General features: G+C 41.8%; 1 protein-coding gene across 1 annotated transcript; it reads left to right on the forward strand.

Moving 5' to 3' along the window:
* The first annotated feature begins 32,026 nt into the window (after positions 1-32,026).
* On the forward strand, positions 32,027-104,655 carry ttc12 (tetratricopeptide repeat domain 12). The gene is made up of 21 exons (XM_060943485.1): positions 32,027-32,084; positions 35,712-35,875; positions 36,893-36,923; positions 47,162-47,239; positions 47,337-47,458; positions 47,591-47,650; positions 50,775-50,846; positions 50,977-51,037; positions 55,972-56,160; positions 57,068-57,137; positions 61,532-61,620; positions 63,864-64,032; positions 67,388-67,480; positions 70,139-70,202; positions 70,287-70,421; positions 70,637-70,729; positions 76,251-76,319; positions 82,821-82,922; positions 90,056-90,155; positions 93,813-94,038; positions 104,586-104,655. The coding sequence occupies exons 1-21, from the start codon at positions 32,027-32,029 to the stop codon at positions 104,653-104,655; spliced, it is 2,115 nt and encodes a 704-aa protein (XP_060799468.1).
* The last annotated feature ends 39,524 nt before the right edge of the window (positions 104,656-144,179 follow it).

Consider the following 144,179-nt stretch of genomic DNA (forward strand, 5'->3'; position numbering starts at 1 on the left):
TTTTCCTCCAGAATTGCCCTGTATTTAGTGCCATCCATCTTTCCTTCAGTCCTGACCAGCTTTCCTGTCCCTGCAGAGGAAAAATATCCCCACAGCATGATGCTGCCACCATCATGCTTCACTGTAGGAATGATGTTCTCAGGGTGATGGGTTTGCACCATACATGGCATTTCCCATCATGGCCAAAAAGATCAATTTTAGTCTCATTTGACCAGAGAATCTTCTTCCATGTGTTTGGGGAGTCTGCCACATGCTGTTGGGCAAACTCCAAACATGTTTTCTTAAGCAATTAGTTTTTTTCTTGCCACTCTTCCATAAAGCCCCACTCTGTGGAGTGTACGGCTTAAAGTGGTCCTATGGACAGATACTCCCATCTCCGCTGTGGATCTTTGCAGCTCCTTCAGTGTTATCTTTGGTGTCTTTGTTGCATCTCTGATCAGGGCCGTTGACAGCTTTGGCTGGGCCCTGGACAAAATAATCTGAGTGGGCCCCCCCCCAAATAATCTGAGTGCCCCCCCCACACACACACATACGCGCGCACGCACATCGCCACACAGCAACCACCCACACCCAACCCCTCTTTTCACAGTCTCCATTCACTCCAACCCTTAAATAACAGGTATTCCAAACCCATTATAACAGTCAACCATTTTATTTCAACATTTCAACATATTTACAGTTTGAACATTTCCTTAGTCTGCAACTATTCAGGTGCGAAATGCAATGCGCCAGACTTTTGCTGTGGCAAAGTCGTCAATAAGGTCATTGAAGTCCAGCTTCTTTGCAAGTTCGCGCTCTATAGAGAGCATAGCCAGCCCATTGAGCCTCTCCTGTGACATGTCTGAGCGCAGGTAGTTGATAAACCAAAATGATTGTTTACGGGATGGAACTGGGCCTCAATGAGAACTGAGTTATGGCTTTCCCAAAATCTGAACATAGAAGCATCACCACTATCACACACGGACTGGCCATTGGGAGTAGCGGGAGTTTTCCCGGTGGGCCGGTGGTTCAGTGTGGGCCGGCGGAGAAAAAAAAAAAAAACAGTTGTGCGCTGGCCTTTAATATGATAAGCAATGTTAACAGTTTCTTTAAGAAACTGTTAACATTGCTTATCATATTAAAGGCCAGCGCGCAACTGTAATAAGCAATGTTAACAGTTTCTTAAAGAAACTGTTAACATTGCTTATCATATTAAAGGCCAGCGCGCAACTGTTTTTTTTTTTTCTCCGCCGGCCCACCGGGAAAACTCCCACTACTCCCAATGGCCAGTCCGTGTGTGCCACTAGTGATGTGTACAGTGAGTTTTTCAGTGTATTTTTTTGTCTTGTTTTTCATAAACGTCCTTTCCGTACTCGATTTAGAATGTTACAAAAAAAATTGACACCCTCCCAACCACGTAACATTAGCCTATCTGACCTGGGGGCTGACACGTTTATTACGGATAAACCAAAAGGATTACAACGTTCCCTGGATATAGAACTGGACCGAGAAGATTTCAAAATCTTAACGTGTAAGCAACAACAATAAAACAGAGGTTGTTTTATTCATTTAGGGCTTATTAGGCAACTTTCATTAATTGCGCTTTTCATACAGGCCTATCATTTTTCACTTGAGCAAGGGAATTGTTTGAAGAGTATCCAGTCTAAGCGAAAGTTTAATGTTTTGCAACAGACTAACCTCAAAACACCCCATTTATAGCCCATTCGTTACATTAAACTCTATCTAGCTGGCAATTTCACATGCCGTCGTATCTACACGGGATGATTTCCAACAAAATAAGGTTTAATTAACAAGAGGCAGCGTTCCACGGGCTTTCAGCTAACCGGAGTCCAGCTCAGCGCAGCTCAGCAAGCGTGCCTAAAACATTTGGATATGATTGCAGGCCAATGTGCTATTCTTTGCTTCATTGAGATATATGCAACACAGTGTTATTAAACCGATATGTTTATGAAATAATTCAATGCCCTGTGCATTTCAGTGTTCACTCAGTGTACCCTGCTATCCCCTACTTTATAATTATGAATGGCGCGTCGCGCGTGCTGGGGTTACATTACGGGGCTGGAAAAAAGTTATCTGTGTCTTACCTGGCTCAGCTGCCCCACTGCCTTCACCACCTGCTGCATCATCTGAATTTTTTCTAAAATATCTATGCAGTGAGCCCCTGAGGTTCTTGGCTTCTTCATCTCTTTTTCTCTTTTCTTTTCTTTGCTCCTGACTTGTGCATGTTGGCAAACGGGCTCGCACGCTTATTGTCGAAGCGTTATGATGGAATAGTGCCGTGTTATTTGGCGCCTTAATCAAAGACCAAACCATTTCTGCATTAGGGGTGGTAGGTGGGTTCTTGAATGTATTTTCGAAGGCAATAAAGGCAAAAGAACCAGCAATCATTCATTGAATGCAAATATATTACATTTTTCTCCCCCAAATCAACACATTTTGAAATGAAACAGAATGATTAATGGCATCTTCATGAGGGACCAGTTCTGGGCCCCCCCTCATGCCTGGGCCCGGGACAAAATACCCGGTTGTCCCCCCCATCGACGGCCCTGTCTCTGATTAACGCCCTCCTTGCCCGGTCTGTGAGTTTTGGTGGGTGGCCTTCTCTTGTCAGGTTTGTAGTGGTGCCATATTCTTTCCATTTTGCTATAATGGATTTAATGGTGCTCCGTGGGATATTCAAAGTTTGGGATATTTTTTATAACCCAACTCTGATCTATACTTCTCCACAACTTTGTCTCTGACCTGTTTGGAGGCTCCTTGGTTTTCATGTTGCTTGCTTAGTAGTGTTGCAGAGTCACGGTCCTTCCAGAACAGGTTGATTTATACAGACATCATGTGACAGATCATGTGACACTTTGATTGCACACAGGTGGATCTTAATCAATTATGTGACTTATGAAGTGAATTGGTTGGACCAGCTCTTATTTAGGGGTTTCATACGAAAGGGGGTGAATACCTATGCACACTCTAGATTTCTGTTTTTTCATCTTAATTAATGTTTGTGTCACAATAAAGCAACAATTTGCACCTTTTAATATGGTAGGCATGCTGTGTAAATCAAATGGTGTTAACCCTCCAGAAGTCCATTTTAATTCCAGCTTGTAATGCAACAAAACAGGACAAACATCAAGGGGGGGGGGGGGGGGGGGGATACTTTTGCAAGCCACTGTATTAGCTATGGCCAATCATAATCAAATGCAAACTACTAATCTTCATTTAGATAGTACATTTACGAGAAAGAGTTGCATGAACCTGATTTTTGTCTTAGGTTTATTAATTATTTACTGTCTGTGCAATGTCTTAACTTTCTGAGACATTAGAAAGCATTAGCACATTAGAGAACAAAGCTAGTGATGATAGCACAGCAATTATCGAGCAGTTTCCTACCATCCTTTTAATTATGTTGTTCTAGTGTTAGCAGGACTAAAGAGCAGCTGGTCCGCCTTCTGAGACAAAACGTGTGGCGCTGAAGGAGTGGGCAAACGTGCTTTAAAGGTGTAAATCAGGACATCATGTGTTTCATGATTGTTATTTCAGGAAAATAATTAATTTCCTATAACAGCAGTGCTGACAGTTCCAGCTGCAAACAAATCACAGGTTTATATTAATTAAGCAAATCACACGTGCTGTTGTCTTGAATATCAGCACAGCTATGATTCAGTCGTAGCTAATCACAGTCGTGATGATATTCAGTATGACCTCAAGTGTGACCTCAAGTGTGATATCACTTTTATGCAACAGTTCTAGAAACAAGAAATTAATATTGAGTAATATTTTGTACACAGTATGGACAAATGTTCTCTTTGTTCTTACTCCACTAGCAGAAATACATCTCAAAAAATCCACATTCACTTTATAGCATGTAGACTGGTACCAAAATCCAGAATTGTGACACCCAAAGGCATTTTTGAGACAAAGTCGGCAAACAGTCTTATTTTGTCAATTTGGGTGTGCCGAATTCAAATCTGCAATATGCCGAGCTCTATCTGACCTCTGTTGACCTCTAGAGGTCATTGAACTTTGGGCCTGTAAACGTCTCAGCTGAACCCAGTTTCTCAGCTTTCTAAGGAATGAAATGTACTAAAATGATTTAGCAAATGGCCTTGTTTGTTAAATGTTTGGGTGCTGAATTCATTTTTCATTTGTAAAACGACATATGACCTCTGATAACCTCAAGGTCATTAAACTTGGCCTATAGGTCTATGCATTTAACGGCATTTTTAAACTGACTTTACTCCCCCAAAAAGAATATGAACAGACAAAAAACAAATAGAAAGGAACAAATACAACATTAAATGCCAGTCCATGTACATGTGACTTACTTTTCACAATGAGAATGCCTAGGCGATCACCTTACATAACATTGCATTACATTTAGCGGTTATTGTTTATACAAAGCTACTGAAAAAAGGACAGATTCAGCAGCATACAAAATGTGGGGGCATACAGGGTATACAGGTTAATCAGGGTTAGTATATATGAGAGTTTTTTTCTTTGTTGTTTGTTTTGTTTTAAACGGGGTAAAGCCTTTACAAAGTACTGTGTGTGCCTAGTCTGCATTGTTTTGGCAAACATCAGCAGATGTGTGGCAATGACATGCAGCAGTGCACTGCAGCTTGTATTTTTTGCAGTTGCAGTTCTTCCTTATACACTGTGTGGTACAATGAGATGTAGCAAGATAGATAACATCCTGAGGCACAGAAGGAAGGGAAGTGAGAACTGGCAAAAGAGCATCATTCTCCATTCGCCAACCCAATGCATCCGGTGCAGACAGTGCAGGTCTTTGTTGGTCTGCTTGGAGCCATACAGCTGCCTGGTAGTGTGCCCTCTTGATGTGAAACGATAATGAGTCCTGGCTTGGGGGCAATCTCTCCAAGGGAACACCTTGAGCAAATAGAGATGCCCTTGCACTGTTTGTCAATGTGCATGGGCCAGCTTTGAACATCTTGCAGATGAAGGCTTTCACATCAGCACATGTGGTACTGCTGAGGTCACCTCTGCCAAGGTCTTTTAGAAGCCCATGGTGCTCCATGAACACTTTAAAACAGGATTGTTTTGAGTGTCTGGCTAAGAAAGAAGTTGTGTTACATCCTGTGATAGCATGAAAAGCAGGCAGGGTACTGAGCAGAGCATCACCAAGCTTTTCGGCAACTGTGTGAATGGGAATGTATTTCTGCTTCTTAAAGGTACCTGCCTTCATCCATACTCTATCACACTTCATTCTGGCAAAATGGGCCAAAAGCAGAACCAAGACATCTGTGTCTCTTGAAGATACAACAATAACAGAGGCCTGAGTCTTGATGCAATGGAGCACCATCCTGGTGTCTGCCTCTTCATGTGTAGCTTCAAGCTCCTTTATATCAATGTCAGATGTTGAGGCTTCCACCTGCTCTTCATCTCTGAAGCCACCAGCAACTACAACAGTTTTGTTCTTGTCAGCCTTAAGCAGCAACTGGTGAGAGAGGAATCTTGCAAGGCCTGCCTTGTTCTCCTCACTTGCCATAAAGTTTTCCCACTTCAGTGGCAACGGCACAGCCCTGTCTGTGATGTCCCGCCTAACTGGGGTTGTCTTCCTTCCTCGTTTAACCCGAGTGGCAGATTTAATGGACACCTTGTTGTACCTGTCAAAAACTACATGGATGCACTTGAAATGTTCTCCAGCTTGCATGATGGATGTTACAAAAGAATCGGCCAGATCACCAAAAGTTCTGGCTTTCGGAGGCTTACCGAACGCAAACACATGTGCCTGGCCATCAATAATCAAGGTTGGATCTCTGCCTAATTCAGCTTTTTTAAGCATTTGAGGACAATGTGTATCACTAAGCAATGACTCCATCAAGGTAAACTTTTGACCAGATCGGAGATTGCCCGTCATGTCAGCAAGACAAGGTGGTGTTGGCAATAATTCATACTGCAAGATTTCTTCTAGATTGACCTGTCTCCCAGCCTGAGAGGCTTTGAGAATCCTTTGAAGGAATTTTCTGTCTGCACAGACAACTCTTTTTGAAGTCTTTGACTGCTTCTCCTCAACTTCAAATAGAGACGAGAATGTTAAATACTTGTTTCTGGCCAAAGGATCTGAAAAGGCAACTTTTCTCTTACCATGTTCATCAGCAACAAGTCTTTCCTGAACAAATTGCAGGAGCTGATCATGGCCTTTCTGTCTGGCAGACAACAAGTAATTTGTAATCTTCTGTGGCATAATGTCTTTGGTGACAATGTTGTGCAGTTCGGGTTCTGAATCATCAGAAAACAGATGCAAACTTTGCAATGTGTTGAAGATCTTGTCTTCATCCTCCAGGTCTACTTTCTGTCTGGAAAGATTATTCTCATTGTGTGTAAAAGAGTCATCTCGTCCTATTCCATAGATTGACTTTGTCTCACTGCCTAGGTGTGATTGGAGATTGTAGGACAGAGCCCACCGACTCAGTGCTGATGTGGTTTTTGTTATGCCAACTATGCCACCTCCCTTTTTCCCAATTCCATTTAACCACTCTTGGCTCTGATCTGGAGACACCTGGTTGAACAGGCGCTCTGACCGCTTCACCACAAAGTTGCCTTGTTCAAACTCTGCTTCCACTTCAGCAGGAAGATTGTGCATCTCACTGATGTAAACTGTTCCCCACCTTGCATAGTTGACATGGTTATATCTAAAGAAATATGGTAGCATTGATGTGAAGGAATGCAGATTAAGTTGCCAAAGACCATCTCTTTGTGCCCTGCTAAAAAGAAGAAGGATCTGAACCATCTGAATGTATGACCACCAGAATTTGAAGTTTGGATTGTTTCTGCTTTCAACAAAAGCAGCCATGACTTCCCTGAATTCTGTCTTACACGGGAGTGCAATCAAGTCATCCACCTCAGTGGATGACAGCAGGCCCAGTATTCTATTTGCTAAATCTTGATTCCTGTCTTTGAGGAAGTCTTGAAGCTTGGGGATAAGTATCCTGAACATAACCTGCACTGTCAACTTGTGTATTCTCATTCCTTTGGCGTATGAACTTCCAGACAGAACATGCTCTGCTGTTTTTGGGCCAAGACAGTTGCTTTCAGTCCATACCTCTTCCAATCCAGCATTCTGCATATGCTTCCCGATGACCTGGAGGAACTTGAGAGAGGTATGCAATCCACTGAGACGCATGACCAAGAACTCTTCGTATTCTGGTTTTGCCCATTTGAGTTCCATTAGTTTACAGAACAATGCTTCATCAACTGTGAGGACAACGTAATGCTGACCCAGCTCTCTAGCCACATATTTACACCTCAAAACAACAGTGTTGAGGGTGTCATATTCATGAGCTGGTGCTTGTATAATTGGCATGTATCCTATACTTGATACCTCTGGAGAGACTTTACTGTGGAGCTGATTGAAATGTGTCCACCCTTTCTCTGCAGTTTCCTGACTACCTTGTCATTTCAGGAAGAATGCTGTGTCTTTGGCCACAGCTTCAATTGCCTGATCACATTCTGAGTCTGCAAACCAGTCCTTATCTGCACATGTGGTGGGCTCAGCTTTCTTCTCACTAACTTGCACTTATATAACATCTGCCAGAACATCAGGACCATCAAGGGTTGTGTTATTTGATGGCCTAAGCAGCTCCATCCCCATGTCACTTGCAGGACCTCTCTGCCAGGCTGCAACTTGTGTAGCATGGAAACTGCCTTTGCCATCAAAGCTGGAGTCATTGATGTCAATGTTGTCACAAGTGAAGTGTGTGAAATGGCCACTGACAAAGTTTGGCGGTACAACAGCTCCTGTTTCAGTGTCCATTGCCTGCAGTGAGCTTTCAGCCAGGGCAGTATCAACTTGAAGAATGTTTCTGTAACTAATGATATGCCCAGCATTATGAAACAAGTTCACAAGCTCTCTTGACCGCGTAGCTTGGTGCAACGCACTGCCAAGCCCCAGGTGCTTTGGTGTCCAGCATTTACCACCTGACATGTTGTAGACGATATCCTGAGCAACACTGAGGATCCTGGTTTGCATTTTTGCTTCCCTCTCTTCCCTACCTGCATGTCCCTCATCATTGTCAGCTTCTAGCAGACTCTGACCACCAAACAATAACTTGAGGAACATGTACAGGCTCTCTGGCACAGAAGAAATCATACTATCCTCATTAACAACAAAGCCTTCATATGTTGGATGTAACAGAACTTCTGACCTCAGCTTAAGTGCAACATGTACCATTTCAAGGAAGTCTTCACCGGCATTATATGCAGGAATATGATGCCCAGGTGTTTCACCTCCTGAAATCAACTGTGAAAGAGGCACATGTGCATAGTTCTTTGGCACAAGTACCACCTGCTGTGCCCCTGTCTTAGCAACACACACATAGAAATCTGAAACAAGTGACTCAACTCTATTTTTAAAGGTTGCCCTCCTGCTGTAATAAGACTGAGGTATTTCTTCTTGTGCTGTTGCTGCCAACTCACAGTAATAGTCCCAGACCTGTGAGAGTTCCAAAACCTGTGCATTGCGTGCACATTCTTTCAGCTCCGCCAGAAGCCACTCCAAGGCAACAGAGGATCCTTGCCTAGGGGCTTCTTGAATTTTAAGTGCTTTTCTTCGGAATTTGTGGTAGCAATTGTTGTGATATTTGCCCTCAGCAGCCATAAGATCAGTTACACCTGAAAGGCGCAAAAGCATGACTGGATCATACTTTGATGCTGTCAGAATGGAATCACTCTTGTTGAATGTTGTAACCAATATCAACCTTTCCTTGATGCTTGTATCCTGACAGAATATGCAAGCATCCCAATTCATGCTGTTAACTGAACTTCTTAGTGAAAACCTTGGACCAGAACTAGAGGCTTCTTTGCTCGAGGTAGCTGATGCAGAGGCTTGTGGTTTTTCAACCCGTGAAAGGTGCTCTGTGCTAGTAAATGACGAATAACATGACCTATGGTAGACAAGGTCTTGTTCTTCAGCTAACATAAGATCAACACGGTCAATCAGAGCTCTATTTGCATGGTCTCTCAGTTTCCTCCGCTTTTCTATAGTTTCTTGTATTTTCGATTTTCCCTTTTTACCCAGTGCAAATGTTCTTTCATTGTTATCAACTTGGCAAAGAAAACAAGACTCAAATGATAAAGGTAAATCTCTTTTGAGAGTACAAACTGGATCCATTTTCAAAATTGCCCTCTAACTTCTCTTTCAACAAAAAATGGCTACATGATAAATTACTATATGGGACTGAAGAAAGTAGTGTAGGCAACCATACAACGGGTCATAAAAGAGCCATGACAATCAGACCCATGTGGACTACGCAATTTCTCCCCTCCTACAAAGTACTGTCTACTGAGACTAATTCTAGAGGAACATGACAATCACAAGCCAATGTATGACAATTCTATTTCACATGTATCTCGACAGTTCCAAAAACAGTACAGAAAACACAGGCAAGGCACACGTGGCAGAATGTCCCAAAAACAGATCAAAAACACAGGCAAGGTTTGCGTGGCAAAATGTCCCAAAAACAGGTCAAAAACACAGGCAAGACTCACATGGCAAAAGGATCTCAAACAAGGCAAAATAGGTAAGGCTTGAACAGACAAGATACACTTCTTGAGCAGGCAGCAACAATCTTGCAATAAGCATAGTTCTTGGCATGGTGTTAAAGCTGAGGGTGATGAGGAGAGTGGCAACAGGTGTAGCCAGACCGTGGCTGGTGATTGGTTGCTGGTGGAGTGGTGGAAGTACCATGGAGTGCCAAGAGTTATGCCGGGGACACATGCAGGCGAAACGAGCGAAGCGAAGAGAGGCGAAATTCAGTGTTCCATTCTGACAGCTCAATGGTCATCAGGTCGTAGCGGCAAATCAAATCGATTGAAACATTCATGTTGTTGATTTTATTGGCCGCCGCAGGCGAAATTCGCTCCTCATTTGCATAATATTAAACTTGGCTGAATATTTTCGCTTCACTTTGCCCCTGCTCGCTTGCCTTCGCCCCACTTCGCTTCCCTCATAGGAATGAATGGCGAAGTTCGCTTCGCTTGTTCAAATTTGCGTGTATGTGTCCCTGGCGTTAGTCTTACATTAGCGGCAATTTCAGCCAAAACAAGCAAAAAAATATCAAATGTTAGCTTTTTTACTTCCAGATGCCACCAGGGGTCTTGCAAATGTTTGCAGATGAAAGATTTTAACTCTTAAATTCAAATTCATGAAATGAAAAAGCCAAAAAAAATGCAAATTCTGTGATTTTTTTGATTGTTAAGTCGAATGACCTCTAAAGGTCACCAGAGGTCAAATGGAGTTTTTAAAATGAAGGATTTGGATTCAGCAACCCTACATTACCAGAAACAAGGCAATGTGGTGACTCAATTAATCATTCTAGTGCATTTGATTGCTTCTTTGACTGAGAAAGCTATGTTTTGGTAGAAGCTGCAATGCTTACGGCCCCAAAGTTCAGTGACCTCTAGAGGTCAACAGAGGTCAGATAGAGCTCGGCATATTGCAGATTTGAATTCGGCACACCCAAATTGACAAAATAAGACTGTTTGCCAACTTTGTCTCAAAAATGCCTTTAACTCCTTAAATAAGCACTTTTTTGAATTTTGGTACCAGTCTAATGTCGGCTCACTGGCTCACATTGATTTGTACATTACATTACAGGCATTCAGCAGATGCTCTTATCCAGAGCGACGTACACTACCGTACAAAAGTTTGGGGTCACTTTGAAATTTCCTTATTTTTGAAAGAAAAGCACTGTTCTTTTCAATGAAGATCACTTTAAACTAATCAGAAATACACTCTATACATTGCTAATGTGGTAAATGACTATTCTAGCTGCAAATGTCTGGTTTTTGGTGCAATATCTACATCAGGGGTGATTTCTCAGAGACAACAAGGGAAGCTGAACTTCCCCTAAAATTCTCTCCCCAAACTGCGGCATCTACGACGTTGAATTCTCATTAAAACAATAACTTGCATAACATAATATATGCCCAAGATTGTATTTACGTTCATAACTATCCCTATGTCATCCTATAACTTATTTGAGTGATGTCTGACGAACTTGCAGTTCACTACAAGAATCACCTTTGCTGGCAGCCAGGTATCCATTGCAGTCTACGAGACGGCTCTGAACAGCCAATTTCGGCTAGTTGTTATTGGTTAAAATCGACAAAATCGTCACTTCCAGGGAAGCCGGGTATCTCTGGGGGTAAACGGGACATGGGAGGGCCAAGAAGCCGGGCTGATAAAGGATTATTGGAGGTGGTGTTTGAAAGACATGAGGAGGGCGGTCGCTGTACTTTGGCGTCGGCGAGGAACACGGTAAGTATGATCAGTCAGTCCCTAGCGGATGTCGAGAAAGTGTAGTCGTGTGCCAAAGTGCTGTCCGAATTTCTTTTCATATAAATGTTTCTTCTCATTGATGTCTCTGTACATTACTCTGTAAATAAATGTAAATATTACTTGTTGTGCTCTGTTAACTTTCATCCATTCTATCAGTTTGATCATTCGTGAATTCACTCATTTATTTCATTTGTAGTTCAATCAACGTGGTTGTAGGCTAGCTTGAGCCTTATTGGGATCTGCAGTGCTAGCTGCTAACAGCTGGTATCTATCTGCTATAATGGCAAACGTCGTGGACATGCTTTTGTCAAAACGTTTTGACACTCTGCCATATGAGGAGAAAGTGAGAATTAAAGAGCAAGGCAGACCAAAGCCCAAGCTTAATCTCATTCAAAAATCAGCAGGTCATAACAGGTCTTTTCAGGTGTCTTGGTATGAAAATGTGAACTGGTTGACTGGGTCTCCTGTGACTAATAAAATGTACTGTTGGCCATGTCTTTTGATGAAGCCCTCTCAGGGAAATTTAGTTTGGTCAAAAGATGGGTTTGGGGACCTGGTGAATTTCAAAAGGGCTTGCAAAAGGCATGAAACAAGCAATGAGCATGTCACTTCATGTGCAAGACTTAGCTGTCTGGGGAGGGTCAGGGTGGAACATGCCATCGATGAAGGTGCTCGTATACAGTGTGCACCAGCTGGTATGACAGGGTCACAGACCATTTTCTGGAAAAGGAGCAGAGGGCAGAATCTGTGTATAAATAGTGTGCATCATATTCTGTCATCATATTCTGTCATCATATTCTGCATCATATTCTGTCAACATCATATAGTGTTCATGAATCTGAAGTGTGTATATTGTTCAGTAATGTTAAGAGAATGGTGGGCTCTGTGTTATAGGTTATACCTGGGTATAATATTCAAGGTTCTGTGTGTTGCATAGCCTACCTGGCTATGAATTTCCAGACTGTGTTGCAGAAGATGTTCAAGGATGTGTTGCACAGCTGGGTGTTGTGTTAAAGACTCTGTGTTGCATATCAGGGTATGATGTTCAAGGCTCTTCGTTGAATAGCCAGTGATTTTTGGATGTTTGATATTTTTGATTAAGGATATGAGGCACTAGCCTGGCAAGCCAGACTATAACATGAAATGTACAAGCAAAAATACTTTCTGCCACTAGGTGGGGTTGTCTAGTTCACTATGCTAATGGGGCACACCTTTCTATGCTTTGATATCCAGCCTACAGGTTTTACGATGAATGCGTAAAATGGGCTTCCCCTGTTTTAAAAACCAGCAGCCGCCACTGCTCCAGTGTTCTAATGGTACAATGTGTTTGCTCATTGCCTCAGAAGGCTAATGGATGATTAGAAAACCCTTGTACAATCATGTTAGCACAGCTGAAAACAGTTGAGCTCTTTAGAGAAGCTATAAAACTGACCTTCCTTTGAGCAGATTGAGTTTCTGGAGCATCACATTTGTGGGGTCGATTAAATGCTCAAAATGGCCAGAAAAATGTCTCGACTATATTTTCTATTCATTTTACAACTTATGGTGGTAAATAAAAGTGTGACTTTTCATGGAAAACACAAAATTGTTTTCTCAAACAAAAATGTATACTCAAACTTTACTTCTCTTAGACTTAAAGTATATTTTTATAAACTAAAAGTGGGCCAATTTAGTCCCAAGAAGTATTAGATTAGTTTACTTACAAGTATACTGTAAGTACATTGATATCAGTATACTTGGTACACAAAAGTATACTTAAGGAAATATACTTTAACTTTATTTAAGTATACTTAATAAAATGAACGTGAAGTATACTTCTTTTTGATAAGGGCAGTATTCTTCTGATACAGAAGAATCTTCTGGACGGAGAGCTTTGCGGTTTCTTTGTAAAATGACAAGCTTTTTTTATATTAACTTCACAAGGAAAAAAAAGAGAGGGTGATGAGGGAATGACAGCTAATAGCTAGTTGTTCCATAACATTAAAGGGGAACTGAAGGCAAATTTTTTATTATCAAAATTCTCTTTATCTCATTTTATTAAATATCGGAATGCATTTCTGATCGCTATTTTGTCGCTGCTAAAGCAGGTTCTGAGTGTTTGAAATATGCTCCATAATATATCGGTCCATATGTCACAGCGATGTCCGTAAACGAGATTCGTTGAGACCTGTGTGAGACATCGTAGGACAGAAGTAAAACGTACAGCGGAAATCAAAGTAACCAACATCTGCCAACGTTGTCAAAAGACGCGCGCCCTCTTTCAAATGCTAACGTAATCAAGCCGGACGTTTTATTTGTTTTGATGGCAATCAGGAAAGTTTGAAAAATGTACGCAGTAATCGTCATTTAAACTCGTTTTTGTGCAATATTTCGTTTGGAAAACAGTTTTCAAAATGGCGGCACTGACACCTAGCTGACACTTGACGTTTCGAAGTCTCGCACAAGTCTCGTGAAGATCGTATGGATAAGCAACACCTGCCGTGGACCAAACAAACTAAATTCAACACGGCTAAAAACTGAATAGGCCGATAAGTATAATATTTAATTGCAATTAGTTGCCAATATGAGTCACGTATTTGAATAACATGTTAATTAAGAAATAAAGCATGTTTAAAAATGACTTTGGTTCTCCTTTAAATGGAACGGTCATCAGATAAAATGTGTAATGTGCCTTTTCTTTAATGAATCCATTTTGTTAGTGTTGGCAAATGGCCGTGGCATAAGAGGAATAAAACACTAGGATGTGCTGTTATTGTTGGTTCCATACCGTATATCAGCGTTTATTAGATATTTCCTATTTGTTTTGAGATACTTAATGTTCTGTAGCAAGACTAAGCAATTCAAACTTTCAATCGATTTCTTCTTTTTTTTTTTTTGCTTTTGTAAGTAAATTAGTTTTTTTGTGGATAGAAATATGTCTTTTTCCTATAGATTAAACATTGTGTTCCTTTTCATCCCCCCTGGATATAGCAGGGTTAAATTGATCAGCCCAGATAAGAAGACACCCGAGCACTCTCTTCAGAATGATGTGAGTGCATTTTAAAAACTAGTTTCTCTCATGTGTGCTATGTCACACTGGACACATTATAGTGATGGTCATGTGGTAAACCTGCTTCTGAAAATGCTTGTAACTTGATGCCTGTTAAGTGTACCCTCCGACGCATCCTCACATGAAAAACAAGATCAATTATTTATTAAACCTCTTCTAGCATTATTCTCTGAATAATGATGCAAAACATTGACAGAAAGACCTTCAGGAAACCAAGACCCACAACATGTAGGTGTTTGAAAAGAAGCATAGTGTCAGAATCCATCCATCCATCCATCCATCCATCCATCCATCCATCCAGGTCTTATTAAAAAAATCATGTTGTGAATAAGACCATGAATAAGAATGTTTGTTTGTTCAGTAATTATAACTGCATGCTGACTTCAAGCGAGCAATCTAAATGATTAAAAAACAGAGCAGGTCTAGTATTAAGCGATTAATATTTTCTAAAGGTAGACATCTATCCTCATTTCAAATGCACCACTGAAGTAGGGCTATACTAAATTCTTTAAAAGCTTTATGAAGAACTTATAGCTGCTTTTACCTGCCAAGTGTTCCTGAGCTTCTGATCAGTTGATGTCGGAGGTCTGAGGTGGCGGATTTAATTCTGTAAATCCTATCGGATTTTCACTCCAAGGAGGTCTTAATGATGTTTGCAGTGTGTTTGGATGGCCATTATCTTACTGAAAGAAAGGTTTTACCAGTCACAGTTTTCCCAAAGGTACATTCATCACTGCATTGCTTTGACTGTGTCTCTGAGATCAACACTGCACCGAAGACCATGACTCCCTGATTCACAAAAACCTATAGACACGCATTAGTGCACTTCTCAAAGCTCTTCTTCTGAAATAGTAGTTATTAAGCATAAATAAATAAATAAAGTGACCTTGGGACTTACTGTTCCATAAGATCTTTTTAAATGATTTTTTTATGTACAAACTCACTGAATGTTAAAATGTTGTATTTAATCTTTAACACTGTCAGATTTTTTTTAAACAAAATGCTCCCTTTTCAGTTTCTTTAAGAAAAAAATGTATCATTTGTAGCAGTTTTTATCCCCCACTGGTCGAAAGGCCCGAAGAGGGATTATGTCGTGGCGACGTCCATCCGTCCATCCCAGGAAGGGTACTCACCTTCTGAAATCAACTCCTCTCACAATTTTTGGAGGGATTTCACCAAACTTGGCAGGATTCTTTGTCATATGTCGGTAATACGTATATTGTAATTTCGTTAAATTCGGTCACATTTTACCAGAGAGTTACAGCCCTTGGCTAACTTTGTACTTTCACAATTTCATGAAGGTGTGCTCACCTTCTGACATCAACTCCTCTCACAATTTTTTAACGAATTTCTCGAAGCTTGCCAAAAAGCCTTGTTATATGACGGTAATACGCAGATTGCGATTTAATTTCGTTTGTGAAAACTTTACCAGAGTTTTGACCCTTGATTCAATAACTCGTACTTTGACAATTTCATGAGGGTGTATGTTCTTCTGAAATCAACTCCTCTCACAGTTTGTGGAGGAATTTCACCAAACTTGGCAAAAAAGTTTCACCAAATTTCACCAGATTTTTTCACGAATTTCACCAAACTTGTTATATGACAGTTATACACGTATTGAAATTTCATTTAATTTGGGCAAATTTTACCAGAGTTATGCCCTTGATTATTAACAAACTTGTACTTTGGCAATTTCATCAAGGTGTGCTTACTTTCTGAAATCAACTTCCTGCACAATTTTTATCCCTCGCTGGCTGAAAGACCTGAAGGGGGATTATGTCGTCGCGATGTCTGTCCGTCTGTCCCGGGAAGGGTGCTCACCTTCTGAACTCAACTCCTCTCATAATTTTTGGAGGAATTTCACAAAACTTGACAGGATTCTTTGTTATAGGTTGGTAATACACATATTGCAATTTCATTCAATTCCGTTACATTTTACCAGAGTTATGGCTGAGTTGCCAGTGGGGGATATTGTGCTCTCAGAGTGCTCTTGTTTTAAATGCAATGCTACTATATTTCTGCCAATTTGTGGCATGATTTAAATAATGTAAAGCAGAAATACCTTTGAGAATCATGATGTGATATTTTGTCATATCCCCCCCCCCCCCCCCACTAAGCACTAAGTGCTGCTTAAATGCTGATTGTTAAGCAAGCCTTGAACTGGATTTCTTTGTCTTTTCAGAAAATGACAATTAATATGTCACTGAATCGCCCAATTTCTTTTCAACATCACATAATGAAGGGGGGGGGGGGGGTGATTGTTTGCTGACACAGAACAAGGACGATGTTGTCAAAATGTCTGTGATTGCATAAGCATAAATTAACACAACCAGGCATTTGATAAAAACAACGAGCCCACATGGTTCGATTAATTAATGTTCACTGCAAAAAATGATTTCTTGTTGAGAGAAAATATCTTTAATATGGGTGAATTTATCTATTATTTCTTATTAGAAGTTTACTAGAACTCAAATGTAAGATTATTTAGCTTACTTTGAGACACTTTTACTAATTTCAAGCCTTAAATTTTCTTATTCTATTGGCAGATAATTTTGCTTCTTTCTAGAATTGAATGCTTAAAATGAGCAAAATTATCTGCCAATAGAATAAGAAAATTTAAGGCTTGAAATTAGTAAAAGCGTCTCAAAGTAAGCTAAATAATCTTATATTTGAGTTCTAGTAAACTTCTAATAAGAAATAATAGATAAATTCACCCATATTAAAGATATTTTCTCTCAACAAGAAATCATTTTTTGCAGTGTTTATGTTGAATCAGAAGTGTTGGTGATGGAATACACTGATCAGCCATAATGTTAAAAGCACTGACAGGTGACGTGAATAACATTTGATTATCTCATTCCAGTGGCATCTGTCAAGGGGTGGGATATATTAAGCAGCAAGAGAACAGTCAGTTCTTCAGGTTGATGTGTTAGAAGCAGGAGAAATGACCAAGCATAAGGATCTGAGCGAATCTGACAAGGGCCAAATTGTGATGGCGAGATGACCGAGTCTGAGCATCTCCAAAACAGCAGGCCTTATGGGGTGTTCCTGGCATGCAGTGGTTAGTACCGAACAAAAGTGGTTCAAGGAAGGACTACCAATGAACCGGCGACAGGGTCCTGGGTTGCTAAGGCTCATTGATGAGTATAGGGAGTGAAGGATAGCCTTGTGGATTCATGTGAATGTTACTTTGACACTTACCACCTACCGAAACATTGTTGTAACTCAAGCATGCTTTTCTGGTGTCATCTGTGGAAATACTGGACATTCTGATCAAAGGTGCTCTCACCTTTGCTTGCTCAGTGAGATGCCAGAGGTGAGGGAAACACACTGGTGTGTGTAGCGCGAACAATGTGTGGGTGGAGCACAGAGGACGGCAGGACAACGTTTTGGAGGTAGAGAAGGCTTATTTATTTTCCCCAACTTTTCAGTCTAGGCAACGTAAGCACACGCACTCTCAGACACACACACTCTTCCTCCAAGCCCGGGTCGCGCTCCCTCTGCTCTCTCTCAGCCTCCTTAAATAGGGAGCGGTTTACTGGGGAAAACACACACAAAACACAGGTTAATTACCGTCAGGTGTAGCGATTCTGCCACTCACCTTCGCTTGACCACGCCCCCACTGCCACATACCCCCACCGCCCGACTCAGGCCGGGCGCCCGTCCGGCCCGCAGCCGACTCCCCCCCCCCCCCCCCCTTGACGGGAGAGGAAGTCCGCCACGACCATCTGCGCCCCCGGCCTGTGGACCACCTTGAAGTTGAAGGGTTGGAGTGCCAGATACCAACGGGTGATCCGCGCGTTGGCATCCTTCATGCGGTGGAGCCACTGGAGGGGCGCATGGTCCGAACAGAGGGTGAAAGAGCGCCCCAGCAGGTAGTAACGGAGGGCGAGGACCGCCCACTTGATCGCCAGGCACTCCTTCTCAATTGTGCTGTAGCGCCCCTCATGCACTGACAGCTTCCGGCTGATGTATAGGACTGGGCGATCCTCCCCCTCCACCTGCTGGGACAAAACGGCCCCCAGCCCTCTGTCCGATGCATCCGTCTGCAACAAAAAAGGGAAAGAGAAGTCAGGGGAGTGTAAAAGTGGCCCCCCACACAGTGCAGCCTTTACCTCAGAGAAAGCCCGCTGGCACTGCTCCGTCCACTGGACCGGATCTGGCGCCCCCTTTTTAGTGAGGTCAGTCAGCGGGCTGGTGACGTCCGAATAATTAGGTATAAACCTACGATAGTAGCCAGCCAGCCCCAGAAACTGTCTCACCCCCTTTTTGGTCTTGGGCCTCGGGCAGGCCGCAATCGCTGCTGTCTTATTAATTTGGGGACGCACCTGCCCGTTACCCAAGTGGAAGCCCAGATACCGTACTTCCACCCGCCCAATCGCACACTTCTTCGGGTTGGCAGTGAGCCCCGCCCACCTCAGCGACCTAAGGACAGCCCTCAGGTGTTGCAGGTGCCGCTGCCAGTCATTACTATAAATGATTATGTCGTCTAGGTAAGCGGCCGCATAGGTGGCGTGGGGCCGGAGGACCCTGTCCATCAGCCGCTGAAACGTAGCGGGCGCCCCAAACAGCCCAAACGGAAGTGTGACGAACTGGTGTAAGCCGAACGGTGTGGAAAAGGCTGTTTTTTCCCGGGATAATGGAGTCAAGGGGATCTGCCAATATCCCTTCGTCAAATCCAGTGTCGAGTAAAAGCGAGCCGTGCCTAGTCGATCGAGCAGCTCATCAATACGAGGCATTGGGCACGCGTCGAATTTAGACACCGCGTTGACTTTTCTATAGTCCACACAGAACCGGACCGAGCCGTCGGCCTTGGGAACCAAGACCACCGGGCTGCTCCAGTCACTGTGGGACTCCTCGACGATGCCCATTTCGAGCATGGCCTGAAGTTCTTCCCGAACCACCTTTTTTTTGTGTTCGGGTAATCTATAAGGACGGCTACGCACTACCACCCCTGGGGGTGCCTCTATGTGGTGTTCTATGAGGTTAGTGCGACCGGGCAGGGGCGAGAACACAGCCGAAAACTCGGCCTGCAACTGGGCGACCTCCGTGAGTTGGGTCGGGGAGAGGTGGTCTCCACAGGGGACCGGAGAGGTACGTGATGCCAATGTCCCTTTTTGGACCTCCGGCCCCAGCTCCGCCTTCTCCGGAACTACCGACACCAACGCCACGAGGACCTCCTCGTTCCAGAGTTTCAGCAGATTGAGGTGGTAGATCTGTAGTGCCCCTTCCCTGTCCGTTCGCCTTACCTCATAGTCGACGTCCCCGACTCGCCGTGTGACCTCAAAGGGTCCTTGCCACTTGGCGATTAATTTGGAGCTCGACGTGGGCAACAGGACGAGTACCTTATCTCCCGGAGTGAACTCTCTAAGGCGCGTGCCCTTGTTGTACAGGCGGGTTTGTCGTTCCTGGGCCTGCCGCAAATTCTCCTGAGTTAGGTGGGTGAGCGTGTGGAGTTTTGCACGCAGATCCATAACGTACTGAATTTCGTTTTTGCTCTGTGAAGGTCCCTCCTCCCAATTTTCCCGCAGTACATCTAAGATGCCGCGTGGCTTACGCCCATATAATAATTCAAATGGGGAGAACCCCGTGGAGGCTTGGGGGACCTCTCGCACTGCAAACAGCAAGGGTTCGAGCCACTTATCCCAGTTACGTGCGTCCTCACTTACGAATTTTTTGATAATATTCTTGAGGGTGCGATTGAACCGTTCAACTAAACCGTCCGTCTGTGGGTGATAAATGCTGGTGCGGATCGGCTTAATACCCAGTAGCCCATACAGTTCGCTCAGTGTTCATGACATAAACGAGGTGCCTTGGTCAGTCAGAATCTCTTTCAGGATTCCAACCCGGGAGATGACGTGGAAGAGGGTCTCTGCAATACTGCGTGCTGAGATATTGCGAAGAGGCACCGCTTCCGGGTATCGCGTTGCATAGTCCACCAGAACTAATATAAAGCGGTACCCTCGTGTTGACCGATCTAATGGCCCAACGAGATCCATCCCAATTCTTTCGAACGGGGTCTCGATTAATGGTAGGGGGCGCAAGGGCGCTTTTGGAATGGCCGCTGGATTTACTAACTGGCATTCGTGGCACGCCGTACACCACTTCCGGACGTCGCCGCGAATCCCCGGCCAATAGAATCGGGCCATTATCCGGGCGAGTGTCTTATCCTGCCTGAGGTGTCCAGCCATGGGATTAAAGTGAGCCGCCTGGAATATCAATTCCCGGTGGCTCTTTGGAATTAACAACTGGGTGACTCACTCTTTCGTCTGAGTGTCCTGCGTCACTCGGTATAACCTATCCTTCAAAATGGAAAAATAGGGGAAGGACGGGGTGGCGTTCGGCTGGAGCGTTTGACCATCGATTACTCTCACTTGGTCAAACGCATGTCGCAGGGTTTCGTCTCGCGATTGTTCCAGTGGGAAATCCGCGAGGGATTCCCCAACAGAAAGAGGAGGGGCCGGCGGCTCCTCGCTCTGTCGCGGAGATGACGTAGACGGCTCTGCAACCGCAGCTCCAGCCAAAGTGACACCGGGACCTTCCCCTGTCAACCGGCAGGACCCACTCTTTACTAGGCATGCCATTAAACCCCGAAATCCCGGCCAATCAGTCCCCAAGATCAAAGAGTGGGTAAGGCGAGGATTAACTGCTGCCTTCACTATCAATTTTTCCCCTCTGAAATGTATGTGGACCGACACCAACGGGTAGCTGTGAATATCCCCGTGCACACACAACACCTTCACCCCTTGTACTCCCCCCAATGCCTCGTCTTGCACCAGGCTTTAGCGGATCGAGGTCTGATTGCAACCTGAATCCACCAACGCCTGATATGTAGCCCCTTGTACACTTACCGGTATGCGATACGTTCCGGCCCGATCGAGGGCAGCTTCTGGCACGTCGGGGATCCGCACCACCACCCCCACCTCCATCACTGCAGACTGTTGCTGCAGGTGGCCCGGTTCCCCGCAGCGCCAGCAAACTGGCCCGGGCCTTCCCTCTGCAGCTGTGTTCGGGGGCTCACTCACCTGAGGGGGGGGGAGAGACAGACACAGAAGGGAAAAACGGGAGGGCACCATGGGTGCGGCAGGCCGGCTGGGGTGGAGCCGGCCCCCGCCTCCATGGTGGGGGAATGGGGCGAGGACGGGACACGGGGGGGGAGAAAGAGAGAGAGAAGAGGAGAGAGAAGACGCTGTCATCCGTTGTCCTGCCACCGGAACAGCCGCCAGATGATCCTCCGCCAGTCCTACGGCCTGATCCAGCGACGCCGGGCGGTGGCACTGGACCCACTCCGCGGTTCCGGCTGGTAAGCGGGCGATGAACTGTTCCAGCACCACCTGGTCGATGATTCCCTCGGCATTGCGATCTTCGGCCCTCAGCCACCGCCAGCAGGCATCCCGGAGCTGCTGGCCAAACGCGAACGGGCTGCCGACTTCCTCCATCCACAGCGCGTGGAAGCGCTGACGCTGCTGCTCCGGCATGCGCCCCACGCACTGGAGGACGGCCCGGCGAAGGTCGGCGTAGGCCAGCCGGCGGTCGGCGGGGAGCTGTAGTGCGGCCAGCTGCGCCTCTCCCGTCAGGAGGGGGAGGAGGCGCGCCGCGCGCTGCTCCATCGGCCACCCCGAGGCTTCGGCGACCTGCTCGAACAAGGTGATGAAAGCCTCGGGGTCGTCCTGCGGGCCCATCTTGGTCAAGGTGCGGGGAGACGGGCCCGCGGCCGGGGCACTGGTGGACCCCGCCGACGCGAGGAGACGCCGGAACGCCTCTCGATCTTCCTGCTGGGCCAGCACCAGGGCTTCGAAGCGGCGCTCCTGCTCCTTTCGGAGCATGACGAGTGCCTGGTGCTGGCTCTGCTGAGCCGTGGCGAGGGCGTGGACCAAGTCCGCGAACGGGGAGGATTCCATGGAGCTGCAGGACTGGTGCTCCACCTTTCCCGGGTTTCGGCACCACTGTAGCGCGAACAATGTGTGGGTGGAGCACAGAGGACGGCAGGACAACGTTTTGGAGGTAGAGAAGGCTTATTTATTTTCCCCAACTTTTCAGTCTAGGCAACGTAAGCACACGCACTCTCAGACACACACACTCTTCCTCCAAGCCCGGGTCGCGCTCCCTCTGCTCTCTCTCTCAGCCTCCTTAAATTGGGAGCGGTTTACTGGAGAAAACACACACAAAACACAGGTTAATTACCGTCAGGTGTAGCGATTCTGCCACTCACCTTCCCTGGCTCCACCCTCCTGTCACAGACCGGCGCTTGACCACGTCCCCGCTGCCACAGTGTGCTTATGCACCTCCTGCAACCTGCGATATTTCTCTCCAACGTGCACTCATTGTGCAATAAACTGGATGAACTACAGCTGCTGTTGGGGAGAAACAGGGACTTTTCTTCAACTTCTGTTTCATGCTTCACAGAGATGTGGCTATGTGGACTCATACCAGACTCTGCGCTGCAGCTGGCCAGCTTCCAACTTTTCAGAGCGGACCGTAACATGAATCTCCCCAGTAAAACAAAGGGTGGCACTATTTGTTTTTATGTAAAAAGTAGCTGGTGTATTGATGTGTCTGTGATCCTGCAGCACTGATCTCCTGACCTGGAATCATTTTCCATTAATTGTAAACCCTTCTACTCCCCCTCGTGAGTTCGCTTAATTCATTCTGGTTCACGTTCCACTGCAGGCTAACATGCAGAATGCACAGCGCATGCTGGCTGAGTGTGGAACTGACTAACCCAGACTCCCTAGTTATTGTGCTCAGTGACTTTAACAAAGATAACCTCAGCCACGAACCACCCAAATACAAACGATTTATTAAATGCCCAAGGTATGCAGGTGTGACACTCTTGCACGAAATTAGTATAAAAATTAATATAGATATAAATATCTCATCTCATTATCTCTAGCTGCTTTATCCTGGTCTACAGGGTCACAGGCAAGCTGGAGCCTATCCCAGCTGACTACGGGTGAGAGGCAGGGTACACCCTGGGCAAGTCACCAGGTCATCACAGGGCTGACACATATAGCCCTTTTCCACCGAATCAGTTCCAGGGCTGGTTCAGGGCCAGTGCTGGTGCTGGTTCACAACTCGTTCAACTTGCGAGCCAGCTGAGAACCAGTTTGCTTTTCCATAGCTCACGGTGCTAAGGGAAGCCACGTCATTACGTCGCTGTATATGTCAGTTACGTCGCTGTATACGTCAGTTACGTCGCTACATTTGCATAAACCTTGGCGCGAATATCAAAGCAAAAACACAGAAGAAGCAGCAGCAGCAACAACAACAACAATAATAATAATGGATGACTTCGCATTTGTACAGCTGCTGCTTCTCGTCACTTAAAAATGGTGATCTTTCGCGGTCTTGTTATTGTTGTTGGTCTTAACAACTCCGCCCCCCCGCTGACGTAAGCGGTTCTTTCCTCTGGCCCAGCAGAGAGTTGGTGCTAGCCTGGAACCGGTTTTTCTGGCCCCAGAGCCAGTTCTTTGTCAGTGGAAACAGAAAACCCGGTTCCAAACTAAGCACTGGCCCCGAACCAGCCCTGGAACTGCTTTGGTGGAAAAGGGGCAATAGACACAGACAACCATTCACACTCACATTCACACCTACGGTCAATTTAGAGTCACCAGTTAACCTAACCTGCATGTCTTTGGACTGTGGGGGAAACTGGAGCACCCGGAGGAAACCCACGCGGACACGGGGAGAACATGCAAACTCTGCACAGAAAGGCACTCACCGGCCACGGGGCTCGAACCCGGACCCTCTTGCTGTGAGGCGACAGCGCTAACCACATTTTATTGCCCAGCAAGCTGCTGTTCATTAAGAAATAATTTTACAGCTAGAATAAATTGCACCATGCTGTCATCCGTGTCAACATTATTGAAAGACGAGGCCTCATTAAAGGGATAGTTCGGGATTTTTGACATGAATCTATATGGTATCCCCGTCAGCAGTGTTGTGCATCCACACTGACTTACCCCCGACAGTGTTCTGTGAGCCTAGATATTGTACAGTGTTGGTCAGTGCACAAGTAGTTCCGGCAGGTTTCCTGGGGTCTGCAAAGTAACACGTTTTTCTTCTCAAAACAGCTCGTGTTCGAATGAGTGATTTATTAGCATAACAAAACCCTTGTAGTCCAAAAAGTCACACCTTGTAATTGCTTGGGGCTACTTTCTCTCAATAGCGATCAGTGCGCGCTGTCACTGTTAACAGTTGTGTGCGAGCTAGCCAACAACTTTCATTAGTTGTTCGACAGTGTTTAGCAGCAGCAAATTGCTTTCCTCCTCAGTATACAAGTGCGCTTCCATGGCAGGGAAAAAGAAACTACCACTGCTGCCTATGTAGTGCCCTATTTATACAAATAGGAGTCATTCAGGATTCAGCCATGTTTTTGCTCCGTGTCATGGCTGAATCCTGAATGACTCCTATTTGTATAAATAGGGCACTACATAGGCAGCAGTGGTAGTTTCTTTTTCCCTGCCATGGAAGCGCACTTGTATACTGAGGAGGAAAGCAATTTGCTGCTGCTAAACACTGTCGAACAACTAATGAAAGTTGTTGGCTAGCTCGCACACAACTGTTAACAGTGACGGCGCGCACTGATCGCTATTGAGAGAAAGTAGCCCCAAGCAATTACAAGGTGTGACTTTTTGGACTACAAGGGTTTTGTTATGCTAATAAATCACTCATTCGAACACGAGCTGTTTTGAGAAGAAAAACGTGTTACTTTGCAGACCCCAGGAAACCTGCCGGAACTACTTGTGCACTGACCAACACTGTACAATATCTAGGCTCACAGAACACTGTCGGGGGTAAGTCAGTGTGGATGCACAACACTGCTGACGGGGATACCATATAGATTCATGTCAAAAATCCCGAACTATCCCTTTAACATTTTCAGAAATTTTTTCATTGCAATTAAAAATGTTATGACATGATACATTTGCCTATAAACCATACTGCAAGAATGATTTTGAATATCTAATTGTTCTTAATTACTTTTGTAATATCTTGAATTTAATTCATTCTAATGAATTTATGCATTTTGCTTAAATCATACATTTGCAATTACATCTTTATCTCCTTTTATTATTATTGTTATTGTTCATCTCATATCATTATCTCTAGCCGCTTTATTATTATTTATTATTATTATTCACAATCAGAGATAATACACAACCCAGCATTATAATAACACTGGATTTACCAACCAGTTGGATTAAATTAACCCAGCATGCATTCTGTCCAATATTTATGAGCACTGGGTTCTTAAACCATCCAAACTGGGTTGGTTTCCATGAGAATTTTCAAGGGTGTAACAAGAAAACATATTCATTTTGTCCTTTGTGTTTTTATGGCATTATTACCAAAATGTGGCTCAACAACAGAGTTCATGAAGGCTAATGACAGTAGCAGTGTTTATAACCATGCACCTGCTACAAATATAGTTGCTTTTGCATAAATATCATACGTACATTGCTTTTTGCTTTTTCAGAGTTACACTATATCGCCAAAAGTATGTGTATCACACCCATATGTGGGTCTTCCCTAAAATGTTGCCACAAAATTTTAAGCATTCATAATTGTCTAGAATGTCTTTGTATGCTGGAACATTACAATTTCCTTTCACTGGAACGAAGGAGCCCAAACCTGTTTTAACATCACAAAGTCCCTGTACACAAAACGAGCTCAGTGAAGGCATGGTTTTCCAAGTTTAGCATTGAGGAACTTCACTGTCCTGCACAGACCTCAACACCAATAAATAAACAAACAAACAAACAAACTATCCACATTCATTGGATATGAGCAATTGTGCACTCTGATTGGCTACTCTACTGCAAGGCTGTTAGCTCATATACTGTGCGTAGAGAAAAACAAAATGGTGGCACGTGTTGCTGACCCAACTGAGGACGAAATAAAAACTACTCGAAAGCAAATATTTAAAAGAAACAGAAATAGCTAAAAGAATATAGTCTTCCCCCCCCCCATCGCCTGTTGCACACTCCAGCCCAGTTGGTGGCAGTAATGCACCTTTCAGTTGGTTTGCCAACCACCAAAAAACCCTAAAGAAGAAGGACCCCCCCCCCCCCCCCAATACAAAAAGTAACAAAATATGGAATAAAAATATTTGATGGAAAGAATGTATCTTTTTTTATTTTCAAGAATTATTATTATTATTATTATTATTATAGCATTTTTCACAAATTGCTCCTGTCATTTCACTGGTTTGTTTACATTCTAAGCGGAAATTATTTTGTCGAACATTTTGAATAAAGTTTTTATTTATCGAATTTGCAAAAAATAAAAATGCTCTGTTTCTCAAAATCCAGTGAATGTGGATAGAATACAACAGTTATTCCACTCAATCTCATCATACATGGCTTATACCGTAGCCAACTCGATGCTACGCACCTCGTCGATTTCGTGGAATAACTGTTAAATATATATATATATATATATATATATATATATATATATATATATATATATATAATATTTAAAGCTGTAAAATTAAAAACACTGACAAGTAAAGTGAATTACATTGATTATGTTGCTACAGTGGTACCTGTTAAGGGGTGGGATATATTAGGTGGCAAGAGAACAGTCAGTTCTCAAAATTGGTGTGTTGGAAGCAGGAGAAATGACCAAGCGTAAGGATCTGAGTGACTTTGACAAGGGCCAAATTGTGATGGCTATATGACTGGGTCTGATCATCTCCAAAATGGCACATCCTGTGGGGTGTTCCCGGTATGCAGTGGTTAGTACCTACCAAAAGTGGTGCAAGGAAGGACAACTGGTGAACCACTGACAGGGTCATGGGTGTCGAAGGCTCATTCACCTGGGGTACAAAGGCTAGCTAGTTCAATCCCACAGAAGAGCATTAACTTTTTCAGTAGTTTGTGCTACAGTAGCTGTTCTGTAGGACTGGATCATATGGGCTAGCCTTTGTGCCCCATGCGAATGAATGAGCCTTCGACACCCATGAACCTGTCACCGATTCACTGGTTGTCCTTCCTTAGACCACTTTTGGTAAGTACTAACCACTGCATCGGGCAGCACGGTGGTGTAGTCGTTAGCACTGTCGCCTCACAGCAAGAAGGTTCTGGGTTCAAGCCCAGCAGCTGACAGGGGCCTTTCTGTGTGGAGTTTGCATGTTCTCCCCATGTCTGCATGGGTTTCCTCTGGGTGCTCCGGTTTCCCTTACAGTCCAAAGACATGCAGGTTAGGCTAATTGGTGGCTCTAAATTGACCGTAGGTGTGAATGTGAGTGTGAACGGTTGTTTGTCTCTGTGTGCAGCCCTGCGATGATCTGGCGACTTGTCCAGGGTGTACCCTGCCTCTCGCCCATAATCAGCTGGGACAGGCTCCAGCTTGCTTGCGACCCTGCACAGGATAAGCAGTTATGAACAATGGATGGATAACCACTGCATACCAGGAACACCGCACAAGAAGTGTTCTCGGTATGCCACACACACCTGTTAACTTAAAAATGTCCAATTTAAATGGGAAACATGCTTCAGTTACGATAATTTCCAAGGGTGCTAAAAATACTGGTACATGTGTTTTTGTTGAAAATATATTTCTTGATGAGGGACGTGTTTTTCCTCTGAGGTTGGATTTTCTCTTTTTTTTCAGCATGAGATGAAGACCTTGTATGGTGTTCGGGTCTGTGGGACCCTGTTTTCATTTTTTATCAAAGGAACAATGATACGATTAATTATTTTTTCAAACTCAGACTCATTGCCCTTGGCTCATTTTCTGTGAAGAACATAACAGAACACATTTTCGATGACCACACACTGTACCCCCCCCCCCCCCCCCCCCCACACACACACACACATTTATATTATATACAGGATGTTCGGGTCCACTGGACCCAGGGCTAATAAAAGTGTGTACCTTCACTCTGTCCTCCTCCTGTCTGGGCCTGCTGTTGGAGAGTGTGTGTGTGTGTGTGTGTGTGTGTGTGTGTGTGTGTGTGTGTGTGTCTGTGTGTGTGTGTGTGTGTGTGTGAGAGAGAGAGTTTTGTGTTTCTGCTCCTGCCGTTCAAGCACCGACACCTGTCTGCGCTCACATTCCTACACATTTTACCCTCTGTCTTGCGGGAACCAAGACAGAAGTTCCAATAAATTGGGGGTGGGACACAATAAATATAACTTTTCCAATGTGGCTCCTTATCACAACTGATCAAGATGGCCAAAAGATTCTCTGCTCAGATGGACTTGCAAATGATTTTGGAAGAGAGAGAGAAGCTTTTGATGATGATGTAGAGGAAGACGTTTCAGAACGTGAGGATCACATTTCTGAAAATTCAGAGTCTGACAGTGACTTTGAAGAAGAGGATGAGATGGAGCATCAGCCAGTCCCAAAACAGTCCCAAAGGGATCAATAAAGTTTTATCTAATCTAATCTAATCTAATCGAATCGAATCGAATCGAATCGAATCTAAAACGAAGGCGAGCATGGGGATGATGTGTTGCATAGCCTGACATGGCTACTGTATGTGTTCAGCTTGTGTTGTGTAAACTGACCCGAATGGGTTAAATTTCTAATGAAATTCAAATCAGTTGTTATGAAAAACCTTGCTTCATTTGTAAATGTGAAGATAAACATCTTTTTTCCCCACTCATATCTTGACTGTAATTGATTTTCTTTTTGTAAAATTACATTTTATTAAAAAACAAACAAAAAATGAGTAGCACTTTAAAAAAATAAATGTAATCTAACAAAGGTAAAGGGCAAATATTAACCATATATGCTGTTTATGTTGCTTGTAATTGGGGTGAAGTAAACATCTGTTCAGTATTTAACGTAAAATTGTTTGATTGTGTTGAATTTAAAGCACCAAAATGCAGCGGCTCCACCAGACCCACCAACACTGGCTGAGGAACAAAAATACGAACACCACACAAGGGTTATGTGACTAAACCATAAGGTGGATTTTTTTAAATCCCTTTTTGAAATTAATCTTTTCAAGGGGTGCCAATAATTATGCAGGGCACACACAATTAAGTATATAATATCCTACGGTATATAATATAACACCAGATGCGCAGCTTGTGAACAGGCAAGGCAAGCAACTGCTTGGAGCCCCCCCAAGTGTCGAGGCCCGAGGGCTTATTTATTTTGTTTTTTATTGTTCTTTACCATTGTATTTTCACATTTGGAATTTAAAAAACTTTGGTTTCATACATTTTTCGTTGGTGTTAGATTATTTATAACATATTGGTGAACACTGGTCAGAAGGGCCCCCTGGAAATTTTTGCTTGGGGCCACAACAGACTCTAGAATTGCCTCTGTATAACACCAGACACCAAAGCACATGAGTCATTCTATAATTAGGGGTACATCTCAAGTCCATGTGCTGTATTTGTCAATTTCACTAACTATTAACTTCAGCCAATGATCTTTTGTACATTAGCAGACATTTCTCTTTTATATAATACAAAAAGTCAACAAATTACATCATTTTACTCTGCAAAAATGCATATATAATACTGGAATTTGGTGTTTTTATGCTGTCCGATTTTCCAAATGTCAGGTTTGGTCTTCATATTTACATTTTAAAAAAAGGTTTTTGTTTAAAATTTTTACAAATATTTATTCATGGTAATTATTATAATATGACAAAAGTGTTTAAAAGCCTAAAATGCTTTATATTATAAATTTAATGAAGAATTTTGTGTGCGTCCGAGAAACTTATGTCAACTGTGTTACCCACTGACCCCCCCCCCCCCCCCCCCCCCCATAAATCGGCAAATGGTTTGGTCCTAAGTCATGTGAACAACATCATGTGATGTCATATCCTCTTTGGTGGGAAATTTGAAGACCGTGTGGTAAGTTTTGAGTTCACCTCTTCAATATTTTCATCAATACTGTTGTATAGTCCTAGAGAGGGTTAATTGTCTGTCAACTGTGTTGTCAACATATTCATATAAGCCTGATTTAGAAATTGTATTTACAAAGTATACAGCTAAAGATAATAAAAATATGAATTGATTAAGGTCTTGTAGTGAAAGCTCTGAGGCCTGCAGTTAGCACAACACTCTAAAAATGGCCAAAATGTCAACTGTGTTACCGTCAACTGTGTTACTTATCAGCTATGACACAGTTGAGGAGGAGTATGTTTTTGTCACTTAATCTTCATATTGACAGACAAACAAACAGAATGATTTTAATATGTTCAATTTGTTAAATAAGCTACGTTTCTCTGAAATTGTGTCTAAATGTTGTTTTAACAGTTCACCTGAATTCATCAGCTTCATCTCATCTCATTATCTCTAGCCGCTTTATCCTTCTACAGGGTCGCAGGCAAGCTGGAGCCTATCCCAGCTAACCACGGGCGAAAGGCGGGGCACACCCTGGACAAGTCGCCAGGCCATCACAGGGTTGACACATAGACACAGACAACCATTCACACTCACATTCACACCTACGGTCAATTTAGAGTCACCAGTTAACCTAACCTGCATGTCTTTGGACTGTGGGGGAAACCGGAGCACCCGGAGGAAACCCACGCGGACACGGGGAGAACATGCAAACTCTGCACAGAAAGGCCCTCGCCGGCCCCGGGGCTCGAACCCAGGACCTTCTTGCTGTGAGGCGACAGCGCTAACCACTACACCACCGTGCCGCCCCCAATTCATCAGCTTATTTGTAGTTAAATTTAAAACAATTAAAAGCTCTTTTTATCCTAAAAAGTGTCCTCTTGTTCTTCTGCCCTGTCAACTGTGTTACTCCCGTCAATTGTGTTACATTGCCTGTCAACTGTGTTGCAAGTGTTTTTTGTGCTATAAATCTCTTATGTGTTTGATGAACTGTAAAATAAAAGATTGGGGATTATCTCTGGATAGGGAAGTCTTGTATAAGGAGGGAGAACAACTCTAAATTCGACGTAACAAGGATTTATGTTGAAAAAAGTGTCATTCTGCATCACAGTGAACCATAAAATCCTATTTATGAAGCTCAAAATCCATATTTTCCATAACAGTTGTACAGATTAATTAAAAACATCTTGTTAATGGACTTAAGCACTTTCAAACAAATGTGTTTTCAAATGTGTAGTATTTTTATATATGTTTAAGATGACATAACATTTGTCCGTAACACGGTTGACAAAATAAACAATCAAATGTTCATTTTCATTAAAATATTTTAAAAGTAATTTAAGATTAAGCTTGGCAATTAATTTGTTTAGGAACTTGAGGGCATATACCATGGAAACATATAGGTTATTTATTGAAAAAGAATACTGATATTTTGAGATTTTGCTTTACATGAAATGTACCCCTAATTATAGAATGACTCACATTCCTTGTATGTGTGAACGGATTTAGGAAGAAACTCGACTCTGGTTCTGGTTCTGATAGTTATATATCGATATAATTACAATTTCTCTATTAAAAAGGAAGTATGAGTGAATTAAATATAGGGTATAATAAAGGCTGAAGTCTAAACAAACAGCGTTAGCAGACATTAAAACCTATATATTGTTATTTTCTGTGACAGTACAGGACTTCCTGTATTAAGCTCGCCCACTTCCGCATTAAGTAACCGGTCAGTGGTGGTGGTTTTTTTCTTGCCAGCACAACAATGACGTAGCGTACCACGTGAGTTCCGACGTTACTATGGTTACAAGTCTTCTCGCGAGGACGCGCTTTTTGAGTGTGTAGTTGAACGATAGCTGAATTAAAAGGATGGACTTGTGTGAAAGTGAGGATTTGGAAAAGTTTTTGACGAATGTGGACCGTATAAGTGCGTATTATTATTATTATTATTATTATTATTATTATTATTATTATTATCTTTAAAATACATTTGGGTCCCCACAAGAGACTATAGCTGACTAAAGATAATTTTGGAAGCAAGCTAGACTAGTAGTAATACTACTACTACTAATAATAATAATATAAGTATACGAATATGTACACTACCGTTCAAAAGTTTGGGGTCACTTTGAAATGTCCTTATTTTTGAAAGAAAAGCACTGTTCTTTTCAATGAAGATCACTTTAAACTAATCAGAAATCCACTCTATACATTGCTAATGTGCTAAATGACTATTCTAGCTGCAAATGTGTGGTTTCTGGTGCAATATCTCCATAGGTGTATAGAGGCCCATTTCCAGCAACTCTCACTCCAGTGTTCTAATGGTACAATGTGTTTGCTCATTGCCTCAGAAGGCTAATGGATGATTAGAAAACCCTTGTACAATCATGTTAGCACAGCTGAAAACAGTTGAGCTCTTTAGAGAAGCTATAAAACTGACCTTCCTTTGAGCAGATTGAGTTTCTGGAGCATCACATTTGTGGGGTCGATTAAATGCTCAAAATGGCCAGAAAAATGTCTTGACTATATTTTCTATTCATTTTACAACTTATGGTGGGAAATAAAAGTGTGACTTTTCATGGAAAACACAAAATTGTCTGGGTGACCCCAAACTTTTGAACGGTAGTGTAATAATAGTATACTAAGTATATAAGTATACTAATAGAAGCTAGTATACTACTAGTACATGCTAACTTTCAGTTTTAGGTTTGGGAAATTATTCTAGGTGATATTATATAGATAGATTTATGGTTAGAATAATTATTTTTAGCTTAATTTTTAAATTCTGTATTTTTACATTTTAGTATCTCTATAAGTTTGTGAACTTTTATGTACAGTCGATAGATCTGTTTTCTATTTTTATTATTTATTTATTTATTGTTGTCTAAGTATGGTTGATGAATGAATCCTGAGTATGGTTGATGCTGCTGTAACTTGTAATTTCCTGCAAAGGATCATGAAAGTATCTATCTATCTATCTATCTATCTATCTATCTATCTATCTATCTATCTATCTATCTATCTATCTATCTACAGTGCTCAGCGTAAATGAGTGCACCCCCTTTGAAAAGTAACATTTTAAACAATATCTCAATGAACACAAACAATTTCCAAAATGTTGACAAGACAAAGTTTAATATAACATCTGTTTAGCTTATAACGGGAAAGTAAGGTTAATAATATAACTTGGATTACACATTTGGCGGCACGGTGGTGTAGTGGTTAGCACTGTCGCCTCACAGCAAGAAGGTCCGGGTTCGAGCCCCGGGGCCGGCGAGGGCCTTTCTGTGTGGAGTTTGCATGTTCTCCCCGTGTCCGCGTGGGTTTCCTCCAGGTGCTCCGGTTTCCCCCACAGTCCAAAGACATGCAGGTTAGGTTAACTGGTGACTCTAAATTGACCGTAGGTGTGAGTGTGAATGGTTGTTTGTCTCTATGTCAGCCCTGCGATAACCTGGCGACTTGTCCAGGGTGTACCCCGCCTTTCGCCCGTAGTCAGCTGGGATAGGCTCCAGTTTGCCTGCGACCCTGTAGAACAGGATAAAGCGGCTAGAGATAATGAGATGAGATTACACATTTTTCACTTTTACTCAAATTAGGGTGGTGCAAAAATGAGTACACCCCACATCAAAAACTACTACATCTAGTACTTTGTATGGCCTCCATGATTTTTAATGACAGCACCAAGTCTTCTAGGCATGGAATGAACAAGTTGGCGACATTTTGCAACATCAATCTTTTTCCATTCTTCAACAATGACCTCTTTTAGTGACTGGATGCTGGATGGAGAGTGATGCTCAACTTGTCTCTTCAGAATTCCCCATAGGTGTTTGATTGGGTTCAGATCAGGAGACATACTTGGCCACTGAATCACTTTCACCCTGTTCTTCAGAAATCCAACAGTGGCCTTAGATGTGTGTTTAGTCATGTTGGAAAAGTGCACGACGACCAAGGGCACGGAGTGATGGTAGCATCTTCTCTTTCAGTATAGAGCAATACGTCTGTGAATTCATGATGCCATCAATGAAATGCAGCTCCCCGACACCAGCAGCACTCATGCAGCCCCACATAAGGACGCTGCCACCACCATGTTTCACTGTAGGCACCATGCATTTTTCTTTGTATTCCTCTCCTTTGTGACGCCATACAGTTTTGAAGCCATCAGTTCCAAAAACATTTATCTTGGTCTCATCACTCCAGAGTATAGAGTCCCAGTGGTCTTCATCTTTGTCAGCATGGGCCCTGGCAAACTCTAGGCGGGCTTTTTTGTGCCTGGGCTTTAGGAGAGGCTTCTTTCGTGGACGGCATCCATGCATGCCATTCCTCTGCAGTGTACGCCGTATTGTGTCACGGGAAATAGTCACTCCAGTTTGGCTTTCTACATCTTTAGATAACTGCAGTGAACTTGCACGCCGATTTTCTTCAACCCTTCTCATCAGAAGACGCTCCTGTCGAGGTGTTAACTTCCGTGGACGACCTGGACGTCTCTGTGAGATGGTTGCAGTTCCATCTTTTGTACCACTTTTGCTACAGTATTCTGACTGATAAGTAAAGCTTTGCTGATCTTCTTGTAGCCTTCACCTTTGTGGTGTAAAGAAATTATTTTCTTTGGGGAATTCTGAAGAGACAAGTTGAGCATCACTCTCCATCCAGCATCCAGTCACTAAAAGAGGTCATTGTTGAAGAATGGAAAAAGATTGATGTTGCAAAATGTCGCCAACTTGTTTATTCCATGCCTAGAAGACTTGGTGCTGTCATTAAAAATCATGGAGGCCATACAAAGTACTAGATGTAGTAGTTTTTGTTGTGGGGTGTACTCATTTTTGCACCACCCTAATTTGAGTAAAACTGAAAAAAATGTGTAATCTAAGTTATATTATTAACCTTACTTTCACGTTATAAGTTAAACAGATGTTTATATTAAACTTTGTCTTGTCAACATTTTGGAAATTGTTTGTGTTCATTGAGATATTGTTTAAAATGTTACTTTTCAAAGGGGGTGCACTCATTTACGCTCAGCACTGTATATAATAATAGTATACTAAGTATATAAGTATACTAATAGAAGCTAGTATACTACTAGTACATGCTAACTTTCAGTTTTAGGTTTGGGAAATTATTCTAGGTGATATTATGTAGATATATTTATGGTTAGAATTATTATTTTTAGCTTAATTTTTAAATTCTGTCATTTCAAATTTTAGTATCTCTATAAGTTTGTGAACTTTTATGTACAGTCGATGGATCTGTTTTTAATTTTTATTATTTATTTATTCTTGTCTAAGTATGGTTGATGAATGAATCCTGAGTATGGTTGATGCTGCTGTAACTTGTAATTTCCTGCAAAGGATCATTAAAGTATCTATCTATCTATCTATCTATCTATCTATCTATCTATCTATCTATCTATCTATCTATCTATCTATCTATCTATCTATCTATCTATCTATAATGTCACTCATTTCACCACTTCTGCTTTATTTTCTTCTCTTTTGCTATCCAAGTAGCACACAAAGGTGAATTGTTATGAGCGTATGTGTGTTCTGTCTCTTTCCAGGTGACCTGGTGAAGGAGTTGAACTCTAGTGATTCGGCCACTCAGAAGAAAGCTGTGGAAAAGGCAGGTTGCCTGGTTGCCTCACTGGAAGCAGAGAAACCAAGCAAAAGCCACATCAACAGGACAGTTATTAATCCAAATCCCTCATGTGTTAGCAAACCAGTGGTAAATGACCCCATATTTATTCTCTGATCTTTACATACTCATGCATGCAAGCATTTATAGGATAGTAGTTTCTATTTTTTTTTGTCCAGGAGATTCACTTGGCGTCGTGAACATAGTTTGTGTCATAATCTGAAGGTCCAAAAATTTGTTTCAAAGTTCTTTTCAGTGGTATACAGTGAGTGTTCAACAGAGGGGAACCGTCAGGACCTTCTAGGCCTTCAGAGAAGGCCCAAACATATTAGCATTTCAAATATTTTCATTCTTTCATAATTTCATTGTAATTATTCTCTTCTAATTCGGTTTCATTTTCTATCAAATTTGCTTCAGAAATGAAAGGGTTAATGTCCGGAAAACATTAAAATCGAGTTATCCAATGAGATTTTTTTTGTTTGCTGTCTCTTGGCTGAGAAGAGTTTAGAGCTGCTCAGTCATTGGTTAGGAACTTCATTGCCGGGACAGAAGGCCATGGCAGTGTATGTTTATGTAGGAAGTGACAGATGAATTAATTAACCAATCAGATTTTGATTTATAGTGGGAGGGACCAAAAATTTATCGTCCTAGGCCTTCTCGAAGGTCAACGCGAGCTTAACTGCAAGTCAGCACTGTCAGCATAGCAGTGAAATCACTATCCAGCCGGTGTAGCATTCATCAGTAGTGTTAGCGAATGCTAATAAAGCAGTCAAGCCAGTGCTGTCTATCGAGAGCAAGTAGCACGGGCTAACGACCGAGAAACTAAGATTTCTGTCTCCAGACTCTTCTTCCACTCTGCACGCTCGCCACAGTGTTTTTCACCCAGACTTAACTATTCATTTCCCTGTGTAATTTAATGAGTTACTTTTAAAATCAACATCGACAGCTACACACAACCGAGCGACCTGGCAGCCTGCCGCTAATCCCTTACAAAATCCTTTACCCTGTTGCTTTTTTGGTGTGTCTGGCTAAGTTTTGGCAGAGCTCAAATCCCAGCTCTAATAGTAACGGTTCACTACTGATATTAACGATCATTTTCTTTTCTAGAATGAAACTTCTGTACCCAGTGAAAGTCCAGGTAGGTTCACTGCATACTCTGAGTGACTCAACTTTTTTTTTTGCAGTCTTTTGCAATAATTTTCACACTTGTCTCAGTACCATGTTCGCTTTTTCAAAGCACTGAACACATTCACTATATACGTAGACTGTGAGCTAAACTGAGAATACTTTTGCATTGTTTTCATACAAAATGCATTCAATGACAACTTCTTCCAAAATTCATAAATACCTCTCTGTCAATCTTCACCACCGGTAAAATTCTGTACAGCAATTTTTTGCAGACATCGAGATACTCTTTTCAAAACAGATAACCTTCAGTTCAGAAGCTAACAAAATTTAAATCAATTCAGATGGAAATATGCTGCATTCCAACAAATGAAACTAGTACTACTGTAAAAGCACAAATTACTGTCAGATTATTCTGATGTGAGCTGAAAGTTAATTCCGTTTATTAGCAGCCTTGTAATAACAAAAGTGGTACAAAAAGTGGTGATGATTACAGTATATTTCATATTTGCACATGTAAAATTAATAAAATTTTTACTCAGAAATCAGTGGATGGATAAGCTGTTTCAGCTAAAGACCTACCCAGGTGTTTCGGTTGGATTACGGTTATTTAGCACAAAAGTCTTTTAGCACAAGTTCTAAAGTCTCTTGGCACAACTCTAAGTTCTTTAGCACAAGATCCAAGAACACTTAATTTTTATTATGAATACTTACTGATCATGTTTAAAGATGTTTGATGGAATTTTTTAAAATAAAAGTTGCAGAGATTACGATCGAAAATGAGCGATTTCCCTGTAAACTAGCCACATCTTCGAGACTTGTCTTGATCAAACAATCGTGAATTGCTTCACGATTGCCGTATTATAAACATCCATCCATCCATCCATCCATTATCTGTAGCCGCTTATCCTGTTCTACAGGGTCGCAGGCAAGCCTATCCCAGCTGACTATGGGCGAGAGGCGGGGTACACCCTGGACAAGTCGCCAGGTTATCACAGGGGTATTATAAACAATTGATATATTAATCTTGGTTGTTTTATCACCCCTGAACATTTATATTGCATTTTAATTTAATTGCCATTCGTTCTAGGATACTTTAGTGGAAGTTTCTTTCGTTTGTTTACATATTGCAACTGTTGGTTACTTCTTAGATGGCAAAACACGTTGTCAAGCAGGGCAAGAGACATAATCCCCCGGTTAATTAATTCGGCAAACATGCAATTATTGACAGTCAGTTGAATTTGTGATATGATCAGAAGTGACTGAAGTTATCTATGAAGGTGCCCACAATTCAAGGTTTGTTATGGCTTAACTACAAATATCCCAAAACACCAAAGAATCGGGTTTTCAGTCCACGTTTCAGGGATCAACAACTGATCCTGAACATGCACAGCAGCAGAAATTCTGGCTTACGGTCCCTAAGCAATCATAATAAACCCCTTCCTATATCAAGATTAGTATTTTTTTTTTATTGTGACCGTAATCCAGAGCTGTGCGAAGAGACTTTCGAACTTGCGCTAAAAGACTTTTGTGCTAAATAACCGCATACTGTTTCTGTTTGTGCCCCGTTACCACATATACAAAAGGAGCCATCTTTGGATTGCCATTTGCTTACCTTATGTAGTAGTGTATGTGAGTAAAATGGATGTAGCAAGATGTGGAGGAAGAAGACGCCAGCGCAGAAGAGCTAGAACCAGAGAGGCAGAATTTACCAGTATTTGTGATTGTATGGGACAGTGTGGCCTTTCATCATTCCCACCAAATCACAGAATGGTTCACAGCCCATCCCAGGATGATGTCGTTATTCCTGCCACCATACTTTCTTTACCTGAACCCCACTGAAGAATTTTCTTTCTGCATAGAAATGGAAAGTTTATGACCACTGCCCACATGAACAGATTTCCTCTTTAGGTGCAATGGCTGCTGGTTGTATGGACATAACAGTGGAGGACATCCAGGGCTGGATAAGGCACTCTAAGAGATTTTTTCCTCAGTGAATGGCAGGAGAAAGCATGGCCAGGCCAACAGTACTGTATACCTCTGAGACACTGATAGACAATATATGTGCAAATTACTGCAGTATGGGAAATAAGGCCAGACCAGCAGACATTTACCGGTAATTTTTGCATTTGTCCATCTGTATTTCAAAAGCATCGGAACGGATGGCTGATAAAAAAATCATTCGAATGTGTCTGTCTGTATTTCAAAGGCATCAGACCGATGGCCCATGAAAAATTGCAAATATATGGGTCAAATCTACTTCTAATTTTCTTCCAAATGTTACACTTGGCGAATACATAATGTCATAGCATGGCTTGTGAAACTGGGGTCCCCGTGGGCCCGAATTAAAAAATTCATAACTCGACCACCCAAAGTCCCAGCCCTGCCAAACTTTACAGGCACCTTCCTGTCCCTGAGACCTTTCGAATGATCCCAGGCTCAGCCCAATTCAATATCTGGAGCGAGCACAGATCGCAGAAAGATTTAGCACGAGCACTTGCTCCAGCCACTCTCGCGCGCAGGGATTTAAAAAATCATAACTTGGCCACCAAAGGTCCTAGCCCTATCAAACTTTACAGGCACCTCCCTCTCCCTGAGCCCTTTCGGATCCAGCCAGGCACAACCCAGTTCGGCCCTACCTTGGCCCGTTATTCGTCCCTGAAACCCCCCACGTGAGCGCTGCTTGCTGAAAACTTTAATACGAGCCCTGGCTTGAGCCAACCTTTAAAAATTCATAACTCGGCCACCAAAGGTCGTAGCCCTGCCAAACTTTACAGGCACCTCCCTCTCCCTGAGTGGCACATTAAATAAGACAATAATAATAATACACTCAATATTCACTGTCGTTTTATTGCTTAACGCAGTTGAACTAGTGTTTAGGGTTGACAGTATCTGATTGATCCAGTCAGTTGATTAAGAGTTCAGTTTACGGGCATTTCTTCAACTAGGGGCACTTTTACCATTGTGAAGTTGATGAAAAAAAACTTTTTCAAAATTTACCTAATTCAGTATCATACATTTAAATAACATACCTAGTTTTAAGATATGTAAGAGTTCAAACTTAGATTACAAGACAAATTGTTATTTTTGACATTTTATCTGACCCGCAGTGAAGAAACGTCATTTCCACCACATCTCAATCTACAACTGTAAAGTAAAAGTAGAATAAATTACACCATTTAATAATTGTTTAGGATCATGTTTGTAAGTAACTTTACCCATTTGTCCATGATATAAAACAACCATGCATTTTTAAATGAGATAAATTAACTGTCCTATGGACCAAATGCTGTATTGAACAACTGTCACAGTGGGAAACTTAACGTTGGTTTGGGTAGGACCTTGTTAGAAAATAAATAGTATTATTTTTTATGTTAAATAACACAAGATCTCAGAAACTGTGCATATAGTTTTAATGTGTGATGAGAACTGTTTGAATATTTTCAAAAAATATGTGTGGTGATGGAAATGACATGGTGGTGGAAATGACCAGGTGTTGTGGTCAATGACAATGAATTGACATAAAAGTATATTTATTAGAAAAATTATAAAACTCATTTCACAGTTCACAAAATAATTAAACACACCTGTTTTTAGTTTAGTGCCAAGCCAATATCTGAATTTCATCAAACAGTTTGACTTGATGTCTCAAACATGAATGAGTACAGTTCATAGGCTGCAAATAACTCATTAAACCTATGGCTTAAGGCAGAAATATTAAAAAGTGGATTCTGAAAATTTCTAATTGGTCTCTTAAATGAACACTCTATACTTGAAACTGTAACTAACTCCTGAAATTGTATGATTTGTATCATGGAACATCATGGAACTGCCTACTAATAGAAAGATGACCTAACAGAGGGTCTTAAAAACAGGGTATCAATGCCCACAATGCTGAACCTGAAGGGGGCTTAGATGGGTGTAACAGTCTAGGCCTATAAGTGTGTGTGTGAGAGTGTATGAGTGAGTGTATGAGCATATGAGAGAGAGTGTATGAGAGTGTGTATGAGAGAGTGAGTGAGTGTACTGTATGAAAGAGAGAGTGACTGAGTGTATGAGAGAGAGTATATGAGAGAGTATATGAGAGAGCGAGAGAATGAGTGAGTGTATGAGAGTATGAGAGAGAGTGTGTATGAGAGAGTGAGTGTACTGTGTGAGAGAGAGAGTGAGATACTGAGAGTATGAGAGAGTGTATGAGAGAGAGTATGAGAGTGAATGAATGAGTGAGAGAGTATGAGAGAGAGAGTGAATGAGTGAGTGTATGAGAGAGAGTGAGTGAGTGTACTGTATGAGAGAAAGAGAGTGACTGAGTGTGTGAGAGTGGATGAGTGAGTGTATGAGAGAGAGAGAGTGTGTGTATGAGAGCGAGTGAGTGTATGAGAGAGAGAGTGAATGAGTGAGTGTATGAGAGGGAGTGAGTGTACTGTATGAGAGAGAGAGAGAGAGAGAGAGAGTGTGACTGAGTGTATGAGAGAGAGTGAGTGAGAAAGTGTATGAGAGAGAGTGAGTGAGAAAGTGTAAGAGAGAGGGTGTGTATGAGAAAGAGAGTGTATGAGAGAGAGTGAGAGAGAGTTTGTATCTCTGTGTGTGATTCAGGGCTTACTCTAATGTCTCACAGATTTCTTTCCAAACTGACACAATAATTTCCTTGTGGCGTTTGGTAACTGGTACCGGCTCAGGGATAAGACCTATGACATTCATGGTTTGGTACCAAATTATGTCATCCCTTTGTGGCCAATAAAAACGATTTTGACCAATCTGGCTCATAGTTTTCACAAGTCTCTCCTCATATTTTGTAGGGTCAGCTTTTATCTTGTCCCTATAGGCTTGTGACCTTTGTTTTGTTGTTTTAGGCGGCATCTTAAAAAAAAGATTAAATGAAATAAATATATTAATATTGTATAATATTTAAAAATTTCTATTCTAATATTATGTAACATGTTCTGTTATATTAAGTATTACATATATCTTCTTTCACAATCCATGTCACCTGAACGTTATCATCCTAAATGTCATTTCCACCACATACTGTCTTTTCCACCACAGAGAGCAGTGTGGTGGAAATGACCGTGGTGGAAATGACATTTCTACACTTTTTTGTGAAAAAATGGAAGATGGCTTCACTGATTAGCTTTGAATTAATACTTAGCATTTCATGTATGCAAGATACTCTTATTTAACTTAAAATTTTCATCTCTTTAAAAACACCCATGACAGTACAGCATGTTTGGAAATGACGTACAATAAATGTATTTACTGATCAAGCAATATTTACCTTGATTTTTCTTCAGTAGTTTTTAATGAAAATTTAAATGCCCTCCATGTTCGACATGTGCTCTGATGTCAGTGTAGATTTCCATGGTAACCACACAAACAATCTTTCTCACAAACATTTTAAAGGGACATTACAGTGTTGTGGTGGAAATGACGCCAATACTGTGCGACAGGTATATTTTGTATAAAAAAATATATTAATGATGGACTCAAATGAAATATTATATGACATTGTATTTATGTGACTATTATTTAATACAGGTACATTAATAATTACCAGCTAAGTCATATTCTTAAACTTTATTTTCAGTCTTTTAGTTTAAAAGTCTGGGTGTGCGACAAGGAGAAAACAGTGATTTTGACACCTTCCAGGAGGTTGAAAAGTATGAAAAAAATCATAATAGAAAGCTAGTAAAATTTTTTTAAGTGGGTTTCATTGGTAGTGTGACAAAGAAAGTGGAATTTGTCCAAAATTATAAGTATTTTTTAAAATATGACCAAATAACATAAAAGTACCCGTAGTCTAAGAATCACCCTTACATGAAACTTTGCAGTACAGTATTACATCAAGCACCAACTGCCAATCAATGGTTATGTTGTTATTATTATGTGCATTTTTTTCATTCATAATAAGAATAACAGTCACAGTCGTATGCTTTGTAGGATGTAGACTTACATTTTAATAGAGCTTTTATTTTCTTCTATTTTCTAAGTTCTCGTCCAGCAGATTTTAGTCTGAATGCCAAATGATATTCCCATGTCTAGTTTAGAGTCATTTTAAAAGTAATTTTGTTACAAAGTTACTTGGAATCTCGTAATCAAAATTTTAACTCTATTATGTAAGAATAGAATCAGAATCACAGAATCAGAATCACTTTTATTGCCAGGTATGCGGACACACACGAGGAATTTGACTCCGGTTTCACTTACCTCTCATAGTACAAAACAGATAAAAAGCGTATCCACAAACAAACAAACAAACAAACAAACAAACAAAAAAGGTGCAATAGGTGCATAGTGCAAAGTAATCCAAGTAAGTCAAGTATGAAATAGATAAATATAAAGTATACAGTGTGCACAGAATGACGGTATGAGTGTGCAGATATTTTATAAGTGATATTACTGATATATGAATCTGGATTTTAGCTGTTCATCACAGAAAGGATTTTCCCTTTTGGTGCAATATGGTGCATAGTGCAAAGATGAAATAGTAAATATAAATAAGTATAAATATAAATATAAGTAACAGTGAGCACAGAATGACAGTATGAGTGTGCAGATATTTGCAAGTGATATTACTGATATATAAATCTGGATTTTAGCTGTTCATCACAGAGACAGCCTGAGGGGGAAAAAAAAAATATTCTTGTGTCTGGTTGTTTTTGCATACAGTGATCTATATCGCCTCCCTGAGGGGAGAAGATTAAACAGATTGTGACCAGGGTGTGATGGGTCCGCAGAGATGTTACCTGCCCGTTTCCTGACTCTGGACAGGTATAGGTCTTGGATGGAAGGCAGGTTGACACCAATAATTTTCTCTGCAGATCTTATTGTCCGTTGCAGTCTGTTCTTCTCCTGTTTGGTGACCGATCCAAACCAAACAGTGATGGAAGAGCAAAGAACAGACTGAATGATGGCAGAATAGAATTGTGTCAGCAGCTCCTTAGACAGGTTGAGCTTCCTGAGCTGGCACAGAAAGTACAACCTCTGCTGAGCCTTTTTGATGATAGTGACTGTGTTGGCCTCCCACTTCAAGTCCCGAGAGATTGTGGAACCCAAAAACCTGAAGGTTTCAACAGCAGTCACAGTGTTGTTGGTGATGGTGATGGGCAGCAGAGTGGGGGGGCTCCTCCTAAAGCCCACTGTCATCTCCACAGTTTTGAACGTGTTCAGTTCCAGATTGTTCTGACCGCACCACCAGACCAGCTGTTCAACCTCCTGTCTGTATGCAGTCTCGTCACCATCTCGGATGAGGCCGATGACCGTTGTATCGTCTGCAAATTTCAGGAGTTTAACAGACGGGTCTCTTGAGGTGCAGTCGTTGGTATAAAGGGAGAAGAGCAGTGGGGAGAGCACACACCCTTGGGGGGCGCCAGTGCTGATAGTCCGAGTGCTGGATATGATGCTCCCCGTCCTCACCTGCTGCTTCCTGTCAGTCAGGAAGTTTGTAATCCACTGACAGGTGGAGGAGGGCACAGGGAGCTGGGTGAGCTTGGTGTGGAGGATGTCTGGAACAATGGTGTTGAATGCCGAACTGAAGTCCACGAACAGGATCCTGGCATACGTCCCTGCAGTGTCAAGGTGTTGCAGGATGTAGTGTAGACCCATATTTATTGCATCATCTACTGACCTGTTTGCCTGGTAGGCAAACTGCAGGGGGTCTTTGATGTCCTTCAGGTATTATAACACCAGTCTCTCGAAGGACTTCATGACTACAGATGTGAGGGCAACAGGCCTGTAGTCATTCAGTCCTGTGATGGTGGTTTTCTTAGGAACCGGGATTATTGTGGAGCGTTTGAAGCATGAGGGGACTTCACACAGCTCCAGGGATCTATTGAAGATCTGGGTGAAGATGGGAGCCAGCTGGTCAGCACAGACCTTCAGACAAGAGGGTGACACACCATCTGGGCCAGGTGCCTTCCTGATCTTCTGTCTGTGGAAAAGTTGACAGACATCCTCTTCACAGATCTTGAGTGCTGGTGGGGGGTCAGAGGCGGGGGATGGCAGAATGGCAGGGGGTGTAAATGGGTCTTTAATGACTGAAGGGGGGAGAGGTGTGAATGTGTCGAATCTGCAGTAAAACACATTCAGCTCATCAGCCAGTTGATGGTTCACTGCAGTGCTGGTGGATAGTCTCCTATGGACCCTTTTCACGTGACGTCACGACAAACGCGGCCGGCATTTTGGACATGTACTACCAGTAGTTTACCACAGCCAACATTGAGGAACGGCAGCAAAGAAAGTGTTTATTTTCAGCAAGACTTCCATCATGCCACTATATTGTTGTGCACCTGGATGTAGTAACCATCAACAAACAAGGCAAGGGTTATCATTTTATCGGATCCCGGTAGATGCTGACCGACGGAGAAGATGGATAGCGGCATACCAACGCTTGTGTAGTGACCACTTTGTTGGAGGTAAGACGAATAAAATTAGCCAGAAAAGGCATTACATTGCTGTTAACATTCCATTCTAGTTTACTGTAATTATGATCTGGCAGCTATTTACACCGGATCCAATGTAAATAGCTGCCGGAGCCAACGTCCGAGGTTCCGGAGTGCGCTAGCTCGCGGCCGGCCGGAGCGTGCTCCGGCAAGCTCGGACGTTGGCTCCGGCAGCTATTTACACTGGATCCGGCATAAATAGCTGCCAGATCATAATTACAGTAAACTAGTAAATACAGTTTTCTGCATCTCGCTCCTTTTTCTTTTATGTTTGTCGCCTTCCTCGCATTCAAACTGATTCGAGCCGAAGTCCACTACATGTCCAAAATGGCGGTCGCGTTTACGAAGGTCACGTGACTGAAAAGGGTCTATAGTTAATGTTCTGCAGGCCTCTCCACATTGATGTCGGATCGTTTGCTGAAAGGCTGTTTTTAATCTTATCAGCATAGCTCCTCTTAGCTGCTTTCGCCTCCATTGTCAGTGTGTTTCTGGTCTGATTATACAGAACTCTGTCTCCACTTTTGTAGGCCTCTTCTTTGTTCTGACGAAGTTGCCTGAGTTTTGCAGCGAACCAGGGTTTATTGTTGTTGTATATGTGGAAGGTTTTGGTAGGCACACACATATCCTCACAAAAACTGATGATAGTTGTGTTGTTAATTGTTAAATTTCTTATAGACTTATTATAAACATAGTCATTGTTGACATAATGTTTCATGAGTGTTATTATAGTTCCTATATATGAATACCAGTAGGTTGTAACCAACTGGAACATCCTTGGCCCCCCCATACTTTTTTTCTAGACATGGATCTGACCTGTGTGTGCTACTGTTTTCCTGGGTAGAACTTTAAGCATGTTCTTTTTGAATATTCTGACATTTTCTTGTAAATTATATTCAATTTGTTGTATAATTAGCAACTAATGTCTAGTGTAATTTGACCTTTGAAGATCACAAAAATGTGCCTGGAAATAGCTGAGAAGCCATCTCCAGGCATCTCAAGCCCTTCAACTTCCTAAGGCGGGCCCCGGACCCCCTGCCGCATTATTCTGGGCCTTTGGCCTGTCATTCGGACAGGCTGAAATTTGGATGGACAGACAACATTTCAGACTCATCTGTCCTGTGACAGTCTGCTTAAACTTCCTTATTTCCCACACTGTTCCTGTACACAGTGAAAGCTTGCTGTTTGGCATTTTTGGTATTGAATGTAATGTATTTTCAGTCATTTATTCAGTAATGTGTTTTTCTTTTACACGCACATATAGCTGAATTTCAGATGTACTGTATTTGGTGTTACAATACTTACTGTAAGCGGTGTCATACTTTTTTCTTTTGCAAAGTAACACTTTGTAAACATATAGGATACAGCAAAACAGTATATATGCATTTTGCCGTGCTTCAAGTTGTTTGTGTTTTTTCGTTCATTGTACTTTGAGGGATAAAGTAGTCTTATAGGAGAGAGCGTGTGCTATACAGGTAGTTATGGCAGCACGAGTCACTTTTGGGTTAAGTATGAAGCGTTTTGGTGGTTTTAGTGCATTTTGCACCGAAAGTTAACTGATGTGCTTAGGCGTGTGTTTGTAAAGCACGGTGTATGAAGAGTTTTGAAAAAGTGGACATGGTATTGAGACAAGTGTGAAAATGATTGTAAAAAAAAAAAAAAAAAACAACCCAACTGTAAATCAATTTCAGTGCCATGCTTGGTTGATTATTATCTCCAGAGGATGAATATTTTTTTGAACTAGGAATATACACCATGTTGTTTGAAAATATTCCTGAACTTCTTTGTTAGTTTTAATGTCTGTAATGTTTTGTAGAGAATTTTATGAAAGCTTTAGAAAAGGATGCAGAGGAGAGGAGAAAGGCGAGACAAGTGAAAGAGAAGCAAGCAAATGGTGTGTGTGTGAACTGCTTATTTTGAAATCATACCAATGCTATACACCTGCATTTCTCCACACTGTCATCACCTTTTTCACTCTGTTTGATCTGCAGCTTTAAAAGAGAAAGGAAACAAAGCGTTTGCCTTGGGAGATTATGAGTTGGCTGTCAAGGTATACACTGAAGGTCTAGAACAGCTTCGTAACATGCCAGCCCTTTATACAAACAGAGCTCAGGTGCGCAATGCCATTCTTTTTTATAAGGCACGATTTCATTTGCACAGCTGATGAACATATGCATGAAATGATTAAAAGCCCAGTGATGCTCTGCTCTTAAAGTTTGCCTTCTCATGAATTCTCATCCCACAGGCCTTTATCAAGCTGAAGAAGTATAAGGAGGCTATAATTGACTGCGAGTGGGCCCTAAAGGTAAGTGTAGCTGTGAGTAAAGGTGTGCCAAAGGTGCCCTCCCATTCATCATAGTGTCAGCTCAGCGACTCCTCCCTTTATCCCGTCCTGTTTAGGGACTGCCACGGGCCACTCAGAAGCAGTGTTTAATAAATGAAACGTTTGCATAGGTTTAGAAAACTGGGTTGAAGTTGTGCTTTGTTCTTATGCGCTAAATAGCATTGTTCTGAATGCAGCAACTCTTAAAGAAAGTATCTCGCAAATAAACAAGTTGAGCTAAAAGTCGGGCTTTATGTCCGTTCTTTATAAAAAAGCTGCGTGTTGAATTTGTTCTTCACGATATAACCACTAAAGTAATGAAAACAGACGAGACTATTTGTTTTTTGTCAGGGAGGCCGCCGTAACTCCATCGTACATGATGTCATTTTCCGTGAGCACAGCGGAGGTGTACAAGTGCATGCTGTACTAGTGTCAGCGGGGTGAAGTGTTCTGTCAGGGAGGGTTGGAGACGGATGTAAGTGCAGAAGATCTTTATGATAAAGAAACAGGCAAACAGTTCAAATCAGTGGGCGTACAGGATATCTCATCTCATCTCATTATCTCTAGCCGCTTTATCCTGTTCTACAGGGTCGCAGGCAAGCTGGAGCCTATCCCAGCTGACTACGGGTGAAAGGCGGGGTACACCCTGGACAAGTCGCCAGGTCATCACAGGGCTGACACATAGACACAGACAACCATTCACATTCACACCTACGGTCAATTTAGAGTCACCAGTTAACCTAACCTGCATGTCTTTGGACTGTGGGGGAAACCGGAGCACCCGGAGGAAACCCACGCGGACACGGGGAGAACATGCAAACTCCGCACAGAAAGGCCCTCGCCGGCCACGGGGCTCGAACCCGGACCTTCTTGCTGTGAGGCGACAGCGCTAACCATTACACCACCGTGCCGCCCCCGCGTACTGGATATCATAAACAGTAAAACAGGCAAAAGGTTGAGTGAGGCACAGAATATCGTAGACAGAAGCAGGATCAAAAACAGGACTCAGAAACCAGGAAATCAGGCTCGGTAATGTGTCAGAACAATGCAATACTTCGCAAAGTAAGTCTGCATTCTGAGTCCTTATATAAGCTGCTGATTGCGTCTTAATCCCGTGCAAGTGTGTGTCATTCACAGTGCAAGCGTGAGTCAGTTTGGACCATTCCTGAGAGTCTTTCTGTTGCTGTGACAACTAGACTATAGTATAATATTATGGTTTAGCGTGACTTCTCGGTCAATTTGTTTGCATTTCTCCACAAAAATTATGGCAACGCAGGATTAAAAAAGGAATCAAAATAAAGTAGTTGCTAGTTTATTGCCTGTTTATTTAAAAGAAAAAAAAACCTGCTTATCTTCCATCCGTTTGATGCGTGACACGGTATGCCGTCATGCAAAATCCTACGTCACGCATCGCCACCCTCGTTTTTGTCTCCTAATACATCCATGTATCTGGCTAATCCAGTATGGCCTCACCTTGGGAAATGGCCCAATGGACTGAATGTTCCAACTTTAACAAGTTTTTTAAGCTAAAGTCTGCTTAATTTTTTTTTTTGTCTAGAACATTTTGTATTAATGATGACATTTCATAACTCCGTGATTTCAAAATTTCCTGGTTAATCACTTTAAAGTAATGGATGTACATGTTCATTAACTCAGGGTTAAAGCATTGCTCCAGAAGTCAAAGTATCTATTTTTCATTTCTTCATACTTTCATACCGTCCTGACATTTCCAAGGTATATTTTATATGATGGTAAAAATATGTAAAAGCTAAGCTGTTTTTGCTAGAAGGCATTATACCATATAGTACTAATGGCCCATATAATAATGAATAATTAATGGGAAATAAGCAGTTGTCTTCCATGGATTCAGCACACCTTGCTGGAGGACCTGATGACACTGCTGCAGTGTGCTTGGTAGACCGGCAGTTGAATAAAATCATGTGGCTAATAAATTGCTTTAAGTATAAATACGCAGGTGATTAATAAAAAATAAAAAATTGCATACACTGTTTGGTTGAGAAATTCGGGCTATTTCTTGATAATCGTCTCGAGCGACTCAGGAAAATGGCGCCCAATTGCTTCATCAAAATAAAGTAAGTTAGGAAGAATTACAAATGATGAAAGAAAATGCTGTTCCTAAAAGCACTAAAGATGCCATGAGGTTTGGTCTAAAACTATTCAAAGGTAAGCTGGAATTGTGATTTATTTTATCGATTTCAAAACAAAGTATTTTATGTGAGTCGGCATAGATAAGTGACACAATTCTGCACAGTGCCGTTATTACCTTTGCATGATGTTTTAAGGGCGGCATGGTGGTGTAGTGGTTAGCGCTGTCGCCTCACAGCAAGAAGGTCCGGGTTCGAGCCCCGTGGCTGGCGAGGGCCTTTCTGTGTGGAGTTTGCATGTTCTCCCCGTGTCCGCGTGGGTTTCCTCCGGGTGCTCCGGTTTCCCCCACAGTCCAAAGACATGCAGGTTAGGTTAACTGGTGACTCTAAATTGACCGTAGGTGTGAATGTGAATGGTTGTCTGTGTCTATGTGTCAGCCCTGTGATGACCTGGCGACTTGTCCAGGGTGTACCCCGCCTTTCGCCCGTAGTCAGCTGGGATAGGCTCCAGCTTGCCTGCGACCCTGTAGAACAGGATAAAGCGGCTAGAGATAATGAGATGAGATGAGATGAATCAACATCTACATGCACAGTTTTCACAACACGGCCAGCGAGCGTCCGATACGCCTATTAATAGAAGGTTCATGTAAACATAATAGAATAGAACATAACTGCAGTGTTTACTACATAATACAGCATTGGTAAGATTTTCATTCACGTCTGTCTCATCATAAGATCTCTAAATTTTTGTGTAATTTGTGACATCTTTTAACAGGTTCAATACCGTGTGTATTGATGAATTTTAACAAGTGCCCTTTGACTTCCATTCTAAGTACGTTTCATGTACACGATGCAATTTCCACTGCAGGACAATTAGGAATGAAATTCTTGACCATTATAATCACAAACTCGCTACAGATGTGATGAATGGACGTTAGGTTGAAGAAGTGCTGACATGCTCAATTAGCTAAGCAAAGCTTATATTCTGTGTTCGAACGCAGTGCAACGATTCGTGTATTAAGGCATACGTCCACATGGGAAGAGCACACCTAGGACTGAAAAATTTTACTGAGGTAAGAACATCTGGCTGCTTTGAATACTCACTTGTGGATTATGTATATGGCGTTGAATTGCACAGTTCTTCATGCTGGCCTCATTTATGATCAGTAATCTTCCATCCATATTCTTTCCATATTTCCTCAGTCGAGGCTGTGTTATGAAAAGATATTGGAAATAGCGCCAGAGCGTGAGACCCTTGTGAAAGGTAAGATGTAGACATACAATCAAGATGTATACTGTATGTATGATATATGGTGACATTTAAGTTTCCTACAGTACTTCTACCTCCTTTTGGTTTCACTTAAGTCATTGTTTTGTGCTGCTGTGACAACATAGTGTGTGTGCCTTTGCTATCTTTCTCTTCTTCCCTCCCAGTGCTCTCCCTTGTTTTTCTTTTCTTGACTTCACAACTTGGGAAATAATTGCATCGAATATTGACACTTCACATTTAAATGAATTGAAGGGATCAGCCATAATTTGCAATAATTAGAGTTATTTGTTTCAATAGAGAGAGAATAGTTGGCTGAAAGACGTGTGTTAAACATATGCAAGATGAATTTGAGAAAGTGTCTGAGTTATGAATACAGAGGGTACATTGTGAATTTTAGCTTAGTTCTAAAATAAATTAATTAGATTTAAGCCCAAGACTGCTTTGAACTGATTTCTTGCTTAATCAGCTTAATGGTATAACAGAATCAGACGTTTCTGTATGTAAATTTTATGAGCATAATTATGTCCTGAAATTAAAGATATTACATAGCATTTTGTAATATTCATTAATACTTAAAGGAATAGGGCAGCACAGTGGTGTAGTGGTTAGCAATGTCACCTCACAGCAAGAAGGTCCTGGGTTCGAGCCCCGTGGCTGGCGAGGGCCTTTCTGTGCGGAGTTTGCATGTTCTCCCCGTGTCCGCGTGGGTTTCCTCCGGGTGCTCCGGTTTCCCCCACAGTCCAAAGACATGCAGGTTAGGTTAACTGGTGACTCTAAATTGACCGTAGGTGTGAATGAGAGTGTGAATGGTTGTCTGTGTCTATGTGTCAGCCCTGCGATGACCTGGCGACTTTTCCAGGGTGTACCCCGCCTTTCGCCCGTAGTCAGCTGGGATAGGATCCAGCTTGCCTGCGACCCTGTAGGACAGGATGAGCGGCTACAGATAATGGATGGATGGATGGATGGATGGACTTAAAGGAATATTTCTGAGTTCTCCAACCTAAATACTTTATCTATCTGTAATGTACAACCCCAGTTCCCAAAAAAAGTTGGGACACTGTGTAAAACATAAATATAATCAGAATGTGAGGATTTGCAAATCATGGAAACCCTATATTTCACTGAAAATATTACAAAGGCAACATATCAGATGTTGAAAGTGAGAAATTTTATTGTTTTTTTGAAAAATATATGCTCATTTTTAATTTGATGTCAGCAACACGTTTCAGAAAAGTTGGGACAGGGGCAACAAAAGACTGAGAAAGTTATGTAATGCGGGAAAAAAATAGTAATTTGGTTAATTGGCAACAGGTCAGTAACATGATTGGGTATAAAAAGAGCATCCCAGAGAGGCGGAGTCTCTCAGAAGTAAAGATGGAGAGGGGTTCACCGCTCTGTGAAAGACTGTGTGGGCAAACAGTGCAACAATTTAAGAATAACGTAACATCCTCAATGTAAAACTGCGAAGAATTTGGGAATTGCATCATCTATGGTCCATAATGTCATTAAAAGATTCAGAGAATCTGGAGAAATCTCTGTATGCAAGAGACAAGGCTGAAAACTGACACTGGATACCTGTGATCTTCAGGCCCTCAGGAGACACTGCATTAAAAGCAGACACGTGTCTGTAGTGGAAATCACTGTATGGGCTCAGAAACACTTCAGAAAACCATCATCTGTGAAAACAGTTCATTACTGCATCCACAAACGCAAGTTAAAACCAGATGTAAACAATATCCAGAAACACCGCCACCTTCTCTGGGCCCGAGCTCTTTTACGATGGACTGAGGCGAAGTGGAAAATTGTCCCGAGGTCTGACGAATTAAAATTAGAAATTCTTTTTAGAAATCATGGACACCACGTCCTCCAGGCTAAAGCGGAGAGGGACCATCCGGCTTGTTATCAGTGCACAGTTCAAAAGCCAGCATCTGTGATGGTATGATGGCACTACACCACTGTAGTAGTAATTCCTTTAAGTATTATTGCCCATGACATGGGTAGCTTGTATATCTGGGAAGGCATCATTAATGCTGAATGATATATACATGTTTCAGAGCAACATGCTGCCATGCAGACAAAATCTTTTTCAGGGAAGGCCTTCCTTCTTTCAGCAAGACAACGCCAAACCGCTTTCTGCACATATTAAAACTGCATGGCTCCATAGTAAAAGAGTCCAGGTGCTCAACTGGCCTGCCTGCAGCCCAGACCTGTGTTCCATTTAAAACATTTGGTGCATTATGAAGTGCAAAATATGACAAAGTCGACCCCGAACTGTTGAGCAACTGAAATTGTATATCAGGCAAGAATGGGACAACATTTCTCTTTCAAAACTACACTAGTGTGTTGTTAAAAATAGAGGTGTTGTGACACAGTGGTAAACATGCCCCTGTCCCAACTTTTTTGAAAAGTGTTGCTGATATCAAATTCAAAATGAGCATATATTTTTCAAAAAACAATAAAATTTCTCAGTTTCAACATTTGATATGTTGTCTTTGTACCATTTCCAATGAAATATAGGGTTTCCATGATTCACAAATTATCACATTCTGTTTTTATTGACAGTGTACACAGTGTCTCAAGTTTTTTTGGAATTGGGGGTTGTAAAAATGGAATGTTTTTCCAACCTGTTTACTGTAAACTCAAGTATGAACAGCTCAGCTGCATTCACATATGCAGCTTTTAATCCATTTGAATTGGTGTGTTTCACCCCAAATCAACTGCTCCGAGACAGTCTGAGCGAGGCGTTCTTGGTTTGGAAAAGAACTGAACATGCTGTGTATTTTGGGTTGTGTGCAACAGTTTTTTGCAGATTGGACCTGCTAAACTGAGCCAAATGACGGAGCTGGAGTCCGGCAGAAATTTGAGCTGTTCTGCTTATTTGGACGAAGAAATGATGAGAGAAAACACTGGATGCGATACACAGTTATTTATGTTATTCTGTAATAATTTATTTAGCGCCGACTCCTTGTTCTGAGTATTTCTTGGTGTTTCTGACCAGTACGTTTTCAGCCGTACAGTGGTGCTTGAAAGTTTGTGAACCCTTTAGAATTTTCTATATTTCTGCATAAATATGACCTAAAACATCATCAGATTTTCACACAAGTCCTAAAATTAGATAAAGAGAACCCAGTTAAACAAATGAGACCAAAATATTACACTTGGTCATTTATTTATTGAGGAAAATGATCCGATATTACATATCTGTGAGTGGCAAAAGTATGTGAACCTCTAGGATTAGCAGTTAATTTGAAGGTGAAATTAGAGTCAGGGGTTTTCAATCAATGGGATGACAATCAGGTGTGAGTGGGCACCCTGTTTTATTTAAAGAACAGGGATCTATCAAAGTCCGATCTTCATAACATGTGTTTGTGGAAGTGTATCATGGCACAAAAAAAGGAGATTTCTGAGGACCTCAGAAAAAGCATTGTTGATGCTCATCAGGCTGAAAAAGGTTACAAAACCATCTCTAAAGAGTTTGGACTCCACCAATCCACAATCAGACAGATTGTGTGCAAATGGAGGAAATTCAAGACCATTGTTACCCTCCCCAGGAGTGGTCGAACAACAAAGATCACTCCAAGAGCAAGGCGTGTAATAGTCGGCAAAGTCAAAAAAGACCCCAGGGTAACTTCTAAGCAACTGAAGGCCTCTCTCACATTGGCTAATGTTCATGAACACTGAACAACAATGGTGTGCATGGCAGGGTTGCAAGGAGAAAGCCACTGCTCTCCAAAAAGAACATGGTTGATCATCTGCAGTTTGCTCAAGAACATGTGGACAAGCCAGAAGGCTATTGGAAAAATGTTTTGTGGACGGATGAGACCAAAATAGAACTTTTTGGTTTAAATGAGAAGCGTTATGTTTGGATAAAGGAAAACACTGCACTCCAGCATAAGAACCTTATCCCATCTGTGAAACATGGTGGTGGTAGTATCATGGTTTGGGCCTGTTTTGCTGCATCTGGGCCAGGACGGCTTGCCATCATTGATGGAACAATGAATTCTGAATTATACCAGCGAATTCTAAAGGAAAATGTCAGGACATCTGTCCATGAACTGAATCTCAAGAGAAGGTGGGTCATGCAGCAAGACAACGACCCTAAGCACACAAGTCGTTCTACCAGAGAATGGTGAAAGAAGAATAAAGTGAATGTTTTGGAATGGCCAAGTCAAAATCCTGACCTTAATCCAATTGAAATGTTGTGGAAGGACCTGAAGCAAGCAGTTCATGTGAGGAAACCCACCAACATCCCAGAGTTGAAGCTGTTCTGTACGAAGGAATGGGCTAAAATTCCTCCAAGCCGGTGTGCAGGACTGATCAACAGTTACCGGAAACGTTTAGTTGCAGTTATTGCTGCACAAGGGGGGTCATACCAGATACTGAAAGCAAACGTTCACATACTTTTGCCACTCACAGATATGTAATATTGGATCATTTTCCTCAATAAATAAATGACCAAGTATAATATTTTTGTCTCATTTGTTTAACTGGGTTATCTACTTTTAGGACTTGTGTGAAAATCTGATGCTGTTTTAGGTCATATTTATGCAGAAATATAGAAAATTCTAAAGGGTTCACAAACTTTCAAGCACCACTGTACATGACAAAGTCTTTTGCCTTTTTGGTTCATGAAACCAAAATAACTAGCTAACAAGCCAAAAGTATAAATTTCACTTTGACTAGTAGGTGTGAAAGCTTCTTACAGTAAGTGTTTATTGAAACTGTTATTACATTCTGTCACATCTGTCTGATCCACAGAGCTTTATTGTCAAAGTGTAATGGTCTGTTGACAGAGTTCACGGTTTACTTTTCACTGAAAAGAACGGCGTGGAAATTCTTGCCATTCCTTGAATACAAACACTAACAAGCATTGATGCTGCATCTGCAATATTATTGACAGTCCTTTCCTATCTCTGCCGCCACGGTAGCGTATCTAACACAAGTTGATTTGGAAGAAAAGAAGGTGCTTCAGGAAGAAGCAGCACTCAGGGAGTTGACCGATGGAAAAGAAGAGGCCTTGGCCATTCCTGAATTGCTGACAAAGCTGAACAGACCCAATGAGCACAACCTCTACTACTGCGGTGGAGTGGTGCTTCTCACACAAGCTGTTATAGATAGTGAGTGCACATAATGCTGAATTCATGCTCTTCATCTTCTCCTCTTTCATTTCTTTCTCATCTTATATCTCACTCTTTGTATCTAGTCCTCTCCATTCAGCTTTGCTGCTCCATCCTGACCCGAATGTGTACTTATGCCTGATGTGACATTACCCCAGCGTCCAAGACAATATTTGTTCTGCTTTGTGGTCAATAGGGAAATGAATCTGGGTGTAGACGTCTCATTGATTCCCCTAAGCGCTTCATTAACACTTGGTGACACGATTTATTCATGTCATTGGTTACAGAGGCAGCAAGAACATGGCCAAACCAAAAATTAAGCAAAAGGAGGTCCCCAGGGATGTTCTTTATGTTCCGGTCCTGTCAGTATGTCCACATCTGAACAGCACCTATGCCGCTCGTTGGCACAGATTTGATCTCAGTAATGTTATTTCCAGAGAAGTCACTTCATATAGTTCATACGAGCTAGAAACTTGCCTTGTTCACACAAATTAAATAAAGTGGAGTGAATTCTTTAAAGGTGTTCCAAAACTATTTTCTTGGATGCTTGTGACCCATGAATGCAGAATGAAGGCCGTGTCCCGAAGTCATTCCTACAAACCATGCAGGCGTGAAAGCTTTCTAAAATGAAAAGATCCCTGCCAGCACTCTGGACATGGAAGATACCTGAACAGGGCCTTTGTGAGTTAATTTCTTTCCACAGAAAGTATACTGCTCTTGGCGAGATAAGAGAACTGTCCCTAACTCCTAATGAGTTTTTGCTTATTTCTCTCTGTCTTTGTCTCTCTTTTGCCCTTGACTATCAGGGATTTTGTTTTCGAGGCTAGCCAGCTTGGTTCACCACTGAAACATGACTTTCACTGCATTTGTTTTGATTACAAGCACACCACTTTTTTGTTCCTCTTAGGTACTGGGCAGACGCTATTCCGATTAAACAGTGGCTTTAGTGTCATCGCTGGGAATAACACAATAAGAAGGTAAGGTGTTTTTTTATTTATTTATTTCTCTCATCTCATTATCTCTAGCTGCTTTATCCTGTTCTACAGGGTCGCAGGCAAGCTGGAGCCTATCCCAGCTGACTACGGGCGAGAGGCGGGGTACACCCTGGACAAGTCGCCAGGTCATCACAGGGCTGACACATAGACACAGACAACCATTCACACTCACACTCACACCTACGGTCAATTTAGAGTCACCAGTTAACCTAACCTGCATGTCTTTGGACTGTGGGGGAAACCGGAGCACCCGGAGGAAACCCACGCGGACACGGGGAGAACATGCAAACTCCACACAGAAAGGCCCTCGCTGGCCACGGGGCTCGAACCCGAACCTTCTTGCTGTGAGGCGACGGTGCTAACCACTACACCACTGTGCCGTTATTTATTTTTTATTTCTCATCTCATCTCATTATCTCTAGCCGCTTTATCCTTCTACAGGGTCGCAGGCAAGCTGGAGCCTATCCCAGCTGACTACGGGCGAGAGGCGGGGTACACCCTGGACAAGTCGCCAGGTCATCACAGGGCTGACACATAGACACAGACAACCATTCACACTCACATTCACACCTACGGTCAATTTAGAGTCACCAGTTAACCTAACCTGCATGTCTTTGGACTGTGGGGGAAACCGGAGCACCCGGAGGAAACCCACGCGGACACGGGGAGAACATGCAAACTCCGCACAGAAAGGCCCTCGCTGGCCACGGGGCTCGAACCCGGACCTTCTTGCTGTGAGGTGACGGTGCTAACCACTACACCACCATGCCGTTATTTATTTTTTATTTTAAATTTTTTATTTTTATTTATTTATTTTTTTACAAAAGGCTTCTGACAGCTTGATCATTATGAAAAGTCCATTCCATCCATCCATCTGTTATCTGTTGCCGCTTATCCTGTGCAGGGTCCCAGGCAAGCTGGAGCCTATCCCAGCTGACCAGAGGTGGACAAAGTACCCAACTTCATTACTTAAGTCCAAGTACAGATCTCACTGGTCAAATGTTACTCCGATACAAGTGAAAGTTGAACAGTCAAATTTTTACTTAAGTTAAAGTACTGAAGTACTTGCTTTTAAAATACTTAAGTATTAAAAGTACATTTTCTGTCGATGCATCGTTGTATTATTGCCACAATGCTTACAAAACCTAATACTGTTACCAAAGACAGAAATGTGAATTCACAAAATGAACGCATGCTGTGCCATCATGGTGGTTAACGCTAAGCTAGCTAGTCAGCGAAACGCCACCTGACGCTAGTAAACTCTTTTCAAACTCGAAATCATATTTGGTAGCTAACGCTACTAGAAAAGAAAGATTTCTACATTCTGTTTATTTGGCAAGATTATGCTAAAACATATTTCTGAAAGGACTTCAGATAAGTTAACGTTATTCATGTTAGCGTAACTCCGTGTTTACATGCTAACTAACAGTGTCCAAGTTAACTAGCTACTGTATGTGTTATCATTAGTCGTAGACAAGGCTACGGCAACTAGGTGGGAAAAGCCATAGAAAGTCGTTTGACGAACCAGACTGCATAGCTATTGCAACGTTATCGCTAGCTGTAAAAGCACAGACAACTTCGTTGCAAGCTTTCTCTTGGAATAAAATGTTTACTGTACATAGCTCAATATGCTTCCACAGGTTGGATGGCAAGTTTTTGTAGGCCGTGAAGTGGTTCGTTTTTGGCAAATAAAACAAACATTTAAAACAAAATGACTCTTAAATCCATTCAGAAAACTGAAACATGGGTTCTAGATATGGCCATGAGTGCGTGCATTCCCCAGAAGAACCGCCTCCTTCAATTCTGCCATCAAGTGATCATGTTCAAATAATGCTACTGAGAAATCATTGATCTTGATTTTATACAGTCTATGGACATGACGTGACCCTAGTGATTACTGATAGTCTGTCCCAGTGTCACCTTCGAAAAACCAATCATGTTTTTGATAAGAAAAGAAAAAATATCCACTTTCAAAGCTGCTTTACAGTAACAAGTAACGAGGACCTTGATAGAAATGTACTGGAGTGGAAAGTACAATATTTGCCATTTAAATGTAGTGAAGTTAAAGTCATACAGTGGTGCTTGAAAGTTTGTGAACCCTTTAGAATTTTCTATATTTCTGCATAGATATGACCTAAAACATCATCAGATTTTCACACAAGTCCTAAAAGTAGATGAAGAGAACCCAGTTAAACAAATGAGACAAAAATATTATACTTGGTCATTTATTTATTGAGGAAAATGATCCAATATTACATATCTGTGAGTGTCAAAAGTATGTGAACCTTTGCTTTCAGTATCTGGTGTGACCCCCTTGTGCAGCAATAACTGCAACTAAACATTTCCGGTAACTGTTGATCAGTCCTGCACACCAGCTTGGAGGAATTTTAGCCCATTCCTCCGTACAGAACAGCTTCAACTCTGGGATGTTGGTGGCTTTCCTCACATGAACTGCTCGCTTCAGGTCCTTCCACAACATTTCCATTGGATTAAGATCAGAAATTTGACTTGGCCATTCCAAAACATTAACTTTATTCTTCTTTAACCATTCTTTGGTAGAACGACTTGTGTGCTTAGGGTCGTTGTCTTGCTGCATGACCCACCTTCTCTTGAGATTCAGTTCATGGACAGATGTCCTGACATTTTCCTTTAGAATTCGCTGGTATAATTCAGAATTCATTGTTCCATCAATGATGGCAAGCCGTCCTGGCCCAGATGCAGCAAAACAGGCCCAAATAATACTACCACCACCATGTTTCACAGATGGGATAAGGTTCTTATGCTGGAATGCAGTGTTTTCCTTTCTCCAAACGTAATGCTTCTCTTTTAAACCAAAAAGTTCTATTTTGGTCTCATCCGTCTACAAAACATTTTTCCAATAGCCTTCTGTCTTGTCCACACGATCTTAAGCAAACTGTAGATGATTAGCCATGTTCTTTTTGGAGAGCAGTGGCTTTCTCCTTGCAACCCTGCCATGCACACCATTGTTGTTCAGTGTTCATGAACATTAGGCAATGTGAGAGAGGCCTTCAGTTGCTTAGAAGTTACCCTGGGGTCCTTTTTGACTTTGCCGACTATTACACCTCTTGCTCTTGGAGTGATCTTTGTTGGTCGACCACTCCTGGGGAGGGTAACAATGGTCGTGAATTTCCTCCATTTGTACACAGTCTGTCTGACTGTGGATTGGTGGAGTCCAAACTCTTTAGAGATGGTTTTGTAACCTTTTCCAGCCTGATGAGCATCAACAACGCTTTTTCTGAGGTCCTCAGAAATCTCCTTTGTTCGTGCCATGATACACTTCCACAAACGTGTTGTGAAGATCAGACTTTGATAGATCCCTGTTCTTTAAATAAAACAGGGCACCCACTCACACCTAATTGTCATCCCATTGATTGAAAACACCTGACTCTAATTTCACCTTCAAATTAACTGCTAATCCTAGAGGTTCACATACTTTTGCCACTCACAGATATGTAATATTGGATTATTTCCCTCAATAAATAAATGACCAAGTATAATATTTTTGTCTCATTTGTTTAACCGGGTTCTCTTTATCTACTTTTAGGACTTGTGTGAAAATCTGATGATGTTTTAGATCATATTTATGCAGAAATATAGAAAATTCTAAAGGGTTCACAAACTTTCAAGCACCACTGTAAGTTTCCAAAAAAATACTCAAGTAAAGTACAGATACTCAACATGTACTTAAGTGCAGAACTCAAGTAAATGTACTTCGTTACTGTCCACCTCTGCAGCTGACTACGGGCGAAAGGCAGGGTACACCCTGGACAAGTCGCCAGGTCATCACAGGGCTGACACATAGAGACAAATAACCATTCACACTCACATTCACACCTACGGTCAATTTAGAGTCACCAGTTAACCTAACCTGCATGTCTTTGGACTGTGGGGGAAACCGGAGCACCTGGAGGAAACCCACGCAGACACGGGGAGAACATGCAAACTCCACACAGAAAGGCCCTCGCCGGCCACGGGGCTCGAACCCAGAGCTTTCTTGCTGTGACACGACAGTGCTAACTACTCCACCACTGTGCACTCTCATTATGAAAAGTTTCCTTGCTAATTCTTCTCAGACTTAAGTCTTTTCATGCTGCAAAGTTTTTCCAATATGTTCATGGCAAATTGTGCAAACAAGCCCTGAATTGATCAGAGCTTTAGATGTCTTAGACAGCTCTCTTCATCAGCTGGCTTGTTGTGGACTGATTTCTAAATGAATACTATGAAATCTGTTTTTTTTTTTTTTTAATGAAATTGCACTGAGGTTTTGTTGTCATTCAACAATCTTCACAGCAAATGTTAAGCATGGATAAGTGCTTTATAATCCCCTCTTTTTCTCCATCTCTGTCTCGTTCCAGCTGTCTTGCGCAGATTTCTAAAGAGCTGCACAGCGAAGAGCTATGTCTTTCTGTCCTCAGATTATGGATAATGGTTTGCAGGGGGAATGGTAAACAGTATTTATTCTTTATTTATTTTTCCATTTGCTCATTTTTGCACACTATTGTCCAAGTCAGCAGAATAGAATCAAATTATAGAGCTGTGGAGGGAGCGGATCTAAATTTCATCACAAATTTAACAAGAACTACATACAGTGGGTTGGAGAAAGTAATAGCACTCAGAAGTGTTGGTTTGTCTCAAACTACAAATCACACAAGTTTACAATTTAGCTCAGTTAAAGAAAATACAGAATGTTTTTTGGATGTGTATTGAGTTTCCTTTCTGTTTTGTGTTAATTCCAAGTAGGTTTCTTTCCTTCATATTCGCAGCACCATGAGTAGGCGTATTCGATGCTCGCTGGCCGTGCTGTGAAAATTGTCCATGCAGACGCTGATCTAAGTTTCCAAATCTGTCATTGCTCAACTCTTGAATATTTTCTATCGTGAATACCATCATTAAAACGCTTATAATTTCTGCTTTCCAAAGAAATGTATCTGGTTAAGATCTGTTCAGTACTTTGGGAGTAACGGCAGGTTGAAGTCGGTACAACAGAGTTCACTCTCTGCTAGTGGGACGTCGGGAAACTGCCGGTGATTTTTGAGTCGTGGAAAGCGGTCAGGCTCTCTCTCTCTCTCTATTCTGATCGGTTTCTGACTGGATTACTCGTCAGTATCAATCAGATAACTTTGATAGGGATGTTCTCTCGCTCTCACTGTTTCTGATGAAGGATTCAGCAAAATTTTCCATCTGCTAGTTTTGATGTTCTGATTCACGGGAGACTTTGAAGTGAGTTTTCATAGCTTTACCTACTTATTTTTTTCAAATCAAACTGATTCATGTAAATAAATAACTATTTTAGAATAGAACTGGGGTTGTTTGGATGAAAAATATTGAGATCTTAGTGGTCTGAATGAGATAAAAAAAAACACAAGTCAGAAACGTGAGTGTCAGTTTCAGTTCAGTTAATGCGAATTGTTTACTGGATGTGGATCAGACAGTTTTTTCAAGGTTCACCTTGAAATCTGTGAATATTATCATTTATATTCTTTCATATAAACACTAGTACACCCTACTTTTGAGAAATACAAAGGCCTACAGAGCACAAAGAGGGGATTAGAAATAAACTTTTATTCCTTTTTAATTTTGATAGAGAATGTTAGATGTGAGACATTCAGTGCTTATTTATGCAGATTTTATAATTAACATTGATTTCTCCTTCTTTGTGATGAATAAATGAGAGTTAAGGTCAGCTTTATATTGCACAAATTAAACCATTTGGTGAAACTTTGAAGGAGAGGGTGTACCGATTTAATGTTTACCTAATTAGTATAATTGTAATGCTAATCAAATGCTAATTTGCATTATTAATTTTTATGACATTTTCAAACTTTGTATTCAGTATACAACCATCTATGTTCCTGCCAATTTCCATGTAAATATCTTGAAAAATAGAAACGTTATTAAGAAAAAAACATTTGATCTCACTGGTTAATGAGGTCCATTTTGGACCATGTGATCCTCAGACAGAATATTACAGCCGTTTTCTGAAAATTAAGCCGTTTTTTTTTCAATCTTTGATTTGTAATATCTCAAGAACGGATAAACATATTTTAATTCTGTAAAAAGTATGTTGTTCTGAACTCAGTTCTGAATTCAATGAGAGCAATTGTAGTGAATAGCTAATTTTGTTTCATGGTATATTTGACCTAGAGGCCATACTGAATTGCCGAATTACAGATGTGTAACCATTCCCATGCTCAATCATTTGGTATATTGATTAGCAGCATTTTGGTTCTTTCATTTCAAGGAGACTGCACCCAGTTGTGCACTTGGGGAAGCCCAACCGATTGCCACAGCTTGACATTTAGTTCAAAGCAGAATTGCAGAGCATAAATCTTCACTGCTTATACTGAGTGCAGTAGAGAGGGAAGCATAAGAGCATTCATTGATGATGAGATTTCAGCTGCCTGGATAGATAACGGTTCTGAAGACATATTTCTCCCATTTATTATCCTCGCTTTTCAGATGGGGAAAATTCATTGGTAGTCTCTACAGGACTAATAAACTTGTGCTGAACTGTTCAGCCGGTTGCTTGCCTACGACTGGGTGCATGTCACAGGCTGGGTCATAATGTTACCAGAAAAGAGCCGAGTTATGAAAGATTACTTGTCGTGTCAGAAATATTGTGCTGCTGCATATAAATGTTCTCAGAACACTGACGTTTGTCTTGTCTTGCAACGCTGTCACTTACAGAGGAGAATCAGCAGGTGTTACTGCAGTGTCTCAGCACAAGAGAACAGATTGTCCAGTTGTTAAGCACAACGTCATTAGCAGTCAAGCAGGAATGTTTAAATCTAGTCTCCATGTACTGTCAGACCCAGCATGGGAGACGCCTGGTCATTGAAAACCTCGATCTGCTCAGGTAAAAGGTTTTCACATAGTGTAAAAGTAAGGAATTAAACATGACAGGATGTGTCGTAATGAAGCACGATTGCATGAGCAAATTAATTCATTTGCTATCAATGAGCAACATGTTATAAAGTGAGTGTGGCTTCTTTGGGATACACACTTTGGATATAAGACGTCCCAGTCGCTTTATAGTAAATATAAGCACACTTGGAATGCCATTCAACCAAACAAATTAGTAAACCATAACTAACTGTTGTATAATATCAAAATAATCCTGTGTTTTAATGCCCTGATGTTTATTATTTAAATAATATTATCTGGCTTTTTTTCATGGTATATCAGATATATTCCATTCAGCTAGCATGATATTGAACGAGTCAAAGATGAGTAGCTGAATGGATTATATCTGATATACCACAAAAAAGCCAGCCAATATTATTATTATTATTTCATCTCATTATCTCTAGCTGCTTTATCCTGTTCTACAGGGTCGCAGGCAAGCTGGAGCCTATCCCAGCTGACTACGGGCGAAAGGCGGGGTACACCCTGGACAAGTCGCCAGGTCATCGCAGGGCTGACACATAGACACAGACAACCATTCACACTCACATTCACACCTACGGTCAATTTAGAGTCACCAGTTAACCTAACCTGCATGTCTTTGGACTGTGGGGGAAACCGGAGCACCCGGAGGAAACCCACGCGGACAACATGCAAACTCCGCACAGAAAGGCCCTCGCCGGCCACGGGGCTCGAACCCGGACCTTCTTGCTGTGAGGCGACAGCGCTAACCACTACACCACCGTGCCGCCCTATTATTATTATACTACATACACATCCCTTTCGAGTGTTCAACTCATCTTTGCCTTTCAAAATTCCCTCAAAATCTTCTGTATTTAATGAAGCAAACTTGGCTGCCATGTTTGTTGACAAATCATCACAGTCGCTCACTAGCATGAAAGTTTTACATCTCCGATGTGTCTCTTTTCCAGTTTTTCATTGTTCGTTGGTATGTTTTTCTATTGTAAATATGCATAAAGAATGTCTAATGAAGGTTTGGTAGCCTTTCGGGTGTCAACGCGTCTTTCTCTTTCCCGGCGAACAAAGAAATGCCTCTACACATGCGCAGCGGGAAACTCATCGGATATTCACATCAGCTCCGACATGTGACACCCCGTCTTGACAACCATGCAATGTCGTAAACCATATTCAACGCTCATTCTCCATTGGGTAGAGTGATGTAAATTAATACACATAGGATAAGCGACATGTTAACAATATTGCATGAATGAAACCCACTAGAAGAGAATAGAATACATGTTTTTATTTCATCAAAAAGTGTCCTGTATGTATAATTTTCAATAACACATCCTGAAGTGTCTTATTCCTTTTATACCACAGCTGTTTATCAACGATATTTGTTAATTTGTGAATGAATGACAATATAATTCCTTTAATCATTTATAGTTACATTAAATGTTGTATATGCAATCTTTGTTAAATCACACATTTTTTTTATATCCCTTTATTTTTTAGACTGTTATTAAACTTGGATTATGTGAAGCATCTGCCATAGAATTCTCTGTGAATGATTTGTAATTATAGAAATGATAACGTATTAGAAAAAGTACATTAATATCAACCTGTGATTTGAATTAAACCCAGCACTTCTGTCTGAGCCATGATGGCCAATCAGACCAGAGAGTTCAACAGTACTGTGGTATAACAGATATTATTCTATCCACATTCACTGGATCTGAGCAATCACACGCTCTGATTGGCTACTCTACTACTAGGATCTCAGCTCATATACCGTGAGTAGAGAAAAACAAAATGGCGGAGCGTGTTGCTGAACCAACTGAGGATGAAATAAAAACTCTACTCGAAAACAAAACCCCAAAAAAATACAAAAAAAGCAACAAAATATGGAAGGAAAATATTTGATGGTAAGAACTTTTATTCCCTCAAGAATTATTATTATCGCATTTTTATCCCCCTTTGGGCCAGTCTGTCCGTCCGTCGGTCCCGGAAAGCTTTTGAAATCAACTCCTCTCACAATTTTTAGAGTAATTTCACGAAACGTCACAAGAGGCATTGTTATATGTCGGTAGTACGTATATTGCAATTTCGTTAAATTGAGTCACATTTTACCAGAGTTACAGCCCTTGATTAACAAAATTATAATTTGACAATTCCATGCAAGTGTGTTTTCCTTCTGAACTCAACTCCTCTCACAGTTTTTGGAGGAATTTCACAAAACTTGACAGGATTCTTTGTTATATGTGAGTAATACGCACATTGCAATTTCGGTCAATTCAGTCACATTTTACCAGAGTTATGGCCGAGTTGCCAGCGGGGGATATTGTGTTCAGAAATTGCTCCTGTCATTTCACTGGTTTGTTTACATTCTTCATCTTTAAGCATTAAAATGTGTTGATTTTTTTAGACTGGTTCAAAAGCTCAAAGAAGTTTGAAAATTACAGAACTGAAATGTCCAAGAAATAATTAAATAAATGTCTAACGCTATTCTATACCTCACGACAGCAAGATGGCACTTTCTACCAAAAAAACCCAAAACACTAAAGTCAATTCGTGCTGCCATCGATAGGTTTTTAAGAAGTCTGTCTAAGTGGAAATGACTTTGTCGGACATTTTGGATTAAGTTTTCATCTCATCTCATCTCATTATCTCTAGCCGCTTTATCCTGTTCTACAGGGTCGCAGGCAAGCTGGAGCCTATCCCAGCTGACTACGGGCGAAAGGCGGGGTACACCCTGGACAAGTCGCCAGGTCATCACAGGGCTGACACATAGACACAGACAACCATTCACACTCACATTCACACCTACGGTCAATTTAGAGTCACCAGTTAACCTAACCTGCATGTCTTTGGACTGTGGGGGAAACCGGAGCACCCGGAGGAAACCCACGCGGACACGGGGAGAACATGCAAACCCCGCACAGAAAGGCCCTCGCCGGCCACGGGGCTCGAACCCGGACCTTCTTGCTGTGAGGCAACAGCGCTAACCACTACACCACCGTGCCGCCGGATTAAGTTTTTATTTATTGAATTTGCTAAAAATAAAGATGCTCCATTTCTCAAAATCCAGTGGATGCGGATAGAATAAAACAGTTATTTCACTCAATCTCATCGTACATTACTTATAGCCAACTCGGTGCTACGCGCCTCGTCAGCTGTCAGCTCATGTACGACTCGATTTTGTGGAATAACTATTAAATAAATCTATCACAATTCATTTTTCTGAAAACTGTGCACTATGCTTCTCAGATCTGATATCTTATCTTTAATTACACTCGATTGATGAAATCATTTACGGAGTCTGTTTTCTTTCTGTTTTTTACCTGTAGAATGGTAGAGTTCCTGATGGACTGCATATGCAAAGAGGACAATTCAGGAACCACGGCCCTTGCTATTTTGGAGAACTTGGCTGGAGAAACTAAGTAATTCCCCACTGATATATTTACTTCCACTTCTCAGCGACTTGCTCTCTGTGCATCTCACCAGAATCTATCAACCTGATGCAGAGAGGAGAGGAGCAGCTTCTTCATGAAATCCTGCACACAACTCACATGGGATCCTATTATGCCCCCATGCGTGATGGCGAAGCCTTTTAAATCAAGACCTATTCAAATTCATTCAAATGAACAGCCAAGGCCTTGTGAGAATGCCTAATGAACCAGTATGAAACAAAGCAATCAATCACAGCTCAGTATTTCACCAGTTATCTCTCTGAAAGGGAGGAACTTTTCCCCCCTGCACTCCATTTGACCTCTAGTCAGAGTAGTAAGGGATTGATCAAACTTGTCCTTTTAGCTGTCTTTTGCCATGATTAGTTGTCGCAGGCAAATTCCATACTCCTATCTGAATCCTGGGCTTTAGGTCATATGGTCAAGGACAAATGATCGAGTGCCTCTGTGAGCTTTTAGATAAAGACTACAACCTCTCGAAATTTTCAATCAGTGTTCCATTTAACAGTTATTCCACAAAATCGAGTCGTACATGAGCTGATAGCCGATGAGGCACATAGCGCTGAGTCGGCTATAAGTAATGCATAACAAGGTTGAGTGGAATAACTTTTATTCTATCCACATTCGCTGGATTTTGAGAAACAGCATTTTTTTGATTTGCAAATTCAATAAATAAAAACTTTATAACTGTCAGTGCGCAGGCACTTATGGATGCAATCGTAAGAGAGAGCGGGTGCATCGCAAACTGAGCCAAATTGGGAAACTAGAATCGTAGTCAGGGATGAGCGGAGGTCAGTCGATCGGCAAACAGGACAACATAGAGAAGACGAGGTCAAAGCTAACGTAAACAGGGATCTTAATGTGAAGTCAGGCAGCCGTCAGAACAGCTCGGTAAAGTCAGGTGCGGGGACGCAGAACAATACTTCGCACTGAATGCATGTGTGAGCTGTGTGTGTGTGTATAGATAGATAGATAGATAGATAGATAGATAGATAGATAGATAGATAGATAGATAGATAGATAGATAGATAGATAGGCTGGGTGATTGCAGGTAGATTGGTGACAGGTGATGTAATTAGAATTCTGGTGACAAGGGAAGAGTTGGCTCTTGGGAAGTATAGTCCGGAGCGACCATGTTTGGAGGCTGTTCCAAACCTGGGTTTTCAGCGTTGTTGCTGACAAAAAAAAAACATCCGACAAAATCATTTCTGCCTAGAATGTAAACAAACCTGTGAAATGACAGGAGCAATTTGTGAAAAATGCTATAAAAATAATAATGATAATTCTTGAAAAATAAATAAAAAAAGATACGTTCTTGGGGCAGCATGGTGGTGTAGTGGTTAGCGCTGTCGCCTCACAGCAAGAAGGTCCGGGTTCGAGCCCCGTGGCTGGCGAGGGCCTTTCTGTGTGAAGTTTGCATGTTCTCCCCGTGTCCGCGTGGGTTTCCTCCGGGTGCTCCGGTTTCCCCCACAGTCCAAAGACATGCAGGTTAGGTTAACTGGTGACTCTAAATTGAGCGTAGGTGTGAGTGTGAATGGTTGTCTGTGTCTATGTGTCAGCCCTGTGATGACCTGGCGACTTGTCCAGGGTGTACCCCGCCTTTCGCCCGTAGTCAGCTGGGATAGGCTCCAGCTCGCCTGCGACCCTGTAGAACAGGATAAAGCGGCTAGAGATACTGAGATGAGATGAGACGTTCTTATCATGGCAGCATGGTGGTGTAGTGGTTAGCGCTGTCGCCTCACAGCAAGAAGGTCCTGGGTTTGAGCCTAGCGGCTGGCGAGGGCCTTTCTGTGCGGAGTTTGCATGTTCTCCCCGTGTCCGCGTGGGTTTCCTCTGGGTGCTCCGGTTTCCCCCACAGTCCAAAGACATGCAGGTTAGGCTAATTGGTGGCTCTAAAGTGAATGTGAATAGTTGTTTGTCTCTGTGTGTCAGCCCTGCGATGATCTGGCGACTTGTCCAGGGTGTACCCCGTCTCTCGCCCATAGTCAGTTGGGATAGGCTCCAGCTTGCCCGTGACCCTGTAGAGCAGGATAAGCGGCTACAGATAATGGATGGATGTTCTTACCATGGGATACTTTTATTCTATATATATTTTTATTTTTTATTTTTTGATGTTTTGTTTTTGAGTAGAGTTTTTATTTCGTCCTCGGTTGGTTCAACAACACACTCCGCCATTTTGTTTTTCTCTCCTCATGGTATATGAGCTGATATCCTAGTAGTAGAGTAGCCAATCATCAGAGCACGCAATTGCTCGTGTCCAGTGAATGTGGAAAGAATAATTCAGACTATCCTTCACTATAATATGTTCTTCATTACATTTGGCTCAGTCTCAAGACATCAGTTAATTGAAATACTTTATGATTCCAGTTTACAAGTAAAAGTAAGTAAATGTCCTTGATTCAATTACTTGCTGCAAAGACTCAAAAGATTTGCTGTTATATCAGCAAAGGGGCCCCACTTTTCTCCTTGCAACAGTAACTCAAGGTTTCCAGGCTCTGCTTGGATCAGCGATCGTAGCGGGAAAATCTGCTCTTTATGTTCCAAGCCTGAGGCTCAATCTGCGTAACATAAAGACCCTGTAAGGTTCTCAGGAATGTATCATAAATATTTTCTGCGTTTTTTTGATTACAGGTTTCGAATCCAGTCCAGAGAGAGCTTTACAAAGGTTTTCTCTCCTCCTTTTGAGCATTTGCTGGTAATGAAGCCCAGAGATCCTTCTTATTTGTTTAATCGTCACTCTTCGAGTTAATTGTACACTGAACTTTTATTTTGTCTGTAGGAAAATGTTGCAGCATCGAGCCAGGACTTGCTGCCCTGCTTAATTTCTGTAATTGGGGCCATGTCCGTGGATGAAGTCATTATTAACAAGCTGGCAAGCCGTGAAGAATTTTGGAAGAGCTCGTTCTGCGCCATGGTAAATTTGATCATCTCATATGATGAAGTTAAGCTTGTCCTTGAACGTCACTGAATAATGTATAATGTTTTCCCAGCTTGAATTTTCATTTTGAGTTTAAGCTCCATTTCATGTTACATTGTACGAGCTGAAAAATATTCAAATGCTTTTTGAAGTATGCGCATTTTCACAGGACACACATTTACTCTTTAGATGAAATAATGTTTTAATTCCAGGAGCGATGTGCCAGCTGCGAATACAGAAGGGTTCTCTATCCTCTCCTGGGCCTGATGATCAACATCGCCTCTCATCAAATTCCAGACATTCAAGTAAGGGGCTGGAGAATGTTTGGATCAATGCAATAATATGCTGAAAGGAAAAGAAAGCACATAGTTAAAATACAGTTATGAAGATAGATTAGTATAAACTAACAATTCATGCGAATAATTGAACATAAAGAGCTCACACATCTCCGAAAGTCAGTTTCTATGCAGAATTCCTCCATCATCGACGATTTCATAAATGCCACCATTGAAAATATTTTAACCAATCAGAAAAATCCTCCCTGATCGTTTGCGGCAATCCTCTGACGTCACTTGGGCACAGCACATGGAAACTCTGCATGGCGAACTTGTAAGACTTGACGCATTGGGAATGTAGGCCATTACATCGACTAAAGGACACAGTTAATCTCAAACAGACCTTACGAAGCAGGGAAATTTTTCAAGAAGGCTGCTCGACGACAGAGAGAGAACAAAACGCCTAGCTGCGCAGCGGTCGGGTGCACATGCAGGACTGGATCAGGTCAGCAGTATGGCCGCACGTTCTATGGCTTTCCGACGAAAAAAACAGACTTGCTCAAGAAATGGCTTGTCAACATGAAAAGAGTGGCCTTCGTTCCTACAACGAATTCCTGCTTGTGTTCAGCACACTTTCTGGATACCTGTTTTAAGGAGGATTTGTACGCCAAGTACATCGGTGTGGCGGAAGGCCAGAAGAGACAGAAACGATTGAAGGAAGATGCTACGCCAACAGAATTTGAACATAGCAAGGGCAAGGCTCTGAAAGAACATGCAAGTACAGTGTCAAGGATATGAAAACGAGAAAGGGAGGGCATTATTAAAGAGGTATTTATCTTGTTTTTATGTCGTAAAAGTAAATTTGTCAGTCTGTCTGTTTAGATCAATTCACTTGAGGAAGCCCAAATGCGCTAACTGATCGCTAATTATCGCTCGGCACGAACCACATCACGTGGCCTATTTGAAGGAGCGATTCTGATTTTTTTCCATAGTATTGGACCCTTTGTATATTCATTTAAGACCCCTTAAAACTGAACTGATGGCAGTGATGTGTCAGCCTTCCGAGTCAATTTCTGCCATTTTGTCTGCGGAAGTTGATTACCGCTTAACGCTTTGCCCTTTCAGTACTGAAGAGCGACACTCAGCCTTGCACCCAAGTGACGTCACGCATCACCCTTCCAACAGGCCGCATGGCAGCCTACTGGTGGCATTAGAGCAGCGATACAAAAACGCTCACAACTTTCTCATAAATGGTCAAACATGCCTGAAACTTTTTGTAAGGCCAGACCCGGCGCCAGACACGGACTGACGGACGGGCCTTGAATTGCTTTGGGGGGGCACACATTTTATACGCCAAGCCAGGGCAACACAATTGTTTCTAGCAACCCAGGAGAGCAGCACAGACGTGACGAGTTAAATATTCTAAGAAACCTATAAAGCAACCAAAACAACTTTCCAAAATGTATCAAACATTGCTCAGCATATTAAAAGTTTTTTTTTTTTTTGCTCCGCTGGCCTCACAACGTACAAAGCTGATTTCGGGTATCTACCGGAAGATGTCGTGATATGATCCCGTCCAGCAATAAAATGTGATTGGCTGAGACAGCTGCTGATTTACCCAGATACCATCTGAAGAAAAAATGCGATTGGTCGGTTGGTTCATTCCATTACATTAACCCATTGGTTCCCAAGAAATATTGGTCCACGTTTATAGCAATGATCCAGAAATTATTACTAGTGTTTCTGTTCTCACGGATAATAATAAATGAACCGATCAGCCGATTTCGAATAGTTTCAATACATTTTAAATTGAGCACATTTTTCTTTATTATTGTTATACTGAAAAACTTTGACTTGTAGTTTACGTTTGTTTTTTTTGAGGGGGAAAAAAAAAACAAAGAAGAAGAAGAAGCTGTGACGGGCTCCTATCAGGCCAAGTGCGGTCACTCGCCGGCCACTTTCAGGCATCTTTTTCGGATTAGTGAGACCAGACCCTCTGAACATGAATGGGAAGATATCAATACTGGACTCTGTGAAAACTAACGGTCGCGAAGAGCATATGATTGAAATCGCCATGAAAAGTTGATTATACTTGAGTGTTAGGTTGGTTCTCATGACTCAGAAAAAGCTTTAAAATCCATTTTTCTCGTGGATTATTTTGACACTGCGCAGGCGCAGTACTTCTATAACGGCAGGAGAGGGACAGCGGAGCACGAAGCTGCAAGATGATTGGAAAGCTGTTGGTTCAGATCGACATATGATTGGTTGTTGGCAGCGGAACAGGCGGGATATTTGCAGACCCGTACTGCCGTCAGAGACGGTTGATTAGAATGTTTGCTGCCGTTACGAACTGTCCCCATTCATTTCTGTAGACGATTTCTTCAGTGACCTGTCTCCTATGAAAAAAAGTCTCTGCTCTGGGTTCCAGCAGGGCAGGCCCACATGAGTCTCAGGGCGGGCACGGCCCCCTAAGGCCCGCCCATGGCGACGGGCCTGCGTAAGGCTCTCAATGTTACAAGCTACCAATCCATGCATGTACAGTGGATATAAAAAGTCTACACACCCTGTTAAAATGATCAGTTTTTCTGATGTAAAAAAAAATGAGACCATGATAAATAATTTCAAAACTTTTCCCACCTTTAATGTGACCTATAACCTGTACAATTCAATTGTAAAACAAACAAATCTGTTAGGGGGGAAAAATAAAAAATGTACGTACAATAAGCTGGTTGCATAAGTGTGCACACCCTTAAACTAATACTTTGTTGAAGCATCTTTTGATTTAATTACAGCATTCAGTCTTTCTGGGTCGGAGTCTATCAGCCTGCCACATCTAGACTTGGCAATATTTGCCCACTCTTCCTTGTAAAAGTGCTCCAAATCTGTCAGATTGCGAGGGCGTCTCTTGTGCACAGCCCTCTTCAGGTCACCCCACAGATTTTTAATTGGATTTAGGTCTGGGCTCTGGCTGGGCCGTTCCAAAACTTTTTTGGGCTCATTGCCATGCTGAAAGATGAAATTCCTCTTCATCTTCCAGAAGAAAGAACCTTTATTTGTCACATGCACACTTCAAGCACAGTGAAATTCATCCTCTGCATTTAACCCATCTGAAGCAGTGAACACACACTCAGAGCAGTGGGCAGCCATACTACAGCACCTGGGGAGCAGTTAGGGGTCGGGTACCTTGCTCAAGGGTACTTCAGCCCAAGGCCACCCCACATCAACCAAACTGCATGTCTTTGGACTGTGGGGGAAACCGGAGCACCTGGAGAAAACCCACGCAGACACGGGGAGAACATGCAAACTCCACACAGAAAGGCCCTCACCGGCCACTGGGTTCGAACCTGGAACCTTCTTGCTGTGAGGCGACCATGCTAACCACTACACTACACCACCATGCTAGCAGACGCCTGAAGGTTTTGGGCCAAAATTGATTGGTATTTAGAACTGTTCATAATTCCCTCCACCTTGACTAAAGCCCCTGTTCCAGCTGAAGAAAAATAACCCCAGAACATGATACTGCCACCACCATGCTTCACCGTGGGTATGGTGTTCTTTTGGTGATGCGCAGTGTTGTTTTTGCACCAAACATACCTTTTGGAATTTGGCCAGAAAGTTCAACCTTGGTTTCATCAGACCAGAACACATTTTCCCACATGCTTTTGGGAGAGTTGAGGTTTTTTTTTTTTTGCAAAATTTAGCCAGGCTGGCATGTTTTTCTTTGGTCCTACCTCATAGTCCAGACTTATGGAGAATTTGGGAGATTGTCGTCACATGTAGTACACAACCAGTACTTGCTAGAAATTCCTGCAGCTCCTTCAGTGTTGCTGTCGGCCTCTCGGCAGACTCCCTGACCAGTTTTCATCTTGTCTTTTCATCAATTTTGGAGGGACGTCCAGTTCTCGGTAATGTCACTGTTGTCCCATATTTTCTCCACTTCTTGATGACGGTCTTCACTGTGCTCCATGGTATATCTAATGCCGTGGAAATGTTTTTGTCCCCTTTTCCTGACTGATACCTTTCAACAATGAGATCCCTGTGATGCTTTGTAAGCTCTCTGTGAACCCTGGCTTTTGCTGGAGGAGCAACTGAGTAAATGTCTGAACTTTATTTGGGGTTAATCAGAGTCATTTTAATTGACGGTAGGTGTGAACCCAAAAAGACTGAATGCTGAAATTAAATCAAAACTTGCTTCAACAAAGTATTAGTTTAAGGGTGTGCACACTTATGCAACCAGCTTATTGTACGCTTTTTATTTTTTATGTTTTTCCCCCTAACAGACTTGTTTGTTTTTCAATTGAATTGTACAGGTTGTAGATCACATTAAAAGTGGGAAAAGTTTTGAAATTATTTATCGTGGTCTCATTTTTTTACATCAGAAAAAACGATCATTTTAAGGGGTGTGTAGATTAGCTTAGATTAGATTAGATTAGATTAGATTAGATTAGATTAGATTAAACTTTATTGATCCCTTTGGGCGGGTTCCCTCAGGGAAATTAAGATTCCAGCAGCATCATTACAGATAAACAGAGAAAGAAATAGAGGAAAAACTTCAAGATAAATTGAAATAAATTAAGTATTTACATATACAAATATAAAAAGAATAAGATATGGGGAAGAGAGGAAGGGGGAGGGGGGAAAGGTGGGGAGAAGGGGGGAGGGGCGCGGCGGCAGGAGAGATATTGCACTTTATATTGCACATTATATTGCACATTGTCCGGTATTGCTTATTGTTAGGCTAGGCTACTCCTTCTTCCCATCCTCTGTCCTCCTGTTACCCCTCCTCCCCCCCAGAGAGGAGTTGTACAGTCTGATGGCGTGAGGGACAAAGGAGTTTTAAGTCTGTTCATCCTGCACTTGGGAAGGAGCATTCTGTCACTGAACAGGCTCCTCTGGTTGCTGATGACAGTGTGCAGAGGGTGACTGGCATCGTCCATGATGTTCAATAGTTTGTCCATAGACTTCTTCTCTGCCACCGTCACCAGAGAGTCCAGCTTCATGCCGACCACAGAGCCAGCCCACCTGATCAGTTTGTCCAGCCTGGATGTGTCCTTCTTGGATGTGCTGACCCCCCAGCACACCACGGTGTAAAACAGGACACTGGCGACCACAGACAGATAGAACATCCACAGGAGTTTCCTGCAGACATTAAAGGACCGCAGCCTCCTAAGGAAGTATAGCCTGCTCTGTCCCTTCCTGTATAAGTGATTGGTGTTGCAAGTCCAGTCCAGCTTGCTGTCCAGCCACAGCCCGAGGTACTTGTAGGAATCCACAGCCTCCACCTCGACTCCCTCGATCAGAACTGGTCGTGACCTTGGTCTGGACCTCCCAAAGTCAATGACCAGCTCCTTGGTCTTCGAGGTAGACTTTTTATATCCACTGTATTTACGTTACATTTCCCATTCCTTTAAAGGATGGGGGGAATTGAAAATGCAAAGCCAGAATGTACTATTTGCATCTTTTTTCCCCCTCTCTCTCCTCTCACTTTGCTGTAATCAAGTCCAAAAATGTGAACTGAGAGTTTGGTATGTGTTTCTCATCTCTCACCCAGGAGTATTCTATTGTGGGCTGTAGAAGATGTGTGACTCTGCTCAGTGATCCTGATGGTGGGATCATCACGGTAAGGATATGTATCCTCCTGCGTTTTACAGTCGCAGTCTCCCCAGCAACTACTCAACGACTTATTCTTAGCTGTACAGGACATGTGTTTGTGTTACAACAGCTTCATGTCTGCCTTGTTTTCAGGTCAGCTGTTGTTTTGCACATCTCATCTCATCTCATCTCATTATCTCTAGCCGCTTTATCCTGTTCTACAGGGTCGCAGGCAAGCTGGAGCCTATCCCAGCTGACTACGGGCGAGAGGCGGGGTACACCCTGGACAAGTCGCCAGGTCATCACAGGGCTGACACATAGACACAGACAACCATTCACACTCACATTCACACCTACGCTCAATTTAGAGTCACCAGTTAACCTAACCTGCATGTCTTTGGACTGTGGGGGAAACCGGAGCACCCGGAGGAAACCCACGCGGACACGGGGAGAACATGCAAACTCCACACAGAAAGGCCCTCGCCGGCTACAGGGCTCGAACCCGGACATTCTTGCTGTGAGGCGACAGCGCTAACCACTACACCACCGTGCCGCCCGTTTTGCACATTTTTCCAATTTTTTTTCTTCTGTTCACTCTCACTGCTTAGCTTCTCCACCTCATTACTCTCATTATTTTATGTCCAATCCTCGTCTGAAATGACATCCGACAACTGAAGAAGTTGTTGCTCAGTGGGCAGGGGCTATATTTGATAATGAGCATATTGCAGGGATAAAAACTGGAGTTGCACTGCTGTGCTGCAACCCTCTTTCAGCAATAAAGTTGTTGGTCTGTCTCCAATAGTCTGCAGTTTGTTTCCTCTTGGACAGAAGCATGATGGAAAAAGTAACCTTGTCTGCATTTGTACTGACCCCAGCCAATGCTGATACAACCCCATTTCCAGAAAAGTTGGGATACTTTCCAAACTGCAATAAAAACAAAACTCTGATTTGTTAATTCATGTGAACCTTTATTTAACTGACAAAAGTACAAGGAAAATATTTTCAGTAGTTTTACTGACCCACTTCACTGTATTTTGTAAATATAAACAAAGTTAGAATTTGATCCCTGCAACACACTCAAAAAAAGTTGGGACCGAGGCAAAATCAGACTGAAAAGTTGATAGGATATTCAAGTAACACCATCTTGGAAGAGGCGGCACGGTGGTGTAGTGGTTAGCGCTGTCGCCTCACAGCAAGAAGGTCCTGGGTTCGAGCCCCGGGGCCGGCGAGGGCCTTTCTGTGTGGAGTTTGCATGTTCTCCCCGTGTCCGCGTGGGTTTCCTCCGGGTGCTCCGGTTTCCCCCACAGTCCAAAGACATGCAGGTTAGGTTAACTGGTGACTCTAAATTGACCGTAGGTGTGAATGTGAGTGTGAATGGTTGTCTGTGTCTATGTGTCAGCCCTGTGATGACCTGGCGACTTGTCCGGGGTGTACCCCGCCTTTCGCCCGTAGTCAGCTGGGATAGGCTCCAGCTTGCCTGCGACCCTGTAGAAGGATAAAGCGGCTAGAGATAATGAGATGAGATGAGACCATCTTGGAAGATTCCACAATAAGCAGGTTAATTGGTAACATGGTTGGGTATAAAAGGAGCAGCACCAAAGGCTCAGTCTTTGCAAGCAAGGATGGGGTGTGGCTCACCCCTTTGTGCCAAAATTCCTGAGATAATTATACGTCAATTTAAAACAAACATTTCTCAATGCAATATTTTAGGTCTTTCAAAATCTACAGTACATCATATTGTGAAAAGATTCAGGGAATTCGAAGACACCTCAGTGCGTAAAGGGCAAGGTTTGAAACCGCTGTTGAATGTGTGTGACCTTCGAGCTCTCAGGCAGTACTGCCTGAGAAACCGTCATACTAATGTGACAAATATAGCCACATGGGCTCAGGAGTACTTCAGAAAACTGTTGTCACTGAACACAGTCCACCGCTGCAACCAGAAATGCAACCTGAAAGTGTATTACACAAGGAGGAAGCCATTCATTAATTCTATACAGAAACAGTACTGATTTCTCTGGGTCTGAACTCATCCCAGATGGACTGAAAGTCAGTGGAAACATGTGCTGTGGTCAGATAAGTCACGTTTTAGCTTGTTTTTGAGAAAACTGGATGTTGAGTTCTTAGTGCCAAAGGTGAACACGACCATCCAGTTTGTTATCAGAGAAAAGTGCAAAAGTCAGCATCTGTGATGGTATGGGGGGCATTAGTGCCCACAGCATGGGTGAGTTGCATGTGTGTGAAGTTACCATTGATGCGGAAGTGTATATTGGGATTTTAGAGAGACATATTCATCAAGGCGACTTCTCTTCCCGGGAGCAGTGTGGCTTTGTAGACAGAGAGGGCATGTGCTTGACTGGCCTGCTGACAGTCCACATCTGTCTCCTATTGAGAATGTATGGTGCATCATGAAGAGGAGAATCAGACAACGGCGATCACGGACTGTTGAGCAGCTGAAGTCTTGAATCAAGCAAGAACAAATGGACAAAATTTCCCATTGCAAAACTGCAACAGTTAATTTCCTCAGATCCCATACGATGAAAAAGCGTTATTCAAAGGAAAGGTGATGTAACACAATGGTAATATTTTTATTTTATTTCATTGAGCTTCACCTTAACATAATTGAAAATAACGTACAAGAAAACAAAATAATAAGTACGATTACACATAGGCAGGGTCACCAACAGTTTACACCAATTACTGTTGGCCCTGTTAATAAAAACAAAAGAAGATGGATAGATACACTAATACATTAAAATGCAATGCAGTAATAGAAAAAATCTGAACATTAATCTAAAAACAACAGGTAATGGGGCTGGTAAGGATGTGTGACTTGTTATATTTCATACAGACAGTTTTCCATGAACGTGGGTCTTCTATGTTATACACAGAGATAAGTGCATCATGATCGTAAGCTTGTAGCAAGAATTTAAACTGTACGAGAGAAACCTGGATGAACCTAAAATGTTCGGGATGAGAGTCACAAATTCTAGCGGTTCTCATGAAAAATGAGTATTGGTGTGTTACACTTACGAGGACGAAAAGAGATTATATTGGGGTTTGCAGTAGATCTAGTTAATCTAGTTGGTATCAAACGACTGGGTAAAACATCAGATGAGACTGTTACAATGCCATTTATGACCTTGAAAAAGAATACCATGTCCAAAAACTCATGCCAATAGAAAATTGGCAAAAGGTTAATGGCAACGAGCCTGTCCATATAGCTCTCCAAGCAAAGAAAGAGGATGTCTAAAATAAACTTGGATGCCCGACACTGAATGCGCTTGACGTGTTTGATAAACTCAACTGACTGTGGACACCAGACTTGAGTAGCATATCCTAAGACTGTGCAAACAACCGCTAGGTACAATGTGCGGTGTGTTCTTTGATTGCTAATCCCTGTAGCATGTCTGTGCAGAAAACCAAGTAGCTTGTTAGCCTTTGCGCAACTTTTTGCCTCTGTCACAACTTTTTTTGAGTGTGCTGCAGGCATCAAATTCTAACTTCGTTTACATTTACAAAATGCGGTTAGGTTAATATGGGACGGCCTTGGGCTGAGGTGCCCTTGAGCGAGGCACCTAACTCCTAACTGCTCCCCGGGTGCTGTTAGCATGGCTGCCCACTGCTCTGGGTATGTGTGTGTGCTCATTGCTCACGTGTGTGTGCATGTGTGTGTCCACTGCTTCAGATGGGTTAAATGCAGAGGATGAATTTCACAAGCGTGTGATGAATGAAGCTGTTGTTCTTCTTCTTCTTCTAAAATACAATTAAGTTATTATTTTATTGTCAAGACCAAAAGATATGTACAAGATTCTTGACAATGAGGACTCGACGCCTAATGGCGTATGCATCCTATACTTATTTACATAAACACCATTTTCAGCAGAAACTGCAGGAGAAAATATAACAAAATAGCAAGAAAAGAACAACAAGAAGATAAAAAAATGAAAAAAATACAACTTTACAACAACAAACTATATATAAAGGGAAAAAAAAGAAAAATATATTCATATTCCTTAGACAAACAGTCGCTATTTCGTTTAACTTATTAGTTGATTACTTCATTAAATAACAAATATTTTTTTAAGATTACGTTTGTAAGATGATGTAGAGCAGTTGGTATCCATTTTGTCAATTAATATGTTCCACACTTGAACACCAATAAATCTGACTGACTTTTTTACACTGGTTAACTTAGTAAATGGAACATGCAATTTATGGAATTGTAGCGTTACATGGTGATGGATATCGCTATTTCTCACAAATAACTTTGCAACACTGGGCGGCACAGTGGTGTAGTGGTTAGCGCTGTCGCCTCACAGCAAGAAGGTCCGGGTTCGAGCCCCGTTGCCGGCGAGGGCCTTTCTGTGCGGAGTTTGCATGTTCTCCCCGTGTCCGCGTGGGTTTCCTCCGGGTGCTCCGGTTTCCCCCACAGTCCAAAGACATGCAGGTTAGGTTAACTGGTGACTCTAAATTGAGCGTAGGTGTGAATGTGAGTGTGAAGGGTTGTCTGTGTCTATGTGTCAGCCCTGTGATGACCTGGCGACTTGTCCAGGGTGTACCCCGCCTTTCGCCCGTAGTCAGCTGGGATAGGCTCCAGCTTGCCTGCGACCCTGTAGAACAGGATAAAGCGGCTAGAGATAATGAGATGAGATGAGAACTTTGCAACACAATCAGGCAAACTTTTGTTTGATATTTTAAGCATGAATAAAGCCAATTTATAAATGTATACCTTTTTCAAATGGAATAGAATAGAATGCCTTTATTGTCACTGCACAAACGTACAACGAAATTTAGTTCATCATAGGACAGCAAAGCCGCTGTGTACGTGCGCGCCGCCACTCTTGGGCACTTCAGCCCAAGGCCATCCCATGTTAACTTAACCGCATGTCTTTGAACTGTGGGGGAAACCGGAGCACCCGGAGGAAACCCATGCAGACACAGGGAGAACATGCAAACTCCACACAGAAAGGCCCTGTCAGCCGCTGGGCTTGAACCCAGAACCTTCCATGACACCACCATATAAAGTCAGCATTTCTAAAGATAAATACAGTAGTGTAGTTGGTGTGTGAAAAGGGACAGATTTAATGTGGCAAACGTTTTTGTAATTTAAATAATGAGGACAAGTACTGATCACATGCATCTCACCATACTTTGATACAATATGTGATATATGGATATATAAAACTGTAATATAATGTAAGAAGGGTTGATTGCTGGAGCACCTTTATAGCCTTGTGTAATATCCCCAAGGCAGCACAGTGGTGTAGTGGTTAGCACCATCGCCTCACAGCAAGAAGGTCCGGGTTCGAGCCCCGTGGCCGGCGAGGGCCTGTCTGTGTGGAGTTTGCATGTTCTCCCCGTGTCTGCGTGGGTTTCCTCCGGGTGCTCCGGTTTCCCCCACAGTCCAAAAGCATGCAGGTTAGGTTAATTGGTGACTCTAAATTGACCGTAAGTTGTTTGTCTCTATGTGTCAGCCCTGTGATGACCTGGCGACTTGTCCAGGGTGTACCCCGCCTCTCACCCATAGTCAGCTGGGATAGGCTCCAGCTTGCCTGCGACCCTGTAGAACAGGATAAGTGGCTATAGATAATGGATGGATGGATAATATCCCCAAACCTTTTGCAACTTTGCCTTTAATGAGCTGTCTATGGACCCCGCCTTTCGCCCGTAGTCAGCTGGGATAGGCTCCAGCTTGCCTGCGACCCTGTAGAAGGATAAAGCGGCTAGAGATAATGAGATGAGATGAGCTGTCTATGGTCATTCCATTTCATTTTAGAGTTGGTCAGTAAAACAATTGAAAATCTTTTCTCTGTAGCCTACTTTTGTCAGTTCAATAAAGGTTCACATGAATTAACAAATCACAGATTTTGTTTTCATTGTATTTTGGAAAAGATCCCAACTTTTCTGGAAATGGGGTTTGTACTAATAGACAATTGCAGTCTACAGTCATTTTGAAACATTACAACAAACAGTAGTGTTTAATTTGTTCTTATGTTGTTCACTTGACTCATATTTTGATGGGTATATTTCACACATGTCTGTCTACGATGACAAAGATGTATTTTCTGAATATATTGATGTTTTTTTTCTTGGTGAGCATGATAACCTCAAGGCAATTCTGTCAGTATGCAAGGAAGCATTCATAAAGATCCCTGTAGCAACCCAAAGCATAAGCTAAGGGACAAGTTTCTCTGTATTATGATGGATATCGATGTAAATCACTCTTCGCATGCCGTCTCACGGGCTTTGCTTTCTTGGTAGATCATATCCCTTGAACTGTTCCACAAGGTACAATTATGGTGAAACTGGCTTGCCCATATGTTCAATAATGGAGTGGATTGTTTACCTGCTGTAGCAACCTTTCAGTTCTCAGATAATACATCAGCACAGTGACTAGCTTTCTGTTGCCCTCCTATGAGGATGCGAGGCTGCTGTGAAACACTAACTGTCTGAGAGTGATAATGCTCTTATTCATGACTAACTTTGTCTCCCACATCTTTCTTTCTTTGCCTTTCTTCCCTGGCATAAGAGAGCAGCGGGATTGCTAAGTGTGGTCCTCCCAAAATCATCTGCTGCCACTCAGGAAGTCGGGCAGCACGGCGTAGTGAAGAAACTGCTCAAGATTCTCAAGGTAACAAGGATTCACTTTCAGCATTGGAAAAAAAATAAACGCCGAATGCAAATCTGTAATGTGACTGTTACCAAAGAATCTGTCAAAAGATGAAACATTAACCTTAAAGCCATATGTACAGAATTTTGTGCGTTTTGACTATACATAAGACTAATCTCACATAAAACGTTGAAACTCTGTGCCTTGTATGGAGCCGTATGTCCAAAAGATTCATGTCACTCCTGCTAATTACAACACCGAATCAGAAAAGTTGGAAATATAGGGAAAATACAAATAAAACAAAAACATGAAAGCATTGATTTCTAAACTTAGTTAGACTTGTATTTCACGAGAGACAGTATGAACCCAAGATATTTCATGTTTTGTGGTCAACTTCATTTCATTTGTTAATATACACCCATTCCTGCATTTCAGGCCTGCAACACATTCCAAAAAATGTTGGGATGGGGCAAATTAGGGCTAGTAATACGGGAAAGCAATTAAATAATGATATGATTTGAAGCAGGTGATGTCAACGGGTGATTATAATCATGATTTGGTACAAAATCAGTCTACAGGAAAGGCGTAGTCTTTGACGAGGAAATCTCAAAGCGCAAAGAGGGCTGATGGTCTCCAGTTTCTCAACAAATGTGTGAGAAAATTACTGAAAATTTGAAAAACAATGTTCCTCAAAGAAAGATACAGTGGTGCTTGAAAGTTTATGAACCCTTTAGAATTTTCTATATTTCTGCATAAATATTACCTAAAACATCATCAGATTTCCACACAAGTCCTAAAAGTAGATAAAGAGAACCCAGTTAAACAAATGAGACAAAAATATTATACTTGGTCATTTATTTATTGAGGAAAATGATCCAATATTACATATCCCATATCACATATGTGGGTTTCCTCACATGACCTGCTTGCTCCAGGTCCTTCCACAACATTTCCATTGTATTCAGGTCAGGACTTTGACTTGGCCATTCCAAAACATTAACTTTATTCTTCTTTAACCATTCTTTAGTAGAACGACTTGTGTGCTTAGGGTCGTTGTCTTGCTGCATGACCCACCTTCTCTTGAGATTCAGTTCATGGACAGATGTCCTGACATTTTCCTTTAGAATTCACTGATTTGATTCAGAATTCATTGTTCCATCAATGATGGCAAGCCGTCCTGGCCCAGATGCAGCAAAACAGGCCCAAACCATGATACTACCACCACCATGTTTCACAGATGGGATAAGGTTCTTATGCTGGAATGCAGTGTTTTCCTTTCTCCAAACATAACACTTCTCATTTAAACCAAAAAGGTCTATTTTGGTCACATCCATCCACAAGACATTTTTCCAATAGCCTTCTGGCTTGTCCACGTGATCCTTAACAAACTGCAGATGAGCAGCAATGTTCTTTTTGGAGAGCAGTGGCTTTCTCCTTGCAACCCTGCCATGCACACCACTGTTGTTCAGTGTCCTCCTGATGGTGGACTCATGAACATTAACATTCGCCAGTGTGAGAGAGGCCTTCAGTTGCTTAGAAGTTACCCTAGGGTCCTTTGTGACCTCGCCGACTATTACACACCCTGCTCTTGGAGTAATCTTTGTTGGTCAACCACTCCGGGGGAGGGGAAGAATGGTCCTGAATTTCCTCCATTTGTACGCAATCTGTCTGACTGTGGATTGGTGGAGTCCAAACTCTTTAGAGATGGTTTTGTAACCTTTTCCACTTTTACACTTCCACAAACACGTGTTGTGAAGATCAGACTTTGATAGATCCCTGTACTTAAAATAAAACAGGGTGCCCACTCACACCTGATTGTCATCCCATTGATTGAAAACACCTGACTCGAATTTCTAGAAGAAGAAGAAACCTTTATTCATCACATGCACACTTCAAGCACAGTGAAATTCATCCTCTGCATTTAACCCATCTGAAGCAGTGAACACACGCGCACACACACGCCCTGGGCAGTAGGCAGAGCGCCCAGGGAGCAGTCAGGGGCTTGGTACCTTGCTGACGCCCCACGTCAACCTGACTGCATGTCTTTGGATTGTAGGGGAAACCGGAGCACCCGGAGGAAACCCATGCAGACACGGCGAGAACATGCAAACTCCACACAGAAAGGCCCTCGCCGGCCACTGCGTTCAAACCCAGAACCTTCTTGCTGTGAGGTGACTGTGCTAACCACTACACCACCGTGCCACCTTCAAATCAACTGCTAATCCTAGAGGTTCACATACTTTTGCCACTGACAGATATGTAATATTGGATCATTTTCCTCAATAAATAAATGGCCAAGTATAATATTTTTGTCTCATTTGTTTAACTGGGTTCTCTTTATCTACTTTTAGGACTTGTGTGAAAATCTGATGATGTTTTAGGTCATATTTATGCAGAAATATAGAAAATTCTAAAGGGTTCACAAACTTTCAAGCACCACTGTAGGAAGGGATTTGGATATTTCACCCTCAATGGAGTATAATATCATGAAGCAATTCTAGGAATCTGAAGGAATTGTGCTGTGTAAAGGGCAAGGGCTCAAGCCTAAGCTGAACGCCCATGATCTCTGAGCCCTCAGATGGCACTGCATCAAGAAGCAGCATTCATCTCTAGCTGAAATAACCACATGGGCTTGGGATTACTTTGGCAAACCTTTGTAAAGCACAACAATACAGAGATATATCCACAAATAGCAGGTAAAATTTTACTGTGCAAAAAGGAAGGCTTATGGTAACTTGGTCTAGAAGCTTCTCTGGGCTCAGAAGCATCTGGGATGGACCATCACACAGTAGAAATGTGTATTGTGGTCAGACAAATCAGTATTCCAGGGCTTTTTTTGTAAGAAATGGACACCGTGTGCTCTGGACCAAAGATGAAAAGGACCATCCAGACTGTTACTAGGAACAAGTCCAAAAGCCAGGGTCTGTCATGGTATGGGGTTGTGTCAGTGCCCTTGGCAAAGGTAACTTACATTTCTGTGATGGAGCATTAATGCAGAAAAGTACAATAACATTTTGGAGCAACATATCCTGCCTTCAAGATGACATCTTTTCCAGGGAGATTTCAAGAAGACAATGCAAAACCACATTCTGCACACATTACAAAGGCATGGCTGTGGAAGAAGAGGGTGCCTGTCCCCCCTGTCCCCAAACAGAGAATGTGTTGGGAATTTTGAAATGAAAAAATTGTCAATGATGGCCCGTACTGTTGTACACCTAAAGATGTGTTTGCAGGAAGAAAGGGACAAAATAATACCTGAAACACTTCATCACTTGGTATCTTCAGTCCCTAAATATCTTTTTAAGTGTTGTAAGAAGAAATGGAAACATTACAAAGTGGTAAATGCTTTACCGTCCCAAGTTTTTTTGAAACGTGTTGCAAGAATATATCTGTGAAGAATCTCAGTCATCCAGGTACATAGTGATCTGTGGTTGGTTGACGAGAGCAACTGGACTTGCTTGAAGATTCTTGAAAATGTTTCACCTCTCATCCTAAAGGCTTCCTCAGTTCTGTCTGACTAATAGGGAGTATCCAGTATTTATCCTCTCATGGATCATCATAGAATCCGAATCAGAATGCTGATGGCTGCATTGTAGGTGGCTGATAAAAGATGTCATTATCAGCCACCTACAATGCAGCCATCAGCATTCTGATTCGGATTCTATGATGATCCATGAGAGGATAAATACCTCATCTCATCATCTCTAGCCGCTTTATCCTTCTACAGGGTCGCAGGCAAGCTGGAGCCTATCCCAGCTGACTACGGGCGAAAGGCGGGGTACACCCTGGACAAGTCGCCAGGTCATCACAGGGCTTCAGACAACCATTCACACTCGCATTCACACCTACGGTCAATTTAGAGTCACCAGTTAACCTAACCTGCATGTCTTTGGACTGTGGGGGAAACCGGAGCACCCGGAGGAAACCCACGCGGACACGGGGAGAACATGCAAACTCCGCACAGAAAGGCCCTCGCCGGCCCCGGGGCTCGAACCCAGGACCTTCTTGCTGTGAGGCGACAGCGCTAACCACTACACCACCGTGCCGCCCCTGGATAAATACCTGATACTCCCTATTAGTCAGACAGAACTGAGGAAGCCTTTAGGATGAGAGGCGAAACGTTTTCAAGAATCTTCAAGCAAGTCCAGTTGCTCTCTTCAGCCAACCACAGAGTGTTGCAAGAATCAAAATTGAAATGTACTTATTTTGGGGAAAAAACCCAATAAAATTGATGAGGTAAAACATTAAATAATGTGCTTTTGTAATGAATTGTTTTCAATGTAATGCATTGCAAAGATTATTTCCAAATCACTGTTTTCAGTTTTAATTTCAATTTCAACATACCGTCCCAACTTTTTCTGATTTAGGGTTGTACATACTGTATTATTCTATCCGCATTCACTGTTTATGAACAATCATGTGCTCTGATGATTGACTACTCTACTACAAGGCTATCAGCTCATATACCATGAGTAGAGAAAAGCAAAATGGCGGAGCATGCTCCTGAACCAACCGAGGACGAAATAAAAACTCTACTCAAAAACAAAACCCCCAAAACATACAAAAAAGCAATAAAATATGGAACGAAAGTATTTGATGGTAAGAACGTACTGTATCTTTTTTTCTTTCAAGAATTATCATCATCGTCATCATCATCATCGCATTTTTCACAAATTGCTCCTGTCATTTCGCCGGTTTGTTTACATTCTCAGCAGAAATTATTTTGTCAGACGTTTTGTGTAAAGTTTTTATTTATCGAATTTGCAAAAAATAAAACTAAAAATGTTCTGTTTGTCAAACTCCAGTGAATGTGGATAGAATAAAACAGTTATTCCACTCAATCTCATCGTACATGGCTTATAGACAACTCGGTGCTATGCGCCTAGTCGGCTATCAGCTCATGTACGACTCAATTTCGTGGAGTAACTGTTAAATATAGCTAAAATTTTGGTCTCATAATTGCCAGTAACATCCTGTAGTCATTTACTAATTGTTTACATCTTGTATGTATGAAAATTGCATATAATCTCTATCCTTAGACACTCCTACATTCCAGGATGACATCTCTAGGGTGCATAGAGGACAAATCTGTGCATAATGCAACACTAAGTGCATCAACCATAGTCCCATCACAGATTCAGTTCATGTGGACATTTGTAGAAACATTTTGTTAAAAGATAGATAAACATCATTTCACACATTGTTGAGAATCAGTTAATAGGCTCGTCATAAAGATTAAGTATAAAATAAAGCACTGCCAGTTGTACAACCCCGATTCCAAAAAAGTTGGGACAAAGTACAAATTGTAAATAAAAACAGAATGCAATGATGTGGAAGTTTCAAAATTCCATATTTTATTCAGAATAGAACATAGATGACATATCAAATGTTTAAACTGAGAAAATGTATCATTTAAAGAGAAAAATTAGGTGATTTTAAATTTCATGACAACAACACATCTCAAAAAAGTTGGGACAAGGCCATGTTTCCCACTGTGAGACATCCCCTTTTCCCTTTACAACAGTCTGTAAACGTCTGGGGACTGAGGAGACAAGTTGCTCAAGTTTAGGGATAGGAATGTTAACCCATTCTTGTCTAATGTAGGATTCTAGTTGCTCAACTGTCTTAGGTCTTTTTTGTCGTCTCTTCCGTTTTATGATGCGCCAAATGTTTTCTATGGGTGAAAGATGTGGACTGCAGGCTGGCCAGTTCAGTACCCGGACCCTTCTTCTACGCAGCCATGATGCTGTAATTGATGCAGGATGTGGTTTGGCATTGTCATGTTGGAAAATGCAAGGTCTTCCCTGAAAGAGACGTCGTCTGGATGGGAGCATATGTTGCTCTAGAACCTGGATATACCTTTCAGCATTGATGGTGTCTTTCCAGATGTGTAAGCTGTCCATGCCACACGCACTAATGCAACCCCATACCATCAGAGATGCAGGCTTCTGAACTGAGCGCTGATAACAACTTGGGTCGTCCTTCTCCTCTTTAGTCCGAATGACACGGCGTCCCTGATTTCCATAAAGAACTTCAAATTTTGATTCGTCTGACCACAGAACAGTTTTCCACTTTGCCACAGTCCATTTTAAATGAGCCTTGGCCCAGAGAAGACGTCTGCGCTTCTGGATCATGTTTAGATACGGCTTCTTCTTTGAACTATAGAGTTTTAGCTGGCAACGGCGGATGGCACGGTGAATTGTGTTCACAGATAATGTTCTCTGGAAATATTCCTGAGCCCATTTTGTGATTTCCAATACAGAAGCGTGCCTGTATGTGATGCAGTGCCGTCTAAGGGCCCGAAGATCACGGGCACCCAGTATGGTTTCCCGGCCTTGACCCTTACGCACAGAGATTCTTCCAGATTCTCTGAATCTTTTGATGATATTATGCACTCTAGATGATGATATGTTCAAACTCCTTGCAATTTTACACTTTCGAACTCCTTTCTGATATTGCTCCACTATTTGTCGGCACAGAATTAGGGGGATTGGTGATCCTCTTCCCATCTTTACTTCTGAGAGCCGCTGCCACTCCAAGATGCTCTTTTTATACCCAGTCATGTTAATGACCTATTGCCAATTGAACTAATGAGTTGCAATTTGGTTTTCCAGCTGTTCCTTTTTTGTACCTTTAACTTTTCCAGCCTCTTATTGCCCCTGTCCCAACTTTTTTGAGATGTGTTGCTGTCATGAAATTTCAAATGAGCCAATATTTGGCATGAAATTTCAAAATGTCTCACTTTCGACATTTGATATGTTGTCTATGTTCGATTGTGAATACAATATCAGTTTTTGAGATTTGTAAATTATTGCATTCCGTTTTTATTTACAATTTGTACTTTGTCCCAACTTTTTTGGAATTGGGGTTGTAATTTAGAAATGGTCACATCATCACATAACTCCTGCAAAGTGATGACTTTGCCAAACCAGCTCGCTAATGGCTTTACTGTCAAAGGTTCTCAGTAGATTTGTGGAAGGTGTCAACTTTGTCCAGCATCAGCTCTCAAGATTGACAGTTTTAAATGTGAAAGAAACTCGAGCCACCCTTCACAGCATTCATTACTCTTGTTTTATGTCACAATGGGATACCAACATAAATGTGTAATGTGAAGTTTCCTGAAAAGATTAATGTACTTCTTTACTTTCTATCAGCGAGGAGGGCAGACAAGCTCAAGATACTCAATTAAAGCTCTTGCAGTGTGCACTGCCTCTAGCCAGCAGGCCTGTGAAGAGCTGGTGAAGCTTGACAAGAGTAAGTACTGAGAGCCAGAGGTTTGGGGTACAGCTATAAAAATAAAATGAGCCGAAACAAAAGCTAATGCTAGTAAGTAAAAAGAGAAACTAAGTACGTTGTAAAATAAAGGTACAGTAATTAATTATTTAAAGCTAGACGGCCTTTCGATTTCATAAAATCGGTGAAATTTAGTTCCCTCTGAAATGTGGTCATTGTGATACATGTTTATTTCCATAATATCTCACAAAATATCTGGTCATTCTGTGGCTGGGAAGTTATTTAATTTGAGGGGATTCCTGAGCAAATAATGTGCATGAAATCGCTCGCTTCGTGCAGTCAAGCAGACAGAGGAAGTCCGTGTGCGCATGCGCAGGTTTACCTTCTTCTTCTTTGGGTTTTACTGCAGCTGGCATCCACAGTGTTGCATTACTGCCATCTACAGGTTTACCTTTGACCGTGCACTGACAGTTCCATCATTCTATCTCTAAACGAACAGCTGATCACACCGAGGTGCTTGCTGACTGCCGATATTTATTAGTTTGGTCCTGCGTTTCCTTTCCTTCGCAACATAACGTCTTTTCTTTTCACTTTCTGTTACTGTAGTTGGACTTCCACATTTCATTCACACACTCACGTCCTGCATTTTTATCCCCCGTAGGGGATACAGAAACAGGTTCCGTCCATCTGGCTGTCCATCCGGTCACATTTTTATTTCCGGGCCATATCTTTAACACTACTGAAGATATCGTCATGAAACTTTGTATACATATCAAGCAACTTGTAAACTGGTGCCTTTTGCTATTTTGGATTTTTGAAAAAAAGTATTCTGGAGCATACAATGGGGCAAAAAAGTATTTAGTCAGTCACCAATTGTGCAAGTTCTCCCACTTAAAAAGATGAGAGAGGCCTGTAATTTTCATCATAGGTATACCTCAGGCGGCACGGTGGTGTAGTGGTTAGCGCTGTTGCCTCACAGCAAGAAGGTCCGGGTTCGAGCCCCGTGGCCGGCGAGGGCCTTTCTGTGTGGAGTTTGCATGTTCTCCCCATGTCCGCGTGGGTTTCCTCCGGGTGCTCCGGTTTCCCCCACAGTCCAAAGACATGCAGGTTAGGTTAACTCGTGACTCTAAATTGACTGTAGGTGTGAATGTGAGTGTGAATGGTTGTCTGTGTCTATGTGTCAGCCCTGTGATGACCTGGCGACTTGTCCAGGGTGTACCCCGCCTTTCGCCCGTAGTCAGCTGGGATAGGCTCCAGCTTGCCTGCGACCCTGTAGAACAGGATAAGCAGCTACAGATAATGAGATGAGGTATACCTCAACTATGAAAGACAAAATGAGAAAAAAAAATCCAGAAAATCACATTGTCTCATTTTTAAAGAATTTATTTGCAAATTATGGTGGAAAATAAGTATTTGGTCAATAACAAAAGTCCATCTCAATACTTTGTTATATCCCCTTTGTTGGCAATGACAGAGGTCAAACGTTTTCTGTAAGTCTTCACAAGGTTTTCACACACTGTTGCTGGTATTTTGGCCCATTCCTCCATACAGACCTCCTCTAGAGCAGTGATGTTTTGGGGCTGTCGCTAGGCAACACGGACTTTCAACTCCCTCCAAAGATTTTCTATGGGGTTGAGATCTGGAGACTGGCTAGGCCACTCCAGGACCTTGAAATGCTTCTTACGAAGCCACTCCTTCGTTGCCCGGGCGGTGTGTTTGGGATCATTGTCATGCTGAAAGACCCAGCCACGTTTTATCTTCAATGCCCTTGCTGATGGAAGGAGGTTTTCACTCAAAATCTCACGATACATGGCCCCATTCATTCTTTCCTTTACACGGATCAGTCATCCTGGTCCCTTTGCAGAAAAACAGCCCCAAAGCATGATGTTTCCACCCCCATGCTTCATAGTAGGTATGGTGTTCTTTGGCTACAACTCAGCATTCTTTCTCCTCCAAAACACGACAAGTTGAGTTTTTACAAAAAAGTTCTATTTTGGTTTCATCTGACCATATGACATTCTCCCAATCCTCTTCTGGATCATCTAAATGCTCTCTAGCAAACTTCAGACGGGCCTGGACATGTACTGGCTTAAGCAGGGGGACACGTCTGGCACTGCAGGATTTGAGTCCCTGGCGGCGTAGTGCGTTACTGATGGTAGCCTTTGTTACTTTGGTCCCAGCTCTCTGCAGGTCATTCACTAGGTCCCCCCGTGTGGTTCTGGGATTTTTGCTCACCGTTCTTGTGATCATTTTGACCCCACGGGGTGAGATCTTGCGTGGAGCCCCAGATCAAGGGAGATTATCAGTGGTCTTGTATGTCTTCCATTTTCTAATAATTGCTCCCACAGTTGATTTCTTCACACCAAGCTGCTTACCTATTGCAGATTCAGTCTTCCCAGCCTGGTGCAGGTCTACAATTTTGTTTCTGGTGTCCTTTGACAGCTCTTTGGTCTTGGCCATAGTGGAGTTTGGAATGTGACTGTTTGAGGGTGTGGACAGGTGTCTTTTATACTGATAATGAGTTCAAACAGGTGCCATTAATACAGGTAACGAGTGGAGGACAGAGGAGCCTCTTAAAGAAGAAGTTACAGGTCTGTGAGAGCCAGAAATCTTGCTTGTTTGTAGGTGACCAAATACTTATTTTACAGAGGAATTTACCAATTAATTCCATTAAAAATCCTACAATGTGATTTCCTGGATTCTTTCCCCCCATTCTGTCTCTCATAGTTGAAGTGTACCTATGATGAAAATTACAGGCCTCTCTCATCTTTTTAAGTGGGAGAACTTGCACAATTGGTGGCTGACTAAATACTTTTTTGCCCCACTATATATCCAAAACTCTCCATGATATGGATTTGAAACTTGGTATACATGTTAACAAGGTGATGTAGATGTGCCTTTTCATACTAAGAAATTTGAGAAATTAAATTTTTTTCATGTTTCCATGGAAACAATTTCAGATTTAGTTTCTCAGGTTAGTCTTAGGGGTAGGTTTTGTTTCCGGAGCAGAACTTGAAAACTATAAGTGGTATGGTCTTGAAAGTTGGTATACATGTTGATTCAGTAATGTATATGTGCCTTTTGACACTAAGAAATGTGAAAAATTTTAATTTTTAGCTTGCCTGGACCAAAGGTACGGTGGGCTTATGGCCTGGGCTGCTGAGGTCAGTGTAAAGAGGTAGGGTTGGTTTCCTGCAGCAGAACTTCATAAATGTGACAAATAATATCTTGAAACTTGGTATATAGTTGGTATACAGGGCGGGGGATATAGATGACTCTGTCTTCTTGTTCTCTCCTATTTCAAATTTGTATCCCACAATGACTTGCGTGAATGGGGAAAGCCCACTACATGATGCATGATGTCGTATCTTGAATTGGGTCATGGTGAAGCAGGAAAAGATAGTGGAAAATTTACGGGCATATGGCCCTAAATTCAGTAATTGTTTTATTTAAAAAAAAAACTAATAAAATTGGAAGTCTGTGATTCGAATTCATCACTTTCGGTCCACTAAACAAAAATAACTGGGTGTCAGGGAAAATTCTTTTCATGACCTACACTTGAAAAATCTGAAAGGCCGTCTACCTTTAAGAAAAAACAGTATGGCAAAAAAGTATAGCAAAGTAAATTTGGTGACCATACAGTTACTTTATGTACATTATACACACTTGTTTATTCAGGGCTGGTGACCATGAGGAAGCTTCTGGGCAGCAGTGATGACTTGGTGGTAGGGAATGCTGCCCTGTGTCTAGGACACTGCTTAGCAGTACAGGGAGCTGCAGCCAGTCTCTTGGGCACCGATTGCATCATGCTCCTGCTGAGCCATGTGGCTGGCAAATCTAAAAGAGTTGACGTGCAGCAGAATGCCGCCATCACTTTGGGGAAACTGTGCAGAGTTGAGCCCAGGTATGTAAAAGTGTCTTTTTCATCATCCTGTTCATTATGTTAAATAGTGTTACTGTACGTTTCTGACCCACCTATTACCTGCATGACTCAAGCTTAACATTCCTGCTTCATTGTGGGTGATCAATAAAATTCAAAGCAGTGTCACTCAAATACATAAATGCAAATGTTGCCCTCATTATCTGCAGAGTTCACATTTTATCCAAAGTCATGCAGTTATTAATAATGCACAGCATGGACATGAGTGGTAAAAATATTTTGATTCTCTCTTTTTCTCATAACTTCAGCCTCCTTTGGCGATAACCCTACTTTACATTTCAAAATTACTTTTTTTTTTCTGGAAGAACTGATTCCTTAAGAAATATTACTTTTCCAGGGGTAGCAGTCAAAAGTTTGGTCACACCTTCGAATTCAGTGTTTTTTCTTTATTTTTATTAATTAAAAGACACTTCATGTCTTAAGGTAATGGTGGATGCCGTTTCTTTTTACTTAGTTTGAGTGGTTCTTGACATAATACTGTATGGATAGTACAGTTGTGGAATCGGTCTGTTTACTGCATGGTTATTCTTTGATCTCAAACACATTAAGAAGGCAAGAAATTGTACTAATTAACTTTTGACAAGGCATACCTGTTAATTGAACAGCAATCTAGGTGACTACCTCATGAAGCTGGGTAAGATAATGCTAATAGTGTGCAAAGCGTCATCAAGGTAAACGCTGGATACTGTAAAGAATCTAAAATGTGAAACTTTTTTTTTTACCAAATAATTCCACATATGTGCCATTTGTTATATCATAGGTTTGATGTCTTCAGTATTATTCTCCAGTGTACTGTAGAAAATGGTCAATAATACAGAAAGCACTATAAATGAGTAGGGGTGTCCAAACTTTTGACTGGGACTGTACATGCAAAGACAGGATTACTATTTATAGTAGAGGACCTGGGTTAGATACTGTATGTATGCACATACTTTAGGAGAGGATAACTCAACTGTTATAGGCTAATTTGAACCCAAGGAACAACTTGGGATGTGTGTCAAAATCGCTATCTGGGGCGAACAGGCCGAAAATTACTGATCCAAGATGGCCGCTGGTAGCCATATTGAAAATATCAATTTTTGAACCACTCACCGCAGAAGTATGTTCAATACCTCATTTTATGGGTTTTTGGGTATGGGGAATCCATTAGTGACATCATTTTCATGATTGAAGGAAAAGGGAACAAGCTATGGTCAAGGGCAAGGTAAAAAAAAGCAACAACAAACAAACACCAAAAATTGGCCAAAATTGCAGCTTCACAGAAAACATGAGAAAAACAGAATAACCCTAACTCAAACATGAAATCATGGAATTGGGAGACCTATGCACATAATTTAGGAGAGTATAAGAAAGCAAGCATACACTACCGTTCAAAAGTTTGGGGTCACTTTGAAATGTCCTTATTTTTGAAAGAAAAGCACTGTTCTTTTCAATGAAGATCACTTTAAACTAATCAGAAATCCACTCTATACATTGCTAATGTGGTAAATGACTATTCTAGCTGCAAATGTCTGGTTTTTGGTGCAATATCTCCATAGGTGTATAGAGGCCCATTTCCAGCAACTCTCACTCCAGTGTTCTAATGGTACAATGTGTTTGCTCATTGCCTCAGAAGGCTAATGGATGATTAGAAAACCCTTGTACAATCATGTTAGCACAGCTGAAAACAGTTGAGCTCTTTAGAGAAGCTATAAAACTGACCTTCCTTTGAGCAGATTGAGGCTACGTTTACATTACGTCGAATCAGCGGATCATCAGATTAACGTTCTTAAAACGATTCGCGTTTACACTAAAACCGTTAGCCGTGCACACAGCAACACCAATACACGGATACGCTCGGCTCCGCAGGCATCCTGCGCTCCAAATCACTCCGCCCTGAACAGCGAGTGCCCTCTGGAGGGTGCGCACTCCGGCCCTGCGCAGCTCACAGAGCGCGCGAGTGAAGTGAACAAGCCACGATTCGGGACTGAGCCGCTGTGTGTGAGATCCCAGCGCATATCACTTATTACTTGCAAGTGGAAGGATGGCAAGCCTAAAGACAATCATAACTACACAATGGGCAGTATTTGCATCAGTATTTGCAGTATTTTCATACTTTTATACTCTTTAATGAAAGGTGATACAAGGCGGAAGTCTGCGCCGTTTTTCAGCAGTCGCGTCACATGACCAACGCCAGCGAATCAGGAAGGTGGATGTCACAGTGACGTTGTCCAATGAGACGCCAGCTAGAGCTCAGCACAGCGTATTCGCGTATTCTCAATGTTTACACAGCACCGGAGCTGATACGATCTAGATTGAATACGTGGACGCTGGCGGATTCCCGTTTCCCCGCTTTTTCAGGGGGGTTAATGTAAACGGACAGTGCATCCGCGAAGAAAACGAGACAGATACGGTCTAGTGTAAACGTAGCCTGAGTTTCTGGAGCATCACATTTGTAGGGTCGATTAAATGCTCAAAATGGCCAGAAAAATGTCTTGACTATATTTTCTATTCACTTTACAACTTATGGTGGTAAATAAAAGTGTGACTTTAATGGAAAACACAAAATTGTCTGGGTGACCCCAAACTTTTGAACAGTAGTGTATAATAGCATTAATATAAAGAAATTGTATTTTCAAATTATACTATAGTGATCACTGGAATGTTAACTTAAAGTAAAAAAAATAGAAAACAAAACTTATTACTTTTAGTAGGCAGCAGTATCTTGAGAGCCTGAATGTTTAACAGCCAACAATATAACTTTTAACCGGCAGCCATCTTGGATTGATAATTTTCAGGCTGTTCACCCTGGATAGTGATTTTGGCACACATCCCAAGTTATTCCTTGGGGTCAAATTAGCCTATAATGGTTGAGTTACAGTGGTGCTTGAAAGTTTGTGAACCCTTTAGAATTTTCTATATTTCTGCATAAATATGACCTAAAACATAATCATACAAGTCCTAAAAGTAGATAAAGAGAACCCAGTTAAACAAATGAGACAAAAATATTATACTTGGTCATTTATTTATTGAGGAAAATGATCCAATATTACATATCTGTGAGTGGCAAAAGTATGTGAACCTTTGCTTTCAGTATCTGGTGTGACCCCCTTGTGCAGCAATAACTGCAACTAAACGTCTCTGGTAACTGTTGATCAGTCCTGCACACCGGCTTGGAGGAATTTTAGCCCGTTTCTCCGTACAGAACAGCTTCAACTCTGGGATGTTGGTGGGTTTCCTCACATGAACTGCTCGCTTCAGGTCCTTCCACAACATTTTGATTGGATTAAGGTCAGGACTTTGACTTGGCCATTCCAAAACATTCACTTTATTCTTCTTTAACCATTCTTTGGTAGAACGACTTGTGTGCTTAGGGTCGTTGTCTTGCTGCATGACCCACCTTCTCTTGAGATTCAGTTCATGGACAGATGTCCTGACGTTTTCCTTTAGAATTCACTGGTATAATTCAGAATTCATTGTTCCATCAGTGATGGCAAGCCATCCTGGCCCAGATGCAGCAAAACAGGTCCAAACCATGATACTACCACCACCATGTTTCACAGATGGGATAAGGTTCTTATGCTGGAACAGTGTTTTCCTTTCTCCAAACATAACGCTTCTCATTTAAACCAAAAAGTTCTATTTTGGTCTCATCCGTCCACAAAACATTTTTTCCAATAGCCTTCTGGCTTGTCCACGTGATCTTTAGCAAACTGCAGACGAGCATAAATGTTGTTTTTGGAGAGCAGTGACTTTCTCCTTGCAACCCTGCCATGCACACCATTGTGTTCGGTGTTCTCCTGATGGTGGACTCATGAACATTGGCTAATGTTAATGTGAGAGAGGTCTTCAGTTGTTTAGAAGTTACCCTGGGGTCCTTTGTGACCTCACCGACTATTACACGTCTTGCTCTTGGAGTGATCTTTGTTGGTCGACCACTCCTGGGGAGGGTAACAATGGTCTTGAATTACCTCCATTTGTACACAATCTGTCTGACTGTGGATTGGTGGAGTCGAAACTCTTTAGAGATGGTTTTGTAACCTTTTCCAGCCTGATGAGCATCAACAATGCTTTTCCTGAGGTCCTCAGAAATCTCCTTTGTTCATGCTATGATACACTTCCACAAACATGTGTTGTGAAGATCAGACTTTGATAGATCCCTGTTCTTTAAATAAAACAGGGTGCCCACTCACACCTGATTGTCATCCCATTGATTGAAAACACCTGACTCTAATTTCACCTTCAAATTAACTGCTAATCCTAGAGGTTCACATACTTTTGCCACTTACAGATATGTAATATTGGATAATTTTCCTCAATAAATAAATGACCAAGTATAATATTTTTGTCTCATTTGTTTAACTGAGTTCTCTTTATCTACTTTTAGGACTTGTGTGAAAATCTGATGATGTTTTAGGTCATATTTATGCAGAAATATAGAAAATTCTAAAGGGTTCACAAACTTTCAAGCACCACTGTATCTCTCCTAAATTATGTGCCTACATGTCTAAGCCAGTTCCTAGACTATTAGCAGGATTTGGAGTTTGGAGTCCCAGACAAGATTAGCAATATCTCCAAATTAAGCAGCATCTCCTTTGCATCAATTCGGCAGCATCTCCTTCGCATCTCTGAACTCGATTATGTTGAGTAAAATTGTTACTCATTTTAGTAATAAAATGAGATTATTTCACTATAAATGTTGCTGTCTTATATTAAATCCCCAGCGGTGCTGTTGAGTGCATGGTAGAGAGACTTAAGTGTGTCTTTCTCAGAATGTAAGTGGAATTAATTCATACAGGCACACACAGTTTTGTTATGAGGTTTGAGATGCTGATTAGAAAAGTTCAAGTTTCTAGATAGACATAAATAGACTCCTAGAAGTCTCAATCTGTCTTGATCTCACTTTCTAATGAAGGGATTCCCAAGTGTTCAAAAATAGACGGAACTACCGGTAACATGGTGAATCAAAAGGCTGCTGAGCAGTCAGTGTCAGTCTGTATAAGTGACAGTATTATACACACACAGGGCAAGAGGTGCCATTAACACTCATGTCAAACCTCAGAATTGGGAAAAAAATCCAATCTCAGTGACTTTGACCACGGCATCAGGGTTCCCGCTGGCATTCGCCAACATAATCCATCAGTGATGAAGGGAAAATTACTCAGTCATTACAGTGATGAATTTATTTGTCATCTTTATCATTACCGTAAGTCATCTTTGATAGAAATCCCTCTACAAATCCCTCCATTTGCCAAAATCCAACCCCAGTAAAAAGACGGCGGAAAGCCAGAGTGTAAACAATGAGCACGTGTTGTTATTGTGACCAATAAAAATCAACTACACGTAATGACCAAATGAGCGCCAAGCTTTTGTCCAATCACAGTGCGTCTTAATCGGCCTGGCGTGGTGGTGTAATTATCTCTGCATGAATCAAACAATGGCGCAGCCTAAGCTGACAAAGTTTTTTGGGCGGGCTTCTTCAGGCACTGAAGATGATTTAAGGGCTGAAACAGCCACGAGGGAGGCAGGCTCAGAGCCCCGACCGTCCGCAAGCACATTGAACAGTGTCAGTAATACAGGGGTCGATTTAAAAAAAAAAACCACCAAAGTGAAAGTGCTGTCAACCAGCAAGCAACTGAAGGGAGCTATGTTTCGAGCAGCATGGCGTGTTGAGTTCCCGTGGGTAACTAACATATATGATGAAAAGTGCAGTGCCATTCTGTGTTCAGTTTGTAAATCGACAGGAAAATCAAATTCCTTCACTGTTGGTTATTCCAAGATTCTTCTCGACTCTGTTCACCTGTACAGTAAATCAAGTTTTGTGTTGAAGTAAAGGCTAAAGGGAGTCCTAATACCGTTACTCTTTTGAATAATTATACCCCTGCTCTAAAGGAGGGGGGTATACTGTATACTGGTTTTTATTTAATTTTATTTTTTACCTCTGTCTGTCCGTATCTCCGTATTTCCATCTGTCCGAAACACCCTTTTCCTCAGCAACCACAAACCTTAGCCACTTGGTACTTGGTACCAAACTTCACCTTGGGGTTCTATACCATGTATACCGTTTTCAGGTCTGCCACCCATCAACTTTCTGTTTACCGACTTAATGTATTTACGAAACATATAGGGTGGATTTAAAATTTTTCGTACCACTTTTTTTCAGCAACTACAAATCACAACTGCTTGATATTTGGTACCGAGCTTGAACTTGGGATTCTATGCTGTATATACCCTTTTCAGGTCTGTCACACATCAACTTCCTGTTTACTGACTGAATGTATTTACGAAACATATAGTGTGGATTTACAAAGTTGCCGTAACACTTTTCTCAGCAACTACAAAGCACAGCTGCTTGATATTTGGTACCGAGCTTCAGCTTGGGGTTCTATACCGTGTATACCGTTTTCAGGTCTGTCGCACATTGACTTCCTGTTTACTGACTGAATGTATTTATGAAACATATAGGGTGGATTATGAAACAAAATGCTATTTCAAAATGACAGTTTACCAGGATGCTATTTGAAATCCCTGGGGAGAGACACTGCTCTTTACTTACTTGTTTCAGGGTTCATTATTTGTTGAAGTCAACATTCATAATAAGTGTCCTATTCCTTCGATTGCTTGCATCCTGATATAAGCGAGAGCGGGGGGATACGTAAGTGAGCAGCAGCTCACAGTTGATCTTGTCCCATGCTAAAATAACCTGAAGTATGCTCAAACTAAAGAGGTTCATTTTAGCTTGATGGTGCACAGGGCGCCCAAAATCAGGTCTTTCTTATTAGAGGCTGGAGTGGAACCCATTCTGTGGGTGGGAATACCTTGTTGATGATGGAGGTTAGAAGATGGCCAGCAGAACAGCTTCTAAGACCACCAGGGGGTTCCACTCCTGTCAGCCTAGAACTGAAGTCTGATGCTACAGTGGACACAGGCTCACCCAAACTGGACAGCTTCAGATCGGAAAAAAAAACAAACAAAACATCACCTGGTCTTTTTCAGAAAGTGTCATGTTTCAGTGAACCTGTGCTCACTGTAGCCTCAGGTTTCTGTTCTTGCTGATAGGAGCGAAACCTGATGTGGTCTTCACATTATGCGCATTCACAAGTCTTTCACATGCAATTCCATAGTACTCATGTAACACCGTTTACAAAATACAGACGAGTAACGGAATACTGATTCACTGAAAATAAAAAAATATAAAACAAAGCACAGGTCTTTTATTCATGGATATGTGATTTTTTTTTTCCGTGAAATATCAATAGTAAATGATTAAAGTCAACATATAAATGCAGGTAAGATCATTTAATTATGAACTTCAGCAGTCCAGACATTTATTTGTTTTAGACTTCTTCTTAATTTTTTATCCATGATACATCATCCGTATGAAATCCATAACCAATCCATAAATTACTAGCATCCGTGATGCATCTGTATTAAAATCCGTAACCACTCCGAATTTTGTATCCTTTTTTATTATAATTTACCTGTGACTATCTGCTACCCAATCCCTACTTTCTACATCAGTCTTTGGGTGAAATACATAAACTTCACCCCTTTTGGCAAAAAATGGCATTTCAGAGTTGTGTTCTCTGTAGATTATAGGATATTCCACACGTCTTATTGAAAGACTCGTTGGCCAATTATTTAGTATTGACTCTATCTGGCATTTCTACCTCCATTATGTAGCTACCATCGGCAGATAACATCACCGTGGAAACAGTCTTTGTGACGTCTGCATCTAAGACTAGTAGCAATGTCTGTAAAATGAACCATCTGTGATGCATCATCCATATGAAATCCGTAACCAGCCCGTAATATCCTGAAAAGTCCGTGACCAATCCGTAAATTACTAGCATCTGTGATGTATCCGTATTAAAATCCGTAACACTGTATTTTGTATCCTTTTTTATTATATTTCCATAATCCATAGTCTGTGACCTATCCGTATTTTGTCAGCCACCCTCATGTAATCACACGTGAAAAATGTAGACGTGAAATGCAGTTTGAAATGCAAGGGTTGTATTTAAGAAAGAAGTTTAAAAATCTCATCTCATCTCATCTCATCTTCTCTAGCCGCTTTATCCTGTTCTACAGGGTCGCAGGCAAGCTGGAGCCTATCCCAGCTGACTACGGGCGAGAGGCGGGGTACACCCTGGACAAGTCGCCAGGTCATCACAGGGCTGACACATAGACACAGACAACCATTCACACTCACATTCACACCTACGCTCAATTTAGAGTCACCAGTTAACCTAACCTGCATGTCTTTGGACTGTGGGGGAAACCGGAGCACCCGGAGGAAACCCACGCGGACACGGGGAGAACATGCAAACTCCGCACAGAAAGGCCCTCGCCGGCCACGGGGCTCGAACCCGGACCTTCTTGCTGTGAGGTGACAGCGCTAACCACTACACCACCGTGCCGCCCAAGTTGAAAAATATCAAATAGAAAAATAGGCCATTTAATGAAGTTTATCAGTATGTAACGGGTTAAATTCTCCTTCAGACCTTTTATGAATCAGATGCAGAATTGAGATTAGTTGTTCATGATGATGCATTTTGAAATGCGCTTAAGTGCTTCATGCTTTAATTCACTGTAAAATCAGTCTTGCCTATGCAAATGCATTTATAACTAATGGGGGTAGTTCAGCAGGAGCAGAATCTCTTTAAATATTTAAAGTTTTCAGTTATTTTACTTTTCAAGACCTTGCTGTAACTGGGTCTAATTAATGATGCTTCTTTCACACACTGGAAGTATGGGGACAGAATGCTTATCTCCATGTAGGTCATGTTAAGAGGATAATCTGGGTATCAGAGACTAAGATAAAGTATATGTAGGCGTGTCAGACGCTCGCTGGCCGTGCTGTGAAAATTCTGCATGCAGACGCTCATCAAAGTTTCCAAATCTGTCATTGCTCAACTCTTGAATATTTTCTATCGTGAATATTATCATTAAAAATCTTATAATTTCTGCTTTCCAAAAGAAATGTATCTGGTTAAGATCTGTTCAGTACTTTGGGAGTAACGGCAGGTTGAAGTCGGTACAACAGAGTTCACTCTCTGCTCGCGGGACGTCGGGAAACTGCCGATGATTTTTGAGTCATGGGAAGGCGCTCTCTCTCTCTCTCTCTCTCTCTCTCTCTCTCTCTCTTCTGATAGGTTTCTGACTGGATTACTTGTGAATATCAATCAGATAACTTTTATAGGGATGTTCTCTCGCTCTCACTGTTTCTGATGAAGGATTCAGCAAAATTTTCTGTCTGCTAGTTTTGATGTTCTGATTCACGGGAGACTTTGAAGTGAGTTTTCATAGCTTTACCTACTTATTTTTTCAAATTGAACTGATTCCTCTAAATAAATAACTATTTTAGAATATAACTGTAGTTGTTTTGATGAAACATATTGAGATCTTAGTGGTCGGAATGAGATTTAAAAAAATCAGAAACCAGAAACGCGAGTGTCTATTTCAGTGTAATTAGTGTGAATTGTTTATTGGATGTGGATCACACAGTTTTTTCAAGGTTCGCCTTGCAATCTGTGAATATTATCATTTATATTCTTTCATATAAACACTAGTACGCCCTACTTTTGAGAAATACAAAGGCCTACAGAGTACAAAGAGGGGATTAGAAATAAACTTTTATTCCTTTTTTATTCTGATAGAGAACAGTAGATGTGAGACATTCAGTGCTTATTTATGCAGATTTTATAATCAACATTGATTTCTCCTTCTTTGTGGTGTATAAATGAGAGTGAAGGTCAGCTTTATCTTGCACAAATAAAGCCATTAGGTGAAATTTTGAAGATGAGGGTGTACCGATTTAACGGTTTTACCTAATTAGCATAATCAATACTAATCAAATACTAATTTGCATAATTTGTTTTTACTAATTTTTCAGACTTTGTATTCAGTATACAACCATCCATGTTCTCACCAATTTCCATGTAAATATCTTGAAAAATAAAAAAAATTATTAAGAAAAAACATTTGATCTCATTGGTTATTGAGGCCCATTTTGGACCATGTGATCCTCAGACGGAATATTACGGCCGTTTTCTGAAAATTCTGCCGTTTTTTCAATCTTTGATTTGTAATATCTCAAGAATGGATAAACATATTTTAATTCTATAAAAGTATGTTGTTCTGAATTCAACTCTGAATTCAATGAGAGCAATTTCAAGTTGGATTGAATTTGAATTTTCACCTGATACGCCTAGTATAGGATCAGATTCTCAGTGGACACACACTGGTGTCTGGTGAAGAGAGCAGCCTGTTTCGGATCATCTTCTTCCTCCTCCTCTCCATAGCCAGCAAGGGCTGTAAGGGCACCACTGATGACATTTTAACAGTCCATCATTGGTGTGTCTCGGGCATTTAAACTTGGCAAAGCACATCTGTTTAGGATAATGGCCAAGAAAAAGTGTGTTAGACAGACAGCCACCAAACAGAAATCACCATATTAGAGTTAACGTTCTCTGGCAGCTGATATAACAGACAACACTTAATCTGACTCTGTGCTTTGGTCTTATTTTCAGGCACATGGTAAAACTCAGGGAGCTCAATGGTGTGGAGATCCTTCACTCCAGTATGAAAGTGATCACGTAAGCCCTTCCACTTCATGCGGACACACCCACACGGACGTTGGATTAGTACCCTGGAAATCTAGAACAATCTTCCTGATCTTAACAGTGCTCCTATGCAGTATGGGATCTGATTTTAGGAATTTCCAGGTGTGGATAAGTATGGAAAAAGGAAAACAGAGTATAAGAAAAATATTTCTGTTTCCAGACTATTGCCCCTATTTTCTTTTCTAAAATATAAAATGAAGCCAAAATGTTCAAATCAGTGTGAGTTTGATGTTGTTGAATTGAAGCAAGGCAAGACGTGTGTGCAATATGTCTGAGGTGATTTCTGTGGCATGTGCCGTCAGTGAACTGATGTTAGCGCGTTGGGCTACATCGTACCTATACAGAGCTAAAAAAAAAAAAAAATAGCTGCGAATGCACATTGCAACAATACAAATGTAAGAATGGGTAATTGTAAGCTTTCTGAGAGCTGGCAAGTTTTGCCAGAGTTGTGGGGCTGCCCCAGGTGTGACCGATGGCAAATATCGTGTGTGTGTGTGTGTGTGTGTGCATGACAATACATTGGTTGTTTGTCTGTCTCAGTGTATGTAGGTGTGTGTGTGTGTGTGCGTGTGAGAGAATATAGTTTCCCTTATTTATTTGTGTGTGACGCACTCACACAAGACTTCTTAGCCTGATATCTGTCTGTTTTATCTTCATATTTGAACGTGTGTGTGTGTGTGTGTGTATGGAAGTCTGTCACTCAACCAGTCTCAACCATGCAGCAGGATGCAACTGGTTTCCTCTGTTTCCATTCCTCTCTCTCTCTCTCTCTGTGTGCATGTGTGTGCACATGTGCATGTGTGCTTGTGCTTATGACAGAAGGAGAGACATAAAGAGACAAAGGGGAGAGAGAGAGAGTGTTCTAAACTTTTTGTGACCAATGATTTTACATTTTATTCTCAGTTCCATGTTAAGTTTTCAAAACGCATTATTTTAATGTCTCTCATCTCATCTCATTATCTCTAGCCGCTTTATCCTGTTCTACAGGGTCGCAGGCAAGCTGGAGCCTATCCCAGCTGACTACGGGCGAAAGGCGGGGTACACCCTGGACAAGTCGCCAGGTCATCACAGGGCTGACACATAGACACAGACAACCATTCACACGCCCATTCACACCTACGCTCAATTTAGAGTCACCAGTTAACCTAACCTGCATGTCTTTGGACTGTGGGGGAAACCGGAGCACCCGGAGGAAACCCACGCGGACACGGGGAGAACATGCAAACTCCACACAGAAAGGCCCTCGCTGGCCATGGGGCTCGAACCCGGACCTTCTTGCTGTGAGGCGACAGCGCTAACCACTACACCACCGTGCCGCCCTTATTTTAATGTCTGATTGTTAATTATTATTTTTCTTGATGTAATCGTTCTTTGTTGAACAGTGTGTTAGTACTGTATTTACCAGGCTTGTAGTACTCGAGTCTGACTCGGGCCCTAATTTTAAGGACTCGTGACTTGACTTGGACTTGAGCACTGATGACTCGGACTCGTAAACTGGAGACGAGGACTCGGATTTATTCTTTATTTTCTGTAACATGCTATAATAATTTGGCATAAGATATTTATATCTACATTAATTTGTATACTAATTTTGTGCAAGAGAATGCACGTTCACCTGTTCATACGCCATTTTCAGGAACAAACTAACGTTAATGGCGCTAAAACGCCTGGAGAGACGCTGCTAGGATTGTCCACTTTGCTTCTACAGACTTCTCATGCAGTGGGGAAAAAATGCACTGCTGTGTGTTCCATATGTAGAAGAACTATCGAGGAGACGACGGGGACGACCTCGAACTTCAATCGTCATTTGGTAAGACTCCACCCAGAGAAGGAAGTGACACGCTATGTTCATTGCTCTGTTGATAGTGGGCGGAGCTTGCTGAGCGATGAACTAGCTAGTGTTAACCCTCTCTCATATTATTTGCCCTGCTGATAGTGGGCGGGGCTTGCTGAGCGATGAACAAGCTTTTTATCTGAAGCCTTTTAACTAAAATGTGGCAGTCGAGCAGGAACGTTAGTCCAACACAGCAGCAGAGACGCTTTCACATAAAGGCAGCAACAGACACCGTCAAATGGTGCAATTTCATACTCGAAATTTTCTTTAATGACTTGGACTTGAACACTGGGGACTCGAGACTGGACTCAGACTCGAGGTTTAATGACTCGACTACAACACTGGCATTTACAGTCAGCAGTTTCACTCCATCTAATATTCAATGAAGCAAAGTCAGTGCATTTCTGTTCCCTTTTCTTTTGATGAGTTGTACATCACCATCCCTCCTGTTACTGTTACGGGTAGAAGGGATCAGTTTAGTTTTTCAAAGGTACATGGCAGAAACAGAAGAACACTGCATTGTTTTAGTATTGCAGCTTGAATAAAATGCTGTGCTGGGTTTGGCTTTAATTGATTTGTATGAGCTACAGTACCTTACCACAGGGAGCCATGAGAAATTTTGGGCCCTGTGTATGAATATAATATCAGCAATTACTTGCTTGCTTCTGGCAATTGTTTGGCAACATACTAGCTTATATACACAGCGTAACATACATATTAATAGTTGGATTTTAAAATCATTTATTTAAACAATAAGCATCTAGTTATTTGTACTGTGGTATCAAATATGGTCTGAAAATGTACCGCAAAGTCTGGGAATTTGAGTATGGAAAAAGTATGATGGGCAGCATGGTGGTGTAGTGATTAGCACTGTCGCCTCACAGCAAGAAGGTTCTGGGTTCGAGGCCAGCGGGGGCCTTTCTGTGTGGAGTTTGCATGTTCTCCCCGTGTCCGTGTGGGTTTCCTCCGGGTGCTCTGGTTTCCCCCACAGTCCAAAGACATGCAGGTTAGGTTAATTGGTGGCTCTAAATTGACCGTAGGTGTGAATTGTTGTTTGTCTCTGTGTGTCAACCCTGCAACTTGTCCAGCGTGGACAAAAAAGTAGGGATGGAAAAAATATGGCATTTTGAGGGGGTGTCGTGGCTCAGGTGGCTAAGGCGCCATACCATAAATCCGGGGACCCGGGTTCGATTCCGACCCGAGGTCATTTCCCGATCCCTCCCCATCTCTCTCTCCCGCTCATTTCCTGTCCTGTCTCTACACTGTCCTATCCAATAAAGGTGAAAAAAGCCCAAAAAAAATCTTAAAAAAAAAAAATATGGCATTTTGAAATGGAAAATGACTAGGAACCCTGTGGTAAAGTGAGGATCATACACAGCACCAACACTATCTTTATTACTCAGTTTTTTATTCCCATGTGTTCATTTTAATAAAAGAAAACTGACATTGGTGCGCTAGATGACATGCACCCCGAAGGCAATTCCAGTTTCATTTTCCAACCATTCCAAATGGCTGACTTTGCATGTCTTTTGGGTTTTATTGCATTTTCTTCTGTTTGCTGCCAAAATTGAGAAATTAAAAAAAAAAAAAAAAAAACAATCTTGTTCTATATGGATTTTAATAATAAATAAATTTGGATGTTTATTGTAAAGAATTGGAAAACCTGCACAGTATATGGAAATGCATAAGTATCCTGAAAACAAACAGGCCACACTGGAGAGGAAGGTAGAAAATATTTAATTTGATGTCATTTCAGGCTTACTTGGCCACACTTGTAAGGAATCACGAATCAGGTCAGAATCTAGTTTCAGAACATGACATATATATATATATATATATATATATATATATATATATATATAGAGAGAGAGAGAGAGAGAGAGAGAGGATATTACACAGTGATATGAAGATATGAAGTTTATCTTCAACTGGTGAATGGATATTTCACGAGTGACCGAAGTGAATGAGTGAAAATATTTTCAATACGAGAAGATAAACTTCATATCTTCATGCCACTGTGTAATGTTCTTCATATTATATGGACACCTTTTGCCCGTAGTCAGCTGGGATAGGCTCCAGCTTGCCTGCGACCCTGTAAAACAGGATAAAGCGTCTAGAGATAATGAGATGAGATGAGATTATATTGACACATCCACCCATCTCATCTCATCTCATCTCATTATCTCTAGCCGCTTTGTCCTGTTCTACAGGGTCGCAGGCAAGCTGGAGCCTATCCCAGCTGACTACGGGCGAAAGGCGGGATACACCCTGGACAAGTCGCCAGGTCATCACAGGGCTGACACATAGACACAGACAACCATTCACACTCACACCTACGGTCAATTTAGAGCAGGGGTGTCCAAACTGATCCATAAAGGGCTGTGTGGCTGCAGGTTTTCATTCCAGCCATGCAGCAGCACACCTGACTTGGCTCATTCAATCATCTGAACTATCTTCACACAGTCAAATACTTGCAGCCACACCCACCCTTGATTAAAGGGTGGGTGTGTCAGTTGATTGAATGAGCCAAATCAGGTGTGCTGATGCATGGCTGGAATGAAAACCTGCAGCCACACAGCCCTTTATGGATCAGTTTGGACACACCTGATTTAGAGTCACCAGTTAACCTAACCTGCATGTCTTTGGACTGTGGGGGAAACCGGAGCACCCGGAGGAAACCCACGCGGACACGGGGAGAACATGCAAACTCCACACAGAAAGGCCCTCACCGGCCATGGGGCTCGAACCCGGACCTTCTTGCTGTGAGGCGACAGCACTAACCACTACACCACCGTGCCACCCCACATCCACCCCCCCCCCCAAAAAAAAATAAATAAATACACAAGTTAATCAAAAGTATTTTAATTTTGAACCGGTTCTCCATTTTGACAACATGTGTCAAGTCAGCAGGAAAACACTGGGAGTGACGTTATCAGAGTGAAATATCGGGAATTATTATCCATACAGGACACTTTTTTGATGGAATAAAAACGTGTTCTATTCCCTTCTAGCAGGTTTCATTCATTTGGTTTTATAGCATGCAATATTGTTAGCATATCGCTTATCCTACATGTATTATGTCACTCTACCCAATGGAGAATGAGCGTGCAATATTGTTATAAGACAACATGATGTCACACACTGGGGCTCATGCAAATATCCAGTGACAAAACTTTTCTGCTGCGCATGCACAGAAGCATTTCCTTGTCAACCAGGAAAGAGAAAAGACGAGGCTAATCCAGTGCTACTGCTAGGATTAGTTATGCTATAATTAAGGACTTAATAAATAAACTGACAACTGAAACTAAAGACACGTTGAACACCCGAAAGGCAACCAAAACTTCATTTATCTATTCTTCACGCATACTTACATACCAACGGACATTGAAAAACTGGAAAAGCGACACATTGGAGATGTAAAACTTCCGCACTAGTGAGCGACTGTGACAATTTGTAAACAAACATGGCCGCCAGGTTTGCTTCATTAAAAACAGATGATTTTGAGAGAATTTTGGTTGCCAGGTTGTGTGTAATTGTCGAGGTTGATTTTAAAAGTAACTAAATAAATTACATTGGGAAACGAATACGTAAGTATGAGTGAAAAATACTAAAGCGAGCTGCATCGAAGAAGAGTCTGGAGACTGAAATCTTAGTTTCTCAGTCATTAGCTCTCAATAGCACTGGCTTGACTGTGCTAGCACTGGCCTTCACTAACACTACTGAGGAATGCTACACTGGCTGGAAGGTAACTGGACTGCCATGCTAACAGCACCGAGTCGCGGGTAACCTAGCGTTGGCGTTCGAATGTGCTGACATGAAGAGAATGTGTATGTATGTATGTATGTATGTATAATAATAATAATAATAATATTGGCTGGCTTTTTTCGTGGTCTAACAGATATATTCCATTCAGCTACTTGTCTTAGACTCATTCAATATCATGCTAGCTGAATGGAATATATCTGATGGACCACAAGAAAAAGCCAGCCAATATTATTTAAATATGTCACAAAGATCTGCAACGTATTTCATATGAAAAATGAGTTTTTCAACACGAGAAGATAAACTTCATATCTTTATTACATTGACACATTCACAAACAAAAAGTCCCCAAATTTATCAAAACAATTCATCGATTTCCTCACAAGTGAAAATATCAGAAAATATATGTTACTTCATGTCCCAAATGTAGTTCATATGAAAAATATGAGTGGTGTATTTCTGTCTATATCATAAATAGTATTATGTTCTTTGGTCTTTACACGGCATTACTAAATTTTTAAAGCTGATTATGAAAATTTGCTGTTTGTAACTCCATGCTGACAGTAAAATTTATCCAAACCTCACGCTCAGTCAATTTGGGAACTGAAGAGCTCATGAGTAGACCTCTGAAAAAGCTGGCAGGCAATGAATATATTTAATAATGGATTATGTGTACACAGTCTTATCAGTGCAGCCTCATGTAAGCTTTGCAACACATGGGAAATAATAATACTTCGAAGTCACATGATAAAAGTGAGGAATTCTTCCCCTGATCCCTTTTTGTTTTGCTCACATGTGGGTAATTTAATCAAAGTATAAATGAGCCAAGAGGAAAGCATAACTTTTTTTGTTATTCGTCATACAAGGGGACAGTAGACCGACTGGGATTATTATAAGTGTGGTTATAAAAGCTGTGATTTGTTCCAGAAAAGATTTATGTTCTGCTTGCATAAAACAGTAGATTGGTAATTGTGGAGTTAACGCACATAGTATTTCTCATCGTTGGACATACAGGTAAGTTAATTGCTTTTTAAGGTAATTGTTAAATTTAAACTAAATGGCTGGTAATAAGCTATTGGGAGAAATCTTCAAATGCTGTCAAGTTAGGAAATAGACGAAGTAAACTGGAAAAAAGAAATGCCAATGCAACATGATTAATTATAGATGCAGTTTTCTTTTTTGAAATTTGACAGCTCGAGAAGATTTACAGTGCTGGTTTATTCGTTTCAAAAACCAATGTTTAAAAAAACATGTTTCTCTAAAGCTAAAAAGATTAATTGCACCACACTCTGTGTTTTTGCTTTTTATAAAAAAGTTAAAACGAAGGGTAAGGATTTAACGTGTCCTTGCAAACCGAAAGCACAGCTTTCAAAGCTGCTCTGCTGTCACAAGACCCAAACGTCCCAGATCACAACAGTCCAGACGTCTCCTCTGAGGGCCTTCCTTGTCTGACAGTAATCACTTCTCCTGGGACAGATTTATTCCATGCGCTACAGGAAAGGCCTGACGCAACTGCTATAAACTCAATGAATGGTATTGTTGTACTCAGTGGTGTAGTGGAGATTTTTAAAGTGGGGGTACGCGATTCGTGACATCATCGATTTGATATCATGTCAGAAGCGGTAGCGTTTGTTTGGTCGCCTATGTTTGGTATGAATGATCTGTATAAATCTCATCTCATCTCATTATCTCTAGCCGCTTTATCCTTCTACAGGGTCGCAGGCAAGCTGGAGCCTATCCCAGCTGACTACGGGCGAAAGGCGGGGTACACCCTGGACAAGTCGCCAGGTCATCACAGGGCTGACACATAGACACAGACAACCATTCACACTCACATTCACACCTACGCTCAATTTAGAGTCACCAGTTAACCTAACCTGCATGTCTTTGGACTGTGGGGGAAACCGGAGCACCCGGAGGAAACCCACGCGGACACGGGGAGAACATGCAAACTCCACACAGAAAGGCCCTTGCCGGCCCCGGGGCTCGAACCCAGGACCTTCTTGCTGTGAGGCGACAGCGCTAACCACTACACCACCGTGCCGCCCATCTGTATAAATGTTACGTTCTTTTAACAACACGAGGGCACAAGAAGACACTTTTTTTCAGACGTTTTTATGTGTGCAATTTTCATTCGTGTTTGTCAGTACAGCCCAACTGTTATGGCGAAAAGCCGCGGTTTATTTTGTCTCCAATAAATATGCCAAAATGGCTAAAGAGGAACAAATTCGCCTTCTCCTTCCGAATGCATCGTCGTAGACAGCACCACTCTGCTGCTGGAACTCAACATAAACCTTGCATAGGTTTAACATGGACTATCAGGCGTGAAGCCAAAATATTGGAAATTATGATACACAAACACCTTTGTTCATGTTCGATTCATGTTCATTTGAGCCGAGCTGCATTCGGAATTCGATATTTTTACTAGCCTACTACTTACTGCCGTGGCAACAGCTACAGCATGTGTCCAGAAGTTCAAAAAAAGTCACGTCACTCACTCACATCGCATACAAACCAGCAATGGGCTGAAATTTATTACAAAAGGCACCAATCGAATAAATCAAGCATTTAGTCTGGCGCGATTGAGGCACCTGCGTATACAAAATACATGACATGCAGCCATTGGGTTAAGCCCTACCATGCACTCCTTCTTAAAGACTTGAGTATTTCTTTAAATTTATTGTCATTTCACATTTTTGGATGTACAACAAAACACTAAACAGGAAGGCCACAAAGATTATGAATTTCAAATCATATATATAATACAGGCGGCACGGTGGTGTCGTGGTTAGCGCTGTCGCCTCACAGCAAAAAGGTCCTGGGTTCGAGCCCCGGGGCCGGCGAGGGCCTTTCTGTGCGGAGTTTGCATGTTCTCCCCGTGTCCGCGTGGGTTTCCTCCGGGTGCTCCGGTTTCCCCCACAGTCCAAAGACATGCAGGTTAGGTTAACTGGTGACTCTAAATTGACCGTAGGTGTGAATGTGAGTGTGAATGGTTGTCTGTGTCTATGTGTCGGCCCTGTGATGACCTGGCGACTTGTCCAGGGTGTACCCCGCCTCTCGCCCGTAGTCAGCTGGGATAGGCTCCAGCTTGCCTGCGACCCTGTAGAACAGGATAAAGCGGCTAGAGATAATGAGATGAGATGAGATATATAATACAGTATGTGGTGAAATTATCCGCGTAAGGATGACCAGGCAGGCGATTATATCAGTTCTGTTGCCCTCTCGGTGCTGCTACCATGAACGCCCGGAAATCACACACGCACACACAGAGACCCTACTGTTATTATTAGGCTATTCAAAATCATAGGCCTATACTGAGCAAAAATCGCATTAGAACTTCAAAGATCATAAAGCATTAAACCGACAGATCATGCTGCCTCGAAAGTGGAAAAAAAATCCGTATAACTTACATTTGACGTTGGCTGTCAAGAGCAGGGCCGTAAATACCATTGAGGACACCGAGGTCATGTCCTCGGCATTTTTTTCCCACGGTATTTTTTTTTTTCACTCAGAAATGTGAAATTAATATATGATGAAAATCGTTCTGACTTTGATCGGTGGAAAATTCTAAATTCAGCTTGCATCCCCCTGTTCTCATTTGTTTGTCTAAAAATAAAGTCCACATAATCATTTTTAAACGAAGCTGAAATATCCGACATTGGAAACATTTCATATTCGGCAGCCTCGCGATAGTCAGCTAAGCACCACGGGATATACAAGAGCTGAGAAGTGTTCTCATCAAGGTCCGACTCCGCAGCCAGGCAGTTTGTCAATTAGTCGTGGAATCTGAAAATTGACATAAGATGAAGAAGTCTACTACACTAAAACAAATCAAACTCAGCTCTGGAAAGTCAACAAGTGAGAGAAAAAGAAAGAGGGAAGAAGGTGAGTTAATTTTGCCAGTCCGGAATGCTTATGATCATTAACAGTGCAATTTTAATTAGCATTTCAAGCAACAACAGTCGAAGCCACTTAGCTAGATAGGATTTTCGTTTTCCAGGCGGCACAAACTCTTTTATTGTCTCTCTCAATTTGATTTGGTGCGTTTCAGATCAGAAAAGGCTGGACAGTCGTGACCTGTTGTTTATGAAGTTATTGGTACTGACGAGACTTGAGCTGTTTTGCTAACTTACCAGACTATAGGCTAACGTGAACACAAGACACTATTGTTTTGATCATTGGTTGTATTTTCGAACGGAAATGAAAACGGGTAGCAAACTTATTATGTTCACATTTTATTTACAACATGATGTACCGCCTCTGACTGCTTTCTGTCAATCATGAACAGCCCAGCCGCGTTCACAGCTCCTCCTCCGATCACCAATAATAATAGTAGTAATAATGATAATAATAATCTCATCTCATTATCTGTAGCCGCTTTATCCTGTTCTACAGGGTCGCAGGCAAGCTGGAGCCTATCCCAGCTGACTACGGGCGAAAGGCGGGGTACACCCTGGACAAGTCGCCAGGTCATCACAGGGCTGACACATAGACACAGACAACCATTCACACTCACATTCACACCTACGCTCAATTTAGAGTCACCAGTTAACCTAACCTGCATGTCTTTGGACTGTGGGGGAAACCGGAGCACCCGGAGGAAACCCACGCGGACACGGGGAGAACATGCAAACTCCGCACAGAAAGGCCCTCGCCGGCCCCGGGGCTCGAACCCAGGACCTTCTTGCTGTGAGGCGACAGCGCTAACCACTGCACCACCGTGCCGCCCATAATAATAATAATAATAATAATAATGTTTTAAAATCAAATAGAGGACACTGGAGAGGGTGAGGATCAGCGAGTTGAAGAGAGAGAGCCAGGAGAGGAAGAGAAGGGAAGAGCAGACACTCACTCACTCACTCACTCACTCACACTCTCTCTCTCACTCACACACACAAAATACTTTTGTGATCGTGCAGTTTTGAAAATGTTAAAATAAACATGTTCACCTACATGTTCATCTCCTTGTTGGGCTTGTGATTTTGACTTGTTTCCAAAATGTATGAAAAGTCACCATATTAGGACGGGTTTTTTTTTTTTGGCAAATAAGATGTATCGCAATGTTTGACCTCGGTATTTGAAAAATCCTGGTTACGGCCCTGGTCAAGAGCGTATAAACTCAGGCCACTGAATGACAGTTTTTTTTTTTTTAATCTCACCTCGGGAGAAGTGGGTGGATGGCGTACCCCCGCGTACCACGCCCACTACACCCCTGGTTGTACTGATGTAATTAGCACAAGAGGAGACAGGTTCATTCCACTCTGGTTCATTTCTTGTGAGTAAGGATACTACATAAGCTCTGCAGTTTTGTCGTGGGGCAGATTTCCCACTGATCTCCAGTGAGAAAGGATACTTGTTACATCCTGAATCAGCCCAGGTTATTAATGGTATCATGGCAGCTGATGCTCATCCAACCAGATACAGGGTAAAGATTGCTGTTTTACTTCACACACCACACTGAATCAAAGAGGTGTGATGCCTATTGCTCTTTTGTCCACGCATAGCATCCCTCTGGTATCAGGTCCAGCAGTGATTGATAACCTTGGAAAAGCTGACAGAATAGCAAGACAAACAAAAATGAAAATGGAACTTTGAAGTTGCTGGGAACGTCTAACCCTCTGAAAGTCACCAAGCACATTTTCAATGAAATAAAATACCTTTGTACAAAAGTGCAACCCCATGATAATCCATCCATTATCCCTGTGCAGGGTCACTGGCAAGCTAGAGCCTATCCCAGCTGACTATGGGTGAGAGGTGGGGTACACCCTGGACAAGTCGCCAAATCATCGCAGGGCTGACACATTCACACAGAAAGGCCCCCATTGGCCGCTGGGCTTGAACCCAGAACCTTCTTGCTGTGAGGCGACAGTGCTAACCACTACACGACCGTGCCACCCGACCCCATGATAATACCCTTATCAAAAAGAAGTATACTTCAAGTTAATTGTATTAAGTATACTCAAGTAAAGTTAAAGTATATTTCCTTAAGTATACTTTTGTGCATCAAGTATACTGATATCAATGTACTTACAGTATACCTGTAAGTAAACTAATCTAATACAACCCCGATTCCAAAAAAGTTGGGACAAAGTACAAATTGTAAATAAAAACGGAATGCAGTAATTTACAAATCTCAAAAACTGATATTGTATTCACAGTAGAACATAGACAACATAGCAAATGTCGAAAGTGAGACATTTTGAAATTTCATGCCAAATATTGGCTCATTTGAAATTTCATGACAGCAACACATCTCAGAAAACTTGGGACAGGGGCAATAAGAGGTTGGAAAAGTTAAAGGTACAAAAAAGGAACAGCTGGAGGACCAAATTGCAACTCATTAGGTCAATTGGCAATAGGTCATTAACATGACTGGGTATAAAAAGAGCATCTTGGAGTGGCAGCGGCTCTCAGAAGTAAAGATGGGAAGAGGATCACCAATCCCCCTAATTCTGCGCCCACAAATAGTGGAGCAATATCAGAAAGGAGTTCAAAAGTGTAAAATTGCAAGGAGTTTGAACATATCATCATCTACAGTGCATAATATCATCAAAAGATTCAGAGAATCTGGAAGAATCTCTGTGCGTAAGGGTCAAGGCCGGAAAACCATACTGGGTGCCCGTGATCTTCGGGCCCTTAGACGGCACTGCATCACATACAGGCATGCTTCTGTATTGGAAATCACAAAATGGGCTCAGGAATATTTCCAGAGAACATTATCTGTGAACACAATTCACCGTGCCATCCGCCGTTGCCAGCTAAAACTCTATAGTTCAAAGAAGAAGCCGTATCTAAACATGATCCAGAAGCGCAGACGTCTTCTCTGGGCCAAGGCTCATTTAAAATGGACTGTGGCAAAGTGGAAAACTGTTCTGTGGTCAGACGAATCAAAATTTGAAGTTCTTTATGGAAATCAGGGACGCCGTGCCATTCGGACTAAAGAGGAGAAGGACGACCCAAGTTGTTATCAGCGCTCAGTTCAGAAGCCTGCATCTCTGATGGTATGGGGTTGCATTAGTGCGTGTGGCATGGGCAGCTTACACATCTGGAAAGACACCATCAATGCTGAAAGGTATATCCAGGTTCTAGAGCAACATATGCTCCCATCCAGACGACGTCTCTTTCAGGGAAGACCTTGCATTTTCCAACATGACAATGCCAAACCACATACTGCATCAATTACAGCATCATGGCTGCGTAGAAGAAGGGTCCGGGTACTGAACTGGCCAGCCTGCAGTCCAGATCTTTCACCCATAGAAAACATTTGGTGCATCATAAAATGGAAGATACGACAAAAAAGACCTAAGACAGTTGAGCAACTAGAATCCTACATTAGACAAGAATGGGTTAACATTCCTATCCCTAAACTTGAGCAACTTGTCTCCTCAGTCCCCAGACGTTTACAGACTGTTGTAAAGAGAAAAGGGGATGTCTCACAGTGGGAAACATGGCCTTGTCCCAACTTTTTTGAGATGTGTTGTTGTCATGAAATTTAAAATCACCTCATTTTTCTCTTTAAATGATACATTTTCTCAGTTTAAACATTTGATATGTCATCTATGTTCTATTCTGAATAATAATATGGAATTTTGAAACTTCCACATCATTGCATTCCGTTTTTATTTACAATTTGTACTTTGTCCCAACTTTTTTGGAATCGGGGTTGTACTTCTTGGGACTAAATTGGCCCACTTTTCGTTTATAAAAAGTATACTTTAAGTCTAAGAGAAGTAAACTTTGAGGAAACAACTTGTATTTTTTATTTTGTACTGCAAGTATACCACAAGTAAACTTATAGTTTACTAGTTCTATACTCGTAGTCCAGTCTTTAGTTTACAAAAACATGCTTCATAGTGTACTGGAAATATACTATGAGTTTACTTGTTTTATACTGCTAGTCCACTCTTTAGTTTACTAAAGTATACTTTGCAGTATACTGGAAATATATGATTGGTTTACTCGTTACACACTTCTAGTCCACTTTTTAGTTTAGAAAAGTATACTTTATAGCATATTAGAAATATACTATTAGTTACTGGTTATATACATCTAGTCCACTTTTTAGTTTTGAAGTTTACTGCAATTACCCTTCTAGGTATACAATTAGTTTTCTAGCCCTAACCCTTACCTCATGCACACTACCAGTAGACAACTTAAGTGTTTTGTACAATAAGTTACAATGAAGTTATAAAGGTAAGAATTCACAAAATAACAACAGATACGCAGGATTAAGAACATATTCATTTTCTTTAAAAATCAAAATTTAAGGCAACATTGTATTAAATGCCAAAGTATAAAAACATGGCAATGACAACTGAAATTGACACCCAAGCTCTAAAAAAAAATAAAAATAAAATAAATAAATAAATCAATCTAATTATGGTGGCACGGTGGTGTAGTGGTTAGCGCTGTCGCCTCACAGCAAGAAGGTCCGGGTTCGAGCCCCGGGGCCGGCGAGGGCCTTTCTGTGTGGAGTTTGCATGTTCTCCCCGTGTCCGCGTGGGTTTCCTCCGGGTGCTCCGGTTTCCCCCACAGTCCAAAGACATGCAGGTTAGGTTAACTGGTGACTCTAAATTGACCGTAGGTGTGAATGTGAGTGTGAATGGTTGTCTGTGTCTATGTGTCAGCCCTGTGATGACCTGGCGACTTGTCCAGGGTGTACCCCGCCTCTCACCCGTAGTCAGCTGGGATAGGCTCCAGCTTGCCTGCGACCCTGTAGAACAGGATAAAGCCGCTACAGATAATGAGATGAGATGAGATGAATCTAATTATCCCACTCAGGAGAAATAAAAAAAAAATATTACATGGAACCACAGACATACCTAAGAGCCAACAATGCTGAAGCACAACTACAGGGCAAGTACACTTAAACATAAAGCACAAATATTTTAATACTTTATTACACTTTTGTTAAGTATATCTTGATCAAAAGTGGGGCGGCACGGTGGTGTAGTGGTTAGCGCTGTGGCCTCACAGCAAGAAGGTCCGGGTTCGAGCCCCGTGGCCGGCGAGGGCCTTTCTGTGCGGAGTTTGCATGTTCTCCCTGTGTCCGCGTGGGTTTCCTCCGGGTGCTCCGGTTTCCCCCACAGTCCAAAGACATGCAGGTTAGGTTAACTGGTGACTCTAAATTGAGCGTAGGTGTGAATGTGAGTGTGAATGGTTGTCTGTGTCTATGTGTCAGCCCTGTGATGACCTGGCGACTTGTCCAGGGTGTACCCCGCCTTTCGCCCGTAGTCAGCTGGGATAGGCTCCAGCTCGCCTGCGACCCTGTAGAAGGATAAAGCGGCTACAGATAATGAGATGAGATGAGATCTTGATCAAAAGTTTAAGTATAAGCTTAATATACTTCTACTTTTCAGTATAAGCCAAGTATACTGATGTATAACTTTATTAAGTATATCTCTGATAAGTAAATAAAAAGTAAACTGAAAGCATACTCTCTTATTTTTAGTTTAAAGAAGTATACTAGAAGCACACTTGAAAAAACTTCTTTTTTGTAAGGGTATATTTGACAATTCTACCGAACAGAGCTGAGCTACACACCAAGGGTAGTTGAACTGGATGCCAAAAGAGTCTTGAGAAGAATGAGAAAAAAAATCAACTTGAGCAGAAAAGTATGCCTGCTCGAGGCTTAGTGACCCAATGGAATGCTATCTTTGAGGCTGCATTACAAAGTTAAGGTTGGGTTCACCCGGCCAGGAAGCAGTTCATGAAACAGCACAAAACAAAAACACTAATCTTCAAGGATTACACAAGCATAAAATCGCATTTATGAGAGGCTCCATGCCTCCAGATTTTCCTGCCTTTCGAATGTTCGCTCCCCAAGATTTCCCTACATGAGCCTACTACGTTTCCTTTGAAGCAAATACAAGTCAGTGACACTGAAAGTGAGACTGCCTGTCAGATTTTTCAAGTTCAGGTCATAAAAAGAATTTTCCCGACACCCAATTATTTTTGTTAAGTGGACCGAAAGCAACTGAATTCGAATCACAGACTTCCAATTTTATTAGTTTTTTAAAAAAACAGAACAATTAGTGATTCTCCGCTATTTTTTCCTGCTTCACCATGACCCAATTCAAGATACTATGTCATGCATCACGTGGTGGGCTTTCCCCGTTCGTGCAAGGCATTGTGGGATACAAATTTGAAACAGGAGAGAAAAATGGAGGACGCGAGTGTGTGAATGAAACATGAAAGACCAACGACAGTAACGGAAAGTGAGATGAAAAGACGTTATGTTGTGAAGGCTCCCCCGTGACCCTGAGGGATAAGTGGTATAGATAATGGATGGATGGATAAAATTGAAAGAAAAAACGGAAGATTTTCAAATTCGGAGCTATTTAAAATAAAGAAAGTTAAAGGTAGCCTGCCTTTCAGATTTTTCAAGTTTAGGTCATAAAAAGAATTTTCCCCGACACCTAATTATTTTTGTTTAGTGGACCGAAAGATACTGAATTCAAATCACAGACTTCCAATTTTATTAGTTTTTTTTAATAGAACAATTAATTAATTTAGAACCACGTGGCCCTAAATTTGCTATTTTTTCCTGCTTCACCATGACCCAATTCAAGATACTACGTCATGCATCATGAGGTGGGCTTTCCCCGTTCACGCAAGGCATTATGGGATACAAATTTGAAACAGGAGAGAAAAATGGAGGAGGTGAGTGTGTGAATGAAACGTGAAAGACCGACTACAGTAACGGAAAGAAAGCGAGAAGAAAAGACATTATGTTATATACGGAGGAAAGGAAACGCAGGACCAAACTAATAAATATTGGCGCTCAGCGAGCACCTCGGTGTGATCAGCTGTTCGTTTAGCGACAGAATGATGGAACTGTCAGTGCACGCTCATAGTAAAACTGCGCATGCGCACACACACAGACTTCCTCTGTCTGCTTGACTGCGCGATTTCATGCACATTATTTGCTCGGGAATCCCCTCAAATTAAATAACTTCCCAGCCACAGAATGGCCTGATATATTGTGAGATGTTACAGAAATAAATATATATCACAATGACCACATTTCAGAGGGAACTAAATTTCACTGATTTTATGAAATCGAAAGGCCGTCTAGCTTTAATAAGATTGTTTGTAACCTCACCATGGACTCTGGATCTGACGCAGTGAGTCATGAGTGCAAGAGATGAAAGTATAAGTGAACTGACAAGTCGTAACACATCAAGTGGAACTAGACAAGTGGGAGCAGATGCCAGCTCACTCATCAAGAATTCTCCACTAGTAAAAAACAGAGGAGAGAATTTAAGTTCCAAAGACTCCTTGTAAATAACTTCAGAGACACTCTCAGTTTTAATCAAAGTTGAAAAGTTGAGTTCAATTTAGTCTGAAAACAATGTCCTTTTATGCCCTGAAAACATTTCATCCTACTGACAGCAATTCTTTCCATAAGCTTGATCACTGCTCTTAAGTTTACAGTGAACTAGAAAGTTATATCCTTATGAGAATGAGACCCCTGACATATTATTCCCAACAGATAACAGTACTGAGAGAGTGATCCCTGCATGTCTGAGTAGAAGTGATGCAACTGTGCCCGATTAAAAGATTTAATGAGAGCAAGCCCAAGTTTGTCAATCACGCCTTCACAAATTCATCAGACAACCCTTATCAGTTGCGTACATTACATAAACCACCTTCCATCCCACTCTGACAGACGCAGAACTTCAAACATCACTCGTGTTTGAAGGTCAAGCTGTCACTGAGTTGTCAGGCAGCCTCTGACTCCATCCCAGACAGCAACTGCAAAGTCTTTCCTACCAAGTTCAATTCACCATGTGCCGTTTCCATCTTTTAAGGAACACTCATTGATTTTGGCTTTAGGACTGATGCCATATATATATATATATATACATACGGTGGTGCAGTGGTTAGCACCGTCGCCTCACAGCAAGAAGGTCCGGGTTTGAGCCCCGTGGCCGGCGAGGGCCTTTCTGTGTGGAGTTTGCATGTTCTCCCCGTGTCCGCGTGGGTTTCCTCCGGGTGCTCCGTTTTCCCCCACAGTCCAAAGACATGCAGGTTAGGTTAACTGGTGGCTCTAAATTGAGCGTAGGTGTGAATGTGAGTGTGAATGGTTGTCTGTGTCTATGTGTCAGCCCTGTGATGACCTGGCGACTTGTCCAGGGTGTACCCCGCCTTTCGCCCGTAGTCAGCTGGGATAGGCTCCAGCTTGCCTGCGACCCTGTAGAACAGGATAAAGCGGCTACAGATAATGAGATGATATATATTTTTTTTCGCGGTCCAAATCCTGCGTTCTGATTGGCTGGCGAGCGGGTCCATATCCCACGATACGGACCCCGGTTACAGACCTCTGGCAACTCGCTCGTTCACAACAACAACAAACATAGTAGCATTTTTTGTCAGCATTTATCTATTTTTTATAAGATTTATTTCTAAGATAATCAAAAATCTTATAAATTTTTGCCAGCATTTCTCAGGAGAACAGCATTAATTTTACAGCGTGGATAGCGATAAAGAAAGTGTTCACAGCAAAAGTGAGTTTTACTACCCTGAGGAAGAAGAAATAAAAGAAAACATTTCAGGAGAAAGCTAAAACCTGTAATTTGCTAATGCCGAGCAAAAACATGGCTGAATCCTGAATGGCTCCTATTTGTATAAATAGGGGACTACATAGGTGGCAAAATGTAGTTTTTTTCCTGCCATGGAAGTGCACTTGTGTACCGAGGAGGAAGCCATTTGCATTACAGCCGTGAATGAGGATTCAAAATGGTGGCTTGCCTCGGCTCGGTTTTCCCTTTCAGGCGCTCTCATTTTCTGTTAGAATTTTTGGTAAAGAAAAAAAATATATATTATTTACCAGCTAAAGGTCGGTCCGTATGGTGAAATACCGTGACCTCGGCCTTGAATACTGACCTCGACCCAGAGGGCCTCAGTCAGTACTTTCAAGACCTCGGTCACGGTATTTCATGATACGGACCTCCCAGCTGGTAAATAACATATATATATATATATATTTCAATGGGGCGGCACTGTGGTGTAGTGGTTAGTGCTGTCGCCTCACAGCAAGAAGGTCCGGGTTCGAGCCCCGGGGCCGGCGAGGGCCTTTCTGTGTGGAGTTTGCATGTTCTCCCCGTGTCTGCGTGGGTTTCCTCCGGGTGCTCCGGTTTCCCCCACAGTCCAAAGACATGCAGGTTAGGTTAACTGGTGACTCTAAATTGACCGTAGGTGTGAATGTGAGTGTGAATGGTTGTCTGTGTCTATGTGTCAGCCCTGTGATGACCTGGCGACTTGTCCAGGGTGTACCCCGCCTTTCGCCCGTAGTCAGCTGGGATAGGCTCCAGCTTGCCTGCGACCCTGTAGAAGGATAAAGCGGCTAGAGATAATGAGATGAGATGAGATATTTCAATGGGAGTAAAAAAAAAAAAATAAGTGCAAGGTTTGACAGGTTTTCATCTTATGAATAAAAGTAGAGAGGACCGTGTCTTTCAGATTCAGGTTTCCTTCATTGTCATTTTTGTGCCGCACATAAAAACGAAATTGTGTTTCACACATCCATCAGTCAGTAATTCAGTACAAAAATTCTGTAAAAATTTTAAGTGAACAAATAAGAGCACTAATAAATAAACGAGATTATACTAAAAAGAATTTAAAAAAATCAATAAATAAGAGCACTAATAGATAAACTATAGTGGAGATCAAAATTAGAGAACAGCCTATAATTTGCTAAATTTTAAACTCATTGCTGAAACATAGTTGAAGTTATCCGAACAGGAATAGAAGGGCAGGCTTTAGAGCATATTTCATAATTTAAGTATATTCTGGAGCACAATATCCATCCATCCATCCATCCATCCATCCATCCATCCATCCATCCATCCAGCTATGCATTATCCATGGCCGCTTATTCTGTACAGGGTCACAGCCAAGCAGGAGCCTATCCCAGCTGACTATGGGCGAGAGGCATGGTATACCCTGGACAAGTCGCCAGATCATTGCAGGGCTGGAGCACAATATCCATCCATCCATTCATTATCTGTAGCTGCTTATCCTATACAGGGTCGCAGGCAAGCTGGAGCCTATCCCAGCTGACTACGGGTGAGAGGCGGGGTACACCCTGGACAAGTCGCCAGGTCATCGCAGGGCTGACACATAGACACAGACAACCATTCACACTTACATTCACACCTACGGTCAATTTAGAGTCACCAGTTAACCTAACCTGCATGTCTTTGGACTGTGGGGGAAACCGGAGCACCCGGAGGAAACCCACACAGACACGGGGAGAACATGCAAACTCCACACAGAAAGGCCCTCGCCGGCCGCTGGGCTTGAACCCAGGACCTTGCTGTGAGGCAACAGTGCTAACCACTACACCACCGTGCAGCCTGGAGCTCAATATAATAACCTTAAATGAGAAATTTGAAGAGCAAACCTGATCAAAATTCGAGAACACTTTCAGATACCTCACAGTTATTGGTGTTATTCTGGCATCTGGTTTCAATTTCCTGAATTATATGACAAGCCCTATTTATCTGGCAGCCCTCCTAGTTACTTTGCAAGATGGCAAGCCGCTCTAAGGTGACCGAAACCCTGTGAGAGCAGGTTGTTCAGATAAAAGCCAAAGGGATGACCATCTCAGCCACTGCAAGAGAAGTTGGGCATTCCAAGTCTGTGATTTCTAGAATATTGAACCTTTACAATGACGCTAATTCATTCAAGTCCCCCCAAAAGGCTGGTCGTCCACGTAAGACAAATGCATGAGAGGACAGGATCATGCGGAGGCTCTCATTGGGGAATCGGTTCAACACTGCAGCTGGAATTGCTCACCAGTTCAGTGCTGAACAGGGAAAGGATCTGTCTCGGTGTACAGTGTCTCGCCATTTAAGACAATTCAGACTGAAAGCCCACTCTGCAGCGACCAAACCTCTCATAAGTAGAAAGAATAAAAAGTCTAGCCTTTGCTGAGGAGCATGTTGTGTGGACAGAGGAGAACTGGTCCAAAGTTCACCTTCGTGATGAAAGCAAGTTCAGTTTATTTGGGTCTGATGGGAAATATTATGTTCGGTGTCGAACTGGGGAAAGACTGAACCCAAAGCAGTGTTGTTGTCGAGTCACTAAACCTCGAGTCCGAGTCCAGTCTTGAGTCCCCAGTGTTCAAGTCCGAGTCATTAAAGAAAATTTCGAGTCGAGTCTGAGAACAAGACTCCAATCGCACCATTTGACGGTGTCTGTTGCTGCCTTTATTTGAAAGTGTTTCTGCTACTGTGTTGGACTAACGTTACTGCTCGACTGCCACATTTTAGTTAACAGGCTACAGATAAAAAGCTTTTTCATCGCTCAGCAAGCCCCGCCCACTATCAACAGGGCAATGAACATAGCGTGCTCCAATTTAAACTGTAAATGTTAGCATATTTCTGTGTTGCTACAATTCACCAGAACAAGAACCTGTACCAGTGTTGTAGTCGAGTCACTAAACCTCGAGTCCGAGTCCAGTCTCGAGTTCCCAATATTCAAGTCTGAGTCATGAAAGAAAATTTCGAGTCCAAGAACAAGACTCCAACCACACCATTTGAACGTGGCTGTTGCTGCCTTCATGTGAAAGCGTCTCTGCTACTGTGTTGGACTAACGTTACTGCTCGACTGCCCCATTTTAGTTAACAGGCTACAGATAAAAAGCTTGTTCATAACTCAGCAAGCCCCGCCCACTATCAACAGGGCAAATTACATGAGAGAGGGTTAACACTAGCTAGTTCATCGCTCAGCAAGCCCCACTATCAACAGAGCAATGAACATAGCGTGTCACTTCCTTCTCTGGGTGGAGTCTTGCCAAATGACGATTGAAGTTCGAGGTCATCCCCGTCGTCTCCTCGATAGTTCTTGTACATATGGAACACACAGCAGTGCATTTTTTCCCACTGCATGAGAAGTCTGTATAAGCAAAGTGGACAATCCTAGGGGCGTCTCTCCAGGCATTTTAGCACCATCAACGTTAGTTTGTTCCTGAGCATGGCATATGAACAGGTGGATGTGCATTCTCTTGCACAAAATTAGTATACAAATTAATGTAGATATAAATATCTTATGCCAAATTATTATGGCATGTTACAAAAAATAAAGAAAAAATCTGAGTCCTCGTCTCCAAATTACGAGTCCAAATGCAGTTAATGCACGAGTCCAAGTCCGAGTCATCAGTGCTCAAGTCCAAGTCAAGTCACGAGTCCTTAAAATTAGGGCACGAGTCTGACTTGAGTCCGAGTCCTGGACTCAAGTACTACAAGCCTGACCCAAAGTGTGGAAAGAAGTCAGTTAAATGTGAAGGAGGAAGCGTCATGGATTGGTGAATGTTTTCTGCATCAGGAGTTGGGCCTCTTGGACAGCTACATGGCAGGGTGAATGCAAATGTTCATCAAAACCTCCTTCGGCAACATGCAATTCCTTCACTGCAAGCGTCTCCCAATCAGCCCACAATTTTCATGCAAGACAACGCCCCCTGTCACACTGTAAAACAGGTAAAGCAGTTCCTTGAAGCTAAGAACATTGAAACAATGAAATGACCAGCCCAGAGTCCAGATCTAAACCCTATAGAGAATCTCTGGAAAATTCTTGGTGACAAAGTAATGGCTAAGAAACCTACTATGGTTACCAAACTGTGGAAGAAGACTGCAAGAAGAATGGACCAAGATCAAACCAGAGCAGTGTGAGAAACTAATGATGTCCTGTGGGTGCAGATGTGCTGAAGTTGTTCAAAGCAAGGGCCTCGACACTACCTATTAAGTTTTGAATCCTGTGGCCTACAAAAAATTTTAGTTTTAATTTTCTCTTCTGCTACAATGGTTACTGTTCTCAAATTTTGATCACTGTATTTCACACAAAATAAAGGTTTTTGTTGAAGTGCCTTGATTATTTAAAAAAACAAAAAACAAAAACATGCTCGTACAACATTGGTATAACCACAGCTGATATACTTTCAAATTCTGAGCAATGAATATTAACAATATTTCAGAATAAATCATCCATCCATCCATCCATCCATTATCCATAGCCACTTATCCTGTACAGGGTCACGGGCAAGCTGGAGTCTATCCCAGCTGACTATGGGCGAGAGGCGGGGTACACCCTGGACAAGTTGCCAGATCATCACAGGGCTGACACATAGAGACAAACAACCATTCACACTCACATTCACACCTACGGTCAATTTAGAGCCACCAATTAGCCTAACCTGCATGTCTTTGGACTGTGGGGGGAAACTGGAGCACCCGGAAGAAACCCACAGGGAGAACATGCAAACTCCACACAGAAAGGCTCCCGTCGGTCACTGGGCTCGAACCCAGACCCTTCTTGCTATGAGGCAACAGTGCTAACCAGTACATCACCATGCTGCCCCTCAGAATAAATCAAGTATTTATAAATTGTTCTTTAATTCTGATCTCCACTGTAGATTATACTAAAATAGAATAAAAAAGTGGGTTAATAAAATATTTGTTTTTAGAGGAACAGCCTCTTGGATGCAGTTCACGTTCTCTGATTTATTAATCTGATTGCTGTGGGAAAGAAACTGTTTAACAGCTAAGTAGTCCTTGACCTGATGCTTCTGTATCTTTTCCTGGACTGCATGAGTGTGAGCATGCCATGAAAGGGATGAATGGGAGCCTTTATGATGTGGTTTGCCCTCTGCACCTCCTCAGGTTTACCAATACAGCAGCAAAATCAGACAAAGTACTCTACTTCTGTGAGTGTTCTTTAAATAACTGAACGACTGAAAACTACTGAACACCACACAAGCATATCTGTTTCATCAGCTGGGATTAATGACCCCTCAGCCCTTCTGAATACCACTGCCATTGGACAGACAATCAGGTAAATTTGCTCCATGCTACTTTGTTATCCATCCTAGCTGCTGCTTCAAATGGCCTGTTCTCACCATGTTATGCAACACAAGATCAACCATTTTAGGTATGCTGAAGGTACATTCACCTATCTGAATGCCTGACTTTCTATCATGAGAAAAAAATATTGTGAAAGAAACTCATTGCCAAGACTGTATGGTCATCTCATATTGAAGGGACAATCTGGACCACACAGGTACAAACGTATGCAGGTGCAGAGATAAGAGCAAGAGGGTTCCCTGAAATGGTTTTTTTGTTACCATTGTCAAAAGAAAAAAGATCTCTGATGTTACCTTGAGAGAAAGACCTTGTGAGTTGAGTAAAAATCTGACCTTCTAGTGCTCCAGAAGATGATAAAAACTTCATCACTGGATTTCTTCCCTGGAGAAATATGGCATTATATTACATAGACACAAGTGTTTTACTGGGGAATGCGCCACTTGTATTTATTTAAATGGAATTAAAATAGATTTGGGGGGGATTAGCACCATTCGATTTACACAACATGCCTATCACTTTAAAGGTGAAAATTATGTTTATATTGTGACACAAACAATAATTAAGACGGAAAAAAAACAGAAATCTGGAGTGTGCATAGGTATTCACCCCCAAAGTCAATACTTTGTAGAGCCACCTTTTGCTGCAATTTCAGCTCCAAGTCTCTTGGGGTATGTGTCTCTCTTTTAGCTTAGCACATCTAGCCACTGGGATTTTTGCCCATTCCTCAAGGCAAAACTGCTCCAACTCCTTCAAGTTAGATGGGTTGCATTGGTGTGCAGCAACCTTCAAGTTATGCCACAGATTCTCAATTGGATTGAAGTCTGGGCTTTGATTAGGCCATTCCAAGACATTTAAATGTTTCCCTTTAAACCACTCCAATGTAGCTTTAGCAGTATGTTTAGGGTCATTGTCCTGCTGGAATGTGAACCTTCATCCCAGTCTCAAATCTCTGGCTGACTCATACAGGTTTTCCTCCAGAATTGCCCTGTATTTAGTGCCATCCATCTTTTCTTCAGTCCTGACCAGCTTTCCTGTCCCTGCAGATGAAAAATATCCTCACAGCATGATGCTGCCACCACCATGCTTCACTGTAGGAATGGTGTTCTCAGGGTGTTGGGTTTGCACCATACATGGCATTTCCCATGATGGCCAAAATGTTCAGTTTTAGTCTCATGTGACCAGAGAATCATCTTCCATGTGTTTGGGGAGTCTGCCACATGCTGTTGGGCAAACTCCAAACATGTTTTCTTAAGCAATGGCTTTTTTTCTGGCCACTCTTCCATAAAGCCCGGCTCTGTGGAGTGTACGGCTTAAAGTGGTCCTATGGACAGATACTCCCATCTCCACTGTGGAGCTTTGCAGCTCCTTCAATGTTATCTTTGGTGTCTTTGTTGCATCTCTGATTAATGCCCTCCTTGCCCAGTCTGTGAGTTTTGGTGGGCAGACTTCTCTTGTCAGGTTTGTACTGTAATCAACTAATTATGTGACTTATGAAGTGAATTGGTTGGACCAGCTCTTATTTAGGGGTTTCATACGGAAGAGGGTGAATACTTATGCACACTCCAGATTTCTTTTTTTTTAATCTTAATTATTGTTTGTGTCACAATAAAACAACAATTTGCACCTTTAAAGTGGCAGGCATGTTGTGTAAATCAAATGGTGCTAACCCTCCAAAAATCAATTTTAATTCCTTCTTGTAATGCAATAAAACAGGACAAACACGAAGGGAGATGAAAACTTTTGCAAGACACTGTATTTGCCAATATGTCACTCATGAGGAAATTGATGAATTGTTTTGATAAATTTGCGTACTTTTTGTTTGTGAATGTGTCTACATAATAAAAAGAAAATCACACATTGTCTCTTTAAATCTTTGGCCTTCAATGAAGCAAACCTCGGGGCCATGTTTGTTTACAAACTGTTACAGTCGCTCACTAGTGCAGAAGTTTTACATCTCTGATGTGTCTCTTTTACAGTTTTTTAATGTCCGTTGGTCTGTTTTTTCTCTTGTGAATATGTGTGAAGAATATATAATGAAGTTTTGGTAGCCTTTCAGGTGTTCAGCGCATCTTTAGTTTCAGTTTATTTATTTAGTGCTTAAACCTAGCATTGACTTAACCCCGTCTTGTCTCTCTCTCAGCCGACAAAGAAAAGATTGTGCGCATGCGCAATAGAAAAGTTTCGTCATTGGATCTTTGCATGTGACGTTGTGTTGTCTTGACAACGTGCAATATTATAACAATACTGCATGCTCATTCTCCATTGGGGAGAGTGGTGTAATACATGGAGGATAAACGATATGATAACAATATTGCATGCCATCAATAAACCCACTAGAAGGAAATAGAATACATGTTTTTATTCCATGGAAAAAAATGGCCTGTATGTATAATAATTCCCGATATTTCACTCCTATGACGTCCCTCCCAGTGTTTTCCTGCTGACTAGATACGCATTGTCAAAATGGCGAACTGGTTCAAAATTAAAATTCTTTTGATTAACTTTTTTTTGTGGATGTGTCCATATAATATAAATAACATTACACAGTGGCATGAAGATATGAAGTTTATCTTCTCGCATTGAAAAATATATCACACGTTTGCTTCACTCACTTGTGAAATATACATTCACCACTTGAAGATAAACTTCATATCTTTGTGCCACCATGAAATATCATATATTTATTTTCACTTATAAAATTGTACTATTATCAGGGGTAGAAAGTAATAAAGTATAGCTTACAGTGGCTACTCATTACATTACTTGAGTATATAGGCCAGTGTAATTGTCTCATCTCATCTCATTATCTGTAGCCGCTTTATCCTGTTCTACAGGGTCGCAGGCAAGCTGGAGCCTATCCCAGCTGACTACGGGCGAAAGGCGGGGTACACCCTGGACAAGTCGCCAGGTCATCACAGGGCTGACACATAGACACAGACAACCATTCACACTCACATTCACACCTACGGTCAATTTAGAGTCACCAGTTAACCTAACCTGCATGTCTTTGGACTGTGGGGGAAACCGGAGCACCCGGAGGAAACCCATGCGGACACAGGGAGAACATGCAAACTCCGTACAGAAAGGCCCTCGCTGGCCACGGGGCTTGAACCCGGACCTTCTTGCTGTGAGGCGACAGTGCTAACCACTACACCACCATGCCACCCCCAGTGTAATTGTACTTTTTTAAAATATTTTAAAATAACCATTGTATATAATTAATTCATAGTATTTGTTTTGTTTCAATAAAACATTCAACTTTGTTACATTTATTTTAATTCCAGTTACATTGTGAAAAAAATAATAATGCATTTATCCCTGGAGAACTGTCAAACAATGAATCCTTGGAACCCGAATGATGCAAATTTGGTTCAAATTCACTTCTGCGTGAGTTAGATTAGCTAGGCAGATTTTTGATGTTTGATGTACAGTATGAATGCTCTGTATTAAACCTAATGCCACTGTTGATGTTTGGTTGTTATTGCCTGTTGTGTTAAAAATATCTAAGTGTTGCTACAGCCTCTAGGTAATGTGTAATATGTAAGGGGTAGTTTTGTGAGATAGCTACCTCATCTCATCTCATTATCTCTAGCCGCTTTATCCTTCTACAGGGTCGCAGGCAAGCTGGAGCCTATCCCAGCTGACTACGGGCGAAAGGCGGGGTACACCCTGGACAAGTCGCCAGGTCATCACAGGGCTGACACATAGACACAGACAACCATTCACACTCACATTCACACCTACGCTCAATTTAGAGTTACCAGTTAACCTAACCTGCATGTCTTTGGACTGTGGGGGAAACCGGAGCACCCGGAGGAAACCCACGCGGACACGGGGAGAACATGCAAACTCCACACAGAAAGGCCCTCGCCGGCCCCGGGGCTCGAACCCAGGACCTTCTTGCTGTGAGGTGACAGCGCTAACCACTGCACCACCGTGCCGCCCGAGATAGCTACCTATGTTAGGAAAATGTATGAATTAATCACAGCTAGCTAGCTCTAGCTAGCTGTAGCTAGCTAAGGAGCCTAGCAAGCTACTGAATACTCAGCCACTAGAGTTGCACAAACCAGTGCACACTTACTATTGGTCCCAAGCCCAGATAAATTGAGGAGGGTTGCATCAGGAAAGGCATCAGATGTAAAAACCTATGCCAAATCAAATATGCGGATCATAAATTGGGAAGGATGACCCCTTACAGGAGCAGCTGAAAGAAGAAGAAGAAGAGATGAATATTTTCTGGGGTGGGTTTCTCAAAAACCTCTCAATGCTAAGACCGTCTTAACTAGGAGAGAGAACGTTCATTGTGCTGCTCCCTCGACCATTTAACAATGATCTTTGTGCTACGATGCTTTTGGGAAACTTGGCACAGATTAGTTGTGTCAAATGTAGACATGTAAAAACATTATTTGTAAAGTAAATACTCAGAGATTTTCACCAGATGACTCATTTCAGAGATTTTCACCAGATGACTCATTTCCTTTCGATCAATTTTCATTTCATTTTATTCAAATGGGGCGGCACGGTGGTGTAGTGGTTAGCGCTGTCGCCTCACAGCAAGAAAGTCCGGGTTCGAGCCCCGTGGCCGGCGAGGGCCTTTCTGTGCAGAGTTTGCATGTTCTCCCCGTGTCCGCGTGGGTTTCCTCCGGGTGCTCCGGTTTCCCCCACAGTCCAAAGACATGCAGGTTAGGTTAACTGGTGACTCTAAATTGAGCGTAGGTGTGAATGTGAGTGTGAATGGTTGTCTGTGTCTATGTGTCAGCCCTGTGATGACCTGGCGACTTGTCCAGGGTGTACCCCGCCTTTCGCCCGTAGTCAGCTGGGATAGGCTCCAGCTTGCCTGCGACCCTGTAGAACAGGATAAAGCGCGATATAATGAGATGAGGTTTGTCTACATAGAAACTACCCATGATGAATCACACTGTACACCGTGCTCAAGGCTAATGAGCATTTGAATTGTGCTTTAGTTTAGATTTTACTGTGCAGTCGACATGAGAAGTATTGACAGCCTTCATTCATAAATCAATTACAGTAAATAAATTACACCCAATTATAGTTTTCCTGTAGAGCTGTTGAATTTATCCCTAATAATACCTCCTAGGCATTTCTTTTCTCTAATAAATAAATAAATAAATAAATAAATAAATATTTACACCCATAAAGATCATTTAACCAATTTTCATCCTTGAGAAATTACTGTATATAGCATATGTCACGTCTGCACCTGATCACACTCAAGACTCCACCTACCAGATTTCACAGCGGCCTCCAAATATGGCCGCCACGGACTACAATAACCAACCTGCATGTCACTGCGTTCAGTCTCCGGAGTACTGATTATCGCACACACCTGTTCACAATCACAACCTCATCACTGCGCGGTGTAAAAGGACTCTCAGGACAAACATTCATTGTGAAGTAAACGCTTTGTGTTCCTGTGCCTGACTTTACCAAGCCTTGGCTATCTGTGCTGGCTATTTGGTTATTGATCCAGTTTGTATTTTGGTTATTGTTCATAGTCTCTGCCTTTGATAGTCTGTCTGCGTCTCGCCTGACCATTGCCTGTTTGTTGATTCTGCCTTTGATCACCGATTTGGATTTGTCTGCCAGCTTAGCCGTAATTAACTCTTGACTGCTTTTACACGCATCTGTCGCCTGCATTCCTGACAGCATCATTTTAAAATGCCATTTTATTTTATTTCCCAGAAAGTCTTGTTGTCTTTTGACCAAATATGAAAACACATTTAAATTATTATTATTATTATTATTATTAATATTATTATTATTATTATTATCCCATTTCCACTGAAGTGGAAATGGGATCTTGAAATTGCTTAGGTTTAGTGTACATGTCGTAGTAGTCATTAGATAAAGGTCATTTCTCGCTCAGTTTTCAAGATATCTGGATGAAACTTGGTGTGCATATAGGTAGTGACTATCTGTGAGCTCCGTATCATGCATGACATCACATGACATATTGATGTCATTTTATGACATCATAAACTTTTTAGGAATGACTATGAATGGGACCACCTGGTACAGTACCAGGACAAGCTACACAAAATTCTTTCATGCCATCTTCCATGACCTTTATACTTCCATACTTTTTTGCACTCATTTGACCTCTGACCTTGACCCTTTGCCAGAATTAGATCAAAGGTCACTTATACATTAAATCGCTACTCCTCCCTCATTTTTTCATGAATTTTCACCAAATTAGGTACAGAGAACCTGTTTGGGGTCTTCAAAGTAATTCACATCAGTTAAGCGATTTGATCAATTTTCACTGAGTTATGTGACCTTGAACTTGTCAATTTGGTGACTCTATAGCAAAAAGTCAGAGTTTTGTCTATTTTTCATGGTCTTTTAGCTAGCCTTGCTCCTTTGCCAGAGAAAAACATGTTTTAATGAATATTTGACCTATTGACCTTTGACCGAGATCAATATTAGGTCACATATTTTCAATAGCCTATATCTCAAAAACAGAGCAAGATAAGGTCATAGTCACTATTAACCATGAATAGAAAGTCAAATATGGACTTTCTTTTGGCACCAAAAAAAATTGACCTGGAGTGACCTTGAAAGGTCAGATTGGTGACCCCCATATTTTTGAAGGTCTGTATCTCATAAGCTATGCGATCTAACATGCAGAATGAAAAGAGAAATACCATACCGGATCGGTCAGGGCCCGGGTTAACAACGACTGCCTCTGGTACTGTTGGTCAACAGGGTGCTGGTGGAAAGTGTGCTACTGTTGCACCAAAACAGAGAAAGAGAAAGAGAGGGGGGAGGCGTGTTAGGAGAGAGCGTGAAAGATGGAAGGGAAAGAGCTTAGAATTGAGGGTAGGAACACTGAATGTGGGAACATTGACTGGCAGAGTGAGAGAGTTAGCAGGTATGATGGAAAGAAGGAAGTTGGACATTTTGTGTGTGCAGGAGACGAGGTGGAAAGGAAGCAAGGCCAAGAACATTGGAGATGGATGCAAGTTGTTTTATTATGGAGTCGATGGAAAGAGAAATGGTGTTGGTATTGTTTTGGGAGAGTTGGTCAACAGTGTGATTGATGTGAAGAGGGTGTCAGATAGAGTGATAGGCATGAAGTTAGAGATTCAAGGAGTGGTAATCAATGTTGTGTGTGTGTACGCCCCACAGGTTGGATGTGAGAATGAAGAGAGAGTCTTTCTGGGAAAAGGGATGAAGTGGTAGAAAGTTTACAAAGGGAGGAGCACGTGCTGATAGGAGCAGATATCAACGGACATGTTGGTGAGGGAAACAGAGGAGATGAGGGCATGATGGGCAGATATGGTGTAAGAGAAAATGTGGAAGGGCAAATGGTGGTTGATTTTTCAAAGAGGATGAATTTGGCAATAGTCAATACATACTTCGAGAAGAAAGAGCAGCACAGGGTGACGTTTAAGAGTGGAGGAAGATCTACACAGGTGGACTACATACTCTGCAGAAGGGGTAACCTGAAGAAGACTGGAGACTGTAAAGTGATGGCAGGGGAGAGTGTAGCTAGACAACATCAAGTGGTCGTGTGCAGGATGAGCTTGAAAGTGAAAAAGAGGAAGCGTGAAATAGTGGAGCTGAAGATTAAGTGGTGGAAACTAAAAGGTTGAACATCAGAAGGAGTTTAGGGAAGAAATGAGATGAGCATTGAGTGGTCATGGAAGTCTGCCAGAAGATTGGAATACTACTGCTGTACTAGTAAGAGAGGCAGCAAGGAAGGTGCTAGGGTGGTCATCGGGAAGGAGGAAGGAAGACAAGGAGACATGGTGGTGGAACAAAGAAGTGCAGGAAATTATAAAAGAGAAGAGGCTAGCAAAGAAGAATTGGGACGATCAGAGAGACAAGGAAAGCAGGCGGTTATACAGAGAGACGAGACAGAAGGCAAAAAGAGCGGTAGCGAAGGCGAAAGTAGATGCATACCAGGAGTTGTACAAAAGACTGGAGACCAAAGAAGGAGAGAAAAACCTGTACAGACTAGCTAGGCAGAGAAACAGGGAAGCAAGGGATGTACAGCAGGTAAGAGTGATGAAAGATGTAAATGGAAATGTGCTGACAAACAAAGAGAGTGTATTAGGAAGGTGGAAAGAGTACTTTGAGGATTTATTAAATGAGGAGAATCCAAGAGAGAAAAGGTCAGATGCATTGGAGACAGCAAATCAGGATGAGGCGAGGGCAGCCATGAAAAGAATGAAGACTGGGAAAGCAGTTGGACCAGATGGTATCCTGACTGAGGCTTGGAGATGTTTGGGTGAGACAGCTGTGGAGTTCCTAATGAGATTGTTTAATAAGATCCTAGAGAATGAGAAAATGCCAAAGGAATGGAGAGTGTGTGCTCGTCCCAATATACAAGAATAAGGGAGATGTACAGAGCTGCAGTAATTACAGAGGAATAAAATTGATAAGCTATGGGAAAGGGTATTGGAGGCAAGACTGAGAAGAGAGGTAACAATCTGTGAACAGCAGTACGGGTTTATGCCAAGGAAGAGCATCTCATCTCATCTCATTATCTCTAGCCGCTTTATCCTTCTACAGGGTCGCAGGCAAGCTGGAGCCTATCCCAGCTGACTACGGGTGAAAGGCGGGGTACACCCTGGACAAGTCGCCAGGTCATCACAGGGCTGACACATAGACACAGACAACCATTCACACTCACATTCATACCTACGGTCAATTTAGAGTCACCAGTTAACCTAACCTGCATGTCTTTGGACTGTGGGGGAAACCGGAGCACCCGGAGGAAACCCACGCGGACACGGGGAGAACATGCAAACTCCACACAGAAAGACCCTCGCCGGCCCCGGGGCTCGAACCCAGGACCTTCTTGCTGTGAGGCGACAGCGCTAACCACTACACCACCGTGCCGCCAGGAAGAGCATGTCGGATGCAATTTTTGCTTTAAGAACATTACTGGAGAAGTACAGAGAAGGCCAGAGAAAGCTACATTGTGTGTTTGTAGACCTGGAGAAGGCATATGATAGAGTGCCGAGAGAGGAGTTATTGTATTGTATGAGAAAGAGTGGAGTGAATGAGAAGTATATTAGAGTGGTGCAAGACATGTATGAGAACAGTGAAATGGTTCAAGGTGAAGGTGGGACTCCATCAAGGATCTGCTTTGAGTCCTTTTTTGTTTGGCATAGTGATGGATAGCTTGACGGACGAAGTGAGGCAAGAGTCACCATGGAACATGATGTTTGTGGATGATATTGTGATATGTGGTGAAAGTAGAAAGGAGGTTGAGTTGGGTTTGGAGAGATGGAGGTATGCATTGGAACGAAGAGGAATGAAGGTGAGCAGTAGCAAGATAGAATACATGTGCATCAATGAGAATGGGGATGAGAGTGTAGTGAAGATGCAAGGAGTAGATGAAAAGAAAGTTGGTGAATTCAAGTACCTGGGGTCAACTGTGCAGGAAAATGGGGGCTGCGATAGTGAGGTGAGAGAGTGCAGGCAGGGTGGAGCAGTTGGAGAAGAATTTCGGGAGTCATTTGTGATAGGAAAGTCCCAGCAAAAGTGAAAGGTAAGATGTATAAGACAGTAGTGAGACCAGCTGTGACGTATGGATTGGAGACCGTACCCTTAACGAAGAGACAGGAGGCAAAGTTGGAGGTGGCGGAGTTGAGGATGTTAAGGTTTGCGATGGGAGGTTGGACAGGATAAGGAATGAGCACATCAGAGGGACAGCACATGTGGAGAGCTTGGGAATTAAGCTAAGAGAGATGAGACTGAGATGGTATGGGCACATCCTGAGAAGAGATGCAGAGCATGTAGGAAGGAGAATGTTGAGGATGGAGCTGCCAGGCAAACGAAAACGAGGAAGGCCAAAGAGGAGATACATGGATGTGGTGAGAGAGGACATGAAAGTGGCAGGTGTTGTAGAGAAGGATGCGGAAGACAGGGAGCAATGGAGACGAAAGATCCACTGTGGCGACTCCTAATCAGGAGCAGCCGAAAGATGATGATGATATGGGCTTTCATTTGGGAACATTGGTTTTGCCCTGGAGTGACCTTGACAGGTCAGATCAATGATCTGCATATTTTTCACTGGACTGCATCAAGAAATTGGTTAAAGATAGGAACTTAGTTAATATTATTAACCATGGACATATTATATCCTTTTCCCTTTGTCATCAGATTCCAGACAAGTGGCCTCATTTCTCTCAGTTCTGTCACCTTGACCTTTGTCCCAAGGCCTCAGGTGTGGAAATGGGATACTACTTTGCCCTTGGTATAATAATAACCTCTAGTTATTATTATTATTATTATTATTATTATTATGGTGTCTGGAACAGTTAAAAAGTTCCCTGAAAAAGGACTGACATTACCGCACCCAGGAGGTTAAGACTTAACTACAGTGTCTTTCAGATTTATTGGCACACTTGAGAAAAATGGGCATTATATAATTTTGTTTAAACTTTTTATTGTTTTTTTATTATTATATATATATATTTTTAAATGTTTGCAAGTAGTGCAAGATATTTTTATGCACAAAACTGGTTTCAATATTATTGGAAACATTACAATTAATACTACGTCCTCTGGAGAGAATAACAGCACTTTCTCTAATGTCTAACAAGGTTGAAGTGACATTTCTTCCATGCAGAACATTTTAAGGGGCATGATAGAAAAACGTTTGCTGTACCGTCCAGAGATTGGGAGTTCAAATCCTGACAAAGCCACAGCCATCCATAAACGGGAGCCAGTGGAACACAATAGGATGCTCTCTCTCTCTCTCTCTCTCTCTGTGAATTCATGTATGCAGAAGAGGGCAGATAGAGCTTTCTTCTGAGTCTATTATGCAGCATGAGCAGCAGAAGTTCCAAAAGATATTTTTACCTGACTTCATGTGTCTCAGAGGAAGCATGTGTTAGACTTCACCCTCCACAGTTGGCAACTGCCTTATGATAGGACTTCTTGTTACAAGCATTATTTGTGACCATATCTGAACCTCCTGGCTCCATGTTTTGAACTGAAATACCCTAACACTTAACAGAGTTCCTGATGCCATCAGTCTGAACCTCTGGTCACAAAAATGACCTCAAAGCTTCACTGATCCACCGACATATTTGTCAGTGAGTGTCTATGTACCTATCCATTTCCTGGCAAATTTCCAACTGTTTTAGGCATGGGAACATTTTTTTAGGACTATAATGTTAACATAAACGTCTTTTGTGTTGAAAGTAATTTTTTTTCCCTATGGTAACAGTTGATGAAGGGATTTGATATGTGTGCAGCCTTATATTTAGACCCCAAGGATACAGGACATGGTTGAAAACAACAACAGAGTTCCTGGGGACTCGTTTGTTAAATTAAATGTTTGACAATTTGCTTGCCTTTATTTAAAAAAATAAAAATAAATATTCTCGACAAACGTTTCGGCCGTCGGCCTTCTTCAGTGTCGTAAAAAACATAGTGCTGTGGGCTTGGTCTTACAAAATTCTATACACTTCAAAATAAAAGACAAAGACAAAAATAAACTATTAATTACAAAATTTAATAATTAAATATTATTAAAAAGAATGTGATTTTAGATTTATATTCTTTTCGCTTGTTTAACCCATAAAGGTTCTCTATTTAGAAGCATGTTGTCTAAACTGTTTTGAGCAGCATTAACTATTGTTTCTATACAAATGAATTCAAAATCATTCAAATTATGGGGAGACTGATTAAAATGTTTGGCTACTTCGCATGTTTTTTTGTTGTTTTTCATACTAGATTTATGGTTACGAAAACGTACTTTAAACTCTGTAGTACAAGAGCCAACATATTGGAGATTACATTTATAGCAAGTTGCTAAATATATTGTATTGCAGGACTTTAATAATGTTCAAAAGTTGGGTGTCAGAGTGAAATGTTTCTATTCTACATTATCTATATCTACACTGCTGGGACCCGTCGTATCCTTTGGATCCTTTTGGACAGACTGGTTGTTGGCTGACAGAGACTTTTTACTCTACTAGTGCATCTCAAAAAATTAGAATATTGTGAAAAAGTTCAATATTTTCCATCAGGGGGGTGGCACGGTGGTGTATTGGTTAGCGCTGTCGCCTCACAGCAAGAAGGTCCGGGTTTGAGCCCCGTGGCCGGCGAGGGCCTTTCTGTGTGGAGTTTGCATGTTCTCCCCGTGTCCGCGTGGGTTTCCTCCGGGTGCTCCAGTTTCCCCCACAGTCCAAAGACATGCAGGTTAGGTTAACTGGTGACTCTAAATTGACCGTAGGTGTGAATGTGAGTGTGAATGGTTGTCTGTGTCTATGTGTCAGCCCTGTGATGACCTGGCGACTTGTCCAGGGTGTACCCCGCCTTTCGCCCGTAGTCAGCTGGGATAGGCTCCAGCTTGCCTGCGACCCTGTAGAAGGATAAAGCGGCTAGAGATAATGAGATGAGATGAGAATTTTAATCAGTATGGCATACAGTACAAAAACATAAAAAAAAATCTCAAAATATTAGAATATTTCATTTCGAGTTTGAGTAAAACAGTATGAACCCAGTGTATCTGTCGGTCTAGTTCAGTACACACAACCACAATCATGGGGAAGACTGCTGACTTGACTGTTGTCCAGAAGATGATCACTGATGCCCTCCACAAGGAGGGTAAGCCACAAAAGGTCATTGCTGAAAAGGGTGGCTGGAAAAGGTGCACAAGCAACAGGGATGGCCGCAGTCTTGAGAGGATTGTCAAGAAAAGTCGATTCAAGAACTTGGGAGAGCTTCACAAGGAGTGGACTGAGGCTGGTGTCAGTGTATCAAGACCCATCACGAACAGACATCTTCAAGAAAGGGGATACAACTTTCGCATTCCTAATATCAAGCTACTCCTGAGCCAGAGACAATGTCAGAAGTGTCTTATCTGGGCTAAGGAGAGAAAGAAATGGACTGTTGCTCAGTGGTCCAAAGTCCTCTTTTCAGATGAAAGTACATTTTGCATTTAATTTGGAAATCATGGTTCTAGAGTCTGGAGGAAGAGTGGAGAAGCACAGAATCCAAGGTCTTTTCCAGCAGGACTTAGCACCTACCCACAGTGCCAAAACTACTACCAAATGGTTTGCTGACCATGATATTACTGTGTTTCATTGACCAGCCAACTTGCCTGACCTGAACCCCATAGAGAATCTATGGGGTATTGTCAAGAGGAAGATGAGAAACACCCGACCCAAAAATACAGATACGCTGAAGGCCACTATCAAAGCAACCTGGGCTTCAATAACACCTCAGCAGTGCCACAGACTGATCACCTCCATGCCACACCGCATTGATACAGTAATTCATGGTAAAGGAGCCCCTACCAAGTATTGAGTGTATAAATGAATATTTTCAGAAGTTGGACATTTCTGTATTGTAAATCCTTTTTTTGATTGATCTTAGGGAATATTCTAATAATTTGAGATACTGGATTTCTGATTTTCATGAGCTATAAGCCATAATCATCAAAAGTAAAACAAAAAAGGGTTTAAATATTTCACTTTACATGTAATGAATATAGAATATATGAAAGTTTACCTTTTTGAATTAAATTATGAAAAAAAGGAACTTTTTCATGGTATTCTAATTCTTTGAGATGCACTAGTGTGTGTGTGTGTGTGTATATATATATATATATATATATATATATATATATATATGCTTCGGTGTATATATATATATATATATATATATATATATATATATATATATATATATACAGTGGCGCTTGAAAGTTTGTGAACCCTTTAGAATTTTCTATATTTCTGCATAAATATGACCTAAAACATCATCAGATTTTCACACAAGGCCTAAAAGTAGATACAGAGAACCCAGTTAAACAAATGAGACAAAAATATTATACTTGGTCATTTATTTATTGAGGAAAATGATCCAATATTACATATCTGTGAGTGGCAAAAGTATGTGAACCTTTGCTTTCAATATCTGGTGTGACCCCCTTGTACAGCAATAATTGCAACTACACATTTCTGGTAACTGTTGATCAGTCCTGCACACCGGCTTGGAGGAATTTTAGCCCATTCCTCCATACAGAACAGCTTCAACTCTGGGATGTTGGTGGGTTTCCTCACATGAACTGCTCGCTTCAGGTCCTTCCACAACATTTCCATTGGATTAAGGTCAGGACTTTGACTTGGCCATTCCAAAACATTCACTTTATTCTTCTTTAACCATTTTTTGGTAGAATGACTTGTGTGCTTAGGGTCATTGTCTTGCTGCATGACCCACCTTTTCTTGAGATTCAGTTCATGGACAGATGTCCTGACATTTTCCTTTAGAATTTGCTGGTATAATTCAGAATTCATTGTTCCATCAATGATGGTAAGCCGTCCTGGCCCAGATGCAGCAAAACAGGCCCAAACCATGATACTACCACCACCATGTTTCACAGATGGGATAAGGTTCTTATGCTGGAATGCAGTGTTTTCATTTCTCCAAACATAACACTCCTCATTTAAACCAAAAAGTTCTAGTTTGGTCTCATCTATCGACAAAACATTTTTCCAATAGCCTTCTGGCTTGTCCATGTGATCTTTAGCAAACTGCAGATGAGCAGCAATGTTCTTTTTGGAGAGCACTGGATTTCTCCTTGCAACCCTGCCATGCACACCATTGTTGTTCAGTGTTCTCCTGATGGTGGACTCATGAACATTAACATTAGCCAATGTGAGAGAGGCCTTCAGTTGCTTAGAAGTTACCGTGCGGTCCTTTGTGACCTTGCCAACTATTACACGCCTTGCTCTTGGAGTGATCTTTGTTGGTCAACCACTCCTGGGGAGGGTAACAATGGTCTTGAATTTCCTCCATTTGTACACAGTCTGTCTGATTGTGGATTGGTGGAGTCCAAACTCTTTAGAGATGGTTTTGTAACCTTTTCCAGCCTGATGAGCATCAACAACGCTTTTTCTGAGGTCCTCAGAAATCTCTTTTGTTCGTGCCATGATACACTTCCCCAAACATGTGTTGTGAAGATCAGACTTTGATAGAGCTCTGTTCTTTAAATAAAACAGGGTGCCCACTCACACCTGATTGTCATCCCATTGATTGAAAACACCTGACTTGAATTTCACCTTCAAATGAACTGCTAATCCTAGAGGTTTACATACTTTTGCCACTCACAGATATGTAATATTGGATCATTTTTCTCAATAAATAAATAACCAAGTATAATATTTTTATCTCATTTGTTTAACTGGGTTCTCTTTATCTACTTTTAGGACTTGTGTGAAAACCTGATGATGTTTTAGGTCATATTTATGCAGAAATATCGAAAATTCTAAAGGGTTCACAAACTTTCAAGCGCCACTGTATATATATACCGAAGCCCTGCAATAACCTGGCAACTTGTCCAGGGTGTACCCACCTCTCGCCTATCATTAGCTGGGATTGGCTCCAGCTTGCCTGCAGCCCTGTAGAACAGGATAAGCGGCTACAGATGATGGATGGATGGATGTTTATTTTATGTATTCACTTTATGGATGTGGCAGTGGGGGCGCTGTTGAGTGCCTGTTTGTGAATGGAGGGCGAGGCCAGGGAAGATGAGTGGCAAAATGATCACACTTGTGTCTGATTAATGTTGTGTGTGTGTTTCAGTGACAGCTGAGGGCTAATAAGGAGGGAAAATGCAAAGAGGAGGAGAGTAGAGTCTGTCTGTGTGTGGTAAGCTGAAATGCTGAAAAATAAAAAGCAACAAAAAAGTACCCTGCCTGTCCCAGTACTTCAGTGTCCCACCTTACTGGGGACAGTGCTTCAGTCAACAGGGCACGGTAAATGCAACCGGCAGTGCTGGCCCATCTTTGAAGACTCCAAACCTGCATCCAAATCAACACAGAAATGACTGCAGGAACAAAATCATTCTTCTGTAAATGTAGTCAGTCTGAGACTCTGAATTTGATACTATTAGAAACCTGTGGTCAGAATTGAAGAAGGAAGTCCATATGGACAAGCTTCAAGTTATAAAGGAGCATCAGTGATCTATTTAAAGGCGTGGTCCCTGTACAAGTGTCTCCACATCATAGGACCTACACATTAGAAATTCACTCGAGCCTGGAAAGACAA

This window comes from Neoarius graeffei, chromosome 17 (genome assembly GCF_027579695.1).
Source record: "Neoarius graeffei isolate fNeoGra1 chromosome 17, fNeoGra1.pri, whole genome shotgun sequence".
NCBI lineage: Eukaryota > Metazoa > Chordata > Actinopteri > Siluriformes > Ariidae > Neoarius > Neoarius graeffei.

Bases quoted from the DNA above. Each gene is read 5' to 3' on its own strand.
- ttc12 (XM_060943485.1), top strand. From the start codon at position 32,027: ATGGACTTGTGTGAAAGTGAGGATTTGGAAAAGTTTTTGACGAATGTG. The intron at 47,459-47,590 runs GTGCGCAATGCC...CTCATCCCACAG, and splicing joins TTTATACAAACAGAGCTCAG to GCCTTTATCAAGCTGAAGAA. The intron at 47,651-50,774 runs GTAAGTGTAGCT...GTTCGAACGCAG, and splicing joins ACTGCGAGTGGGCCCTAAAG to TGCAACGATTCGTGTATTAA.